Source organism: Lepisma saccharinum, chromosome 13 (genome assembly GCF_977018435.1).
Source record: "Lepisma saccharinum chromosome 13, izLepSacc3.1, whole genome shotgun sequence".
NCBI classification, from domain to species: domain Eukaryota; kingdom Metazoa; phylum Arthropoda; class Insecta; order Zygentoma; family Lepismatidae; genus Lepisma; species Lepisma saccharinum.
In genome coordinates, this window is record NC_139241.1 from 68,244,361 (window position 1) to 68,388,539 (window position 144,179).

Genomic DNA, 144,179 nt, shown 5'->3' on the forward strand with positions numbered 1-144,179 from the left:
GAATTTCCCGTGAAAGTATGACACCCCTCAGATTGATTTGCCTACACTTACAAAAGCTACATCTGTGAGATTGTTGTCCATAAGCTTGTTAAAAATATGCCCCTCTTTATATTGTTTTGGCCACACTTAAAACTAAGCCAAGATGCTCATAAGAGCTTATTGCCTCTAGTGTAATACTCTGTAAAGTGTAATCTTATTAGCTACATCTACACCCACACCCACCCACACACACACATATTTACTTCCGGTCCACTTCCGGTCCACTTCCGGTTTAACTTCACACACACACCCACCCACACCCACACACACACACACACACACACACAAGTTTACTTCTGGTCTACTTCAATTGCATTATGTTGTGCAACAAATTATTACCCAATATTATGCAACAAATTATAAGGCAAGAGCTTTTGCATCATGTTGTGCTACAAATTATTACCCAATATTATGCAACAACTTATAAGGCAAGAGCTTTTGCATCATGTTGTGCAACAAATTATTACCCAATATTATGCAACAAATTATAAGGCAAGAGCTTTTGCATTTCATATCAGTTAATATTGTAAGAGTGGTTGAAGAGAACAGATGTGTTGTTGCAGTGCTCCTCATACAGGTCTGATATTTGACACATCTTGCTTGTTTGTTGTAATCCACTCATATTTAGAGTCAAGCTTATATCTGTCCCAGTTTGTTATACAAGATCAATACATGACACATGGTATTAGGTCATTGCCTTTCTATGCATACCACGAGCTGCATGTCTGCACAGGCATTTGTGCTAGGGCAGTGCTTCTGTACTTATTCTACCTTTGAGCATGTAGGCTATTAGCTTTACAACCTGTCATAGGTTTATTAAGTATAGAGTTTTGATTTGAAACCCCAAGAAATTTTATATAATAAACCAACAACAAAGCCAAAAATATTAAGACACTTAGTATACACACTAAGTATACAAAGCACACTGCTGAACCCAACTGATATTTTTTATTAAGTATAGAGTTTTGATTTGAACCCCAAGAAATCTTACTAATAAACCAACAACAAAAATGCCAAATCAAAAATATTGTAATCAATGCAATAAGAATATGTCCAGCCCTAATTGCGCTAAGCACCAAAGGAATTGTGATCCAGAAAAATGCAGAACACCCACAAAAATATGCCCAAAATGCCATAGAAAATATAGCATGGAATATTTCACATATAAACATAAAGGTACTTGTTATGTACAGTCATCAACATTGCCCTCACAGCCATCTACATCTTCATCTGGTCTGAAAAGGAAGCTTGAAACACCTGTTAATGCTAGACCAGCAAAGCAGCCACGCAATGCACCTATCCATAGCAGTTTTGCTGGCCAACTGAGGGATCACTGTTTTGTATCAGAGCCAAGATGTGACATTAAGAATTTTTTGAACAGTATAAATTCTGATGTGCAGGCTATTCTAAATGCAGAAAATGGCTCTTATAAGCTGTCCCTCAAATTGTTTACACAATATAAGAAACCAAATGGCACAAAATTTACACAGCCCCACATAACAGAAACTGTACCTGTATACTCAAATACAAATTTAGACAAAATAATAAGCAGTTTGATAGATCAATTGAATATTAAACACTCTGAATTTGCTGCAAAAGAATCAGGATGGAGTTTATGTGGAACTCCACACAAGTTATATATTAATATTTCTGAATTCAGCCCATTACAAGGTTCTACATATCTGCCATTACCTGCCAATATCAAAAACAAAAAAGCCGTGGTTAACATAGAAAATAATGATGAGAAATGTTTTCTGTGGTGTATTTTAGCTGCTTTGTATCCAGTTTTAAGGAATCCTCAGAGAATAAGTTATTATAAACAACATGAACATGATTTTGATGATGCTATGGAGGGCTTAGAATATCCAATGTCTGTTCAGAATATTGATAAATTTGAAAAAAAGGCCAGGGATATCAATGGTAAACAATTATCTATTAATGTTTTTATTTGTTCTACTGGTCGTGGCAATTGCTTGATAGAACCTCTCAGAATCAGTACACTTGATGATGATTCTGCTGTTCCGATTGATCTGCTCTTAATTGAAGAGGATGGCACATATCATTACACTCTGATACACAGTCTTGAAGGTTTAGTCAGAAAACAACTAGACAAATCTAAGACAATATTCAAGTTGTGTAGAAGATGTTTAACTGTATTTGATGGTAGAAAAATGGTGAATGGTGTTTGTGAAGAGAATGCAGAAATTGCTAAAAACAAGTTAATTGAACATTTAAAATACTGTGGCAATCATAAACCTGTTCATATGGTGATGCCTAATCCAAGTGAAAATGACAAATTCAAAAAATTTGAAGCCTTGTTGGAACACCCAGCATATATAGTCTGTGATTTTGAATCAAACCTCAAACCCCTTGCATTATGCAGCCGAGATCCTGATGAATCTTCAAGTACATCATACCAGCTACATCAACCTTCTAGTTTTTATTATGTGGTTGTACAGGATGGTGTAGTTAGTGAAGAATATTTATACATGGGACCAGATGCCATCAAAGAATTTGCACATAGAATAGAAAATGAGTGCCATGACATAGCATCTAATGTCTTATTAAAATCAAAACCTATGTTGCCTTTAACAGAGGAACAGATTCAAAATTTCAACAATGCAGAAAAAAGCCCGGTATGTGATTCTGAATTTTCAGATACAAATATCAAGGTGCATCACCATTCTCATACAGATGGTAAATTCAAAATGGCCCTGTGTAATAGCTGTAATATTAAGATCCAGAGACCAAAATTTGTCCCAATATTTTGCCATGGTGCATCTATTTATGATTTTCATCATCTGATCAGGTACGAGGGGTTTGACAAGCAGAATTTAAATATTTTAGCTGAAAATGATGAGAAATATATAGCTATTAGCAAGATAATTAAAGTTAATGGTGTTCCTATTCACTTAAGATTTCTTGATTCCTACAGAATTCTGTCCGCTAGCTTGGCTACACTGGCCAATCAATTAACTGATGAGCAATTCAAAATCACATGTGCTTTGTTTCCAAATCAGGACCTGAAATTAATTAGGCGGAAGGGTGTATACCCATATGACTATGTTACAGATTTTTCTAAATTTGATAAGTGTGCTCTGCCACCACAACAAGAGTTCTACAGCAAACTCAGAGCATCTGGAATCACTGATGAAGATTATCACCATGCCCAGTTGATGTGGAGCAACTTAAAATGCCAGACATTTGGTGATTATCATAAGGCATATTTAAAACTTGATGTGACTCTCTTAGCTGATATACTTCAGGCATTTAGAAAATCTTCCATGGAAAATTATAAACTGGATCCAATCTATTTCTACAGTGCTCCGGGCATAGCATGGTCTGCCATGTTTTTGAACACTAAAATGCAATTGGATCTGATCCAGGATCAGGACATGTATCTGTTTATGGAACAATGTATAAGAGGAGGCATGGTGCAATGCTGTCAGAGATATAGCAAAGCCAACAACAAATATATTCCCGATTATGATCCATCACGGCCATCAAATTTTATACTTTATGTGGATCCCAACAGCCTGTATGGTCATGCTCTGATGGATAAATTGCCATATGCAGGGCTTGAGTGGGTCGAAGATTTCAACATTGAGGATCTTCAGGATTTTGATGACAGTCACTATGGTCTATTCTTAGAGGTTGATCTGACAATTCCTGATGATTTACACAACAAATTTTCTGATCTGCCCCCAATTCCTGAGGTTAAGTGTTCACCTGGCTCTAAACAGAAGAAGCTAATGATGACTCTGGAGCCAAAACAGGGTTATGTCATATATTACAAAAACCTTCAGTTCCTGATGCATCATGATGTTAAAGTAACTAAGGTTGGCAAAGTCTTAAGGTTCAGGCACTCAAGATGGTTGAAGCAATACATCGATACAAACATTGAGCTTCGAACACATGCTGTAACCCAATTTGAAAAGACCTTGTTAAAGTTGATGGTCAATTCAGTGTATGGCAAAACCATAGAAAATGTCAGAAAACATACTGATGTTAAATTAATTACTGACCCCAGCCGGAGCAAAAAATTAATAGCAAAGCCTAATTTCAACTACAGAAGAATTTATGATGACAATATGGCACTCTTCAACATGAAAAAAAAACAAAGATTAAGTTTGATAAGCCTATTTATGTAGGGGCTGTGATATTAGAATTGGCCAAATTACACATGCTAAAGCTCTATTATGATGTGCTCAAGCCTTTTTATGGTGATTGTGTAAAACTGATGTACAAGGACACAGATAGCTTTATTATTGATATTCAGACAGAAGATGTTTATCAAGATATGTCACAGCCTGCATTGCTTAAATATTTTGATACTAGTGAACATACAAAAATTCAGCCCTACAACAAAAAGGTGCCTGGCAAGTTAAAAGATGAGACACTTGGTGATGTTATTGTGGCATTTGCTGGGTTAAGGGCCAAGATGTACAACTTTGAAACACGTAGTGGTGTTGTTGCCAAAATAGCCAAGGGCATTGGTAGAGTAACTGTTGACAAAGAGCTCCAATTTAAAGATTATGAAGATTGTCTCAAATCACAGAGTTTAATCAGAACATCAGAATGCAGAATTCAGAGTGTGGATCATTTGTTGACTACAAATGTTGTAAGAAAAGTGGCTCTGGACCCACATGATGATAAGATATGCATTTTATCATGTGGCATACATACTTTACCATGGGGTCATTGTGATTTGAAAAGTGGCAAACAATACCCAATTACAGAGCATGATTTGAAATAAATAAAACATGCCAATGAATTTATTTGGATTAAAAAAAAAGCTATTATGGACTTGCCAACACCAGCACCCTCTTCTGATATACAATCTATGAAATCTAAACTAAGTGGTTTGTTAATTATTCATCTGAACAGCATACTTACAGATGTTGATGATAAAACAGGTAAAACATTATACATATTTAATAATAATTTAAATCATTACCAATTACCTGTAGGTGGTCAATTACAATTTATTACAACTCCCGAGGGTGATGTCAAGATTTCAATAGGGAGAAATATTTATAGAATTAAGCACTCAAACATGATTTCTGGCACTGTATATACTGTTTCTGCTGGTGATTGTTTATATATTGAGGTCCCAGGATCCTATGACAAGCTTATACCTTTTTTATAGAATTACGAATTAGATATTTTATAATAAATAACCACTAAAACAAAATGCCTAATGATATATTTGGCCATACAAGACATGAAGATCACAGTGATGAGATTCTAATGCTTGATGTCAGAGTTAAAAAATTAAGAAGTGATTTACAAGCTTTACAAACCACACTCAATGCCAGTCTTCAACTAGAAATTACAAATTTACAATCACAATGCATGGACCCTCTTCTTAAAATTGATTCAGAACTCAAATTGCTGCTTCAAAAATATACTGACTTGGCAACATTAGATAATTTTCAAAGTTTAGAGGAAGCTGCAGCAGCTCTTCAAGCCAAATTTAAGACTCAGGCTACCAACTCTGAGCAATTGAAACAACAATTAGAAGAACAGATTAATAATGTCCAGACACAGCTCCAAACAATTGTCAAAAGCATAAAGTCACAAGAAGATTTTGATCTAGTGATTTCCACTCTAAAAGAACAGATTCAATCACTACAGATACCTAATCTGGACCCCTTGAACAATGCTATAGCTGAGGTTAAAGAAAAAAATTGAGACACTTGAAAATGTTATGAGCAACCTACCATCTTCTGATGCTCTGAGTGCTATAATTCGCAGTGTAGCTAACATCAAACTGCAACTTGAAACATATGAAGATTTTGGAAAAATTCAGATTACCATAAGCCATCTTGAGGGTAGCATAGCAGCAGTACAAAATGATCTAACAAATGTACAAGAAACTCTAGAATCTCGCTTGCCTGGTATTGTAGACACTCTTGTTAGTGTTCAGCAACAGATCACCAAACTTGAAAACCTCAACACTGAATCTGAGCTATCTCATTTTCATCACTTGATCGATGATATCCAAACAAAGCTTGAAATTTTACAACAATCAACACCTACTCAGGCAGACATAACCCTGCTTCAAGATGCTATGCGTAGTGTGGCTGATGCTTCTGAATTAAATGATGTGAAATTGGCACTTGAATCTTTGCAGAATACTGTAGCAAATCTGCCTACATCACAGGAACTTTAAAATATTAAGAAAGCTGTGAATCGCATATTGAAATCAGAAGATATCAAGAATATCCAGACAGAGATCAAACAACTTACTCAGACGGTGGCCACTCTACCAACTAATCAACATATTAATGAACTGCATGCCCTGTTTGAGGATATTAGAAGACAAGTCCATGATCTTACTGCTCAAAATTCAAAATTGGCAGTTGTTGAAAATCTACAGCAAATTGTAGCTAATATCAAGCAACAGCTAGAGACCATGGAATCCAACCAAGCAAATGCGCTGTCTGTTTTTGCCACACAGCTTCAAGAGATTGTACAACAATACAAGAAACTTGCTCTAGACATAAGAATTAAACCAGGGCACGATGAGATTGATAGGACTATCAATGAGCACCTTGAATCTGTAATGAGCAGATTGCTTACAGCAGAAAAAGAAATAACTGGCCTAATCGAGAATCCTAAACATACAGTAATCCTTGAATTGTACAGTATCCCCAACAAAGAATATGATTCACCATTTACACCAGGTGGCAAAATATATATGCTGTCCCCTGCACAATTTTATTATCAGTTTTTTGTTGGGGGCACACTCAGACCAATCAAGATCAAATATTGGCTACAACCACAGGCTCACCACTACCCTACCTTATCAATAACTAATGCTGACAACAAACCAAAGGTCACCAGTGTAGAGTTAGAGGATTTTACAGACCCCAATACATTAGAAACATCTTATGCTGAAGATGATGGTTCTCTGGAATTTAATATACAAATAGGAGACAAATTATATTTAGAAAATCCTGTAGTATCAGCTGCTGAACACCCCATAGTTGCAATATTCTTGTTTACATACTATGTCTAGACAAATTATTCTTGATGAATTACACAGACAAGCCAGACATAATTTTAAGAGACTGCCAGTGGTTACAAAAGGCATAGATGATTTATGGCAGTGTGACTTGGTTGAGATGGCAAGTGGACAGCTGAAAAATTTAGACAAGATCAACAAAGGCTACAAGTATCTACTCACTGTCATAGACACATTTTCAAAATATGCCTGGGCTGTGCCACTCAAATCCAAGACTGGAAAATGTGTTACATAAGCTTTCAGGACAATCATCAATCAGAGTGGAAGATTACCGCGCTATCTACAAACAGATAATGGCAAAGAATTCTATAATTTAGTGTTCCAACAATTTATTAAAAGCCAGTCAATACAACATTACTCGAGTTACAGTGATCTCAAGGCCTCTATTGTAGAAAGATTCAACAAAACCCTAAAAAATCATATGTATAAACAATTTACCCTTCAAGGTAATTATAAATGGCTCAGTATCCTACCAGAACTTTTAGATAGATATAACAACTCGGTCCATTCCACAATCAACATGAAACCCTCTGAGGTAACTTCATCTGATGAGCAAAAATTGATCAGCACTGTTTATTATCCTAGATACCAGCCAACAACAAGAAAAGCCAAATACAAGGTAGGTGATCAAGTAAGAATCAGCAAATATAAGCACATATTCAAAAGAGGCTTTACCAGAAACTGGAGCACTGAATTATTTACAGTGGTTCAAGTTAAACCTGGGACCCAATACACATATATAATAAAAGACCATCGAGGAGAAATTCTCAAAGGCATGTTCTATGAAGAAGAACTCAACAAAACTAAACAGCCTGACACATATCTTATAGAAAAAATCATCCGCAGAAAAGGCAAAGAGATACTGGTGAAATGGCTAGGTCTCCCAGAACACAGCTGGATCGAGGCAGACAAAGTGATACTATGAACACCTAGGATGTTATAAAGAGACTACCAGAGCCTGAATAGCAGATTAAGAGAAATGGCAAGCTGCTGCCTGATAATATTAGATGTCTTATTGTTGGGCCATCGGCTTGTGGTAAAACTACACTAATGATTGATAATTTTTTATTGGCACCCAACTGGTTAGACTGGAAAAACAGGCACTTGTATGAAGCAGCTGATGAAGCTATATGATGGACTGGATATAGCCACTTTTGAATCAGATGTTAAGCCACTCCATGATTGTCTTGATAACTCTGTTGTTGTGTTTGATGACATTATACTGGATAATCAAAACAAGGTTAGAAATTTTTTTACACAGGGCCGACACAAAAATATAGATTGCTTCTACCTGGCACAAACTTTTTCAAAAATACCAAAGCAGCTGATAAGAGACAACAGCAATTTTAAATGTGTGTTTCATCAAGATCATACCAACCTCAAACACATACATGATGAATATGTAGGTGGGGATTTGAGCTACAATGATTTTTCTAAGTTTTGCAGTAGGTGCTGGAATCAGGACAGCTATGGGTTTGTCACAATTGATATGACAAGGAAACCCAATAGTGGTAAATACAGAAATAAAATCAACAATTTTCTAGACATTGAGACATATATAAATAACCATGAAAAGGCCAATCATTGATGATCTTAAATTAAGAGATTATCTTGTAAAAAGATTTAAGGGATGGAAATCAGAGAACCGAGGAATCTATGAACAACACAAGCAAACAGAACAGCCTATTATTGATGCTATTAGTGAATTAGGTAAAAATATCAAAACTGTTACAGAGCAAAATCAAAATTTGATCACTGAGCTTGTACCTGTAGCTGCTAGGAACATATTAGATTATCCAATCACCCCACTTCCTAGTATTCATACACCTAGTCCTGTTGCTCCTCGAAGAATTGAGGCTAGTCAGGATTCTATTGAATTGGGTCTTCATGCTCAAAAATATTTAAGCACACCTAAAGACAACAAAGATGAGGTTTGGTTTATATGCTGACACAGAGCATGATGGTAGCATCATACATAGAATTGGCAATTTCAGAGTAACATTTATGGGAGATGATCTAATAGTATATTCAGAATCTCATCTTGGAGAAAAAGGTGCTTTTGTTAAGTATCCTGGCACACCTGGATTGTGGGAACTGATGACTCGGAAGAGACCTGGCAGCTATACAGATCAAGATTATGAGGATTACAAAGAAATATTAATAAAATCAGATGCTCTATACCAGAACAATGATCCCACACAAAAAAGAGTCAAGTCTAGCAGTGGAGCAAAATACAACAACTTAATGAAGCCCATATGGTCACAGATCCAGACAGGTAGTGGGATCAAACAATACAACACCCTGCCTAAAGAATTTGTGTGGGTTGATGATGTCAGGAAACTTGTAGATAGGTTGCTGGTCATAGCTGGGGAAGAAAATGCTGGCAACCACAATTTTTACAATGAAAAGGTTGGAATTATGGACATGATAAGCAGCAAATTATCTAATTTTATAGTAAATGACACTAAGGGCATTGGATATCTTATAAAAATTATTAATACTCTACCCCCCAAATTTTGGAATATCTCTGAGGGTCGGGGGCTGGTTAATGACATCATAAACAAGCTGCCATTTGAACTACACATACCAGGCTATCAGTATTGTGGTCCCGGTACAAAATTGGACCATAGATTAAACAGAGGTGACCCTGGTGTTAATCCTCTAGATGCTGCTTGTAGAGACCATGACATAGCATACAACACACATTCTGATCTTGACAGGCGACATGTGGCAGACAAATAATTAGAAGAGGCTGCATTTGGTAGATTTGTAAGCAAAGATGCTTCTTTAAGTGAGAGAATAGCAGCATTGGGGACCACCATAGCTATGAACACCAAACAAAAACTGGGGTGGGGGTTGTGATAAATTAAATAAATTTAAGCCACTTAATTAAGCTATGTAAACCCAGAATATGTATATAATAACCTAGGATGAAGGCCAAGGGTGTTATGTATCAGATACCTTATGCAGGTCTTAAATCTCTTAAAACTATTGATAGTCTTCTAACCAAAAAGCAGCGCAAGAAAAAAAGCTCTTGTCTTGCCAAGGGCCATGGTATGAAATTATTACTTAGTACCCCTCAATTAAAAAAATTACAGCAATCTAGAAAAAAATTGCATACAGGTGGATTTATATTTAGTATCCCAGCTATCTTAGCAGCACTTTGTGCAGTTGGCAGCTTAGCTGGGGGATCAGCTGCTATAGCAAAAACAGTAATAGATGCCAAAAAGAATAAGGCAGAATTAGATGAACTGAAGCGCCATAATCTGGCCATAGAGAAAAAAGGCAAAGGTCTTAAGAGAGCCATGAATAAGTTTAAAAAAAACAAAAGCCGCTTACAAACCAAGATATTGAAGCTTTAATCAAACCACTGGGCATCAAAAATTTTAGAGGTGTGTACATGTCTGATTCGTTACCAGAACAACCACTCAACAAAGAGTGTGGCATAGTTAATTTGGATAGGAACAAAAATCAGGGCACTCACTGGATCTGCTATCTTAAATATTTAAACAATGAGGCATTTGTGTTTGATTCATTTGGAGGTGTTCCACCTGAGAATTTAGTAAAATATCTAAAATCAACTAGTCTTTATTACAATAATGCCCGTGTTCAAAATTTCAAAGATGTTAATTGTGGACATCTGTGTTTATCTGTTCTTAGATATCTGTCTCAAATAAATAAACCATCATTTGAAAATTTTCAAAAAGCCTTGTGGTATCTGAAGCATCATGGGAGTATTCCATCTCACCAGCCAAAATTCAATATTGAAGCTCAGATTACATGATGATATAGTTTATCCCAAAACAATAGCTCTCAGAGCATTTTATGGCATGTACTTGATCCCCAATATTACACACCACAACAACACAATCACAGTTGGGGATCAAAAAATTGTCATCACTCCAGGGCAGTATAATCTGTCTACTCTAAATGCTCAGTTACCCAGAGGTATAGTATTAACTCAAAATTCTGTCACTCACAGAGTAGAGATTGTGTCTGCTACAGAGACAGTAGATCTGGGTACTATAGGAGAGCTGTTAGGCTTCCAGAACAACACAAAACTTGAACCAGCCATCAAACACACTGCTATTAATATACCTAAATTCTTAGCCATAGAAACTCTAAATATTCACTGTAATGTGGCTGAGGGTATGATCACCAAATCAGATGGCATAGGCACTCACAAACAAACTGGGATCATTGCAACATTCAAACCTAACTCTGAATGTATGGTACCGATCATCTACACTCCATCACCAACATTATATTTTCCTGTGTGCCATAATAGAATAGACTACATTGAATTGATGGTCACTAATGAAAAAGAAGAATTAGTTGATTTTGCTGGAGCCACAACAACTGCTATCATAGAAATTAATATTTAAATAAAAATACATACAAAAAAAATGGAAAATATTGAGAGTTATGAGCTACAATCATTCCCTCCAAACAGGAGGACCTTTGCAAATTTAAATCAAGCCAACACAGAGATTGAGGTTGACCTTGATGTAGGAGATGGCTTTATACACCCTCACAGAGCAGACCTATACATCAAATTTGATGTTGTAAAGCTCGATGGTACAGATTATCCGGCTAACTCAAATATAAGATTGGTGGACAATTTTGTGCCACATCTGTTCTCTGAAATTGAGATCAGAAAACATGGTGTTGTTATAAACAAAGTAGATTACCCTGGTATTACTTCTACAGCTTTGGCCACACTAAAATTATCCAAAACCGAGGCTTCTTACTACAAAATAGGTGGATTTGAGGCTGGTGATAAAATTATATCTAAAAGCCACACAGTGCTGTTCCCAATGCGCTTGTTGCCAGGATTCTTCTCAGATTACAAAGATATTATGTGGAAGGGTGGTTTAAGAATTACATTTAGAAGAGCTGCCAATGGTAATAATGCTTTGATGAGGTACAGTTCATTAAATTCTACTGGGGCAGCTCTGCCTAATACCCTACCTGATGAAGGCAAATGTCTTATTCAGACTATGGAGCTAAGAATCCCAGTTGTTGAATATGAGGCCAGCTATGCTCTTAAATACAAAGCAGATATCCTAAAAAATCCACAGGTGCCTTTACAATTTTATACATATCAATGTCTGCAGAAGCCTGCCACTGGTAGCTATTATGAATTTGATGCTACAAACTCATTCTCCAGTATACAATATGACATGCCAGATTTTGTTGTGGTACTGTTTCAGACTGGAAGACACAATAATCAAGAAAAAAATTCAAGTAAATTTGATAGCTGCAACTTCAAGAACATATATCTTAAAAATGGCAGAAATGAGGTGTTCCCCAGAGAAAATTATAATTTAAACATGTCCAAGGATGATTTCCTCAAATTATATGAGGCATTTACAGCATACAAAAGGGTCACAACCGGGAATACCGACATGTATTACTCACCAGATGAATTCAAAACACAGAGACCCATGTTTGTCATCAACACCTCAAAAAGGAAACAAGTTGTGGTTAATGACAGGACAAACATTAAAATTATCTGTGAATTCCATGATACACTCCCTGATGACACCATATGTAGTGTTATTCTTATAGGTGAAAAATCATATGTTTATGATGTAAGAACTGAGAGAGTCACAGAGCAATTCTAGAAGAGTTACATTGTCTTAGTACTAGATATACAAGTTGAGCCTGGTGCCCAATTAAAATATTGAGCATATTCCAGGTAACATATTAATTCTATGAACTTAACCGGAAGTGGACCGGAAGTAAATATGTGTGTGTGTGGGTGGGTGTGGGTGTAGATGTAGCTAATAAGATTACACTTTACAGAGTATTACACTAGAGGCAATAAGCTCTTATGAGCATCTTGGCTTAGTTTTAAGTGTGGCCAAAACAATATAAAGAGGGGCATATTTTTAACAAGCTTATGGACAACAATCTCACAGATGTAGCTTTTGTAAGTGTAGGCAAATCAATCTGAGGGGTGTCATACTTTCACGGGAAATTCCCGAGGGCATTTTTACAAAAGTCTTGGGTTAGACAGAGTAACACACTTGAGCAATAAGCTCATATGGACATCTTGAGCTAGTTTTAAGTGTAGCCAAATCTGCCTGAGAGGAGCTCATACTGTATCGAGCCAGTAATACCACAAATACCACTACTCGCGTCAACCAATCAAATGGCTTAAAACTGGTGTGGCAGCAATCACTATCCCATTTGACACTATTCAGAGTGGTACAAAACAGGTAGGGGAACTCGGGTCGGAACGGGGTACCCCCCTATTTCCACGCTATGCTGCTGCAGTCTAGCAGAAGCGTCATGAAACGAAGTGTTTACTCTCTGCCCATCAGAGGAGAAAGTGGCGTCGGTGTTACAGAAGGAATGTGGCACGTGTGAATCTTTGTTCTGTTTTCTCCCTGTTTTCGAAGCAAGTTGCAATATCAGCATCTAAAAATCTCAAGGTAAGCACAAGAGTAACATAAAAAATGTATAAGTTCTCATTATAGTTTGACAGTAACATATACATGGCATGTTTTAGTGACTATAGTGTGTAATCCTTCGCGGCCAGTTTTCGCTGATGTCATGTGCTGTTCCTATATGTGTATCGGGGCGGAACGGGGTAGGGGCAGAACGGGGGTGTACCCCATTCATTCATCAGAGGTGACAACAGAAAAGGGGAAGAGATTGAGCGCTAGTTCATCAGCGGACGCCGCATGTCTTTATTATGATGAATGCTATTCCCAGTCCAACGAGGGATGGATTGCATGTATGCAGTGCAACAAGTGGTCACATAACACGTGTGCAGGTGGCGATAGTGACGATGAATATGTGTATGTATGAGAGTTATGCCAGCCTTAAATCTGGATACCCCATTGTGCCCTGTGTGTTCAAGTGAAAACCAAAAACCACTACTTTCGAGAAAAAAAAGTCTAGATGTTTAGGTTTGGACAAATATACCGCAACTACTGGTGTTTTTTGTAACTAAGACATAAAATAATATATTCCATTCAGTTTCAGTATTCTCTCGTCATTATAAGTGCCCTTATATTGCCTTTTATGTTAAGTACCCCGTTCCGCCTCGACTTCCCCTACGGGGCTCTCCCTTGTTATTTTGAGTAAACGCACACACACGACTCAGTTTTACCGTGACGCCAACTTTTGAAGAACATTGCGTTGGCTGAACTCTGGGATTTGTTTCATAAATTTATGCAATAATATATGCCATAAATATGCTGAGGATATGTCCTTAAAATGCCTTCTTTTGTTCCTTACAAGTTGTTATTAAATATTTTCATAACATGCAGTCAGAAATTAAGTTGTGAGAATTCTTTAGGTGTATAATGATGGAACATTTTGTTTTCTCGAAGGCGAGGACTTTATTTTTAAAATAAAATATAATAAAAGGCAAATTATTGGGTGGGTTCGAACCCCACAGGCCCATATAATTGGTGCCACTGTAATTTTATATAATTCTAATAGCACTGGCTTGAACCAAATCATTTGCAAGTGAGAAAGGGAAGGGTGATTTGTTGTGATTTGACCTGAAATTATATTTTACAAATACAAACACAAACATACCAGATGGTCAGAATTAAAATTCCCTTACTCAGAGCCCCCTGGAGCCAGTTCGAAGCACCAGATTGCCGTGAAACGTGGTATAGAGTCTATGGATACCATGCGGAAGTGAATGCAGACGTAAAAGGAAATAGTTCAAATTTTCACCACCAGGTGGAAATGTGGTGCTTAGAATTGGACTTCCCCTACTCAGTCCCTCCTGAAGCCCGTTGGAAACATCGGATTGCGGTAAAACTTGGTATAGAGGCTATATAGACCATGGGAAAGCAATTTCTGTAGGAAAAATAGTTGAAATTCTCACCACCAGATGGAAATGTGATGTTGAAGTAACAACAACCAGATGACGGACATGCAAAACTTTTTTGATGGTTTATGTCAGTATAACTGTGTTCAATATAAGCGGAGTCACCGTGAAAAACCTTTTGGAAACTCAAGACAGTGTAGTAAATGTCGCACGAAGCCTTTGGCGCCACATTTCAACCTGGTGGTGAAAAATTTAACTATTTTCTACAGCACTTGCTTTCCCATGGTCTCCATAGCCCCTATACCAAGTTCTACTGCAATCCGTGGCTTCGAACTGATTCCAGATCGCTCTAAGTAGGGAGAATATAATTCTTTGCGCCACAGTTCCACCTGGTGGTGAAAGTGTGAACTATCTTTTTCATCAGCATTCGCTTGCCTATGGTTTTCATAGCCTCTGTACCAAGTACGAGGGTTGCTATTTATGTATCCGGAACTGGCAACACTAATGTTGCTAGGTAACATCTGATATATCCATCGTAAAGTTGGACATTTCTATGGTAAATGTACCCAGAACGTTGTGCTTACTGATGCTATTTTTGTTTGTTACAGGGACTTGAAAATTTCATCGCAGGCTAACAATGGAATTAACTCGAGAACATTTTCGAGCAATGATTTTCTACGACTTTCGACGTGGATTATCTCAACAACAGTGCATCGATCAACTCACTTCGACTTTTGGCGATGAAGCACCATCTAAAAGCACTGTGGCCGTCGTTCGCTCACGGACGAATCGAAAGAAGGCCGTCCAAAATCGGTTGTTGTGCCACAAAACATTGATGCTGTGCGAGAACTGATAATGCAAGATCGTCATGTGACATATCTTGAGATTGAGGTATCCCTGGGCATTAGCATGACTAGCATACATAAGATATTGCATGAACATTTAGCCGTGAAGAAGATTTGTTTCCGTTGGATCCCGCATAATTTGACAATTGCTCAAAAAAAGGCTCGTGTCGATTGGTGCAAACAAATACTCACAAAATACAATCGTTGTGCTTCAAAAGCCGTGTATAACATCTACACAGGTGACGAATCTTGGATCTATGCATATGAAGCCAAAAGCAAACAGCAGTCGACGGTGTGGGTGTTCCAAGATGAGCCAAACCCAAGAAAAGTTGTTCGTGCAAGAAGCACTTCGAAGCAAATGGTCGCCTGTTTTTTGGGGAAAAAATGGGCATGTGGCTACAGTGCCACTAGAGAATGGTAGAACCGTCAATTCTGAATGGTACGCAACTATTTGTTTGCCAGAAGTCTTTGGGGAAATCAGAAAAAACAACCAGCGACGCAGGATCATTCCTCACCATGACAATGCGAGTTGTCACACATCGGTCCAAACAACTCAGTATTTGACCGGTGAAAACATTGAATTGATGGGTCATCCGCCGTATAGCCCTGATTTAGCACCCAATGATTTATTTTTGTTCCCGTACGTGAAGAATAAGCTCATTCAAAATGCATGTTTTCGAGATACCTCAATCGGAATGGACAAAGTGCTATGAGAATTGGTTCAAACGTATGCAAAAGTGCATCGATCATCATGCAGAATATTTTGAAAAACAATAAAACCATTTTCAATGATACATTTTTTTTTGTTTGTTATTCCGGATACATAAATCGCAACCCTCGTATCACCGCAAACTAATGCTTCGAACCGGCTCCAGGTGGCTCCGAGTAGGAGAAATTTAATTGTGGTGGTATGAATATGTGTTTATGCGTATAGCGTCTATAACTTTTGGACATTCGAGTGTAAGCTAAGCATAAGTTCTGTACGCAACTGATTGTATCGTGAACGTGCTTCCGACGAAAAGCTATTCACATCAGAGGATGGAAAACCAAGGTTTTCACGAAAGTCCTGTTACTCTTCTGAAAGCAAATACAAAGTCGATACCAGTATGTGTAGTACATAAAAAAAATAAGCCCGAGCGAATATCAGTATGATTAGGATCGTGTTTCATGCTCGCAACGGTTATTCAAACAACAGTTTCGCGGCTTTATTTACGAAGCGTGCAGCCATTTGTTACCTTCTGTTTCGCTCAATAAATGACGGAATGTTCTTCCGCTTGAAGCTGTAATCAGCGAACTGTACTTTTTTCCGTGTACCAACTACAAGTTTGAGATAGTCGGGTAATTGTTAAATACATAAGTACATCCATGGACGTCCGCAGGATTTTTTTCAGGGAGGGACAAGAAAGGTCTGCAGCCCCTTTAACATGAAATCTATCTTACCACTGTTAAAAAAAAATAAGAAAATTAATCTTCATTGGCATCTACCGGCTATTAACCTATAATAAAATAAAAGTATTTTTTCTTCTAGTTAAACTTTGCCTTATTTCAAAGCTTACTTCGAAAATCTATACAGAAGTTCGAAACTGAATGCCGAAAATGAACATGGTAATAACACAGATCGATCCATTTCAGTGCAGACCGCCGCATCTGTGTGTGCGCTATCGGCAAGCGAGGCGATAGCGGCCGTATGTCGGCACTGTAGACTATCCGTGAATCAAGCGTGTAAGTTTCCGTAACTAGTTTAACTACTGTATTAACAAGTTAATAGTGTGTTATGAAATGATATCATTATATATTGATGGGGCAATCAAATATCTGTGTATTAAATAGTATGTGTTATTGATACAGTTCAATTTTGATTCGGATTATTGCCGGCCCCCGTGGCGGAGTGGTTAGAACATCGCGCTACGACGCCAGGGATCCCGGGCCTGGCATGGATGTTTGTGAGTGTCCATTCATCAATTTCATCATATCATCACTCATCCCCATCTTCGCAAATTATCCAAAAGTGGCATAAAACGCGAAGTAAAATAAAGCAAATCATTCAATCAATGATTCGGTTTATTTTAACACTTTGTAAACTTGCACAGTTTCTTTCACATTGAATAATTGAAGACGAAGGAAATAGAAGTAGAAATACGCAGAATGTATGTGTATTTCTAAATTGTAGTGTCCTATGAAAGATATTCATGCTACTTTGATAATCTGAAACTTGCCTTAGTTTCTGGCTGGCACATAGGTAACTATTTTTAATATAGGTCCCAAATATAAAGTTAACAGTTTCATTTTTCATTCTCTCAAAGGTCCACGCTGAGCTGCACGAAGTAGACGAAGTCATAGCATACTGTACTGGATCCAGAGATGTTCATTTCCGATAACTTTCCACAACTCACGTTCTTAATCCTCACAATTATTCCACTACAATGTGCTCATATTTTCCACGTTGGACGACCTCAAAATCATTTGGAACATTATCTGGGGTTGATATATTCAAAGTACTTTCCGTGGGCAGACTACATCACTATTATCGATTTAACCAGAAAAGAATTTCCTATATCAATAGGAAGTTTCTTGGACGTCACTAGACACCCACCTGTCTTCATGATGACATCACAAAATAAGTGGAGCAGACGAACGAATAAGAAGGAGAATGGAGGTTTGGTACTTACCTTTATAGACAACCTGGATTATTTAAGATTCTACGTCGCTGAAGGTATAAGTGAAGTTTTCGGGAATGCTAGAGAAGATTTTATACTGGTTTACTTATCAGGTACAGCTGTTAGACAGAATGGTAGTGAAGTTTTAGATTTATTCTCGGACTGGAAGGTCTTCAATGTTGTGGCCGTACAAAATTTGCCGAATAATTCTAGCTCTGAATCAAAATTCGTCACATCAAGATATGATCAGTTCTTTAATGTTATTCGCAGGGAATTAAGTCAGGCTGATATAGATACTGGAAATCTTATACATGGTGACATTTTCTCACGTGTGAAACGAGTACATATTCATACCATCAGAACTACAACAATGCACACTGATTTATCACCATACTACTGCAAATCAAAAATTGTTGGGTACTGTGCTGATAGTGGATTCTTTGCCACCATATTCGAGACCTTGAGTGAGAAATTGAATTTCACACTAAAACCCTCCATAGTCTATGAAGGTCCAAAGTACGGGATGAAATTATCAAATGGGACTTGGACAGATATGGTTGGCGATCTTGTGTACAAACGAGCTGACATTGCAGACGCTGTGTTGGGATTTCTTGCTTCAAGGCAAGAGGTCGTTGATTATTCAGTTCCTATCACTTTCTCTCCAATAGTGATTTTGGTCCAGAAGGGTAAGATGCTTCCTCAATGGATGTGTCTGCCTTTTGGCTTCACACTGGAACTCTGGATAGCCATCATCCTCACTCTCATATTTGTGGCAGCGTTCTACAGATTTTTTAGTAGTCGTTCACAACCTTTGAAGTCTACAAGAAACTTGATTACTACATTCCTCAACATGTTCTCGGTACTTCTACAGATATCAACGTATCAACCTAAAAGCAGATCACAAAAAATTGTGTTCTACTTTTGGGTCTACTTTTCACTTGTAGTGACAACACTATATCAAGGTGTCATCATTGGTTTACTAACAGTTCCTAGGTACTACTCAGATATCAATACCTTACAACAGTTCGCAGATGCAGGAATAAAGTTATACGGCCTCCAATTCTACAAAAGCTACTTCCTTCATGAAACCAACCCAACATTACGCGAGATATACAATAATTTCCATGTCATCTCAAATTTTGAACCAATGGATAGAGAGATAATGCACAATAACAAAATTGCTCTCATTGGAACCAAGGATGCAATGGACTTCAAAATATCCACTCTGATTGGCTGTTCAACTTGCAATTCACCTTATCACTTCGTGAGAGAATATGTAGGATTTCAGTTTCTTGGAATTGGTTTCCCAAAGGGATCACCTCTCGTTCCTGGGTTCAATCTTATCATCAGGAAAATGCTTGAGACTGGGCTCACTGAAAAATGGACAATAGATACTATTAAGATCGCCAAGAAACAAAGTGACTGCAAGAACAATTGCAGCTCACAGAAGACTCAAACTTTATCCACTGATCATCTGCAAGCAGCTTTCTACATGTGGATTGGAGGATGTTGTATTGCTTGCGTTGTATTCATATGTGAAATTACATGTTGCAGGCGGGTTACAATCGTACGTCAGCGTAGAAGAAAACACAAATTTGTTCTTTAAGTTTGAAAATGAAAAATGCTAAGATACATTTTTAGAGTGCAACTGCAACAATAGGAAATACATTTAGAATTAATTTCATCACACAACAATATACTTTAAATCAGTGATTACCAAAGTGAACTAGCAATACCCTTCTCCAAGGAACGTATCTAGAAATATATTTCGGGTGAGGGGGTCCCAAACAAGTGTCTCACATGATAATCAAAATAATAATATAAATGTTTAAATTAAATTAAATATTAATTAAAATGTGTATATTTACTAATATTGCATGCGTAACGCAACTCCCATGCTGCATTTGGGATCGAACCAAGAACTTCTAGATTATATTGGGTGATGTAGCTATTCCTCATTCATCTTTCAGATGGTTATCACTCGCTTAGTCTAAAGTATAATGTATGCGAAAGGTTACATCCAAAGTTATGGCACAAGAATTCACACGTACAGTAATTGAGTTCCTGTACTCTCCATGACTGACCCGATATGGATATTCATAAGAAGAGGATAATACTTACCTCTCAATAGTGGTAATTGACACACATCCGACCTTCCAGTCAGAGTTCACTCTCCTCATGCACCACTGTCCAATAATCCTCCCTCCAACTTCCTTGCTCTATCCCGTCCACTTCACCAACTGTCCATTCTCTCTCCCTTCCAACTCTCATGCCACATACGCCTTCCAAGTCAATCACCCGACCTTTGCCTGATTACTTATTCAGCATTCCTTTCTCTGCTATGTTAGAACTTCACACTTCTTACCCAATACCTTGGGTACGATACGCTCCTCTGCCCCCTTAAGAAAATCTCTTGATTTTCTCTTTAACGATGAAAAATATTAAAGTTTAAACTTTTAATCCCTATCGATTCCTTCGATGGAGATATTTTTTTTATATAAAATATAGAGTAGGCCTACTAAAAATATTGTAATAACATAACATTGCCCAGAATATATGTAAATGGAATAATATAGGTCCTAAAAATATATAGTTATCACAAGTCCCGATAAAAAAAAGAGAAGAAAAAAATACATGTCTGCGTAAAGCATATAAAAGGTAAACACTGGCGCGTGAGTTTGTTATGCTAACTCGGCAATCTGCTCGTGCGCTTATTCATTGAGAGGCTTACAATCCACACCTTAGTTCCAATACTACATGATGACGTAACGAAGTCCGTGCATAGGCATGCAACACTCTGACACACGTGAGAAAATTATAAAAGCATTGTTCCACAAGAATGGATCTTGTTAAAATTGATGTCTCAATGAGACACTAGCGAAGTAGTATGTAATTGATCCTGCAAGCACTGACACTGTACAACACTGTTATGTATTTAGAAGTTCATATTTACAAAATCAGCAACATTTATAATACTCATCCGAGTTACACTTGAACATATGTATCATATCTTCCATGTAAATTTCACCGTCTCTTACTTTAGTGTATCATGTAAAATATCATTGTCGCTTTTATTGATAATATATGTTAACTCATCACAGGAAATATTTAAATAGAAAAATTTGAAGTTACTCAAAATATATACACTATATCAGTAACTGTCCTTGAGCAATATATGTACATGTATTTATGTATTTGAAACTAAGACTATAATAGTGTTTGATATATGAATATCACTAGCATTTGTTCATAAAATGATCCTTGAGTGATCCTCATTCTCACAAAGCAAGTAAAATCCCATGGTTTTACTCTCGTTAACAGTACATGATAGTTTCTTCCTATATCAATGAATTTCACGCGTCTTGAAGCAGACAACGTATATAGTATATTTATTAGTTCCTTGTCTGCGTGAACCATTTTTTTCGCACTTCATGCCTTAACTTTGCAGCTTTGAATATCATCATTGATGAAAAACGTACAGTAGAGAACTGCATATCGTCGAATAATGGATGGAGAGTATTTAGTTATATATAATTGTTTCTTCAAATCGATGTATGTATATATGTATGTATGTATCAGCGTTGAAGATTAGGCCTCGCTACCACTTGGCTTTAGTAGGAGTTAATTAGAATATACTGAATGAGATCCGTATTGGACGATATGGTGCTTATAAACTGATTTCGCTGGATTGCGTAATTAATACTGATGAAAGGTCTAACTGTAATTCATGTTCCCACGTGTCGAATAAGTAAAAAAAACAAAAAAAATTAGAAATTCTTAAAAGAGTTTGTAATTAAACTAATTTCTCTGCGTACTTCAGGTGTAAATCCTGTTGATTTCTTATTTCTCCAAGGTTTTAGCTGGTGACCATCTCTGGACGTTGACATCTGTGAAAAAGCTGCACTGAGAACTTTTAACATGGTTTGAAATATGTTGAAATGTTCATTTCACCGTTAAAATTTTAACCATCTGTGAGGCTGTTCAGGTAGGTTTTGGAAAGGAAATTTGCTTCATCTACCGAACAGGCATTTCCTCCTGATCGTTAGTGTAATGTTGTGTGTGAGAGAGAACTTTATATGTGTCGGTATGTGTAAAGGTTTTGTTGAGACAAGGGCGCCCTTAATTCACCCTTATTCGTAGATAAGTAGTGCTTGTAAATATTACAAGTACGAAATTCTTTTAGTTGAAGGTTGTTATATTTGAGAAAAAAGGAATTTGGAAAGGAATACACCGATTCAGTCATGATATTTAGTCTTACTATAAATAACCAAAATTATAATTTATGCCATTTTTACACACCAAATATAATTATAATCTTGAGAAGGAAAAAATATATAACTACTAATAATTACTGAAAACAAATTGAACTTTACATATAAATTGAATGTAATAGTGTAAATAGTCTTCAGAATTTATGAGTGTATGCTACTGCAAAATTTAAATCATAATTGATTTGTGAAAATATATGAATGCTTAATTTGACTGAAATCAATATAACTAACAATTGAATGAAATGAAATACTTTAAATGTTACCTAAAAATAATGTGTCGAACGATCGTCCTTCTGTTAGTATAATATTGTTAAAGATAACGTCATTAATAAAGATTAATTGTAAAATACACAACTTGCTGATAGTGTCCATGACAATTGGAATACGTAAAATAATATTCTAAGAATCCGAAATCTCCTTGTCCATTATAGACTATTTTCCCCCTAATGATATTGCAATCAGCCTAAGAATATTCAAGGAAAATAATATACAATTGTGTATACAAAAAAAATATGGAGAAAAAAATAAATGTTGACAATTGGTAGTGTTTAACTATATATATATATATATATATATATATATATATATATATATATATATATATATATATATATATATATATTCACCTAACATTAAATGACATAAAAATGAAAACTTAATTGCAATTTATATTCTAAATGTTGCCAGATGAAGAAATATCGTTCTGAACGGACATAAAGTTGCATGTTCTTTTGTATCCTTGAAGTCGATAGCCTGAGTTGAAAGAATGCTCTGTCGGCAGTTTATTCAGTTCCCCGGCTAATGTGGAATGTGAGATATCTGCTGTTTAATTTGCAACGTGTTGGTTACTTCATGTCAAGAGAGAATTTTGCCCCTGCCGATGTAGGGAGATATCGTTGCCGCAAGGAAAAAATAGAATGCCTAACTTGCATATTTCTTCAGTTGTTCTGTCTTTCTGAATGTAACTCAAGTTTTCCCATTGCTTAAAGAGGAAGGAAAAATCTCCGTTGCATCCGAGTTGAACTTAACTTTTTGCTGACGAAAGACATTTTACCATGAAGGCATTTGAAATTGACTTTGGATATCGCTTCGAGAAGTATGAAATACATGGGAGGGAAATTTTAAGTGTGAATTTTACAAGATGGGAAATTTTTACCATGCGCAAGAAAAAAAATAGGAAGTACTCTAAGTAACTTGATTATAACATTCAATAAACTAATTGAGTCGTATTTGGAATGAAATATCCCAAATTAGATGGATCAATGTAATGCACATGTTTAATGAAAGATACTTTACTTCTTCAAGACTGTCGTAATTCATCTCATGACTTTGTCGTTAAATTGTTAATAAAATGCAACAAGTGGTTGCTGATAACTCATGATCGTAGCTGTATGTGTAAAATACTACTTATTTCTCCTATGCTCTTAATTGACTTATTAATCTTCATATTAGATTTCAAATCTAGCTTTTATGTAAAGTTATGTAAGAAAGATATACAAAATAATTAAATCTGAATGTAAAATGCGTAAAAGTAATCTTAATATTTATATTATTTCCATGTGATACATTTTACTTAAGCTTCATATTTATCCAAGAACCAAAATATTCACTATTCTCCTCGTATTATTATTATCTATAATTCTTACTATCGCAATTCTTATTTAGTTATTATTGATCTGTAGTTCGTTTTATTGACTAATTTACTGGCTGTACGCATATTCAGCTCTTATCATAACTGTTCTCTATATTTTAACGTTATTTAAATCTTATAAAACTGATAATCTCATATTTCTGTCATTTATTTAGTTATTAAAATTATAAATGTAATTATTACTTAAATTTAACAATTGAAATATTAAAATGTGTACTTGTTAAACCCTATTTTGAGTAACCACGCTAAATCATAGAGAATTTTAATTCTCATTTTCCTTACCGAATGTGTTTAACACATTTTATTCATAAAAAATACTAAAGTCTATTATTGACTTACACTATTTATCTTTTGTAGTTCACAAAATATTATTTCCATCAGTTCTCTGCCGGCCTACAGAAACCTGAGGAAAATTCCTTGCGCACAATTTATATTCATCACCATTCCCTTTGCTCACTATTCGTGAATATAATAATATTCATTTTTATTATTTTCGCGCGTTCCTGTACTTGTTGACCATTATTATGAAACCTCGATGTCTACGAGTTATAGCTAATGATTTTAGTGTGGTAAAAACTAGTTTCACACTGCCGTGCAATTATTAAGGGCTAAACAATAATATTTCACATAATTTCAGTGTTTCATCATTTTAAAAAAAATATTTGTAAGATGTAAAATTTATTTAGTGCATTAGAGTAATGAAAAGGAAGTTATGCACAGGGTAAAAGGTATGTTCTCAGTCATTCACTCCTGCTGTTCCTATTCTTCATTCTCATCATCACAATTTACATTCTCATCGCCGCTACAGTGTTCCGAAGCATAGTACTTCTTCAATCTCTAGACCGTAATTGAGTCCACGACTGTCTGTCCCCGTTTTGTCTTAAATTCCACTTTGTAAACATTGGGATTTTCCTTTGCTATAATTTTACAAGGTCCTTTAAATTCTCCCAAGAAGCATTTAGCTGTGTGTACACGATGACTGCCATCATATACTAGAACCAATTCTCCTACCGTAAATTAATGGACTGGTGACGTTTAGCGTAGTACTTTTTTGCTTGTCGGTGGCGTTTCTGTAGACTCTCATAAGCTGCTTCTCGTGCTTTTCCGAGAATCTTGAATCTTATCTCGTTGTTTACATTCACACTGGTCGTTAAATGTAGTCCGCTCTCCCATACCAATATAGGCGTAAATCCATGAAGAAGAAAAAATGGACTGTTCTTCATATTCTCCTGGTAATTAACATTGTATGACCACACGGAAGATTGCAAATATAAAAGCCAATCTGTGTGTTTTGAGTTCACGAAGTATTTCATAAGTCCCTGTAAAATAGCATGTGATCGTTCCAATAATCCAATTAAATTGTGATTAGCTGCTGGAGCGAATTTCAGATGGATTCTACATTTCTCCGATACCTGTGAATGAAGTACCTCTATCTGTATCTATATGAGAAGGACAACCGTAGCGCAAAATTACATTTTCAAAAAGGAAGTTAGCTGCTGTCTCACTTGAAGTATCTGCTACTGATTGAGCAATTAAAATCGAGTACCGTGATCGATTGCACTTAGTATATATTTATGGGGGAGCAAACCACTTGGTGGATACGGTCCGCTAAAATCTAAAGCGATTCTGTCGAATGGTTTCTGTGAGCTGAACGTTAAAAGTTCTCCTTATGGCGCTCCTTTTATGCGCTTATTCTGCTGACAAATTACACACACCTTGACCATTTTCTGAATATCGTTCTTCATAAATGGAAAGTAAATCCTCCAGTGCATTTTTGTATGTTTTAGTGAAGCCGTAATGCGCTCCTCCAGCTGTTAAACTATGTAATGTCTTATTAACAGTGTTGCGAAGTGACTTCGGTTTGCATAATATTTTTTTAGTCGTAGGCCCCAGTTGATGTTGTCTATAAAGAAGTCCATTTTCCATAATATAATAGCTAGCTTGCCTCTGCAGGGAGGGGTTGGGTGGGTTGTTGCCCCCCTCGTCTTCTTTTCCTTCCAAAATATTAATGATACTTCCAAAAAAGAATCCTCTCGTTGGTGTATAGCAACATCAATTGTCTCATCTAACAATAACAATGTACGTGACTCTCTAAGCTCCTCGTCTTCATCCTGTGGATCATGTTCTGTCTCTGTGCTTATAGCATCCGCCATATTTTGTGTAGTTTTACAGTGAATTGGCGTAAAATCGAACTCGGCCATCAACGTGTACCATCTAAATAATTTATTTGAAAGTTGCGTTGAGGACCGAATGAATGTGATTGCTTGGTTATCTGTGATTAATTCGAAATGTCGGCCCAATAAAAAGAATCTGAATGACTTATATGCATATATAATTGTCAACAATTCTTGCTCGATGGTTGAAAGTCGAGTTTCATGGTCTTTTAACACTCTACTGCAATAGGAAATAGGCTGAAAATCAACGTTCGCATTCGGTTGTAAAATCACAGCGCCAATAGTCTTACTGCTTGCATTTGTATATACCCTTACTTCTTTGGATGGATCATATGTCATCAATACAGGAGATGTAAGTAAAGCTTCTTTCAACCTCTCAAACGCCGTTTGCTGTTCTTCATTTCAGACGAATTTCTTCTTTTTCCCGATCAATTTCTGCAAGGGAAGTGCTATTTCGGAATATGATTTTAAAAACTTCCTGACATAAGATGTTAATCCGAGAAATGTGCGAACTTGTTTCACAGTTGTCGGTGTCTTATATTTCTTGATAGAATCAATGATTTTGTCGTTGATCCTATAGCCAAATTTCGAATTTTTATGTCCTACAGCAATGATCTCAGTGAAGCCGAAGTGACATTTTTCTATTGCAAGTTTCAAACCCGCGGCCTGTAAACATTGTAACATTTTCTCCAGAGTTATGAGCATTACTTTCAAAGCAAAATAAATCATCCACATAATGGGCCAAGTGATTCGGATCCATATTTGAGCACGCTAAGTGAATGCAACGAGTCATTGCACTTGGTGAACTGACGTGGCCCTGTGGCACGACGTTCATTTGATACTGTGACATTCCTGGTATTGTAAATGCTGTATATTTCTTACTGTCCTCGGTGAGAGGGATATTATAGGATCCGCTCTTCAAGTCTGCCGTACAGTAGTATTTCTTGCCCCCCATATTGTATATTATTTCATTGTTGTTATTCACACCCAGAGCGTCAAATACAGACAATACATTCAATCTGCGATAATCCTGGCATAATCTCTAACCCCCCTTTGCCTTTTTACAAGGATAACAGGAGAGTTGAAGGGTGATTGTGTACGAGAAATAACATCTTGCTTTAATAAAGTCTCAATCTGATATTTAATTTCAACACGAAGGTGAATTGGAATCGGGTAGGATTTTAAGTGAAATTCTGTGTCATCTTTTAGTTGCATTCTATGTTTATAATTCGTGGCTCTACCTATATCATCCTTTGACCACGCAAAACATGTGGATATTTCATTAAAACAGCCAAAAGTTACTCCTTTTGTTAGGGTTCTAAATTCGGGTTCACATCAAACCGACTAGGGTCCGTTCGTGCGTCGCTGACGTTCCCCGACTTTTCCGTCGCGAAAACTTGTGCCTGTTCACCAATTCCATCCTTATTCTCATCATTATTACTACTCATGATTGGCCTATCCCATGTTTCAGCTTTCCCGATGTTACGTTCCTAGCAACTTTCCTCACCCTTTACTCCTATAGTCGGGAGCATGGAGTCTCTAAGGGTCTACACTGAAACCTATCTTCAGGGTAGGTGCAGAACAAATCCAACCAACGTCGAGAAGTTTTAATGAAAAGTTTATTTACTGCTTGAGTGTTTACAGCCAGTGGTTAGGTAACTCGCAACTGGAACTTGGAGATTAATGGTTAATAGATAATGTCGAACTTTCTAGAAAGGTCAAACTAGGGTGGCCCAAACCTAGGTTTTACAGAAGAGCGGCATACACCTATTCACTTCTTCCTAGACTTGGAGTTATCACCCGAGATTGCCAATTTAGGTTTTTACAGAAGAGCGGCTTGCACCTATTCACTTCTTCCTAAATTGGAACTTATATCCCATTCGGCTAACCTAGGTTTTACAGAAGAGCGGCATACACCTATTCACTTCTTCCTAGATTAGACCGTTCCTATTTGGCCAGTCTAGGTCTTTAAAGAAGAGCGGCTTGCACCTATTCACTTCTACCTAGACTGACACCAGAACAGACCTCCTTACGGACCAAACTCCTTCGTATTTATACCCAAAGTTCCAGCCTCGAACACCTGTCTTTAGGTAATTTCTTATTACAATACTCTAAATTACAACAGAAAGATATTTGAAAAATACATAGTTTGGCAATTAATAATTTACAAAGAAAGTTTACATATTCATTTGAGTTAACAATTATTTCTTTAACGTTGATAAAATCTTACATTTTGGAAATATACAAATTTAAATGTTCCGCCATTATTTAATTACAATTAGGTTAGTTCATCAAACATGGATAATCTTTGATTGGCAAATCTATATTTACATCATAATAAATGCCCGTTGTCTTAAGCGAGCCGTCTTCATTAGATAGTTACAGAAAGGTGAATACATTAGTTCAACAACGCCTTGATTGGCGCGTTCATATTTGCGTCACAACATGTAGTATCACGGACATTAACAATGACTTGAGGTAACACTATATCAATTTTTCTTTTTAACACGGCATTGCAAAGTTACAAAATAAGTAGGGTCGTAACACCGATAATAGTGCCTTTCTTAATTGTAACATTATATTTTAAAGGATTTGTGATCCAAATAAGATTCGAATCCGGATTAATAATTGCTCTGGCAACCATCAATCCTGTTTTCTCTTGAAACTGTAGGTCTGGTTCCAAGAGCGTCCTATCTTTGTCATAAGAATTAGCCAATTTCAGTGGAATGCACAAATGTGTCCTGGTTTTCACTTTTATCTTTTTAGCAGCTACAAATTCTGGTTGCAAAACATGCTGTGACAAATGGAAAACTTTGATTGATACGTCAAAAGCTTTCTTATTCTCATTTTTAATTTGGTTTCTAGGAGGTGTGCCGAATCTATGCAATGTAAGCTTATTTTCCTCAAAATCTAACTTAGCCTTCTGTCCCTTCAAGAAGTCATTTCCTAATATAGGAGCTTGATTAAAATCCTTAACGATTCTAAATGGGTGAACAAATGTTTGGTTATGTATAGAAAATGGTAGTAACAAAATTAATTTCCTTAACTATTAGTTGGCTATTAGTGACCCCTCTAATAGCAGTATTTATATTAAATCGCTTGGCATTGACTGGTATGTTCTTATCTCCCGTTACCGAAATTTGACTTCCACTATCCATGATGAACGGTCGAATTTCCCCATCTACTTTCACATTGATGTAAATCAGATCTTCAGACGGAAAAGTAGAGACCGTTAGAGTTGTCCCCGAAGGCCCTGCACCTAGGTCTCTGTCATATGCAGGTCTTACTAGTTTAAAATGTCATCTGTTCTGATGAAAAGTAGAGTGATTTGTATTTACAACCTGATTAGAATGGTTGTTTGGATCTTCGCGCCCCTGTCGTTGCTCCAAAAATGTGCGCTGCGATGAAGATGAAAAGTGCGAACGCTGAAATCGAGAGTTACCGCCATTGCACCATCGCCCCCTATGCGAACGTTGTGACTGTGAGTCGAGATTATTACTGTGGTTGTTATGCCAAGTATTTCTATTTTGAGCTCTATGATTACTATTACGAAAATAGGTTCTCCTATTGTTTCTATCTCTATGTTCATTTTCTCTAACTGTATATGAGAATGATGACTGAATTAATGAATGTTTTTTTCCGATATTCTTCAAGTTTAGTTACTTTAGCCTCAAGATTCTGAAATTGCAATTCTAAATCTGACTCATGAGACTGGAGTCCTGTGTTCGACTGTAATTGAGCGAGATCTTGTTGCAGTGCCTTTAATCTTTCCTTGATCTTCCGATTAGCCTGAGAATAACTTATGTCAACATGACCATTGACCGTGCGCTGCAACGGGATAGCTTTGCTGAGCCGGCATGTATGCTCGACTCGATTCAGAACATGACAGAGCTTTCATTGTCTCACATTCAGTTTCTAGAATTTTACGTTTTTGCACAAGATATTTGAATTGTTCAACATTTTTCAGGTCTCATAACGTTTCATGCACTGAATCATATTCCCTGTTATAAACTTCTTTCATAAAGTTAGGTTGTAAACCCCCGCTTATTTGCTTAATTTGCTCACTAATGTCCATGGCAGGATCTAATATTAATAACAATAACTGTTTTTCTCTCACATATCTTGAAACAGGTTCATTTTCCTGATGGAAGGGTAATCTGATTTGTTCTTCTAATTGAAAAGTGTCCCCCGGTTCCGTAAATTCTTCCACAATTTTAGTTTTTAAAGTTACAAAATCTATATCCTGTGCTTCCTGGGTTCGACTCCAAGTATTGAACCATTCCAATGCTGAATCGCCCAAAAATACCGGTAGCATTTGCCTTTTCTTTAAGTCATTCTACTCATTAAGAATAGCTAAACTTTCAAATTGATCAATGAATTTTAATACATCCTCGTGAATGTTACCTTGAAACTGGATAGTTTCGAGAATGTCGGGGTGGATAAATCTAGATCGCGCCATGATTCTATGATTAGCCTATGCGCAGGAAAAATGCTCGATTAGCTTAAAATAAGCACTAAGTTGCTTATTTACATTTCTCATCCTCCGTGGCTTTGACAGGACATTATTAGCAATTCAATTGTTTAGTCTCCTGGAAATTTGATAAGTTAGGTTCAAAAATCGCGTAACAGAGTGACGACAGTACCGAACACATCTTTAAAATAGTTAACCAACCTTTATGCAACATCCTAATGTTAATTCTAATTTTTTCCACAACCCAATCGCCGAATAACCTAGTTGAAACTCTACCCTTATTTATTTGCGCCTTACCGCGTAGCGTATTGCTAGGCCTATCTTTTGCTTTCTTTTCTTGATATTTGGTAACAATTGATAATTAACACAACGTGAAGCGCTAACAAGTGAAAATTCCGGCGCCATATCGCAAGTACGTAATCAACGCGTAGCGACCTATTTTTCCACTGCATTTCCATAGAAATGGATGAAAGCCCAACGCAATGTCAATTGCCGTTTAAGAAAACAAGACATGACGCTTTTAATCCCCCCTCCCCCCAAAAAAAATTAATTAAAAGGGCCCGCATCAAACCACCACGTAACGCAATTCTAGATTATATTGGGTGATGTAGCTATTCCTCATTCATCTTTCAGATGGTTTTCACTCGCTTAGTCTAAAGTATAATGTATGCGAAAGGTTACATCCAAAGTTATGGCACAAGAATTCACACGTTCAGTAATTGAGTTTCTGTACTCTCCATGACTGAACCGATATGGATATTCATAAGAAGAGGATAATACTTGCCTCACAAATAGATGAATGTTATTCCATAGATTGTCCTGTCAATAATGGTAATTGACACACATCTGACCATCCAGTCAGAGTGCACTCTCCTCATGCACCACTGTCCAATAATCTTTCCTTCCAACTTCCTCGCTCTATCTCGTCCACTTCACCAACTGTCCATTCTCTCTCCCTTCCAACTCTCATGCCACATACGACTCTCAAGTCAATAACCTAACCTTATTCAGCATTCCTTTCTCTGCTATGTTAAGACTTGACACTTCTTACCCAATGCCTTGGGTACGATACGCATGAATACGTAAAAAGATGGTATACGAATATAGATATAACAGCACACTTATCTAGTTTGCGAGTACTTAAGATCGCCAAAATTTGTATTTTTTTAAAAAAAAAAATGAAATTCATGCCAAATATATAAAGATCTGAATATTTATTAAATAATTAAAAGGGATGTTAGATCCAGTCGACGAAAACTAAAATTCCTGATTAATATTTTATGCATATTATACTTTTTTCTGTTATTACCAATAGAAAAAAAGCTTTCTGCTGTTCTTCGTAACTTGCAATGAACGATGCAATTTCCAAGGGGAGTCGATATATCGGTTCGACTCTATGCTAGTTGCTCAACCTTCTTCTTTCCCCCATATTCGTTCGTTGCACGACGATGTTTTCACCCACCATATGCGTGAGTGGTACAGTCACGGACACTGCCGGCTGTACAATTAACGAAAGCAGAATTGACAATGGAATGCGTTTGTAAGGATTTGGGTAAGTTAAACACAGTGACGTGGGGTGACGTCGACACTTGGGGTAGCAGTCAGTGGTGTGCTCAAGGGGGTTGGGGGTTAGTGTGGGTCACACCCCTCCCCCCTTTATGGCCCAGTATTCCTAAAAAAGAAGAATGTCAATAACAGGAAAAGATTGGAAAATGATGAATGAGTACTAAAACAAGTACACGTAACCCCCACCCACATTCGTAAATAAAAAAAAAGATTTGATTTGACTCTAAGCCAGAGATCCTGGGTTCGAATCTCGGCTTGGCCATGGGTATTCCTTGTGTGTGTCCCTTCATCAATTTTATCCTACCAAAAGTGGCGGAAAAGCGAAATAAAATAAACCAAATCGAGCAATCAATCAATGATTTGATTTCATTTTTGTTACTTAGCGTCGCTTTTTTGTCACGTTTGGTTAATTGCGAAGATGATGCGATAAAATTAATGAAGGGACAAACACAAAGAACACCCATGCCCAGGTCAGGGTTCGAACCCGGAACTCCTGGTGTAGTAGCGCGCTGTGATAACCACTCCCCCACGGTTGGTTGATTTGGTGTTTTAAGTACACTTTGTGCACAGAAACAAAACAAGTAACAAAACACAGCACACTTTTTTGTAGTTTCTTCAATGATATTCATTTGACTTTTTGAGTTCCGAGATACATTTTTCATTCCAAATTATTTCATTATTCACTGCAACACATAGGACAAGAATGCGCACTCATCACGGGTTCGTATCCTGGCCTGGATTGTTCATATGAGGTCCCTTCATCAATTTCATCATATCATCACTCAATCCTCATTTTCGCGATAACCAAATGTGGCAGAAAAGCGAAGTAAAAGAAACCAAACCAACAACAATATGAACGCGCCTTCTCTTGCCCAAATAAATACATCCGTATTTATGACTGTTAGAGACCAAGAGTAGTATATTTAAATAAAACACTACTAAAACAAGAGTCAGATAGAGCCTGAGCACATATTTGTAATTTAATCATTATATATTCCATATTTGAAAATGAAAAAAGAAAGAAAGCATAACATTATTGTCTGCACATAACACGTTCCCATTTCATAAATAATAAAACTACATCACATATTATACATACGTACATATTGTACAACGTGTAAAAGGTTGTGTAAATACAGAGAACATAAGTACTGCAGAAAATTTTACCCTGAGTTCTTTAGATGATTTACAAAAAATCTATGAGAAACCAATCCCCTATCTGTCCTATAGGAGATAGACTGGGGGACCTGAAAGCCTGGGCTTTCAACCATTGCAGCGGGGGTCGAGGGGGCAAGGGAGGTAGAGGTAGAAATCTTCCTTTTCCTTGGGCCGGCCGTTTCTACCTGGAAACTGGTCAGGCGGAAGAAGAGCGAGCTAGGGTATCCAGCCGGCTTTGCCCGCGGAGAACACCGATGGACGAGAAGCGCGTGGAAAAGAAAGTGTTGCATATGAGCTGTGGTGGCTTTAACAAGACAATAAATATTGTGATTTGAATATAATTCGAGATGTGAGATTGACTGATCTATCTCTGCTAGACTAGCTACTCCTCAGTGCACATCACTGGTTAAACATGAAGTCTCATTTCATTAGAAATGTTATTTTGTTGTTATTCTTCATTTGTGCGTTTAAGTAAGTTCCTTATTTCCTCCAAATTAGTGAATAATAGTCGGATAACGAATACAATGATAGCGACACAGAATCTTCGGTCACAGAAGACTAAATTTTGTAAGTTCGTACTTCACAATACTGCAGTACATTTTCTCAAGTGTAATATTTCTACCATAATGCAAAAATCGATAACACCTAATGTGTTAATTTATTTTTAAGATACGTATGTAAAATTTAAAATGTTTGCTAAAACTGTGACGAAGAAATTATGTGCGACAATTTGGACTACAATTTTACGTATATTCACAAGTATTCCTAATCTTGCACCTTCATCAGGACATTGGTGATGAATTTGTCTTGGTGGATGACAATGCCCGTCCACACCGCGCACAGATGGTGCACGATTATCTGCAGGCGGCGAATATACGTCGCATGCTCTGGCCAGCGCAAAGTCCCGACATGATTTGCATCGAACATGCATGGGCAATGCTAAAAAATTCGATTGCAAACCGTCCTGGCTCCCACCAATCTTCGTGAAGTTCTTCTTGAGGCACAGGACGAATGGGATCGCTTACCGCAAGATCACCTTGATCGTCTCATCCTCAGTATGCCACAGCGTGTTCAAGACCTTCTTGCAGCCAGGGGAGGACACACCAGGTGGTAGACAATGTTTCTGGTAGATCCGCTATGACGAACAGTCTTATTGTGACAGTACTTTGTTTTTCACCTCCATCATGAATTGTGCCATTTTCGTTTTAAACTCCTTTCTGAGAAAATTGTACGTTTTTTGTTCCCTTCTCATTCAACATGTCTTCTTTTTCATCTTTTCTTTTGTATTCCCACTGACATTGGCAATAAACCTTGTGCTTCATATGTTTTGTCATTTTCCGTTCTGATGCAAAACTTTTTTGACTGTGTTTATTTGGCGTTTTCTACGGACTGATTTGTCATTTTTGTTAACCTGGTTCACATCAGAATATGGGAAATGGAAAAATAATTATGGTTACATTTTCGTTTGAAATTTGTTAAGTACGACAAACAGCAGTTTCTTCTGAATTCCTCTATTTCACTTAAAGAAAATATTTTTTGCATTTCTCCCCTTAATCATAGGCGGATTAATGACTATTTTCGAGCAGGACTTGTGTCCTACCAAACTTTGAGTTTTGATTACAATTATGGGTAACCAAATATTTGATTGATTTATGTTTGATTTTCAGCGTCGCTTTTCTGCCACTTTTGGCTAATCGCGAAGATTGATGAAGGGACACACTCAAAAAACTTAGAACCCGGGACCCCTGGTGTCGTAGTGCGCTGGGCTAATCACTCCGCTACGGAGGCCGGCGACCAAATATTTGATTCCTCACACATAATTCACCAGGAGTCCCGCGTTCGAATCCCGGCCTAGGCATGGTGTTCATTGTGAGTGTAGCTTATCAATTTTATAATAATCAGTCACCCTCTTCGTCGCGATTAGCCAAAGAGTCAGAAAAGCGGCGTAACAGCCCCTGAGAGCATGAGCAGGTGCCTACCTACCGACTGCCAGTTACGCAGTGACGTGTGGTCAACACGACGAACCCCCAGTCGTTGGTTGTATGTTTTCTATGACCGGGTTACACTAATCATTCGTAGCTCCCCAATTTCCTCACGATGGTGGAGCGTCAATTGTGGGGGAAAAGGACAGCTTGCCCTGCGACGACATTCATGAGCATTTCTACATTCTAATTTCTTCATATAGGAGAAGTATTTATTTTACACGAGAGCGCTGAACTAAGCTTATATTACATTTCTTGGGTCTGAAGTGACGCATGCATCAATTGTGGGAAAAGAATAATTACTTTCTTTCAGTTCAGATCCAAGAAATGTAATCTAAGCTTAGTTCAGCGCTCTCGTGTAAAATAAATACTTCTCCTATATGAAGAAATTAGAATGTAGAAATTCTCATTAATGTCGTCGCAGAGCAAGCTGTCCTTTTCCCCACAATTGACGCATGCGCAGCATGCACCGCATGCGTTCAGGAGACGCCTCTGCCTCTAACAGTAAATACGTGCGTGATACAAAGGTCCATAAAAAGATAAAAAATCGCAGCCAAACCTCTGTAAATCACGTGCAACATGGAATTATTCCCATAAGAATTTGATGCTTGTTTTCCGTTTTCCTTTGAATTCTGCCAGGTTTTATGTAGGCGCTTGAGTCTTCTGGTAAAAAATTCGAGACGAAACCGACCTTTTAAATATCACAAGACGAGACTATATCATTCAAGACTTTTCGAAACGAGATAGACCTCTATAAAATCGAGATTGAGAAGAGAACGAAACCTACATTTCTACATCTAGACGAGACAGGAATTTACAACTGGAGACATGACATACAAGAGACAAAAGACTGATAAATACCGCTGCCCCGATATCATGCCTCCTCTTTTTCTTTTTATTACTGGGAACTTAGACTGCATATTTCATTCGACCCTTTTTTAAACATATAGCCAGTGTGCGAAATAACGGGGGATGCCGGGGATTCCCGCCCCCCCCCAACAATAAAATTTTATCCGCGGCATAAGAAAAAGAATTTCATCCCCGCCAGGGATGTTTTTATCTCTGCCAAAGAAAATTGAATTGAAAACATATACGTAGTATACCATTTCTTAACTATAGAACAAGTACCGCTGAAAAATCATTGTGGAAAAAAAATAACCATTAAGACAATTGCATCCTGATTCGCGTCTGAAGTTTTCTCTCCATTGTCAAATCAAGTACAAAAACCGCCATGGCAAAAAGAGTTGAGTCAGCCTTATTTGTTGGAGGTACTTAGATCACATTTCTCGTCGTCAATGAGTTGAACCTTCAATAGATATTTGGTCAAGTGTTCTCGGAGTTCACTCAATAGCTCTTTTTGTGCATGGGTTTGGATTTTCTTCGAATGTAAACATACTGATTACTAAATTACGTCTAAATGTTATCACAATATTTAATGCCCTAGGTACTTAGAACTGGAAGGCAATAGTCATGGACGTCAGCAGGATTTTTTCCAGGGGGAGCAAAGGATGCATATTTTCCTCCTAAATAGTGATGCCCCCTCAAAAAACACTATTTCAGCCTGAAATTCTCTCATGTTTCTTCAACGAATTTATAACAACATAAATTACTGTGACAAAATGAAATTATGTGTAAAATATATAATTTTTAGGTACATATTCACTTTCAAGGGGGTGCCGTGGCCCCCCCTTCCGGACGCCCATGGCAATAGTAGAGTTTACTGACTGGTAACATACTAATTTGCATACCTAAAAAACCCACCCCCGAAAAGGAACAAGTAGGACACTGATTGGGGGTAACCACCACAAAGCAAAAAGCTGAATTTGCACACTGCATATAGCAATGAGAAATTCAGCCCAAATCCTGCCCACTTTGGATTTTGTGGATATAATCTGGCTTTAAAAACTCACTGCAATAATAAAAAAAAAAAATTGGCCATGCAAAAAGGTTCACACACCACCGACATAGTAGAGTATGTTCTTGTAAATTCAAGTTTCATACCCCCTTCCTTTTCCAAATTTAGGCTTCGTCAGGAAACACAATTCTTGTCCAGACTAGATTAGCCGAATTTGAGCAGGTGTGTTATGGAACGCAAGGGAATCATTTTATTTCCATAAGTTGATGGCATTTGCTTTCTGGAAAGTATATTCTTGATTAATTTGGATTTCCTTCCGTACCAAGGGATAGAACTGTGCATACGTTTAATTTTCAGAAATAATCATTTGCCAAGATTAAGTATATATCGAAAGCAAAGACACGTCCGAAGATCACTGTCTTCATGTTAATTGCCTGACTGGTAAATTTTACTTCTCTCCTTACGTTTTATTTACTAATTTATGTTTCTTTTTCTGTGCTAAATGACTTAAAAAAACGGGACTATGCCAAATATCATCTCAATATAGCATCCTTACTGTGGCCCTTCAGTTTAGTGCTGCAAACTTTGGAGTGTATCTTTTTTAGTTTGTTTAGATATGTTAGATTTGTATGAAAAACAAAATTCTTATCGCTTCAGTTTCTTCACATCAGGCAAAATTGTACAAAGTTGTGGGTAATGGCAAAAGAACCTTTCCAGGAGGGAAGGTAGAAGCAGATGACCAACCCTCCCATTTTTTCCTTTTGTTCTTATCTGCTAGGCTAGTTAAGGTTTACTGTTAGTTTCAGACACTGTGTTCGATCACTTAGTGTTAGACATCAGAGACACGTATCACCATTTATTCTTGCGTTCATAGGATTGGTTGTTCAGTTTTTGATGTCAAACACACATGATCGGATTTTTTGACATCTTGGAAACATGGGGATCATCCCCTCCTCCAAGTTTTCATTAGCATCTGATAAGGAATTTCTCTCAAATTTGATACATTTGAGCGAAGGGTTATAGATATATATAAAAGAGAGATGTACAACTCCTGGTATAACAGTTGTTGCACACCAAACTTTTGTGTGAAACTTGTTAAGAGAATGTCTACATTACTTTGTATGGATAAAATTGAGGGAATGAGTGCCTATAACAAGGAGTGAGACACGTCTACCAGAGATAGATCATATTATCCGGACTTCGACAGTGAATAATTTCACTATTTTCATTATTACTATGTTACCTTCAAACGATGGCATATTCTTGAGCGCATATCCTTAATCAAATTATGCATACAGTATTAACACATTACATGCTATAAAATTCCAAATGTGAAAACATACAGCATTCACATCCTGTGATATCTCTTATGAAAATCTACACTATAGATCCAGTTTTGTTATACTGCTGTGTATAAAATTAATTTTTAAAACAGATTTTTGGCACCTTATGGTTAGCTGTTGATAATAAGTATTTATGTACCATGTACAATATTTCCATTTTTTTAAATTTCTTTTACAGGAAAGGGTATGTGAGGTTTGTAATTTTCCTAAGTTTTTTTATGGTACGTGATACATCCGCATACATGTATATGATTACACAAATCCAGCAAAGACTTTAAATACTTTTTTGGGAGGTACATAAAATTTTCACTCAATTTCATATCTTAAGAAAGAGTGACATGTTGTTACACTTTGAGTAATGTAGATGGTGCTGTGTGGTTTTTACGCACACAGCTGGAAATCGTAAAGTATATATGTACGAATTTATTTCTTTGTAAATGCTCTGGCCTAGATTGCTTTTTGCCCGGTAGTCGAGGAAGCCAACCTTTGGCTCCGTCAATGGCTTCCCTGTTTGAAAGGCAACAATAGGACCATGGCTCGGTGGTTGGGGGGGCATGTCATTTGTCGGAGGTATAAATACCAGGTACCGACTTGTTACGGTCTCTCTTATGCTCTCAGATTTTCAGGCTCTCAGATCGCAGAAAGAGGCCGTCTCTCATTGGTTTAAAACAGTTGTTTGGAAGCATCGATACACACAGAGAGTAAGCACTGTATGCATAGGGACTTCTGCAGGGAAAGGTTAGCACTTTGCTAAATAGTGCGGTCGTAGCTCTAATAAGATGTACTGCACTTAATACGAGGACGGCGTAGGGACCTCTGCGTGATAAACTGTGGGGGCAGGTTAGCCCTATGGTAAATAATGAACTTGTAGAGTGGAGTCTTGATAAGTGCAATTCTCTGTGTGATGGGGCAAAAAGCAACTTAGAGCATGTGTTATTGGATCTGTAATGGAAAGATGTATATATGGAGTACGGGATGTATGTGTAAATAAACTGTACATAAAGAGATAACTCCGTGAGAAGTTATTCTTGACAACAATGGTAACACTGTCGTTTGCGAGGTTCTGCAATTAAGCTATAAATAGGAAATTTTTCATCTGTTGAGCTATGTTGGCCACCTTTATTCAAGAGATGAGGTTGTGTTCTTGTCCTTCAGCATTACATTCTTTCTTTCTCTTTTAATTTGGGGTTCTTTCAAGCAACTAAACATGTTTTATTGATAATGAGGTTTTCTCAGGATATCAACAGGATTTCTGGATAGGCTTCCGAGCCTTCGAAAGCTAACACCACTCCCATTTTCATAGATTCTTTTTAATCCCTGAAGATGAGTGATGATAGTTCTGGTAAACTCAGAAGCCTGTCTGGAAATCACCTGGTTGATACCTCGCGAAAACTTCATCATTCACCACCAGGAAAACTTCAAGGATTATTTCATGTTTTTTCTTTTTCTTTGTACGTTTTGGAAAATTCATGTTATCTTCTTCATAGATTTATTTGAAACTTGATCAAATTACAAATAAACGTCTAATGAAGTGAGCACTAGCATATGCAGATTTTTTCTTCAGAGGGGATTGGGATTGTAAAGGTGAATATTACTTAACTGCTTTCTACAGATACACAATAAGAGATTTCTTGATTACCATTTTTGAACTCTGTTTTAAAAGTTATTCAAAGATAAAAATCATAATTGGGGGTTATTTTAAGTCGGGTTTGCATTTACCACTAGTTTTTCCCCACAATTTTTTCATTAGCCCCATCAGCTCTCCCTGCATACACCAGTGTAAGAGAATGTGAATTTTTGCTCAAACAATATCAAAAAACATGTTTGTTTCCTTGTAACAACAGCACATTAGAAGAAAATTCCTGATTTCACCAATAACTACAGTCTCTTGGCATCTACCTTGTTAGTAGATTTCTACAGGAACCCATCAGGATGTAATTCACCATTTGATTCGAGTTCCTGATGCTTCATTGCTTATAATGTACATATTTTGCAAAAGAAAAAAATTCTTAAGGAAAATAAATTACAAACACATTTCAAATATAAACTGTCATGAATGACATCATTTTTTTACTTGATTCTGGTAACTTTACATTAGTGAACAATTCAACATTACATTAAAAAAGAAAAAACTGCCGTGATTTGAAATAAAAATTCTACCTACTTTGTCTGTTGCTATTTACATTTGCCAGCAGAACGGTTATAATCTATCAGCTTTGCACAATATAACAATCCTTTTTTTTTTTCTCATACAAGGCAATTATGTTTCATCGTTGACCGCAAGTACATTACATGATCAAATGTGCTGTTGAAAAATAAAATAACAATCGGAACCACATGATATCCGGAAACTAGATTCTTTGTTCAACGTACACGTAAACGAACAAAACAATTGTTGTGTTGAAGCACTGAACAAAAAATGCTTTAATTGCTGCCAGATGACACAGAATCAACTTCTTTTTCCTTCAAGTTCTTTTTGGTTTTCTTGTGTGTCACAACAGTTTTCTTCTTTTTCTTTACACTTGGTTCGGAATCCGATGCACTTTTGCTCGAACCTTCCTCACTGTCCGATTCACTTGCACTCTTTCGCCTCTTCTTACCCACGGCATTGCTCTTCTTCTTCTTCTTCTTTTTGGATTTCTTCTGGCCTGAACTGTCCTTCCGCTTCCTCTTCTTTGCAGATTTCCGTGTCACTTCAGAATCACTTGACGATGTTTCCTCTTCACTGTCGGATTCTGTTGTTGATGCTTTCTTCTTATGTTTTTTTTTCTTTTTTATCTTTCTAACTTCGTAGCTAGAGCTGCTATCTTCATCTGATGACGTTTCGGCCCTTTTCTTCTTTTTCTTATGTCGTTTTTTATCCACTGAAGAATCGCTCTCTGATGAACTCTCAGACGAGCTTTCAGTGTCGCTCTTCCTTTTTGATCGCTTCTTCTTCAATGAACTAAGCTTCTTCTTACGTTTTGTGCTAACCACCTTCTTCTTTTTCTTCTTTCGCTTTGACCGCCTGTCGGGAGAAGTGCTTTCTGATGCAGATTCACTACTAGAGCTGCTGGTTTCACTGCTACTTGATGATACACTAACAGTACGTCGTCTTTTCTTTCCTACAACACTCTCGCCTTTACCCTTTCTCTTCAGTCCAGCCTTTTTTGGTTCAGACACGACACTACCTTCTTTCTCTGGTTGTGCCTTTTTGCTTTCCCGCGATCTACTCTCACTCTTTCCTTCTTCCTTTCGTCGACTGTGTACGTCTTTATCCACACTTCTCTCTTCCTGTTTCTTATCACTACTTCTCTCTCTCTGCTGTTTATCAATACTCGGACCTCTTCCCTTGTCACTGGTTGTGGCTCTGTGCTTATCTGTACTTCTCTCCCGATGTTCTACACTCACTTCTCTCTGTTCGATACTTCTCTCCCTCTGACTTGAACCAGTTCTTCGTCTCTCTACAACTTTCTCTCTGTTCTTGTCTATTGGCCTCTCCAGTTCTTTATCGATACTTTCGTCCCTGTAGTAGCCATCCTTTCCTTCCTTGTGTCCACTTTTTTCCGCCACTTTATCAATGCTTTTTTCCTTCTCTGGAACTTTGTCCCATTTTGTAGCTTCCTGTGCACTTCTTGCTTCTTCATGGTTGTCAATGACGTTCTCCTCTTGTGCACTAATTTCTTGTCTATAGACATCAATCTCTTTCCTATCATTAACAGCAGATTCTTCACTATTTGTTTCAACTCTTGCACTATACTTATCACCACTCTCCTTCTCTTTACTCTTCTCTCTTCTTGTTTTCTTCTCATCAGTCTTCTTCTTTGACTCTTTGCTCTTGTGTTTGTCTTTTGTCGAACTTTTATCATCCTTCTTCTTCTCATCTTTATACTTTTCTTTCTTCACACTCTTCTCCTCATCTTCATACTGTTTCTCCTCCTTCTTGTCTCTCCTCTCGTCATTCTCCTTAGCATCCCTTCCCTTACTCTTCCTCTCTTCATCTCTACTCCTTCCTTTCTTATCATCATCTCTATCTTTGTATCTTCTCGAATCCTTATCTGCATCATCATTCCTTCTGTAACCCTTATCTCTTCTAGAATCACGATCCACATCGTCATACCTCTTATCGTCATTCTTCTTTTCATCCTTATACCTATCTCTTCTCCCACTTCTCTCATAATCATTCACTTTCTCTCCTCCAGTCCTGCTTCTATCCCTGTCTCTATCATAATCGTCATAACGTCTCCCATTTGTCTTTCTATTTTCCACACTATCGTACCTGCTGCTATCACCTCTTCTCCGACTATCATCATACTTTCGCTCAGAGTTCCTATCTCTAGAACTACGCTCGTATCGAGATCGCCTGTCCCGATCATCGTCCCAGTCATCCCTTCCAGGGCTCGATCTTCTATACGTCCTCTCCTCACTTCTTGAGCTAAGGGAACGACTTCTACTTCTTCTTCTAGGTTTGGGATCAGACTTTGAATAGTCATTCTTCTGTAAAGAACAACAATAAACAGACACTAAATAAATGTATCTTCAAAATTAACTACAAAAATCGAAATGAAGCTTTCCTCGTGGAGGCCTTACATGCCCTTGTAAAAATATCCTGTATGTAGGCAACCATGAAGCTGAAATGGTTGGCACTGATATTTATTTTTAGGACATCACAAAACAGTAAAAATATTCCATATGCATTGAACAGTGTGCATAACTACTGTAGTTAACGGAAGGGATGAACTCTGTACAGAAGTACACAAAATGATTCTCTAATGTAAGTTAGTATGAAATGAGATTGCTAGCATACATAGTAACACACAATACTTTCAGCATGTTGTCCAACAGAAAAGTAAATGTCAGTGGCAATTATGAAACTGTATTGTATGGTTGCAAACATGCAGGATGAAAGATACAGTTTTTCAAAGGCTCATAGCAGTGAAATGAGGCTTCAAAGGGAAAAATGCTTCTAAGAAATCCTGTTCATCTTCTTTTGGAGGAAATTAAGAAAGTATGTCAGTATTTTATGGGAACACCCTGCATGCATGTATGTGGTGTGTGTGTGTGTGAGAGCGAAGAGCTGATGCTATTTGGAACCAATATCAATAATGATTTTGATAATCATATTGATTACTATCATTCCCATTATCAATACATCCAATATTATAGCAAATTTTAAATTATTATTAATATATGTAATTCCTAAGATATAAATAATGGCACAGGGTCATATTTCGAAAATTTGTGATTGGTGACATGATAATTTGAGATTTGTGCATTTGGGAAGAGTCATGTGAAATTTTAATGTGATATGATCTTGGTTGGCAACACTAGCAGTCCAGAATTATGTATTCAGGTGTAGGAAAATACGCTCAATTACTGAACAATCACATGAAATAATGTGAATCAAAATTTTGCCCTGAAATCACACTTCTCTACCCTGGATTGACTTTCCCATCTTCCAATACAGTTTGTTGAGTTGAATTCTATTTTGTTTAAAGTGCACTTTATGCAGAGAAAGGCTAACTGGGACTGGGCTTACAGTTTAAAGTGGGATACGAACCACTATATGCCTCCACCGGGTATAGAACCCGGGACCTCTTGATTACAAGGTGACGACATTACCACTACGCCATCGGAAGGCTCCTATTATAGCTGGTACGTGTGACAACATATCTTGTTCAGTAACATATTCAAGTAGGGTTACCAGGTGCAACAAAATTTACAGTTGAAAGTCAAATTTGAGGGCCAAATTATGATGTAATATTTTTAATTTGATTGCTAGGTCATGTGTTGCCTACATCTGGCTGAGTCATAACTCTGCGCTCGTTTCTGAACCAGTTTCAAATTCTCTGTGTGATGGGACAAATCTACAAGACTTCTATATAGTTTTATTTTTCTTGTATGTACGTATTGCATTTTAGAATTATTTTTCTTGTTACAAGCATATAAACACAATTTTTGTTGTAAAGTGTTGGGAGAACACACACTCCCTCCATGAGAAATTTATTTTTAATTTGATTAATCCTGGAATGTACATACCATTATCCCCATACCAATCAAACTAAAAATAAATATCTGATGAAGGGAGTGTGTGTTCTTGCGAAACGTTACATCAAAAGTTGTGTTCATATGCCTGTAACAACCGTAAACTACAAGGAATATAAATACAGGGTCTCTCCCTGATAACAAAAATTCATAATTAATTTTATTTTCATACCACAGGAAAAACAACTACAGTTGTTGAAAGAGCATAGTTGAAAAATGTTTAGCAAGTTGTTTTTTTTTGTTACATGATTCGATCTGGCATCATCACAAAAAGGCAACAATGGCGGACCTTAAGTTGTCTGTTGAACAGAAAAAGAATGTCTCATCACCTGGTTTATTGAGTTCAAGTTGGCAATAATAGTCTAATGAAAGTTCCCAATGTGGAGCTTCTGCATGAACACCAAAACCAAAATCAATTAGGCGATATATGTAGCATTTTAACGAGACAAGTAGCATGCAAGGTCACCCTAAACATCCTGTGCAACGAACAGTCACAACACCAGCTCATGTTACAGAAGTGCATCAAGGTGTTGTCAACAGTCCATGAAAAAATATTTATGGTGATTATCAGTTGAGACTGGCATGTCGGTAACAACAGTATGGTCTATTTTGTGACAAGATTTACACATACATCACTTTGTATCTAAAGATATCTGTTTGGCGGTTACGCGGAGATATGTAATTTACTCTGATAAGCTTACTTTTCATTTTTCCACGTAAATTTTTTTCACGATCGATTTTGCCACCCATCTGGTGGCTTCGTCAGGCGTATACTGTCTTGCTGTGAGCAGCGTGGTTCCTTCTTCTTTCGCTTGTGCTCGTGGCAGCGCAAGTTGACGCACTCCTTTCACTTTCTGCCATTTTTGTATGGGTGTAGTGCTCCCTTCTTTTACTGCTAATAAGGGTTTTGGTGCTGTACAAGACGGTTCCCGGTCTCATCGTCTGCTTTTGTGGAACGGGGTTTCTTCACATGTGCAGGTGGGCTATCTTGCAAATGCTTGAGGCCCATGCTTGGTTTCTTGTCGTGGGGAAGGAGCAGGTTGGGTGGGTGTGCAAACCTTGATGTGAGGTAAAAGAAGTAAGCACTACGCCCACACGAAAACAGCAGAAAGTGAAAGGACCACATCAACTAGCACCGCCACGAGAACAAACGGAAGAAGAAGGAACCACGTTGCCTGCAGCAAGACAGTACACGCTTGACGAAGCCACCAAACGGGTGGCGAAATCGATCGCGAGAAAAATTTACGTGGAAAAATGAAAAGTAAGCTCATCAGAGTACATTACATACATCACTATTAAATCAAGGTGTGTTGGGCATTGACAAATGTTGCAAAACAAAAACACTAGCTCTTTGTAAGCAAATTTTCCAACTTGATCAAACAGCAACCCAATATACTGGGCAAACTTTAGTGTAGCGACGAAGCTTATTTTCACTTGACACTTTTAAAAGCAAGAAGTCTTTAAACAAGCACCAAAGAACAAGCGAACTGAGACTATAGATTGAACAATGTGCTGAAACAGTCAACCATGAAACTCTAAATCGAGCTTTTGACATCATGTGATTCAAACCCAGGAAGTGTTAACAGGTATGGTGGATACTTTGAACATGTTATGTAAATAAGTTTTGAACCATTCTCTTTAGACATCTGAAGTTGTTTTGCCTGTGGGATGAAAATAAAATTCTTTATAAAATTTTGTTATTCTGGCATTTCATTTGAAAGACCCTAATATCTTAAGAAGTCGATATTTCATGCCACATGTCAACAACATATTAAAGATGGGATAAAATTACAACACATACCTTGCTTTGTTCTCCGAATTTTTTACTTGACCTTTGTCCTTTTTTTTGGGATATGAGAAGAAATAAAAGAATGGAGGGGTCATGGAACCCTTCCCCAACTCAATATGTCTTCCGTCCCTGAAGAAGGACCGAAGTTGATTAAAATTTTCAGAGGATGAAAGAGGGTAAGTGTTGTGATTTTATTTTGTTTCTAATGATATGATATACGTTAAGTGAAACAGTTATGATAATAGATTGTTGTAGAAACGGTGCCATTCGTACCTGTATGCATGACCTCAAAGGTCTCTGAAAGGTGATCCAACGTAAGAATTAGTACAGGTCAGATTTCCAAGTTTCCAGGTTAAACCAGTTACATAACACAAATTGAGGGAAAAAATGTACATTATTGACTCACGCAATTTTAAATATGTAGAAGTTTATATCTTCATCAGTAATTATTTCTGTCAATATCTACACTATATTGTAGACACTATAAAAAGGCACTACAAGGCTCAAAACAATATGAAAAAATTTAAAACATTCAAACCTGTGGTTTTAACAGGGTGTCCAAAAAGTCACACAACCAAGACTTCGAATGTCCGTAACTTTTGTACAATAAGTGATAGAGACATGAATATTACACTAGATATTAACTTTATCTGTGTGGATATTTTTAAACATTAAACAAGAAAATCATGCTCTACATGAAGGTTCAGTATGTGGAAAAAGTTACCAAGGTGTAAAAAAAAAAAAAAAAAAGTTCTGTACGAAGCAAAAACAAACCTGGATAAAATACAGCTGTTACATTAATTTTTCGATTTGTATCAATGATCTCTGTGGGTATTTATCAAACTGATAAAAGAAGAATAAATTTCTGTGTATTTTATTCATTACAGACAGATTATGAGGTTAATAATGACAAATTCTTAAAAAAGTGAGTTTTTAAAATTATGAGGCATACCAGGTTATGACATTTGGCCATGTTATTCAATCAATTCCCAGATGAAATAAATGAATTGAAATTTATCATACTAAAAGATGGGTAGGTTAGTTTTTGTCTTGGTTGAATGACTTTTTGGACACCCTGTACAATGGAATAATAAAAATCAAAGGCACTGAAAGAAAGGGGCAATTATTTTCAAAAATGGGCACTTACAACTGCAATAGTGAGGAATAGGCTCTAAAAACAAAAGTATTTCTTTCAGAAATGATCTGAAATGAATTTTCAGTTTAAAAGCCTACCTCTTCTGGCTTTGGAAGCCATTTTATGGAAAATCCACAGCCTTCTTATAACACTTCTTTACAGTTTCCCCTTTTTTTGCAAACCAAGGTATTTAGCCATTCCAAAGAATTATTTCAGTACTCGGAGAGACAAATTTATTTTCCAGCATTCCTATCTCTAAATATGAAATACCAGCAAAAATTCCAATATTTTATAACTGAAATATTACATTTATATTTAAAGAAATGTAAATATTTTAATGTAATGTATGTCAGATATTTTCAACATATGGTCACACAAGAACCTTACAATCAAAAGATACTTCACAAATCAATTCTATTACCATAATTTACCATATTATTTCCAAATTTTCTACAATAATCCCATGAAAATTAAAAATTCTGACATAAAATTATCATATGATTAATGTTGATACCTCAAGAAGATATTTTGTTCATACCTTATAAGGTGTGTGAATAACAGGCTGGAATGTAAACTGATATAAAACAGATTATTTTTAATGTATGTATGCAGTAGAACATAGTGACGTTTTATTACAACGAAATTTACAACATTTACCTATACTAAAATGTGTAAAAAAAAAAAAAAAAAAAAGGCACTGAGTTATTCATGTTCACAACATTACAGTTATTAATTATGTATCATTTAATATTAGGTTCTAGTGTTCAAGTGTACCATGGATAGAAATAGCAAATTTTGCTTTTCTTGCACTGAGAAAAATAATGAAGGTACATTAGTTTCCACCCCCCCCCCCCTTTCTCTCTTCTATCACATAATTTTTGCATAGAACTTTAAGCATGATGACATCATTATAGATTGCGCCACATTCTCTCTAGTCCTTGTGTGGGCATACAGGTGCATCTGGGTGATTCTACCATTAAATGCCAATCGTACGGATGTGTGCTTTCAGTCTGAGTTCTTGGCCCTGCTGTTGTGCTGCACCTAGTGGTTCGTATTTGTTCAGGTTTGGCTGAAAGTTCATGCTTACAATCAGTGGTTTCGTGATTACAGTACAGTAACAAAGGAGTGCAGTTATGTCTCAGTACTCAGTGGAACAGCATGTCTTCATTGTTCGTTTGTACCGGAAAACGGAGTCCATAAACACATGCCAGTGACAATTTATTGCACAGTTTTTGGGGTCCGGAAACTACCTGCAAAGTTTTCCATTTGGTATTTTGTGAAGAAACTGGAAACAACGGGAACACTGTTGGATGTGCATGAAGGAGAACGACCAAAACTGAAAGAGGCATGCTGAAAGGAAAAGTCTATCGCAAGCCAGCAAGACAGCATTCAGTGGGAAATTGACACTGTGACTCTTGTGTAACATGGAGAGACGTGTGCAGGCATGCGTTAATGCTAATGGTGACCACTTACAACACCCACTGTGACGTCACCATGCTTCTCATACAGCAAGGTACGTCCGTAGCAAACATTTAATTTTTATGAACGAAAATCAGGGGCCGAGAGCGAGTTAAACACCCTGTACTTGTGTGGCATACAAAAATCCTCGAAAAATATCGACCAATGTCTGTGATTAATCTTCACGCAATAAATTACAATAATGATTCCAGCTATACAATCCAATACAAACACATCAGTGTAATTGCTATGATCACATAATATGAGGTGTGTTGGAAGAACCAACTGGGCAGTGTGTGTGTAGAGGACAAGATTGTGTAGGAGGTTTTGCTGTATTCTTTTACATGGCTGATAAACACGTTAGCAATTTTACCCAATAGACCAAGTTTTCCTCAGAACAAGAGTTCAAACACGATAAAAAAACTGGTTAAGAACAAGTAACACGAGGTGGAGGTGATGTGGGCAGCTGGAAAAAGCAACTAATGAGGTGGAATTTCTTTTTCATATTATGCTATGAAGTTTATGATGAACATGTAAGGAATAAAGGAAGTGTGGAGACATGTGGAGTTTTAAGGGTAAGACATACAGTTCCTTTCATATAGAACGAAGAGCTGAACGATACAGAGATCTACATGGTTTGGTGTGGGACAGAGATTAGATTTTACATGAACACTTATCAAAGTCCGTGTGTTATTACCCATAGTAGTGCAGGAGCATGTTGATGTAACTACACAGAAAACTAAGTTACATTGGAGTCAGAACATATTCCTTAACAATGTTTTTAATGCAATTTTCTAGCTTAATTATGTACTTAAAGGTCAAATTTGAACAACAAATACATAATTTAGAACACTAGAGCTTCCATTTTTCGAACAAATGCATACATTTCAACAGGATAGCTGTAGATGTGCCCCTTGTGCATAACTGTATCTCAACATCGTAACTGATGAAGAAAATGAGCACTCCTCTTCTCCCCTGATGACGGACAAGTTGAAGAGAAATTTCAACACACTAATTGAGGAAAATAGACAGTTTAGAACAGCTTATTTCTGGAAGGTTTGGTAGTGAGATTCTCTTCAATGAAGGAACATACAAACTTGCATCACAATACAATAAATACATCAACTACATAGAAAAATTGTATAATACATGCAGCAAGACTACATTAGATATTTATCTCAAAAAATTCTTGGGGCATTTTTTCAACACAAATTTGATCCTTAGTTTCTGGATGCACATCGTATTTAAGCATTCCAACCACCTGCAATCAAATCCAGGGGGCCTTGATTATAAGACAATCAAATACTGTGCAGTACAGTTCCCAAAAAAAACAATGTCCATTTCTTTGTCTCTGTGCCATTGTACGTAATATGTGAAGCAGAAATAACAGAATATTTTTCATCAGTTACCATTTTAATTAACCACGTAATATTTTAGGCATAAGGAAGGAATGGAAAAGAACACTCACCCTTACGCTCTTTTGCATATCATCCAGTCTTCCATCACTGCCATCAAGCACATCAACGCCACGACCTGATAAAGAAAGCATTTGTCAAAACCACAATTTACATTTTCAGGATGGCTACTCAATAACCATCTCAATTATACTCAAGTATAATTTCAACTTTTCAAGTGAAATTTTTGAAAAATTCAAGGTAACAAAATAATAACAACTACATACTAACCCCTCCCAGAAATCAGAAAATATGTTGCTAGGTTTGTTATTATTTATCAAATCTCACTGAAATCTGTACAACGTGCTCTTTCCACAGATATTGTATAATATGTTAAATTTTATAAACATTTTCTCATATTTATGAATGATTTTCTGTAACAATATTTTGAAAAAAAAATTAAACATTGTAATATAAGATACTGAAAACATATATTCAATTTGTAATATAGAAATAATTAATGAAAAGTAACCTAAGAACTTCCTCTTTGGATTCAAAATTGTAACTACAACCTTGGTGACGATGAAGTTCGACCAGAAAGGAATACGTGATTAAATGCACAGAGGCATAGGCGGTGGAATGGGTGACCCGCAGAAGTGACACATGTGTGTAAGAGGAGGCGTGTGAGCAGGCAAGAATCGTGATCCCAGCATGTTGCACCCAAGGTCACGTAAAGAACGAAAAGGGGGAACTATACGCGTGACATTGAACTTCGACCAGGCACCAGACCCATACGGAAAATTCCAGATAATGGCGCATTCGACGGAAGCATGACGTCACGGACACGATAAGGCAGTCCGCCGTATATAAGCGTGTGCTGTGCACCGAGGAACCGCAGTGCATCGTCACCATGGCCAGGGGCAAACCTATTGACAACACCGTGAGGAGAAGAGTGGTGGAGTTGCAACGGGATGGATTCAGTGAACGGGAAATAGGGCGCCAAATGAACTTACCCAAGTCAACCATCCACTGCATCATCAAACACCACCAAAATACGGGTACTACAGAGCCAGGTAAGGCCCCCGGTCGAAAACGCCTGCTGAGCGTGCGTGACCTACGGATATTTGGGCGCTATATCCAGACCAACAATCATGTTTCTGTGGCCGAATTACGACTGTGGACTCGAGAACGCTTTCACATTGAAGAACTATTCGCCGTTACCTACAGCGATGCGGTTACCGAGTGTACAAGGCGAAACGTAAACCCTTCCTTTTTCCATGTCGAACAAAGGCAATCGACTACGGTGGGCACGAATGTACCGGGGATGGACATTTCGGCAGTGGAACAGGGTTTTGTGGACGGACGAATCCATTTTCAATGTTGTGTACGGGAAAATACGGAAGACAGTCATTTGTCGGAAGGAGGAACAGAATGAAGCAAAATGTTATGCACGTCGGGTACGGAAACCTGCGTCAGTGATGGTATGGGGATGCATGACGGCATCTGGGGTTGGCCCACTACACGTCTGTGAGGGCATTGTGAATGCACGCCTATACACACATACTCGAGCGGCATCTTCCCACAGTGCGAAGGCACCTGTTCCACAGGCGGTGTCTCATCTTTCAACACGACAATGCCAGGCCTCATACAGCGTGGCTGACAAGAGAATGGTTGACTCGCCATCACGTGCGAACTCTGCCATGGCCACCATCGAGTCCCGACCTCTCGCCCATTGAGAATGTGTGGCGTGTTCTTAAGCGACGTGTGCAACAGAGGGGACCCACGACAGTGGCTGCTCTTATCGCCTGCCTGCAGGAGGAATGGCACCGCATCGATGTGGAATACCTTGAACGACTCGTCTGCAGCATGCCCCGACGCATTGCCACAGTTATTCGCCGACGGGGCGGTGTCACACCATGGTAAACAGGATCCCCTCTAACAGTGGTCGAACTTCAATGTCACGTGTAGATGGACGAAAATGTTTTATTTTGTGTGGACACCATACATTGCTGCGTTGCAGCGGAAATTTATGTTTTCCTTTGTTCCATGTAGCCTGCTGAATAAAATATGTTCAGCATATGCATGTGTTCTCCTTCTTTCACAACACAATCCTATATTTGTGACTGGTCGAACTTCATTGTCACTAAGGTTGTAACTGCAAAATCCGAAGCGGAATCATAGTAAAGAATTTTCGCAATATACATATAAATTGAGGGGTCTAGTGAGAGAGGGAGCTATGCCACTTTGACAAGAAATGGAAATACATTGAGTTTTCTAAAGCATTGCGTTGAGTCATAATTTGTATAACAAAGGGTAATTTTTTTTCTGAACATATTGTTAGGTAAATTATCCAAAGGAAAAATATTAATTTCAATATAAATACCATTCATTATGAACATGTGTGGTATATCGTTGTAGTATACCCATGTGGAAAAATCAATCTAGCACATCAAATACTTTGAACAAGGCTTAAATACTTTTGCCTGAGTGTAAATCATGTTCACAGGGTTACATATGAACTACATAAAGACAGCTTCATATGTCTTCTGGAGGATCTTCTCTGTCCATTGTTTCTGTGGATTTTAGTTTTTGGTAAACACCATGAAAAACTGGAGGAATATAAGGCATTATTGCCATGAGATCTGAACCAACTCCCTAATAACAAGTATTTTCATCTTCATTTTGCTTGTTTACTTTTCCCCTTACATGTTGCCAACCCTTAACAATATTTTGTCCTTTCTCGCATATTAAGAACATTTATATGTTTTGTTTTTTTACACATAACATTAATATTAATTTGTATTATTCTTAACCATATCACACCAAGCACAATTGTGTTAATTAATTTGTGTATCCTTGTGTATTTGTTTTCAATCTTTTTATTATTATTATTATTTTTAGTGTGTAGACGAGCCTTTGTTCTCAATTTTGTATTTGTTCTTTTTGTGTCTTCTTTATGTTTCTCTCTTTCTTCCTTGTTTGTTATTGTACAAACATTTAGTAGGTAAAATGTATTTAGTATGTATATGTATCCATCGGGGTTAGGTGGTAGAACAGCCACAGGCTGAACCTCGCCCTTTAATAAAGGAAAATTGAAATTGAAATTGAAATTGAAACTTCAGGGCTGATATTAAATCTAGCACCGGTTGCTGCAACGCAACATCCTATTGCAGACACCGTCAGTAAGTGGCATAGCTCCTTCTCTCGCTCAAAATGCTGATGAGGACGTATTCAAGAACTCAGAAAATCTGCTGCAGAACAAGCGGGGGCTAAGCCAAATGGTTGTAGTTCACATGATAGATGACAGATGGTAGGAGAAAACTGAAAATGGCAAAAAATAAAATTTTCAAGATTTGTGGCATAGCTCCCTCTCTCACTAGACCCCTCAATTGTTGAAAGCTATTCTCAAGTGTCCTGCACTAAGGCATCATGCTTTGGGCTCCAGCTACAGGATGTGCAGAGGTTCGAGTCTCCTGGGGGAGAAAGCCTAACAAGTTTTCTCCTGAGATTTTGGCCTGTGTATTGGACCGATGGCCACCCACCATCGTGAGGAAATTGGGAAGCTACGAATACCTGCTCCTGGAAATCTACAATGATTCTGGCGGTTCGTCGTGTTGACCACACGTCACCCAGTAACTGGTTGGACGGTCTCCCACCTTGGCAGGTGAGAATGAGGCTGCCAGTTGGTAGGTAGACCCTGGTCGTTACGGGCTGTTGTGCCACAGGCAGTGCTCAAAAAATTTTCTTCAAAGCTAGATGCCAGCTCTGAAAATCAGGCGCCAGGAAACCACCTACTAGCAATTGTGCATACTACGTACAATATGTTTCAAAAGTTGCGCAATCCAAACTTTGAAAATATATATCATGAAAATCGTAAGAGATATTTACACCAGGTTTTCTGCACTAAACTAATCCTGTAGGCAATCACTGGGTTCATAAATTTATGTTAGGTAAAATACTCTTCAACAATGCACACGAAATGTTGCACATGACTAATATTGGTCGCAAATGACAGACTGACATGGCATCAGTCATCAAATGTCTAATTATGACCCTTCGATAATTTCTTACACTTTTTTCTTACTCACAAGTTCATTTCTGGAAAAATTTGAATGCTGTTCTCCGTCAGTTATTAATTTATATAATTTTCTGTATGGAGTGAACTGATAATTGTAAGCATTGAAAAATATCTCAATGGATGAGGCTTTATAATGCAGAAAACCCGGTGTAAATATCTTGTAAATATCTCTTACGGTCTTCATGATATACATTTCCAAATTTTGGGTTGTGCAACTTTTGAAACACTCTGTATAAGATGCTGAGCATCACGGTATTCAAAACATCGCTAAATTATTTGAGAAAGCAGGAAATGGGGTGTTGGGGGACAAAGGGTAAGAAATTGTTACTGACTCTATGTAATGTTCAAAATGGTGATAAAAAAAATAATAAAATCATTTGCTAACTTACGCTGTACTGCAATTTGAACTTAGAATCATCAAAATTTTGTACATATTACAGTAAAAGATCACAGTCGCCAGGCTGAAACTTTTAGTCGCCATGGCGACCGGAATTTTTCGAGCCCTGGCCACTGGTTATTATATTCTCAAAAGTATAAGCAAAAGCACAGCAAAGACGAAACACAATTCAACAGGAAAGATTCAACAATGAAGAAAACGTAACATCTAACAGTTGGAATTTGAAAAGGGTGGTTATAACACACGTGCACAGAGACACGCGGTGCGATTATAGTCAGATATTTGTTCACAACATGAGTGTAGTGAAGGGTGGGATATACCTGTTGCCCACCTCATTGAACAGTAGTCCTAGCATAAAGGGTGATGCCTGTCGCATGTCCAGAATGTGTTAAATGATTTTAAAAATACAGATACAGATATTTATTTATTCAACAACTTGAATAGTGAAAATATCCAGATAAACGTCATCTGAATTGCAGTGGATCCTTGGTTCTTCATTTATCTCAGGACCAACATGAAAATACTTAAAAAGGAAAGCAATGTAAAATCTGGGAAAATTATTTGCTGCATGGTTTTATTGGGACCATGAACATATAATATGAGAAAATGTAAATTCTGGAAATATAAAATCGGGTATTCGCTACATGTGGAGATCATTAATTCAGATTATGCAAATATTTTATTTCTTCATCTTCTCTATGATATGACACATACCTTTCCCTCGCCACCTCAACTTGGCCACGCTCTGACTGAAGTCCACATGGATCCGTCTGTCGTCGATGAGGACATTGTCCATCTTGAAGTAGGCATCCTCACAGGACTTCCTATCCTCAAACTCAATGAAAGCGTACTGCAAGGATTCACCCGTACCCTTATCTCGTATGACCTCGCAGCTGCAAAGTGAAAAGTAAACAATAGAGTTCAGAACACTAAAAGTACAACAGTATTGTCCTATAAAATATATCAATGCAACACATCATATACTTATAAAATCAGGCTGTAATTGAGTGCAAAATTCAACCCTTTTGTTACATTCAATTAATTCACATGCACAAATTATGCAAATAGCAATCCTTTATATGTAGCTTCTTTATGTAATTCCAAATAAAATACATAATAGTAATGCTGTAATATTTCCCCTTTGCCAACATAGGACACACCCGAAGGGAAATGTAATATATTTTGATTTAATAGCCATTTTTCATTAACGTAAAGTCAATTTACACAGAATTTACAATTACCAGCATAAAAACTCATATTAGATTTGGTGTGTATTACTCACAATATTAAATATTAAAAATATTTCTATTAGGAACACAGTAAAAATATCATATAAAAGCTATTTTACTTATGTATTTGTGTGTCTATTCCTTGAGTTAGCTACATTTCAGGAAAGCAACTGCTGCCTTCTTCAGGCATTCTTTAAGCATGTAATACTGCCATGCCACGTTGTTATATCATACAAGGAAAGGTTGGATGGGTAGAATTGGGAAAAAATTATCAGAAAAAACTATGCCCTTTCAACCTGCGATTTCTTAAAACTTATCATGTTCACTATAAATTCCCCTAAAATTCATTCAAAGCAGTAAAAACAAGTTAAAAAATATTATATTATATAACTTGGAAGTTAATATATGCCAACCCACAGTTTTGAAGGAACATATCAGTAGTCTCTTCAAACCACTGAGTGCAACAAGGTAGGAAAGCAGATTCGATGCCTTAACTGCGTTGAGATATCAAGTGGGAGAGGTCTATGATGCGCTCCTTCAAATAATTCGCGACAATAAAACTGTCCAAATGGTCGCATATGAGACTCAGTGTATTGCAAACCAGTTGTGTGGCTTTACATTCCTTTGCTCTCTAGTTATATAGTATGACTTCTCTCCACTCGTGGAGGCATTGGGGGGCGGTGTCCTGTGAGTCCCGGTTTATGAGAAAGAATTTGCATTGAATTTAGATATAGATGATCCAAAGATAGGCAACACTGTAAAGGGCCGAAATCGAAAGAAGAAGCAGTTTCGGTATGATGTAACTGTTGAAATCCACAAAAACAGTACAAAGTTGTTGTTTATTACCAGGTCCTAGACGATTATTTTAGCTTTAAGAGAAAGATTTGAGCAGGTTACACAGCATAGTGAATTTTTCAATTTATTTTATGATATTAGTAAGCATGAAGGCCATCTGATCTTTTGTCTGAAAAGTGTAGAAAACTTGCCAGAATGTTAATACATGAAGGCTACTGAATTAAAAAATGAACTAAAAGTGCTTTCGGCTATAATAAAACAATTACACCAAAGGACATCTTAAACCGATAAAGGGTCATGATTTTGCACCTAATATGAGTGCAGAACTTCAAATTTATTAACTTTGTCAGTAACCATGGCAAGTGGCGAACAAAGTTTTTTTTTTTTTTTAAATTAAGGCTAATAAAAATACTAGCTTCGATCAATTATGTCTGAAACACGCTTGTTTCCTTTTTATGCAAGATAACTTTTTACGAAAAATAATATTACATGCGATGGTAAAAGTAAAATTCCCTGTGCATATAGCACCATGTCATGAAGGCACATTTAGGGAATGTGGGGGTATGGCCACACACATTCTAGATGTCGGCCATTTTGGAGGTGATGTGATCAGCACCACTCTCCGGGTGCCTTTACCTACCAGGGTTGTCCCCGGTACCTATTAATTTGAGGCTGGGTGAACCCCAGAGCCACTTTATGCAGAGACAACGCAGGGAAGAATTCAGACCTTATATCACCCACGCCGGAGATCCAGAAATATTACATGTAATTCTTTTAAAAATCCAATCATATATCACAGACCTACAACGGTAAACATATGAAGTGAAGCCTTAATTTCTTTCCTAATATTTGTTACATTTAAGATACGTTTAAGAAAGAGAGAGAGAGTTTTCATAAAATATAATAATAATATAAAATTAGTGTTGCATTTTTTAAAGTTTAACTGTGGTATAGCAAGATATCCTTTTGTAGTTAATAGTATTGAAATATATTAACAAGTCTCATTATTTATTTTATAGTTTGATGTTTTACTTAGGAAAATATTGATTTTCAATTTCCAATTGCTGCGTAATGATGGGGGGGGGGGCATTTGAAAGGGAACAGCATATGCCGCCATGGCCCAGGGTGGTAAAATCACTAGCGCCGGCCCTGTTTGGAATTCAAGGAATTCCTAGTTACTTTTCTCTTCATAAACTTTTGTCTTCTCGTTTAATATATAAGGAACTAAAATTTAAAATATACAAAACAGTAATTTTGCCTGTAATATTATATGGATGCGAAACTTGGGAAGGGTGGTGTACTGCTTCCTTCTGCACACTCGATTACCCTCCCTTCTCTGCTGCTATGCATGGCCTTGCTCCACTAATTCCAGGGATAGAGTATACTTCATTATAGAGCAATGCAGAAAGAACAGATAAACAGTCACACCCTTCTGACATTTGAAGCTAAGGAGTTATTTCCTTCCTTACAGTACTAGCACTATATAATCCTAAGCAAAAGTTGGTTGGCAAAAAGACAAAACTACCCAGAGGAAACTCCCACACATACCTTTTAATCTTTCCAAACCGACTGAATATAATTTCCAAATCGCTGTCTGTGGTCACGGGGTTAAGTTTGCAGACAAAGAGGACATTTTCTGGAGGGGCCATTTCTGCATCGGGAATGTCTCCCACCATCTCCAGAATTGTGGCGCGAGCAGCTGCTTCCCGGTTGCGAACCATCTCTTCTACCTCTTCCATTGATTTTCCCTTTGTCTCGTCTATCTCTTCATCTGGAGCTATGCGTCCATTCTGGAAAGAACAAGCAACTATGAAAACCTCAAACTTGAAATAGCAATGAAGAATGACTGAACTGGAGATAAGAGTTCTGGGGAGAACACAATTCTTAAGACTGTTGGCTCTGAATACAAAATGCCAGTTTTGATCCATGGTGTAGTCATGATTTTTGCACAACTTTATGATAACAACAACCCGTGGTGCAACAGCCCTTGAGGGCTAGAGCCTCCCTACCTACCGACTGCCAGCTTCACTGTGACATGTCCTGGCTGAGGTAGCAATCATCTAAAAAGTTACGGGATGACATGTGGTCAGCAAGACCAACCCTCTAGTCGTCGTTGTAGGTTTCCTATGACTGGATTACACTCCCAAATTTCCTCACGATGGTAGGTTGCCACAGGTCCCAGACACTAGACGAAATCTCAGAAGAAAAGTTGCCAAGCTTTCCTGCAGGACCCTCAAACTGAACTAAGCTTATATTACATTTCTTCGGTCTGAAGTGACGCATGCATCAATTGTGGAAATTCTTACTTTCTTTCACTTCAGGTCCAAGAAATGTAATATAAGCTTAGTTGAGCGCTCTTGTGTAAAATAAATACTTCTCCTATATGAAGAAATTAGAATGTAGAAATGCTCATGAATATCGTCGCAGAGCAAGATGTTCTTTTTCCCACAATTGACGCATGCGCAGCAAGTACCGCATGTGTTCACAAGACGCCTCTGCTCAAAACAGTCCTGTAGCCCAAGCCCAAAGCGTGACACCTTAGGCTGCATAATTATTACTGCAAGATACTTGATGCTATGCAAAAATGAACAGCACTGCTCCAAATTGAAATACTAAATACTGTATTTACTCACGTATAATGCACACTTTTTTCCAAAATTTTTGCCCCCAAAAACTGTAGTGCGTATTATTATGCACGGAATAATCCGGAAAACCAACATTAATACCATGCATGTTTTCACTATGTCACTGCATATAACATATCAACAGTAGCAAATACAAATTACCAGGTTGGATTTCTTTAGTAATAATAATTATTAAAAAAACACTAAAGTGTTTCCATTTCACATGATTTTTCACTTTGTGACGGAATGTTTTGCGACACCAGGAAAAGCGGAACTGTGCCATTTTGACAGAATCTGAGCATGCACCTCCTGACACATGGAATGTATATCAGCGGTACTTGTCGGGCAAGAAATAATAGACAATAACTTCCTGAGCATAACATAATTTTGATCTCACTTTCTTCAGAATCAACAAGGTGGTTAGAGAAGTGTAAACTTTGGGATGCTAAACACACAGTGGAAGAAGAGGGGGAAAGTGGCATGGCATGACTTGGTGACTCATTGAATAGGTATGATGTCATTTGCTCTTGATCGGCATAGCAACAGCTTTACAACCTACAACTACGAAAGCCATTTCTTGAACCTGAAATATACTGCGCATTATATAAAAGTAAGAAAAAGTTAAATGCTCCCCTGTGCTTTGCAGCATGCCATGGAAGGCATAGAGGGGGTGTGGAGTTAGAGCCCCACACTTTCTTGATCACGGCTGAAGGTGCGGGTGATGTGATCAACACCATGCTCCTGGCTGCCTTTACCACCCAGAGTTTACTACAGGTACCCACTTTATATGAAGGTGGGTGTGCATCGAAGTTACTGGTTCTCGCCCACCGGAAATCAAACTCCGGGTCTCTCTCATGGTACTTAGATGCCCTAACAAATGAGCTACTGCACATTATAGAAGATATAATTGTTTGTTGCTTTTCCATCAAAAACCAGGATACGCATTATGCACACACATGTAAATACGGTATTATTATGTTGTGATATTTTATGAATCCTGCATTGGTCGGCCACGGCACGGTCTCTAGTTCCAGGTGTGTAATTTTTAACGTTGTTATTTATCAATGATTGGTTTTTCAACACCCTTCTTCTGTCTAGCTGAGTTTCTAACCTTCTTCATTCACACTATGATTTTCCTTTCAGTGTTTGTAACATCTTCGAGCCGGTAGGGAGGGTTCATTGAAAACCCCTTGCTGTCCGAGTCCATGCGCGACTATAGGCGTACCTAGTTTTTACTGAAAATACGGTCGGCCGTTCCGTGACCTACAAATGAAAACTGCCTTTTCATAATTTTATAGAATTTCACTTTTTATAGTTTTATGGAATCTCAAATGATGAAAGAAAAGGTCTAATCGTAATAATTGAGGATTTGGCACTCTAGACCATTAATTTAACATATTTTAAAAACCCGGTCTCTGGCACCATGCACGACCATCGATGTAACTTTTCTCACGCGACCTACAAAGTGTTAATAATGGTATTATGACGAAAAAGTAAGCCTTGTAAAAGAAGTGAACTTTGTGATTATCCTTCTAAGTGTGGTATTCCCATTTTTCTTATTTTACATCACATTTCTGCCACTTGAAACTATTTGTGACAACAATAATGATTAGATGAAATTGACGAATCAATACCCAGAAAAGAACATCCATGCCAAAGTTGCAACTCAAAGCAAGAACCTTCAGTGGCACGATAAGAGTTTATCACTCAGTATGCTCTGCCTATAAGGTGCCATACATAAAACAGTTAAAAGGAATTAACAAAATGGATGCCAATGCCTCGACTGCAACTCAAGCCCAGGACTTTCAAAGTTGAGATTGTAAATTGAAATTTCAATCCGAGTGGTGGTAATGGTACCAGAAAGCATTGGTTGAGATGGCAGTAACAGAAGCCATTCTTGAATTAATCAAACAAGATCAACACAGTATGTGGTATGAATTTGCATTTTGTTCAGTTTGTTACGACCTTCCTTATTTTGTAACTTTGCAATGCCGTGTTAAAAGGAAAAATTTATATAGTGTTACCTCATATCCTTGTTAATGTCCGTGATACTACATGTTGTATGGCTCGGGTTGTGACGCAAATATGAACGTGCCAATCAAGGCATTGTTGAACTAATGTATTCACCTTTCTGTAACAATCTAATGAAGTCAGCTCCCTTAAGACAACGGCATTTATTATGATGTAAATATAGATTTGCCAATCAAAGATTATCAATGTTTGATGAACTAACCTAATTGTAATTGAATAATGGCAGAAAATTTAAATTTGTATAATTCCAAAATGTAAGATTTTATCAACGTTAAGGAAATAATTGTTAACTCAAATGAATATGTAAAATTTCTTTGTAAATTATTAATTGCCAAACTATGTATTTTTCAAATATCTTTCTGTTGTAATTTGGAGTATTGTAATAAGAAATTACTTAAAGACAGGTGTTCGAGGCAGGAACTTTGGGTATAAATACGAAGTAGTTTGGTCCGAAAGGAGGTCTGTTCTGGTGTCAGTCTAGGAAGAAGTGAATAGGTGCAAGCCGCTCTTCTGTAAAACCTAGACTGGCCAAATAGGAACGGTCTAATCTAGGAAGAAGTGAATAGGTGTATGCCGCTCTTCTGTAAAACCTAGGTTAGCCGAATGGGATATAAGTTCCAATTTAGGAAGAAGTGAATAGGTGCAAGCTGCTCTTCTGTAAAACCTAAATTGGCAATCTCGGGTGATAACTCCACACCTAGGAAGAAGTGAATAGGTGTATGCCGCTCTTCTGTAAAACCTAGGTTTGGGCCACCCTAGTTTGACCTTTCTAGTAAGTTCGAAATTATCTATTAACGATTGATCTCCAAGTTCCAGCTACGAATTACCTAACCACTGGCTGTAAGTACTCAAGCAGTAAATAAACATTTCATTAAAACTTCACGACTGTGGTTGGATTTGTTCTACACTACCCTGAAGATAGGTTTCAGTGAAGACCCTCAGAGCCTCAATGCTCCCAGCTATAGGAGTAAAGGGTGAGGAAAGTTACTAGGAACATAAAAAGTCTTAAACCAAGGTGTAACTAGTTATGAGAACAGATTCTTTGTCTTGTGGAATTTGGGAAGAATTGTATTTTATGATCAAATGGTTATCTCATTTGAAATTGTGAATATTTTAAAGGAAAACTCTGGTACACTGCCATGGTATATTATGTGGGTGATGTTTAGGGATGGACGATATCGGAAATTTGATATCGCAATAGATCGTCATGAAAATATCATGACAGACCATATGATACGATACTTTTTCCATATCGTGTTATCAGTGATTTATCATCTCTATGATATATCACCAAATATTGTGATGATATATTGCTGACATGATATATATTGCTAAAATATCATGACGATATATCGCCAACATGATATATATTGCCAAAATATCGTGATAATATATTGCCAAAACATTGAGATGATAAATCGCAGACACGATATATATTGCCAAATATTGTGACGATAAATTGCCAACACAATATAAATCACCAAAATATTGCAGACATGATATATATTGCCAAAATGTCATGACGATATATCACCTAAACATCACGATGATAAATTGCAGACCCGAAATATAATGCCAAACATTGTGATGATAAATCGCTAGCATGATATATATCACCAAAATATTGACAATATATCACCAAAATATTGCGACGATATATCACCGACACAATATAGATCACCAAAATATTGTGACAATATATCGCCTAAACATCACGACGATAAATTGAGGACACCAAATATATTGCCAAACATTGTGATGATAAATCACTAGCATGATACGTATCACCAAAATATTGTGACGATATATCGCCGACACAATATATATCACCAAAATATCACGACAATATACTGCCGACATGATATATATCGCTAAAATATCGTGGCGATATAATGTCTAGTTGATATCACCTGGAAGACCAAATTTTTACAATATAATATCACGATATATCGCCAAACACTAGTGAAGTTCCATATTTCCAAATTGCAAATTTAACTATTATATAGGGATGGGACCGATTAATCGGTACTCTATCGGTATCGGCCGATATAGGTGTATCGGTTTATCGGTAAAATTACCGATTATTTTACCATCCGATATATCGATAAATATCTGATAGTTTAGTGCAAAATTCTGCCATTTTTGTTGTAATTTTTATGGATAATCTCCATGCCCTACTTTTTTAAAAAGTAAATGTCTAAATATGCAATTTCTCTTGCACTGCAGTCACTTTGAAACACATTTTTTAAGGAGGTCAATGAACCTTTCAGGTTCTTCCAGGACCATTTCTAATTTTATATCGGATCGGTAGAATATCGGTTATTCGTATCGGTAAATTTTATATCGGTACTTTATCGGTATCGGCCAAACTTCCATATCGTCCCATCCCTACTATTATATAGTTCACATGGAAAATTTATAAATATTCTCAAGTTAGAAAATTGCCATTTTTCCAACATCCGTATCAGTGGCAGAAATATAGGCTCAGGTCTAGATATAATATTTTACTATGTTCGTGAACAACTTAATTCCTCATGAAGAACATGCACTTGATTTTTTGTTGTTTGTTTATTTTTATGAAACAAACTCAATGGTTCAACAGTCTTTTTGCAAGTCAGGGCCTGCCAAGTGGATTTTCACTAGGCGATACATGGTTATCGCACTGAGTCCCATCATCACTTTCACGACTGTAATCTGCTACTTCTTTTTCATGTAGCTCCATGATTTTTCACACAATGATGGATCAACACTGAAACGTTATGTGAAGAAATGTACATAGTTGTGGATCAGAGGAATCACTTACCATAAGACGCTCCTTTGTCGGTTGCGGCGACATGTCTGGTATTGGCAATGCTGGAGGATCTGGGAAAGGGTCGTCCAATATAACCGTGTGGGTAATTCTGTAAACGAGAAAGACAAGTAATTCTTTGCAACTAGGCCCACATCAAAGCAACTGTTAATACACACAGATAAAAACTTTTGGATAGAAATTGTAGTAATCATGAATAACTAACATAAAAAGTATAAGCTTCATACTAATATTATACTAAGATAGAAAGAAAATATATAGAGAAAGACAAGGAATCATTCTCAACACCAGTAGACTAGGCTTCTGCCCAATTTACACTTGAGTTGGTAACAATGGATTCCCTTTGAGTATAGTTAAAAGCTAAGCGCCAGCTCTGAAAATCAGGTGCCAGGTAACCACCTACTTTCAATTGTGCATACTATAAAAAGTTGAGCATCACCATATTCAAAACATCGATACATCATGCGGGAAATGCGGGGTTGGGGGACAAAGAGTAAGAAATTGTTTCCGATTCTATGGAATGTACACAACGTTGATAAAAGAATCATTTGCTAACTTACGCTGTACTGCAATTTGAACTTACGAGTCTTCAAAATTTCGTACATGGAAACAAAAACACGGAAATATTACAGCAAAAGATCACAATCGCCATGCTGAAATTTTTAGTCAACATGGCGACCGGGATTTTTAGAGCCCTGGTTAAAAGCAATATGCTGAACCATTCCTGTGAAGTAAAAAGTTCTGGACTCCTTGTTTCTATTTTCATGAGTAGAGAAGTGTTGATCTGAATCAATTTTCCAATCATTCTTGCACGTATTTCATTCAACAACTAACATCTGTACTTACTGTCCAAGCCATTTAAAAACAATCCATCACACAAACTGAAACAGAAAATTCCGCCATCCTATATTTTTACCTTGTCAATAAGGATGGTCTGTGGTGCAATAGGACTTGGCGGCGGGGTCGGAGCCAATACCTATCAAGTGACATTTTATTGGTTGTGCATTGAGTCACACCAACACTGTTTACTGGTTTTCTAGACTGAAGTGTGATACAGCTTTTAAGCAGCTCTCAGTTGTCTTCATAATGGTTTCGTAAATACTGCAACACTTATGGCTCCCACAAGGAATAGAATCTGTACAAAACGCAACAGTGCCAATCGTTGTGGAGGTATGAAAAACAAGGTAAATATTAGTAGTTATGTGAGATATTTTACAATGTTGAACATATTTGTGTTCTGGTTATTTGACACCTTATTTTTTCATCTCTTGGTTTCCATAATACTAATGGAAACAACCATAAAAATTTGTATCTTAGCCAAGATTTGAACTCAGATCATTTAGGTTTTCCAACAAATTATGCTATCCACTGTGTTGTGGAGGCTATGATATTTAAGTGATTTTATACAGGGTTAGCCTAAAAGAAATAAGACACTTTCAAAGTTTTAATAATTGGGCTGAAATACTTACATAGTTTGAAGAGTACATCCTGAAGATTACATTGGTAAGTTACTAGTGTTCTATGTGTGACACTTTTGTAACACGACGGATATTAATGCCATAGTCCAGTTCTCCCCAAAACACAACTTTTTTCCTTGCACAGACAACAAGTTTCCTTAAATTTCTTGCTCCAATCGTAGATTGACTGCCTTGTGGATGGTTCTTTACCGTACCGTATTCTAAAATGATGATGCACGATAGTAACAGAATTTGTTTTTGCAAATTCAATCACGCAGAAAGCCTTCTCCACCTGGCTAGAGGCCATATTGCTCGACTTACATCAAGGGTGCTCACGTGATGCTGACGTCGCAAAAACAAACGAAAAGTGGAGGTCATAAACTTGAAGACTTTCTCTATACAACAGTACTAAATGCTTTCTGATGTAACAAACAAATTTCAATTTATAAGCATTTAAACTGTATATTTCTTTTTGGCTAACCCTGTATAAAGCACTGCTCATAGCATGTCTGAACATTGTAATATTATAATACATTGATGTCATAAGACTGATATTCTCAATTTCACCAAGTTCATTTGGCTTCTTCGGGGATTGGTTTTGAAACATGATCCATAGTACAACATGAGGAAAATTAGGGTTAAAATGTGTTGGTACTATGGAAGTGCGACTTATACTTTCAACGCTCAAGTCTTGTAAGTACTCTTGTATCAAAACCTATGTCTGAAGAAGACAAACAGGCTTGTCAAAATATAGAATTATAACCTTATGACATGTTAAGGTGAGTTCCATTTATTAGGGATGGACCAATATAAAATTTTGACTGATACCAATAAAGTATTGATATAAAAATTAGATAGCAATATTAAACCGATCTGATATAACATTCCGAATGGTCCTTCAAGTCCAAACTGAATGGTTCATTGATCTCCTGAACAAATGTATGTTGTTAAATTACTGCAATATAAAAGAAGCTGCATATTTAGACATTTAGTTTAAAAATAAGTGTGGAATGGAGATTATGTGATCATATCCACAAATGAGAAAATGGCAGAGTATTACACTATATTACAATATATTTAGAAATATATCAGATCGGTAATTCTACTGATATCGGCAGAGTTCTGATTACTTGGTCCCATTTCTATTTTTGTTATTTTAAGTGATTTTATGTTGTATATTTCTTAATTTACATGACTTTTCCATCACATTAAGCTAATAAGTAAGACGAAGAATGATGATTAGACAAAAGGACACAGAAACAAATTTTTCAGAAGAAAGATTCCAAGTCTTACGACTTAAAACACTTAACCACTGAGAGAACAATATTTTAGTGATCAATCTAGGTTAAACACTTATTTAGAAGACGATAAAACTACCAAATAGGCACCGGGTTTCAAAGTGACAGAACTACAGTCCAGTTTCATTTAATTCGCATTTATACTTTTTTTTTTCCTTCACTTGCTAGCTGTGTCATATTTCACGGCATATGCTTAATATATCCATAGCCATTTCACCAATACCTAACAATCACAATGAGAACTGCACACAAACGCCCTACTAGTAATTTAGGGTAAAGTTCTCCGTGGCATAAAGGCATATTTATGCAATTGCATAGTGGTAATATTTCTTTATGAATAAGTACATCCTGCTAATACTTATACATAAAGAAGCATTTCCAGTATGCTATTGCATAAGCCTAATATACACTGTATTTCATATTACTTGGTTTGCATAATAAATTTCTAATTCACAGTTTCCGTTTTAGAACATGATACACGTAAGTTTTAAATTTGATAAATAAAATACTGGTATCAGGATATTTTGTACTGGTACTAGTAAAAATTCCATGAGCTCAAGCATAATTTCTGTTTTAGTAAAGTTTGCCAATTTCCAACATTTAATATCATTATGAGTGGTGTGGCGAGTGAGAGATAACTGATTACTAGGGCCCGGGACTTTATCTAATATTGGGGTGAGATCTTTAGATATTTGATGAAAATCAGTCGAAATAGACAAACTTGAGAAAGCATATTTTGACATATTTCACCAATTTCGCATTTTTACAACATATTTCTTCAATTTTGTTCTAATAAGATATATTTCTGTATAATTTCGTAATTCTCTCACACATAATCGGTTATTTCATAATTTTTTTCTTCGTAGCTTTATCACAATGGATAGTTCATATTGTCGATGGCAGGATATGGAAAGGCAGGAAGAAAGGTGCCGTCTTTTCTTAGTACAGAACAATAATACCCCACTTTTTTTTAACCCGCCGACAATTATAAGCCATGCAAACATTATTCAGGAAAAATGTTCTCTTTCATTGTTGCAAGGGAAGTAAAAGAAGTTTCGTTCTCATTTCTTTGCCTTTTTCGCTTTTCACGAAAATCAGTCGAAAGTAAAAATAACATTCGGTACATTACAGCCCCTACTCTACACTATCGGGTATGGGAGAAATTCGAGAGTACTGTTGTGTATATTTTTGGCTTTACTGGGAATATTTCTGCATTTTTCTGACATTTGTAATTTTTCATGACATATTTTCCAATTTATATGAGATAATTACATACATATTTTAGTTTTATAAGACATAAAGTCCAAGGCCCTACTGGTTACATACTCATGGTATCTAATGTCAATGCCCCTACACGTAAAGATGACTGTATGTACAACTTGAAGATTGGCGCATAAAATGGCTCCTCCTCTTATGAATTTTCTTGATATATTTGTGAGTAGGAGAGGAAATTAATCTGAATTACAGTTAATTCAATTGGCACAGGGTTTGTTCGAATTTATGTACAGGCTTTTCTTTTGCTTCCTGTATAGAAGCTTGGCATTTCTTAGTACAATGATTTCTAAGTTATATTCACAATGCTCTCATTAGAAATCTGGGATCTCCATGACAACTTACACCTAAAGCAGAAAATGATCACGGAACCCTATTATAATAGAAAGGCTAATATTAAGTGGTAACTCCACCTTTAGTTCACTTCTTGAAATTAAAGATAAAAAAAATAAATTGCACTTTTCTTCTCTTTGTATCTATGGATGTGACAAAGCAATTGAACAATTCTAATACATACTAGCAAACATTTTAAACTCATTTCAATGGGGATATTAAACAGAACGACAATGTCAATTTCAGCATGACAGAAGGAAAAATGCTCCAAAAAAAATATGTTTGTATATTACAAATATCTTTAGGATGTTTTACACTGGTATAGAAGCAGTCAGCTATATTATTTATGATAAAGCTAAAAGATTTTAAAACCACTGTGAAAAATCTTATCAAAACTAAACACAGTGGAACACTACTGCATTAAACTCGCCGAAACAATATTGATATGTTCTCTTGGACCAAAATTTTAAAAGTAAGTACTGAACATAAAGAGTTTTAACAACTTTTGCCGACATATCTATATTGGAAATAAACTTTGTTAATTGGTTAAGTTCTTTCTTGGGCTTCTGACTAAACTATTTTCATTTGGCATTTCATGGATTTACTTGTAACTACTATCCTCATGGAGCTGTGGTGGTCTAATTGGTAGGGTGTCAGACTGTCATGCGGAAGGCCCGTGTTCAATTCCTGGGGTGCGTTACCTTTTTCCGGCCTTGTCCCCACAAAGTGGCTCTCGGGCTCACCCAGCCTCAAATAAATAGGTACCTGTGGGCAAACCTGGGAGATAAAGTTGGCCGGAGCATGGTGCTGATTACATCATCTCCAAAATGGCCGAGATCGAAGAATGTGTAGAGCCCGAACCCCAGATATATGCTTCAGAAATGTTGCAAAGTGCATGGGAAACTTTACCTTACTATCTATCCAGGTTGCGTATTGCTGATAGCTCTTCATCAGCAAGCCTACAGTTTAGTCAAATCACAAACTTGAAAGTGCTGTTACTGGCAACTAAACCAAGATCCCTATAATTACCAGGTAGAAGCACAAACCATTATACTACCATAAATGCTCGAAGAGTTTAAAATACGATGGAAAAAAATTATTCACTCGCCAGAAGATATGTATTATTACCAATTTAATGCATGCCAATTCAATTAACGTGTTGTGTATGTGCATATCTGTAAAAAAAATGTGAGGCATTTCATGAGGGGTTAGTGACATCTGCAAGCATTGTGCTCCTTTGTGATAATTGACAACGTGATCGCATTGCTCAGTGTGGAGATACTGCTTGCATTGTGCTCCTTTGTGATAATTGACAATGTGATCAAATTGCTCAGTGTGGAGATACTGCTTGCATTGTGCTCCTTTGTGATAATTGACAATGTGATCAAATTGTTCAGTGTGAAGAGATACTGCTTGCAAAAGGTATGTTGAGTACATAAGGTAGGGTGAAGTCAGAAAGAAATTTGCAAGTAAACTGTGTGAAAAGTCACCGAAGCATTCCACCTTCGCTGGCAAGATGCCAGTTATGATGAGAGCTTTAGTTCTGCATTCTTCTTGAAAGCAAAATTGATGTCATCTCCACAATCTGCAAACACATCCTGTCTGTCCCTTTAATCCAGTTTTTGTCCACACTGACCAAGACAATCACACTAGCAGTTATCATTCTTTGAAGCAGTGTTGCTATACTTCATCCCTTACAACTAAATTCTTGAAATTCTGGGAACTTTTTGAATATACCATGTATAATTGGTGGAAATGTATGCACTATGTACAGACAATGAATTTATTTTTCTTATCTTAGACCAAGACTTGATTGGCAGATTGAGCTAACACAAAGTTAAGCTTCAAATAATCTGAGCTCGCAGTTTGGTGAAGACACCAAAGATAATACTGTATGCTGCTAATCTGTTAGAAGTACTCAGATTGGTTGCCAGAAGCGAAGATTGTCTGCAACACTCTTGCAAGGGGTTGAAAGTTGCTCTCTACATTGCATTGTTGGGTGGTTAGTTATCGTTTCTCATACTTCTACCTACAGTTTATATCCCTTGGAGCAGTACTAGAAAAATATCTCTTCGCACTGCATACTTAAACTGAGTGTTGCTTGTTTAAGATGCTGTCTTGTAATATTGTAGCTGTACAGCATGTTTCTTCAATACACATTGCTAGAGCCATGCATATTTAGTTTTTGACGAAAACACGAAATGTGAAATAACACATTGTAATGTTAATTTTTCACGTTTCTGAAAGGTCCGATGTGCATTTTCCTAGCCTCTTTTGTCACAAAATAATGCGAAATGAACTCTTAAACACGAAATTTAGTTTATTTACCGACGAGACACTTTCTGAAGTCACAATTATCCTGCGAGTTATGCAATTCACAGAAAATTCATTAATTCTGCTGTGAGAAGCAAAAATGGACCACTTTATACAGGAATAAACTTAATATTCTGGTAACGACATAAATGTGCTATTAGAATGAATATGTTTATTTTGTGTAGTAAGTGCAGTTTTTAAATCAAATTTGGGATTATATTCACATTTTTTAAAACCAAAATGTCATTTTATATACCGCTTTTTCACCGCTATAACAGCAAAATTTTATTTACCGCTTTTGAACCTGAAACTGAGACTGTTTTTGTACCAAAATTTTGCTTTTTTATTTACCAAAAATATGTGCCTCTACAGATTGCATGTACCTGGCATTTCTGTCACACGAGTGGCAAATTTAAATGCAATATTTTATATAATCTAAACCTAATAGCAAGTGTGCATCCCATAATTAATAATCTTTTGCAAAAATAGTTTTAGAAAGTTGAGTTCATGCAAATATTGTGCCACCATAACCACAGTAGAAAAACATACAGGGTGTTTTTAAATTTCTAGGACAATTTCTCTATGCACGCAACTTAGTTTGTGATTTTCTGTGACTATACTGTGATAGAAAAGTTTGTGATCTGGTGACAACTTGAACTACTTGCTCCCCGGTCTATAGTTACTACTCATAGAAAATACTACCACTTATATGTGTAGTGGGTTCTCAAGGTTATCAAGTGGCATCCCTTGGACAGATTCTTCGCGATGATGATAGAAGAGCAGTGAACGTATAGAAGCACAGATGTCCAATATAAAAGATAATCATATGGGAGCATGATATGGCTGATCTATGTAGCATGCACACTCCTGATCAAAATATTGGTGTACAAAACAGAAATGTGTATTTTCTAAATGTGACACACTCGTCATTTCATCATCATGTTGGATATTCATCTGTATTCTGCAGGTCGCCTATGCCATCAGGCATTGCACGCTGCCACATGCAGTCTTTGAGATAAGACATGTGTGTTTCTATACAATTCTGAAATCTATCACTGGGGATTTTGGATATTTAATTTGGTTTATTTTACTTCGCTTTCTTGTCACTTTTGGCTAATTGCGAAGATAAGGAAGAGTGATGATATGATGAAATTGATGAAGGGACACTCCCAAAGAAAGCTCATACCCAGGCAGATTGGAACTCGCGACCCATGGAGGTTGGCTATTTTATGTTGTTATTCTACTTGTTGGGTTTATTACAATGATGAGGATGAATGATAAACCGTCGAATTGTATGATGGAAAGGAAAAAGATTTGTTATTAAAAAATCTGGCATTATTACCCTGACTACTCCAGGTCTGTGTCCAGGCACATCCAGGGGCTAACAGTCACAAACCTTTCACTAAGAGTTGTCAATCTGGCACTCCTAACCTAACCACATACGCATTTATTGCAATTAGAATTCTGTCTAATTGTAATAATGCATGTGCAATTAGTTTAGGAGGGCCAGATTTAGAGATCTTCACAATCAAATGTTCATGACTGTTAGCAGCTGGATGTGTCTGGAGACAGACAAACTCCACTGCAGAGGACAGAACAGTTTTTCTTTAAACATCTTAAAAAAGATGTCCAGGAGCTGGCACAATGCAGTGTAGCCACTTTGAGGCCTTTTGTTATAATATCCTAATGTTGTGATTCTTTACCTGGGAGACCAACCTTGAGATTTCTGTAAAAAGTTAGCGAAGTATTAGAAATATTGCTTTGAAGTCCTCCAATCCAAAATGGTGAGAGTCATCGTAAACTTATCAAACAATCTCAACACTGTTCCGACAGTATCCATCATGCACAAAATGACCAAGTTTCCTTCAAATAGTGCCACTGGTGTAATACTACTCAATAAGGAACACCTTCAGTTCATTCGCTGCGGGAAATCATTCAGCAGTTTAGAAGCAAGTAAATAAGCATTCAAATGGACCTCCAAAATTTTCCTTTGAAGAAATATCACAAATTTTCACAAAGCTACGAACTGTGTTGCCTGCAAATGCTACAAAAGGTGTCATGTAATGGCATAATTGTAATTTTACACTAATTTCCCACCTAACTTGACTTGTGACTAGGATGAGACAAAGGCTACAACGACACAAAAATGCATGCTTTACTAGGTTTGACCCCAGTAATCTGAGCATATTTGTACACACAAGTCCAATCAATTCTTCACCAAGTACTCTGTGAGAAATCAGACTTCCACTGGATGACCAAAGCTATAAAAACCAATTGAGAAAGACATTAAGACTGCGGAATTCACAAGAAGCAAGTCCATACACAAAAAATGGCCACAATTTTACAAACCGACAAGTTTACTTATAAGTGAATTTTGAACCAGTTCAACTAAACTGACATCAGGAGCTACCTCAAATTGCATATCAAAATTTGTAAACAGTTCTTCCTCCAATTCTATTCCTTCAAGCAACAGCATTCTTCTTTCTTTCGTTATCTGCTCTCTGCTCATAATGACACCTTCCAAAACACATCTTGTATTCAGTGATTAGGAACACGTGACTGCATAGCAAAAATACACTACTCTGAAAGTGGACAGAACTAACATTTCAAACGTTGGTGTGCATGTGTGTGTATAATAAACAAGTACAGATGTTAAACTGATTGATTTTGTTTATTTTACTTCGCCTTTCTGCCACTTTTGGCTAATTTTGAATATGAGGATGAGTGGTGATATGATCAGGGAACGCTCACAAAGAACACCCAGGCCAGAATTTGAACCCAGGACATTTGGCATCATAGCGTACACGGATAACCACGCCATGGAGCTCAGCTCAGTGGTTAGAAGTAAAACAATCCAACATGAACAAAATCTAAGTCATAGAGAACCTAAGACACTCATACAAATCAGGAAAAAGGCCCAGTTAGAATCCCACAAGACAAACCAGTGATCAACACTACAATTTTCCATGAATTATCACTTCATCATTCTATCCACTACAAAGGAGCCATTAAAACAATATGTACTGTACAAACATGCAAATGTTTAATACCATTGTTTTACAGGTATCAGAACAAATGAATGTGGTTCTCATTACACGGGTTCCACTGAACATTCATGCTGAAATTCCTGGCATCTTCTTCAAAACGACGACCACCTCTCATCTGAACCAATGAACAAACTGAAAAATAAACAAATTGAAAGCATTTAAGTACAATTCAAATTATTATCTAAGCACTAATATTTACAAGAATACAAAGTCTTACCTGCAAATGATCCTGTGACATTAACAACACGATAAAAATCAAAATATTCATTCAATTTTACAATTCCCAAGGATATATTCAGAATTTCATATGGATCCTAGTTAGTGTTTACATAATTCATAAAATATTACATAGTCCTATATTCAGTTCACATACAGTTTAGCCACCTTTATAGAGTATGTGCAATTTTTTAACTAAATAATAAAAATAATAATAATAATAAATCCTACACAGTCACTGCGCAATCTAAGGCATCATGTTTTGGGGTCCAGCTACAGGACGCATGAAGGTTCGAGTATCCTGGGAGGGGGAGTGCAAAAAACTTTTCTCCTGAGATTTCGGCGTGTGTATGGGAATGGTGGCCACCCACCATCGTGAGGAAATTGGGCAGCTACGAATTAGTAGCGTAACCCGGTTACAGAAACCTACGACTATGCCTGTGGGTTCGCCGTGCTGACTACTTTGTCACCCTTTAACTGGTTGGTCAGTAAGTAGGCCCTAGCACTCATAGGCCATTATGCCATATTATAAAATAAAAAATCAATAAATAAAAGCCAGCCATGTGTCCTACATTTTAATTATAAGAAGGCATTAGTTGGTCTGCGATCACAAATGCAATATTAAGAAAAAATTACAATTTCACTCTTAACTTTTGATTATTGATTTTTACTTGAACAAAGACAGAAAATGTGCACTCCATAAAGATAAGAAAGAAAGGTAGGGAGTCGCCATAGTTCAAATAACTATTAAATAGTTCCCAAGATGGTGCTCATACAAGACATGGGAAAATCTGGAGTGGTCCGTGAGGTGACTGGTGTGTCTCAATTGTAAGCAAAAGGATGCCAAACAATTTGAGCAACATCCCACTTATGTGGCAGCCACCCTACTCAACAGATGTGGCACCTTCAATCTTATGGTTGTTCCCTACCCTCAAGATGGGGCTCCAATGTGAAAGTTTCTGACAATCAAAAGTAGCAAATGTGGTATGCAGACACTTCAGAAGAGGAAGTGTGTGTGTGTGTGTTTTCACAGGGACACTTATCTGTTTGTGTTTTGTTGGGAAATTCTTGCAATTTTCTGATAATAAGTTCATTACGCACTGATGAAACCAGTGTCAAATCTTACCTTATGTCGCACACACACAAGCTGTCTTGAATATCACACCCCACGTCCATCATCTAAGTACTGCTGAAGATATCTCCTCTGCCTTATAAGGAACCATATCACCAATCCATGGATAAGTTACAAACAGCATGTGAAATGTATTTTATTAACACAATTTGCTTGCAAAGAAAGTTCTGACAGGAAAGTGATATGGTGTCAATACGTGTTGCATTAATTTGTTGTACGTAATTTGAGAGAATTCATTTCTTAACCCAGTTGAGCTAATGTTCTCTTTTCTCACTAATAATAATATTGTAAATGAAAATATGTTTCCAGTGAAATATAGAATAGCATATGTGTACTTATTAAGTTACACATAGCACTAAAAAAACAGAAAACACATTCACTCACCCACCAATCTTATAAAAAAATGGCTCCAGTAACTGGTTTGTCAAATCTCATACTCCGCCGCTGCAAAACCTGCCGCCGACTTCGCAATGTGGAAACCGCAACATGACTCTAACTTCAATCTTCGTTCTTGGCATGAAATTCTTCATCAATTGAAGATCTAATCAACTTGTGGGCATGTACTCCAGACGAGGAGAAGCTTGTTAAGATGCTCCTGTAAGCTTAAGCAGTGTTGCACATGTGTGCCAGAGGAAGTGCTGCCAAACCCGAACCTGTGGAGGACACCGCACCACACTCCAGGCACCTTGATACCTTCGTGGAGACACCCTGCTTGTCTAGACACAATATATTGCTCTGAAAGGAATGAAAACCAGATTATTTTCATCATGAAGAGAAAAATATGAAAAGTAGGGATAGATGCTTACCTACCTTAGAATTTGTATACAAAATATACTAATCTATATATGTATTGGAGAATATGGTTGAGGGACAGTTAAAATTTGAATTTGGACTTCATGATAATCTCCTAACTTAATCTAAAGATAATTTAAGCTTTAGAGTATGGATGTACCAGCGCAACGTGACATAAATTGCTGGTTTTAAAGCATGAGGTTGTCAAATGCATGAAAATGCTTTTTAAAACTTGCAGAATGAAAACTATTCGTTGTAGAGTTGTTTGTTTCATTTTGGATGAAATGCCTGTGGCTTTCACAAGAGGTAGAATTAGATGGAAAAAAATGGTAGTTTACCCAAGAAAAATTCAAAACTTAGCACTGCTATGTACCTACAGTCATGATAAGCAAAGCTGAAAATTGTCTCAGATTATAATTCAAAAAATATTAATGTACATGTATTATGTAAAGAAAAAAAGTAGCGTAGCCAACTACAGCATTCCTAAGTAGGCTCTTGGTTCTAACAATGGGATATGTAACACAGTTACTTGCCACAAATGGCCACTCTTGAAGAAAATACTACTTGCTGGAATTTTGAGCGATTATGTCACTTATCTTCAGAGATTGAAGCACTGTTCAAAGCTAGACCTTAAAATTCATGATGGTGAAATCTTCACGTAAGTAGAACTTAAAAGTTTGCCCAAATTAAAGTGATTTTCTTCTTGGACATGCCACTATTTCTGAATCTACCCTCCCACTTCATGAAGCATCTGTTTTTCAATACTGTTGTTATATTGTTCTTAATCTGTGTGTAAGAGTTGTCAACAACCATTAGTTTCGCGTAACAGAAGCCATCAATAACATGTAGAAAGCTCTGAACATTGCATGGCTGATAATGAATATTACTCACTAACTAGGTACATTTTCTAATGAATTAAGCAATGTAATTCTGTTGCCCCTTTCTATCGATAAAATGAACATAAAGCTACAGGAAGTTCAAAAAGGCCTGCACCAGAGGAAAAAAGAATTTAGAAGTTATTAGTTTATTTTTTACTAGTTATTATAATTAGTATCTTGCAAGTTTAGGCTTGCAAGATTTTGCCTGCACATTAATCTTGAAATTTGAGGAGGCCTTATTTACAAACTTGTAATTTCGCCATGATGCAGACATTTTTCGGCAGCCTATAATAAAAAGACAGAAAATGCAAGTCGACAAGCAATATTTTTAAGCGGACTCCAGCAATTAAAATATCATGTCAATAGCACAACTCGTCTTACTAGGAATACAACAGCAACAAGTTAGGCAGAAAAATCTTCACACGTGTATTTTATTGATCAATCGATTGAGTTGGTTTAATTTGCCTCGTATTCTTACCCTTGGCTAATCACAAAGATGAGGATGAGTGATGATATGATGAAGGGACACTTGCAAAGAACACTCATGACTGGCTTGGATTTGAACCCAGGACCAATGAAACATTTGTACAAAAGTGAAAATGTAGTTTCTGGTGTGTCCAGTTTGTGGTCTTGTGGTTTGCCACTTCAGTGTGAAACCCCTATGTCACTCGTAGCTTGTCACTTCATTGTGAAACCTCCATGTCACTTGTCACTTCAGTGTGAAACCTCCATGTCTCTTGTCACTTCAGTGTGAAACCTGTGCCTCTTGTCACTTCAGTGTGAAACCTGTGTCTCTTGTCACTTCAATGTGAAACCTCTGTCACCCGTAGCTTGTCACTTCAGTGTGAAACCTCCATGTCTCTTGTCACTTCAATGTGAAACCTCTGTGTCACCCGTAGCTTTAGCTTGTCACTTCAGTGTGAAACCTCAGTGTCACCCGTAGCTTGTCACTTCAATGTGAAACCTCTGTGTCACCCGTAGCTTTAGCTGGTCACTTCAAAATGTGCAACCTCTGTCACTCATAGCTTGTCAGTTCAGTGTGAAACCTCCATGTCACTTGTCACTTTAATGTGAAACCTCCACGTCACTTCAATGTCAAACCTCTGTGTCATGTAGCTTGTCGCTTCAGTATGAAATGCAAAAACCACTCATAGTTTGTCACTTCAGTGTGAAACACCTGTGTCACTTGTAGGTTGTCACATCAGTCTGACTGACTGATTTGGCTAATCTCACTTTGTTTTCCTGCTACTTTTGGCTTATCCCGAAGACGAGAATGATTACTGATGAAATGGTGAAGGAACAATCACAAACGTCCATGGAGAACAACAACACGAGCCCTACAGAGAATTATATTGGCTGAGTCCAGATGAAAAGCCTTGCTAGTCTTCAAAATGCAGTCCAGAATGTACTACTTGGAGGGGAGGTTGATCTTGTCTGAAAAGACCATTTAGAAAAATATTGCTTGTCTGCCTGAGTCAACGCATTGTTCTGCATACAAAACAATGCCTGTGTGTATGTATGAACTAATACAAGAACTTGTTTGAACAAAGAATTTCCAAATTACATGGAAATTTCACAATCCCAACGCTCCTAGAGAACGAAACGTAAACAAAAACTGAACACACTTACCGTTTCTGGCTTCAAAAGTTGCTGCAACTTGACGAAAGCATCTACCTTGGCTGCAAAACACTTGGAGGATCTCTCCCACTGTTCCGTCGTGAATGGAAGGAAAAAACTTCTTATGTAAAAATGCTCTTTTTACACAAAAACTAACAATCCGTCAGCATTTGAAGCTACAGCCGTACTTCAAGAGACTGCTGCATGCGAATTTCACACTGGTTAGTGGAAAAAAGATGCATCGGATGGGTCCACACATACACACACACATTTGCACACTCATTTACTCTCACTGCATTTATCCTTCTACCAGCTGAGTGAAGAAATTATAGTTGTGAATAATAACGGAGGCAACATGCAACAGAAACATGAATGTAAACCCAAGATAATTCAAAATATATGAAAAAAAGCACATGCTTTCATAGACAAAATGCCGTATGAATTTGCAGAGCATAGGGTAGCTAATAATGCATTCCTGTGTAGTATTCTCATTAAATATCTCGCTATAAGCAGGAACAAAGAAATTCAGCAACATTTTGGGAAATCACATACTTAATTTGTCAAACCTTCATTTCAGGATTAGAAATACAAAAATTACATGAAGTAATATGCACTTCATATTAACCTAACTGAAAAAAGAAGAAGCTAGACAATAAATGATGTTAACTATATTGGTATGCAATTGTTAAGACCATGCTGAATCTGTGACCTGCGCAAAGAAACTCATTTTAAAAAAAACACTATGGTATTCTCCATTCTGAAAAATTGGTTTGCTTTTGCTGTTATCTAGATATTTGTGATGAACTGAACGTAAGCCAGTTATTGATGCAACAGAGAAACTAAATCACATGAAAATTCACTTCAATTCTTTAGAAGGTATTGCAAAAAATTTGATTTTTCACAATTTAGAATAACATAGCAATTTCTGAAGAAAAAACATTTCGGAAACAATTTTGATGGAGCAGGACAAAGGTCCAGCAAAGATATTAACAACCTTGTCCAACTGTCTTTATGGAGTGAAATTGATATGTTGAACACATTTCAAATGTAATAATTATATTTCTTTCCTTTATTTCCCAGGTACTGAAGCCCCACTGAATTTTGGAGGACCCCTGTCTATAGTGCCAACACGTCGACGTCTCACACCAAACTGTAAATGAAGGACTGTTGACTTTGTTCAACCTTATTTTCTGCACATCAAGAATTATAATTCTCAGTTGCGAGGGAAGTCTGATATCTTCAAATGCAGTCAAAACATTATTTACATGCTTGTAATAATTGAAGGTCAATAGAAGGAAGGTAATACCACATCGAACATCATGATTGATAGTAAATGTATGAATAGTAAGAAGAGTTTAAAAACACACAAAGGTTGCCTACTATGTTTTCAACTATTTACAAATTTAGAGCAGGAAGTGGCCTCTTTAAAGCTCAGCTGGTTCTTCGACCCACACCAGTGAAGTTTTTTCTTTTTAAATTTCCTCTCATTTCGAAACACCGCTATGAAATTCCAAAATCTTGAAAATTACACATGCTTAGAGAGCATCAATAAGTTTTTCTGCAAAGCTTCCTTTTGTTTTTGTCTACATATCAAATAGGTTTGTGGTTATGTAAGCCTATTATACTATTCCAAATATATATAGACAAAGATACACCGTGAATACAGTAGAAGGAATTCTCATCATATGTAAATTTTAAAATTTGGAATGTTACAGATGATTTTGGAAAGGAGAGAAAATTACGAAAACTACTTCACTGGAATCAGTCTCGGAGCCTTAAAATACTTCTTGAAAAAATCCAAAGTATTTCTATCTTAAGTCTGTGCAGATAGTGAGTTACCATCTGCTTCATTAAACACAAAATGCAAGCAATTTTTGTTATAAAATGTGTATGACGTCTCCGATGGTGGTTTCTTTGGTCACCAGACCTCACAGTGAGCGATTTCTTCCTGTGGGGTTTCATCAGAGACAATGTTTACGCTCCTCAACTTCCACAAACACTATCAGAATTGCAAAGGTGCATCAACACCACCATTGAGAATGTCATACAAGACATGCTTGAGAATCTTTGGTTAGAATGAAAGTACTGCCTGGAAATCTGCAATGTCACACGTGGGACACACACAGAATGTTTTTGGCCAGTACAAAACTTCAAACATTCCTCTTTCACATGGTGGTAATATCATGTCTGTCTGTTCAATATTAGTGAAACTATAGTATTATAAAATCATCCAATAATTTGTGGACAGGGTGTACTTTATGCTCGGATAGGCTAATTGGGTCCAGACCTACAGTTTAATCAAACCACTGTGGTGTGTTCCTCTACCAGGGATCCTAATTACACAGCAGTGGCATTACCACTATGCTATCAGTTAGGTCCTGCCCAGGGTTGGACTCTTATAATCTATAACCTACAGTAGCAATGTCAAGAATCGACAACTAAACACACACAGCCATCAAGCTGGCATATTACCTTTCCTGTAGTAGACAATAACAGTCTCGTGGGCATTACAGAAAAAATTAAAATAAAATTGGAAGCATTGTAAATGCAATTTAAAGCATCCTGGAAATATGAAACTGAAGCAGCTCGACACAAACAATAGCAGTTATAAAGGCAAAAAATAGCAGATTATTCTCTAAATGAAAGGTTAAGTTATCGGTTTACAAAAGGGAATTTTTTGTACAAGGGCTAACATTAGCGCAAACAAATATGTAAAGAAAATCAAGTTAGATGAGCTCTAAATTTAGTACACAAGCTAAGGAAATAAGCTTAGTATAATTAAAATCTGCTGAAAAATTACAAAAAAACAATGAAATGTAACTTACAACAAACAAAGTTAATCTTAAAAGTAAATCATGATTACTACAATTGTACCCAAACACACAAAAATTACAATCAGAATTTTTAATATTAGTTTCCATTAAAAAAACAACTGTTTAACTACACTTTTAATACCTCACAACTGATAAATAATTTTTAGAGTACTATCTATTATAGTAATGTACTTTTTTTACATTGTAAATACCTTATGTCTTGGTAAGGGCGATGTTCATCGTCGCAGATGGCTTCGTTCAGCTTCAGAAGAACGTCGTGTCCCTCGGTGACCTCTCCGAAGACACAATGCTCGGCATCCAGCGACAGAAGATCACTCCCCAATGTAAGGAAAAACTGGGACCCTATCCTATAATAGGCATACATGATTAGCAATAATCAAAGATAATATGTGTGACTCTACTGTTAGCTTGCAAGTATTCCAACCCCCCCCCCCCAACCCCCTTAATTATTATATCACTTCTTAACTTATGTTGTCGTAGAGCTGACCGATATTGAGTTTGTTTAGAGAGATTTCAGACTGAAGCGACAAACTGCAGGGTATACACAAATGAATGGTGTGGTTATAAATGTTGATAAAAATTTTATTTTTCAACTTACGTGGTTGCAGCAAACACTGTTAAGAGGCAGAAACTGCCCCAGTTTTTCATATGAGAGTTAAAATTACAATCCTTCAATGTGGGCTCCCCTAGTCACACGACACACATCAACGTGGTAATCAAACTAGCTCCAGACACGATGTAACGTGTCCACTGTAATGTCCTGCACTGCATGCATTATCCGATCACGAAGTTGCTTGATGGAATTTGGCATTGGTTGTGCATAAACCCTGTCTTTAACAAACTTCCATCCAGCAACTTCATGATGATGTAATGTCATGCAGTGCAGGACATTACAGTGGACACGTTACACCGTGTCTGGAACGAGTTTGATTACCACGTTGATGTGTGTCGTGTGACTAGGGGAGACGACAATGAAGGAATGTAATTTTAACTCGCATATCAAAAACAGTTTCATCCTCTAACAGTGTTTGCTGCAACCACGGAAGTTGAAAAATTAAATTTTTATTGACACTTATAACTGCACCATTCATTTGTGTATACCCTGTACATGGAAACTGAACTTCAGTAATCAATGCAACCTTTTGAACTGAAGCAAAACACGCCACTTGTTATCTCAGTCTGTCGTTTGCGTAAGTGTGGTGAATGCTTACTTATACACCACACTTTCCATGTCTGGCCAAAGAACCCACTTCAAATTCTACGTTTGCCTTTTACTTCGAAAGGCAAGGCAAGGTCACATGAACTCTTGAACCAATCGGCTTGGTCTAGCCACCATGGAGAGAGGAAATTCTTGAGGATTCTGCCTTGCCAATCTTACGCATGACAGAAAAACAAGGGGTGAAGGTATCCCGAACCAATACTTTCTCTCCACCTGAACTGCATGCAAAAGGTGGATGTTGACACCAGGTGGTGTAATTTACTACTGGCAACACTCCTTTTTTCAGTTCACACTCCCCCATCTGGAAACGAGAACTCTGGGTTTATCCAAGATGGATCTTTGACCAGATAGCCTGTAAGTTAACCTGTGTTGCTTGTCACTTCAGTATGAGTAAGCCCCGTCACTTGTTGCTTCAGTCTGAAAGCTCACTTAAATACCAACTTTCAGTCTTATCACACACAAAAAGTACCGATATATAAATATAACGAATATATCTGAAAATTTCAGTGATACCAAAGATACTGAATGTGTCAGATAGGAAAAATATGCACATACATGCTTTCAGTATTTCTGAACTTCTAATACCAGGCTCCCAGTATTCTCACACACCAGTACGAGTTTATTGTTAGCAACCCTAGTTTGTAGGGATGCTCCATGAAGGAATAATAAGCACAGGACATTCACGTTCAAGAAAACTTAGGTCTCTGTCATACACTGTGCCATTGTTCTACCAATTGAGATACCATGCCAGCCCTTGCTTCACCTGATTATCCACTTCTGCCATGCCAGTCAACAATACTGCAATGGAAACCGTTCCCTTTAAAGCACTGAGTTTGATGCTGACAATGCAGTGGCATCCGAACACCTGGGTCCGAGTTCAAGTCAGGAATCCACTTTTATGCTCAAAATTCAACCCGATACTGTATTCTGTATAAGCACTTTCTTGCGTCATTTCTTATCGCCTGTTTAGGCTAAACACAGTGAAGATGGTGAGGAACGATTGGATAAAAATTAATGAAGGAACACTACAAAGAAACGCTTATCTCCATGCCAGGACTCGAACCTGGGACCACTGGTGGCAAAATAGCGATTAAGTACTTCTTCGTGCACTCAGCCATCAAAGTGACCAACAATCAGTGGTTGTACATTCACACACGAATAAGTTCTACATAAGATAATTAACACTTTAAATGCCAGGGCAAATTTTGCATTTTCTAGAGGAAGGCCAGATCTATTCTGATGGTGTGTATAATTATTATGCGTGAGCCGTGGTGGTCTAGTTTGAAGGGAATATGACTGCCACATGGGAGACCCAGGTCCGATTCATGGGGTGGGTGATCCAAGGTTGGATCTTTTCCGGCCTTGTCTCTGTATAAAGCAGCTCTGGGGTTCACCCAGCCAGAACATGGTGCTGATCACATCACTTACAAAATGGCATGGGGAACTTTATCTTTACCTATAATTATTATGCCCATGGCCTGTGCAATATTCAATTTCTTCCTCCTTACGCCATGTGTATAACAATTATACAAACCCTGTAGTAGTAAAGTAGTTTCATACACACATTTGTTTTCAAAGGGATTGCATAACGACTATCTATACATATATATACTTGCTGTCTGCAAGTTGTGTTGTGTATCAATCTGACATACATGGCAGTTAGTGTTTAAGCATAAATATAAGGAAAAATGGGCTTCGAAAACAATCATAATGCCAAGAAATGGGTGCATTTTAATTATATATTCACTGGAAGAACAGAACTAAGACAATAGCAAGGCAGCAGACAACAAATTATCCTCAATTCCCGGAACCTCTACCAAGCTATGAATATATGGGACATTTCAAACTGAAGTGACAGACAAAACATGCATCTACAGCTTGTTTATTGCATTTATTTCCACGTGGCACATGCTGCATGTCGGTTATCACTTCAGTCTAAAAGCTGCCCCAGGCATGTAACTTACCTGCCTTGTATCTCGAAGCTACTACGTAACTGTACAAAAATTAAAAGCAAGTAAAAATTGTAAAAGATGATGCACTACTGCAATACTTCATCTTTATGCATGTAACCTTACATATAAAAAAAAAATACTTGCTTTCGTTCACTATCCAATCTTGAACAGAACTTACAAAGTTTGGCATATCAGAGTCTTCAACTTATTACTACACAAGTAGAATTTGAGTTCCAAGTCAACCCTATGCACAGAAAGGGTAATAGGTATCGGGCCTACAGTTTAAAGTGGGATCTACAACACTATGTGCCTCCACTGACTATCAAGCTCAGGACCTCTTGATTACAAGGTAGCATTACTAATACACAATTTGGAAAGCCCTACATAACTACGTGCAGTACAATTCTGTGACTGGTTTTACATGATCGTGTTCAGTTTTGAGTTGTTTTTTTTCTTATTACAGGAACCTGAACTAATGACAATTTCACCTTGTGGTAATATTTTATGTATTCACAATTCCCAATTTATCCAGATATTTTGAAATAAATTTCCAAGCCATTCTTTACTGATTCAACTCTACAAAATCCTAATTTTAATATGTTGCAAAGTACCAACTTTTCTGATAAGAATTAACCTTCCATTTTGACAAGTTCCAGCCCATATTGTTATCCTGCACTGGCCTATCCTGCCAACAATGAACACAAATATTCACAAAATGTCAACATCCACGTACCGCTTGTCAGTTTATAAGTTTTTAACCTAGAGGGTAAAATTATAGATTCTAGGAATGGTATAGATTAATCGATACTCTTACTGATCCAATATATCTATAAATAGTTGTAATTTAGTGAAAAATTCTGTACTTTCTGTCTATTTTTATGGATATAAACTCATAATTCTTAAGATCTGGTTTAAAAGGGTAAATACAGAGTTTTTTTTTTGTTTCAAAACCAAAAACCCATTGTCATCACTTTGTTACATGTACGGACAAAGATTACCGAACCATTCATGAACATGAAGGAAACTTTAGAATTTTATAGATTTAAAAGTTATCAGTGCTAAAACATTCGAATTGTTTATCCTTATAAGATTTCAATAGTTATGGAACATTTGACACCAAACTCATACCATACTAAGCTCTCAACTTATTCTCCAAATGTGATTGAATTGGATACAAGAAATCCGCATTTTAGATAAAAACCACACAAAACAAAGAAACAGTACAACAAAAGACACTGAATGTCTGGACAAAGTAGCTTAATAGCATTTTGTAGGTTTGTTGCGTATTACTCACAAATCCAGAATATAAAAAAGGAAAGTTAAAAACTGTACTTACGTATGTGAGTATATTGTTTCCACTGTAGAACGACGTTTCGGAGATTGACTATCTCTTTCTTCAGGTTCGTATAAAAAAACTAGGTACTTAGCATAGTACGGCGTCGAAATGTAAAATGAGGATTGTGGATAAGGGTTGGTTTGGATACATTTAAAAGTTATGTTTTTGTACTAGAGGAACGTAAAAAGCTCGTTGTTCACTAAAAAGACTTGCACAATAAACCTATTCACAGGTAAAAAAGTTAAAAATCTAAAAAACCTGCATGAATCACTAAACAACTTGCAGGTTCGGCCATTCCTACCCAACTGTGCATCCTAATCCACATGAAGGTCAGTTCTCCACGGATGTTTCCCCCTCCCCTTTATTTTCTCATTTCCCCTTATGACGACACAAATCCAACGTAAATTCACGTTCCTACCGTGCCGCTTGTATAACTTCCGGAGTGACGTGGAAACCGATATTGGGTTCAATCTTCCAGGCCTTGTCCCATTTTTTGAGGAAATTGATCCACCCTTCTTCCAAATTTCCTTTGTCCCTATTAAGATTATTCTCCCCCACCCTACAAATATCCACCATTTCATACACGTTTCTTCCTAACTTCCTCCCCTCTTTTCTAATTATCTCTTTTTTTGCGATTCTATGCCCACAACCTACAAGTTGTTTAGTGATTCATGCAGGTTTTTTAGATTTTTAACTTTTTTACCTGTGGATAGGTTTATTGTGCAAGTCTTTTTAGTGAACGACGAGCTTTTTACATTCCTCTAGTACAAAAACATAACTTTTAAATGTATCCAAACCAACCCTTATCCACAATCCTCATTTTACATTTCGACGCCGTACTATGCTAAGTACCTAGTTTTTTTATACGAACCTGAAGAAGGAGATAGTCAATCTCCGAAACGTCATTCTACAGTGGAAACAATATACTCACATACGTAAGTATAGTTTTTAACTTTCCTTCTTTATAAAGTAGCTTAAGTTAATGAAATACCAAAGTTAAGAATAATGGATTTTCTTACATATTTCCACCACAGTGAACCATCGACAGCAAACCCATCTTGCTGTGCTTGATTTTCGGCATGGTTTCGGCCTCAAAATATCTCGCCTTATCTCCATAGATAATGCTGTAAATAAAAAACCAGAATGAGTGATTTGAACATTATTATTGTTCTTAACAAATAGAAAGACGACAAACAACATACATGTATGCCCAAATACCACAATAAATTTGTGTAAATGGGTTGAAACAGCATTTATATTTCTAGCTGGAGGTGTTTGTTAATGAATGGAAAGGTAAGTCCTTGGAGATGATTTTGAGCCTATTCCAAAATAACTATGTAGAAATGTAGATATCAGTACACAAAATATTGTATCTTACTATGTACACTGGGGTCTGACAGACCCTGTGAGATGGGACAGAAAGTTAAATGAATCACTGGTTGTATTTGAAGTAGCAGAATGCTGCGCTCCCAGCTGTTACGACATCTAACAGCAAACTGAATTTATATAGAAGCAACAATGTCCTGCATTGTCTACTGCATAATGTGCAGAGAAATGCAACTATGGTACAGGGTCCAAGAGACCCTGGTGTACAAACGGAAAGTTAACTTTCATAGAAAGTGTACAAAATGAGTGACTAAGACCAAAGGTAGTACACAAGGTAGTATGTGCTCTGTGCATAAACTGTTGAAAGACTGCAGGGTGACCAAAATCCTGCCACCTTCAGCCAAGTAACAGAGTGGCTGCCATATGAACTGAAGACTAGTAATTGTTTGTGACACATCTGTGTGCAATTAGCACAATGGGTAACACAAGTGCATTTCTTCATGTAAATTTTAATTGGAACATCCCTTACAATAATTTTTTGGTTAAAAAAGTTCAACACATTCTTTCATCACTTGTGAGCAATCATGCATGCAATTGGGACAATCCGCAATGTTCCAAAAAATTGAGTAATAAAACTGCAATTGCTATTAAAGAGAATAACATTTATTCAACAGGTTCAATGTGGTTTTCGGTGCAAATGGTAAAAAAAAAATCCCAGTAATTTGAGGTGAACAGCAACCAGGGTATCAAAATACACAGTGTTCATAAATTATTGGCCAATTTCGTGACACCATAATGTGAGTCGGAAATGTCCCAAGGGTCGTGAAATTCCTGTCCACTACGAACTGTGGATCTAGATTGGAATAGCCTTAGTAGCATACTGCCACACTGCAAGAAAAAGTGTACATCGTGTCGGAGAAAATGGCTGCCTTACCAACCAAACGTAGTCGGTGTGTCCTGGTATATGCATGAACTATGAAGTCCTGTGGTGGTTAAAAGAGCATTCAATGGCAAATTGGGCATCATGGTCTTCCCACGTCATCAATACGAAGGTGGTACGAACAAGTTCGTAACAGATGATGAATATGTTTTCAAGGAAAAAAATCATACGGGGAGACCAAAATGTTACCAAAGAAATGGTCAACACAGTGCGTGAAAGATTTGTTCGGAGCCAAAATCTCTGTGGAAAGCAAAGTGAAGAAAAATCATGATTTTTTTTTTTATAGAAATGCTTTTTCTAGTAAACTGCCCTGTAAAATATTTGAACAGTTTGATTAAAGCAAATAAAAGATTATATGTAAACATACATTTTTCTGTTTCTGATACTGTACAGACATGAGCCTACTATGAAAACAGAAACTTTTCTTACAGTGAAACTACAAAATCCTGGATGTAGTCTATAATTGTAACTTAAAATATTTTCGTAGTCTTCGTAGGAATTTTGACAATTTTTTAATGATCGTATGCAAAATATCAGCTGCCATGTTTATTTACAGCTTAATGATAATGACACTATCTATGGTTTAACACGATCAGTATTTTGTATATTTTTCTCCACAAAATGTTAATTTTTGCTATAAAAGTTACTGAATTTTAAATTAAGATAAATTTAAGTGTGTGTAGTTTACATTTTCTTTTTGTGCGAGCTTCATGCCGTGAGTACATATATTTTGGTTCCTTTCTTAGATCCTAACAAACACAATTAAACAATTATGGGATTAACTTACTTGTGCCAAAATTGATTCGGACATCTACAAAATCTTCATGTACATTATTATATAAATTATTTATTTAAATGAATCCAACTTGGCAAAGAATCATTCAAGAATCACAGATACAGACGTCCGCAGTGTGGACTATTTTACAGTAACGATTACAGTTGTACCCACGCAAATTGCAACTGGTACAAAATCTTCAGCCTCTGATCCATCCAAGTGGCTAAAGTCTTGTGAGAACTTCTTGGCCATTGTGGAAATGAATGAGGGTTTGTCAAAACGGATCATTTTTAGTGATCAAGAGACAGGAATTGAATACTTTCGACTGATTGATTTGCTTTATTTTTACTTCACCCTTTGTGCCCCTTTTGGCTAATTTGCAAAGATGGGGATGAGTGATGACATGATGAAAAGACACTCGCTAACATCCATGCGCAGGGTGGGATTCGAATCATCCCACGCATCCTAGCACAACGTGTTAACCCCGCCATCACGGGGGCTGGCATATGTTGAATGCATTTAAGGCATACACTCACCCATAAACGGACTCTCCTCCTTTTCCGGACCCTGTAGGATCTCCCGTTTGAGCAATGAAGTTGTGCTGGACCGAGTGGAACAGGCAGAAGTTGTAATACTTGACCTTGCACAGTTTCAGGAAATTCAGGCATGCTAAAAAGATTAAACAAAGCCATGTCAATTAAATAAATTATCTTTACCAAACATAAATTTAGTTGCAGTATACATACAAAATTTGTATATCTTACCATGGATACGAGTACAAGACAACTAACTAGATAGCATGAACATGTATTATTTATATTCATAAAACAGGATTCATTGCACTGAAAATAGTGACACTTTTGCATACAAATTGCACCTAAGACAAGATATTTCATAAAAGTACCATTAGTAGTTACTATAACTCTTGTCCACTTTTACGGCGGACACACTATATGCTGGCAAGGGAAGTGGGAAATATGCTGCAGACCAACCACACAAAAGTGGTGACGCTGAGAGATACGACCTTGGAGGAAGTAATACACGGTCCTCGTTCTACAGGCTCCTGTGTTTCTTATTGCGCTGGATTGGTCGTTTCCCAGCTACCCACTTCCCTTGCCAGGAAGTAGTGTGCCTGCTGTAAGATATAATTTGCTTTTGATGGAAACATGAAATTATATGCTGCAATGTTAATTTTTCATGTTTTTGAAAGGTGTACGGTGCATTTTCCTACCATGTCACAAAATGATGCAAACTGCACTGCATAATGCGAAAGACACTCGCAAACACAAAATTCAGAGATTGTTTACTGACACGATGTACGTTACAACAAGTAATGGAGCCTCATAGAGCTCAGCCCCCAGAGGCTGGGAACACCAGAGCTACTTCACACAGGGACATGACCTGAAAAATTCATACCTGATATCTGAGAGAATACAGGGTGTCCAGTAGCCATGGTGCCTGAATTTTCAAATTCAGCTCTAAAAAAATATATTTCTTTAATATTTCGATTTCGCTTATGGAAATTTCCATAGCTTGTTTTCTTTAAATAACAAGTACAGCATGTGTCTTTTACTGGAAAGTGTGTTCTCTGTATCACATGTATAATTAAGAATAATAAACATGCCATTACAAATTTCTGCAATGTTGCTAGTCAAAGATTAAAATCTGCAGTGATATGGCAGAGAAAGCCGCTCTGGTGCAATTATTACTTACTTGTATCCAATGTGGAATTAATTAAGCTCTTGGAAAAAAAAAAAAGCCTAAATTGATGCGTCCCAGTGAGCAGACATCCAATCATGATACAAAGTTTTGCACAGTCCATTCTTCCATTGTACAATTTAAAAAACATGTCCCTGCACGTATCAGAAGCAATTTTTAACTTATTTGCGCACATAAATACTTACTTCTTGGTCTCTCGTCAGTGAATAGGTCGACAGTTATGTCCCCTATGGTAGTCTCAATAACAACAGACATTGTAGATTAGAGGAAACAGCTCACTAGAGTACAGATGCACTAGAACCTGGAAAAATAGTAAAGAAAAATGCCATCACGTCTTAAACAACATTCAGTTCAAAATAAATGTAAAGATAACAAAACTTAACATTGTGACTGTGCCTTGGAATTTGCAATTGTATAATCTTTGCAACTTTTCTCTATTATGCACATGCTTAACAATAATTGAATCTTACAAAAATACACAAATTTAGATTGCGTGATCCCTATATCAGCATGATATACACACGTTTTTGTACACAAGTCAAATCAGGGTGGATACTCTAGGACCATGATAAAATTCAAGGATAATTCCTGGTTTTCAAGACGAACTTTCCAAAAATTCAAGCAGATGTTTTCTCTATTTCAACCTTACGTATTACCGCCTCTCAACATCCACTCACAAATATCTTAATAATATAAAGGGTTTATGTGATTAGAACATTCAAAATTATAATTCAATTAAATGGTATACGTAATATAATTAAAATATTTAATTTAAGGTGCTGAGTTTCTATTTACAATCGGAGGCGCAACCATGAATTTTGACTGAGTGGGTGGGGAGAAAGTGCCAGGATAAACGTACTAATAAAGGTAAAGTGTTCCCCTGTGCTTAGCACCACGCCATGAAGGCTTATAAGGGGTTTGGGGGTAACGCCCCACACTTTCTTGATCCGGTCATGAGTGGGGGTGATGTGATCAGCATCATGCCCCTGACCGCCTTTACCCCCCAGGGTTTCCCCCAGGTACCCATGTTATTCGACACTGGGGCTGCTTCCAACGTTAGAAAAGTTTCCGGATTTGAACCGGCCGGGGATCGAACCCTGGACCTTTAGCATGGTAGTCAGATGCGTTATGGACTGAGCCACAGTGTTAATAATATTATTATAGCATTATTATTATTGATTTGTTTTATTTTACTTCGCTTCTTGTGCCACGCTTGGCTAATGCGAAGATGGGGATGAGTGATGTGATATGAAATTGATGACTGGACAGTCACAAACATCCATGTCCAAGCTAGGATTCGAACCTGCCAGGACCAACATTATTATTATTTATAGTAGTAGTATCAAATACGTTATAATCCTCGTAAATTATGCAAAAATGTGGCAGAAGTTGGTGCTAAACGATTTCAATTATTTTTTCTCCCCATGGCACAGTAGTTCGGATCCCACTTCAAACTGTACGTCCAGTCCCGATTAGCCTTTCTGTGCATAAAGTGGACTTAAAACCTCAAATCAATCGATCAATTTTACGACATTTTTCATTTAGATAGTTCGGCAACTAGGACCGACTCCCGCAGCCTCCTAGCTATGGTTATAATCTTGATAAGACTAAGAAAAGCAGGAATTGCGAGCGAAGCAAAAACATTTTATGAAAATAATTCTTATTTGCATAAAATTTGAATAGGATTTGGATGAGATAAAGTTGTAATTTTTCACGTCTACGGAGAAAAATTCAAGTAGAATTCACGCATAATTCCCAGTGATTAGCCACCCTGCAAATTCTATACATGTCTGTAAACAAACACTGATCTGACTTTCTGATTATTTCAATATGCGCAAATCAATTTCCTTGAATATCAAACCTACTTCCACACATTAGGCATCCTTCTGTATCATTTGTGAAAATCATCACAAAATCTGAAACATGACATGCACAAATACATATATTTTTATATGTAATATTAAACTGGCTCCAGCATGTAGAAAACACACAAAAAACAGAGATATCTGATCCAGCATAAGAGTATTTTCACCACTTTGTATTAGTGAAAACAGGTTGTATGCATATTCAAATAGCTAAAGAACATGTGCAGAAGATCAAACTTAGCATTCCTAAGTTAACAAAAACATCTAAAATTGCTATCGGCACCAAACCTAACGATGTAAAATTATAAACGCCAAATAAATTGACATTATAAATTCATATATATTTTGGTTTCGTAAGTTTTCAGTCCTTCGTATTTCATTTACATTATTTTATAATACATTTATGAAATGGTAGGTAACAGTCTGCTGCTGACGTTGAATGTCCTGTTGGGTGATTTATTCACTTGTGCGAAGCCATTGGGCTGTTCTGCTTCATGTTAAAGGTAAAAACAGCTGAAAACCTTTGTAAATAACAATCTTCATACACTATGCAAAATATTTCACTTTCTCGAGGATCTACAAAGGGCCAAGGGTTCTAGCAGCTTCATTCAAAACACTGTAATTGACATGTTGGCCCAAGCTTCTTTTATTTGTTACTAATTTAGTATTCCACAAACAGATTTCTTCATTTTTACACAAGAAACTACTTACGGTAATAAGTTCCTGTAGCATTGTCTAACATCTGAAAGGTATTTTCAGTCATGTGGGAATGTATCATAGCGGAAATTCATTATTTTTGTTGAAAATTAATTCTCTGACGCACAATAGCCTTTGGCGCAAACACCTCCGTAGATTATCGCGAGTCATGCGTGTTTTTTGTCAATTGCAGAGTTTCCAACCACACCATTGTTTTCCGAAAAGATTACGTGTTGTGGATGCATGGTGAAATTCATACCGGGTGTGGAAGATCCACTGGATTTTGTAATTGGGTACTTGAAAAATGGGTAGCTCCACAAACCGTTGACGGATAGCCCCAAAAACCATTCACGCATAGCCCCACGAACCATTTCCGGCAAGGTTAGGCAAGCATAGTTAAAATTTTGTTCGTAAAATAATGCAAAGAAGCTTAAAAAAAAAAATTAACTTGAGCATTTTTTGGGTTATGAAGGTTGGAAACACTGCATCGACAAAACACAAGCACGACGTGCGATGATCTGCGAAGGTGTACGTGCCATACAGAAACAACGCAAATAAAGAAGTACTCGTAATGTGAAAAATTGACATTACTTTCATCAAAAAAACGTGAATACACCGTGAAGAATGTTCCGTGAGGCAGATAGGTAAGTACGAATGTTAAAAGTGACGAAACTAAGAAGTTACTTGTGTTTGTGGAATAGTAAATGTTTACCTTTTATTTTATTGCGATTTCATCATGCTATGAATGCAATTTTAACATTGTTCGATTTTGATTTACTTCTGTTAACACATACTGCACAGTTTTAGCAATCACTTAAGATCTTGTTCAATATATACTTTCGTAGTTAGGTTAGGCAGGCAAGGTTTGGTTCTCTTAGTATTAAAATAAAGTCCCTAAATGCATTATACTAAGTTTCCGATTTACTTCTACATTAATTCCCACTAGTCTACGATACTTACAGTCGCTTGCCAATGGAAAATACATTGTCCATGGGAAGTGAGCATGCTTACATAAGCTAATTTTTAAGTTGTATTTTTCAACATAAATAACTTTTCTTTCGAAATCCAAACAGTGCTCATTACTTTGAGGAAGGTTCAAATTTCATGTGACAATAATTGCCAAAATTCTAAGATAATTAGTCTTCCTGCTAGAATTTGAACAAAAAATCATAAAACAATCGAAACAGTTGACATTTTTTTTGGTAAAATTTCAGTAACCGCCAAACGTCTGAAATTCCTTTATTTTCTTCTTTTTCACATTGGTACTTACGTATCCTGGGTAAATTTCTCGTATCGGACAAACGGATTTCTTCAAATTTACAGGAGAAATTACTTACCGAATGCAGTTTCTTTATAGTTGTGGAATTTCGGGGAAGTGTTTTCTCGCATCGTTCATTGATTTTTGCCGGTAAATCATCTATTTATCGATATAAATGTGTGACCGATGCACGGAAGCTGTTGCATCCATTTCCTTCCAGCCGGATGTTGCCTGTGTGTGATGACGTAATCACGGTCAGTGTTTCCAAACACGTGTTATTGTAACAAGGTACGTTTCCGCAAATGGTTTGTTGGGCTATGCGTCAATGGTTCGTGGGGCTATGCATTTCTTTTCTAAAACAATTTTTAACTATTGTAACCTAAATGTGACCCAACCTAACCTTTCTGGAAATGGTTCGTGGGGCTATGTGTCAATGGTTTGTGGGGCTACGTAGGTATTTTTGGGTGCAGTGTGGTGGAAACACTGCATGCCGAGTACGGTAGTGAAACTGTGACCGCCATTTTGCAAGTTACCGAAGGCAAAAAGAAACGAAGAAAACTTGCTCGATATGTCGCAAATAGAGCTTATTTCCGTGAAATAAGTGAAATGCGACCTTCAACAATGTTTCTCAATGCAGAATACATAAGTACGAATATTCGCGATTAAAATTACCACCCGAGCGCTACTGTCGCTTCCAATATGGCCACTCTAAGTATGATAAATCTTTGTTTACATTCAGCAGTAGTACGAAACAGCAGCATGTTGTCATGACTGCTATGGAGGAGAAACGTTTAAATTACGCGATATTTTTAAATATTGCGAATGCGATGTGAATTCCAGGAACTCTAATGAAGGTGAAGCTGTGATGAGAACGAAGCATTTAATTATGATAGGCAAAAATAACATGGAAAATGCAGACAGAACTAATGTATACACACTGGTTCTTCAAAGCAGTGCTGTATCATCTGCACCTCATGTTATAACTGGGATTCTCGGAAATTATTTGAAAACAAAGAAATTGAAATTGACCTATACTTGAAAAGCTGGCAGGAGAAAATTGCGAACATATCGTCGCAGTTCTTTCTCGATAATATTCACGATTTCATGACTAGGCTATTATCACTGAAAAAGGACATCGTACTGAATAACGCAGCAACATTAGCATTTCCATTTTCTTTTTCTGGTTACATTTGACATTAAGTCATTCTCAAACTATTTTCATCTTCTCTCTCAATCGACTTGCACCTGTTCCAAATTTCACACATACATAATACATGAATGCATTGGGTAAGACGCTTCATGACGTTTCGAAAAAGAAAAAAGTTTTATTTATAAAGTACAATTTAAAACTTTACTTTCATGGCAATCTCTCGAAAAATAAAGTGAACAGACTCATGCATTCTTCGTAATTTCCTTGCCGAATTACAGTGTTATTCCCACATGCCAATCTTCTGTCAATCAATTACGTTTCCCCTGATTTATATAAATATTTCCTTTTGTTGATTCCATGGAGTGGAAATACATGAAAACTTTTCATTTGTTCTGACCCATAAAACGATTTAGAGCACAAAAAAACCTGAACAGTAGACCTTACTCTTTCGCATATTCCCCATGCTTTAAACGACTTCAACACAACATATCCTACTTAGACTAGTTCCTGAAAGTCCCACCAGATGGCATATCAGTTAATTTTAATCACAAATTGAAATTACAAGAACTAGCAAATTTCAGCCGTTTGTCCAATACGAGAAATTTACCCTATTCTGAATTCCTAAGGATTCTTGAAGGTGCCATTTCGTTTTTTTTTACGCATATAATCTCAATTTTCGACATATTGAGTAATTCTTGTTTGTTTGTTTTCACTTGCGTTACACGCAATATGGCAGAGAAATCTTGACTAGCGTTGTCCATGATCAGTGGTTATGCAGTGTTACAACCTTCTTCATCGAAATATACCTACTTTCGTGTTACTGATTTTATATATTTTTTTTTCAGGTTCGAAAACCCCACGAACCATGCACAGATAGCCCCATGAACCATTCACGGATAGCCCCACGAACCATTCATAAATAGCCCCACGAACCATGCATGGCAAGGTTAGGTTAGGTTCGACAAACATAGTTAAAATTGTCATATTCTTGGAAAACAATGGCATGGTTGGAAACACTGACCAGGGGGTTACATCATCGAATGCATGCAACATTTGATTCACATAGTGGAAGGACATAGAGGCAACAGCTGTCTTGCATTGGAGAGACATTAATCTTCAAAAATACAATATTTACCGGTGAAATAAATTAAGCGATGGGAAAAAAAACACTCCTTGACGGAAGTGTTGTACGGAAAGTCAGTTCGGTAAGTACTTTCTCCTGTAAAAGTGAAGAAATACGTTTTGAGGATACGAAAATTTTACCCATTTTTTTCTTTTTTAATGCTACTAGATACTATGTGAAAGACTGTCGTCTCCTGAAAGACACTACTGTAAACTTGAACTAGAATTGGTGAATTTGTGTATCTACTCAAGTGCAATAACACATATATCACCAGCATGTCCATGCAGTAATTTTATTAACAAAAAAAAAAGGCTCGGGTACCCTTTTCTACACCCTCGATTTTTCGCACATTTCAAATATTCTCGTTACGAAAATTAGTTCTTCATAAGAAACGATGTTTCTAAATAGCGCGGAAAGTAATTTTTTTAGATCTACGTGCTAGGAAACTTACGTTTTTCAATATTTAGATTCCTTATGTAACGTCGAAACGGTTTTGCAGGGATTTGATCATGGCGCATCTTGGATTCATGTCACAGGCGCACGTCTGAACATTTTCTTTTTCTTCTTATCTTTGACTTGTGCAATGGGATAATTTGCAATTTTTTCTTGTTATGAATGACTTGTGCAATGGGATAATTTGCGATTTCAATATATTATTTATGTAATTTATTGGCGGATTGGATATTTGAGACATTGCCATTGGCGCTAGCCCCACGAATCATTGACGCTAGGCCCACGAACCATTGGCGCTAGGCCCACGAACCATTGGCGCTAGCCTCACGAACCATTGGCGCTAGCCCCACGAACCATTGGCGCTAGCCCCACGAACCATTGACGCTAGCCCCACGAACCATTGGCGCTAGCCCCACGAACCATTGGCGCTAGCCCCACGAACCATTGGCGCGTGGATAGGTTAGTTCAGTTAGGTTGAGATCGATAGTTAAAATTTGGTGTCGTGTTAGTATCACGATCTAGAAATTGGAAATAATTGCGAACCACTTCAAACGACAAAATTTCAACTTTAAACGGCTGTACAGTCGTAAATACTTCTTTCCGCGCTCCAATTTTTTTATATTCACAAATAGGATCAAATAATGTTCATAATGAAAAAAATAATTTCGAAATTCGAGGGTGTAGAATAGGGTACCCGACCCAAAAAAAAGTTGAAATTGGATGTGTAAATGAACACGCCCCTCACAAATCCATGTGCATTATTACCATACCCAAAGTACAAGTACAATAGCGTTACTACTTACGATGAATAATGTCTACTTCAAAGTAATTAACAGCACACAAGTTGGATAAATACTTTGAAATATTAAAAATCATCCTTCCTAATTCTGCACACTACTTTTTGCACTACACGTTTGTTTCTTATTGTTGTTGTCGTGAGTGATATTTTGTAAGACTAAGATTTCCATTGTGCGTACCGGTTTTCTTATTGCAGTTCATATATGGATTACGGAGGCTGGTGAACATGGGTGAATTCCAAAATAAGTTCGATTTGCGCAAAAGTGGATGTTTTCCATCATCCTGTGAATTTATTATGATTTTGTTTTGAAATTCTTAAGCAATTTCCGCGATGAATATTGTATGAAGTGGTGATGTATGTATGTCTAGCTGCTACTGAGCACTCCCGCTTCAAGTACTCTAGCATTACAAATGCAAAAATCAATATACACATCCACCACATTTTCTAATCTGTTAGAGTACTGAAAATGAAAACCTACAACACCAAAAAAGAGCATTATTTTCATATGACCTAAATGATAGCCACCTAACCATCTGGTATGGACCAGACTTACCTTCAACGTATGAAAGCGTTGCTCAATAAAGTTGCATCCCGACAATGTTCGCAACACACTGAGCTCTAAGCTTTAAGATATACTTACACTACGCCGGTTTCCGCGTCGTTAAAATTTCGTTGATACGTAGAGAAAAACCACCCATGCTACATTGAATTTAAGCGTAACATAGCACTACACAATATCGTCACGTCACAAGTTTTCCGACGTATACCATCTTGGAAAATGGTTCTTGGTGAAAGTTCAATGTTGCCAGTTTCATATCCCTTTCTCCGACCAGTGATGCATATCATTCCTGCTCCTGGAGGAAATAATTAGAAATTTAGAAATATGTTGAACTTACTTCTTCTTCCCCTTCGTGCTGTTAGGAGTGGGGGTCCTTCAGCCATCTGCTAAAACTCTTTCTATCTTGTGCCATTCTCTTAACTTCCATTAGTGTCTTCCCTATTTTAGTAACTATCTCTGACAGCCAGGCATAGGCGTGCGCACGGAGGGGGCAATTGCCCCCTAATCATGGACGTCTGCAGATTTTTTCCACGGAGGAACAAGCAAGATATTTTTCCATGGGTCATATTAACCCGATAATAGTGTTGCCCCCTCAAAAAACACTACTTGAATTTGAAATTATCGCATTCCTGGATCCCCATTACAATAATTGATGTAAATTACTATGCAATCAAATTACATGTGTGAAATATATACTTCTAGGTTGACATTCGTTTTCTAAAGGGGAGGTCTAAGGGCTTCCAGACGTCCATGCCCAATATTATTATACTTTCACCTAGAAATTTAGTGTCTTATCTCAGTTAATACACGATATTAACGGGCTTAAGGAAAATGAAGTATTTTCAAGCCGATGAAAGTTCAAAGCAACTACGGGGGAAGGGAGTGCAGTGGAGCGACTACAGGGGGCAGAGGGACATTGCCCCCAAATCCTTGGACGGAAATCAATTCTAGGGAGTGCAAGGGGGCAAACATTAAAGTAAAAGAAAGCAAGACTAGCAGGCCAAAATGACAGTCGATATGGTATTAGTTTTCACGTCTTTCTTGCATTAATTCTTCCTGACGGTCAGTAGCACCTGCATAGGGCACAGAGGGGCAATTGCCCCATCGATTTCAAATTTTATCTGGAGTTGGCTCTGGGCGCCGAACGATCTAAATGAAAAAAAAAACGTAAAAGAGAATGGCACCCTATGAATTGTTTTGCGCTCTATTAAATCAATATTGTTTTCAGTCTGCAAAAATTTGGATCGAAAATTTTTCTTGCTCGCTTCGCTCGCAGTTTCATTCTTATCTGTAAATTACCACAGAGAGGAGTAGAAAAAGGAGCGCGCACATTTCAGAGACAATTTGTATAATTTTTGCTGTTGGTTTGTTATGTGCGAATGAATTATGTAATGTATTTAAATAATGTGTTTATATATATATATATTTACACGCGCATGCAATAAAACTAAAACAGCGACATAAAATGAGTTTTTTTCTTTCCCGACTGAAGTTTCATCAAGGCTTTTGCCCCCCCCCCCTAATCAGATGGTGTGCACACGGCTATGCAGCCAGGTATTGCTCCCATTCTATCCGAGGTCTTCTCTTCCTCTCCTTCCTTCTGGTGTCGCTTCCATTACTTGTTTCTTTCTTCTCCCATTCTCATGACATGGCCATACCAGCCCAGTGTTCTTCTCTCTATTACCTCTTCAATTAATTCTACTTGAAGCTGTTCCCTGATTTTAGTGTTCCTGATTCTATCTCGTCTGGTTTTCCCTTCCACTCTTCTGAGGTATTTCATCTCTGATGCTGTTAATCTACTTTTATGCTTATTTTGGAGCGTTAAGCTCTCTATGCCATAGAGTATTGTTGGTATAATTATGGTTTTATAATTAGGGGAGAGCGGGGTCAATTGTAACACGGAGCAAATGTAACAATCACTCCTATGCTGCTCTCGTGAGGTATTTTTTAAAACTATTCAAACCTGTAGAAAGGAGACGTCAGTTGGGAGTGACTCATGTGGCGGTGGTACTAACGTAGCGATTGTTCCGGCTATTATTGGGAGTTTGTCAAATTTTCAACACGTAAGTAAAAACATAAGGTTCCTTTTTATTGTTTAATAGGGATTTCGCGATGTCGTCTTATCAAGGTTTGTATATATCATCGCAATACACAATATTTGATGTATTTGTTAAGATAGTTGTGATCAATTTCTGGTGTCGGGGTTAGTAGCTGCAAGCCAGCAAACAATATGGCGTCAGGATGGGGCAAATGTAACAAATGTAACCGGGGCAGTTGTAACACTGTTACAATTGCCCCTTATGCGTTTCTAATGTAAAATATTCACTTGCATTGTAATAAATACCATTGTTCAACCATCCTGAATTATTACATTCTACAAGATAACAGCAAAGGGGAAAAGAGGCTGTTCGACAGAAGTGATAGTCGTCAATCAAAAAAGAAGTGAACTGCAAGCAGAAGCGCAGGAAGGTGTCAGGAAAGCAGCTATGAAGGCGACGAATGTTTTTGTTTAGTTTGTCTTGAGAAGTGGTCCAATAGTGCATCTGGTGAGCAATGGGTGCAGTGCTTAACTTGTGACAACTGGTCACATGAGAAATGCACCAAAGGAGACAGCTTTTACATTTGTCATAACTGTCAGTCAGAATGATCAGATATATAGAGGAGAGGAGGGTATTATGGAATAGTCGGGAAATATGGAATACCAAGGTTTTGGCTCTATTCGGTGCTGCTATCACGTGAGAATACCATGAACTACTCAAGAAAGACTCCCATGATGCAGTGCAGTGAGAGCTGACCGCTTGTTGTTGTGTTACCACTCGCTACAGAACAAAGTGTGTTTCGTGATTTTCAAGAGTTTTTGCAGGTAAGTTTTCAAACATTTTAACCTACTAGTACACATGTGACTGGAACATTGATGTTAAGCATAATATACACTAAAAGAATTGTAGTTTGTTATACTGTGGTCGTTTTTTAGCTGACAATGTTTTGTCCATCCGTTTAAAGGTTCATTTTCCAAGATGGCGTGTCGGGTATTATAGAATACTAGGTATTTCATAATACCCGACGTAAAAGTATAGTATTCCATATAACCCGACAAAATATACTGAATAAAAATTTAGTTAAAAAATGAGTTTTGCGTATAATATTGATAGCTAAACAATAATTATTACTACTTACATAAATAGTAATATAGCCTAATTTAAAACCAAAGTACATTTTTTTAAAAGCTAAATCCATTTGAATTAGTTGAGTTTGAGTTGGTGTTTTAAGTCCACTTTATGCACAGTAAGGCTAATCGGGACTGGACCTACAGTTTAAAGTGGGATCCAAACCGCTTGTGCCTCCACCGGGTATCGAACCCGGGACCCCTTGATTACAAGACAATGACGCCACCACTACGCCATGGGGAAGGCCCTCATTTGAATGAAAACAAAACACAATTTTTCTGTTATTTGAAAATTAGTCTACAGTCTAGACCTACAAATAATTTGTTTTAAGATGTGTTTTATCTATTTAAACCTACCCCCCCCCCCCTTAGTTGCAAGAGTTCTAAATAGTCTGGTTTTTTTTTTTTCAGATATGCCTAGAAAGAAGGAAGATGAGGGAAAGAAGCGAAAGCTTTGGTGTGAGACGCAGATGGCTAAGGCTATAGAAGCTGTTCGTGAGAAGAAGATAGGGTACCTTAAGGCGTCCAAGGAATTCCAGGTTCCCAGAGCGTCTCTCTTCCGCCTTGTCAACAGTAAGGAGAAAAATGCAAAGGTAGCAGCCTCAACTACTCTTGGCCGTAAGCCAGTTTTTCCTAAACAACTAGAAGACAAGTTACAAACATATTTAGTTGAGATGGAGGCCATGTTATATGGGCTCACAAAAAGGGATGTCTGCAGTCTTGCCTATCAACTTGCGGTTCGCAATAACATACCCCATCCATTTAAGGACGAAACTGCTGGCAAAGACTGGTTCTACGCTTTTATGAAAAGGAACCCGAAACTTTCAGTTCGTAAACCCATGGGTACATCTTTTGCCAGGGCCAGGGGATTTAATAAAGAAGAAGTAGACAAGTTTTTTGACCTGATCGATGTTGTTTTCAAAAAACACAACTATCCTCCTAACAGGATATTTAATGTAGACGAAACTGGTTTGTCTGTGGTGCAAAGTAAAGTTCCTCATGTAGTAGGCCTAAAAGGAAAGAGACAAATTGGGTCCCTTACTTCAGCCGAAAGAGGTTCTCTCGTAACCATCATTCCCTGTATGAGTGCAGGAGGTGACTTTGTCCCGCCTCTTGTGATATTCCCGAGGAAGAACATGAATGAACAACTTCTTAGAGGTGCTCCACCAGGGACCATCGCATCGTGCCACCCGTCTGGTTGGATACAGACAAACATTTTTACTAAATGGTTTAAACATTTCATTGATGTAACAAAACCCTCAGCTGAGTCACCTGTCCTGCTTCTCCTTAACGGCCACACAACCCACAAGCGTAACATTGACGTAATTAGTTTAGCAAGGGAAAGTCATGTTACGATTGTATGTCTACCTCCCCACTGTTCGCATAAAATCCAACCATTGGATAAAACCTTTATGAGTCCATTAAAGTCTCACTATAGTGAGGAAGTGAGATCTTTTTTAAGGCATAGCTCAAGGCCCTTGAGTATTTTTGATATGATGGAACTGTTTGGCAGGGCCTACCTTAAAGTACAACGTGGGGACATAGCAGTAAACGGCTTCAAAGTGACTGGTATTTATCCTGTCAATAGAAATGTTTTCAGCAGTGAAGATTTTATTGCTTCTACACTCACTGTTCCTAGGCCTCAGACTATGACACCCACAACTGACCCTCTTCCATGTTCGTCTACCAGCTCTGATTCACCTCAACCCTGTTCTCCCAAGAGTCCTGATGTGGTTGTCCCTGGTACGTCTAAGTCAACAAATTTTGTCCTACCCATAGAGATATCACCACCACCTCCAAAAAAGCAAAAGTCAAATAGAGGCAGGAAAGCTGGATCTTCTTCTATAATAACCTACTCCCCATATAAAACACAGTTAGAGGATGAACTGAAAGAAAAGGACAAAAAGAAGGAACCAGAAGCTTCAAAACAACAAAACAAACCGAGCATTCAAAGACCCCCCGTTCAGAAATTAAACTTAGACCGACCTTCTAGACCTAAACCTAAAAGAGATGACTCCAGTGTTAGCAGCGATGCATCGATCCATTCTGATGTATCATCTGTAATGGACTTCATGCCCTCAACTAAAGAACCGGAAAACAAAGACGCTGAATGTATCTTCTGTAACGGAAAATTCTCCGAAGATCAACGCGGGGAAATTTGGATTCAATGCTTCAGCTGTTCTCTGTGGGCTCACCTTGACTGTACCGGAGCAGAGAAAGAAGATTATATCTGTGACTTTTGTAAATAGACTCGAAGCAGAAATGAGTTGCACATAATCTTAGAAATATGGTTTTTATAGTTCAAAATAACTATGTTTTATGAAGTCTCATTAGTTTTTCAATGGTTTAAACCACCTATTCCATATTACCCGACTATTTCATATTAGCCTCCATTTGTAACTTTTTTTTAAAATATGTTTTTTTTTATAACAGCAAAATAAATAGTATTTTTCTTACAAGTGACACTTCATTACAATTAGTTATAGTATGTACTCATGATGATTTTGGGTATTTTATTCAAAAACTAGTGCAGCTATTTTTAGAAATGTAAATGGTATTCCATAATACCCTCCTCTCATCTATTTGTTAGAAACAGTGTTTGGGACCTGGTATATTTCGATTAGCCTACTTATTAACGAAAGCACACTTAGCTAATTCTTAATCATTGTGTAAGGGTACATGTTATTTCCAGCAAAAAAATAAATTGTATTTCTGGTAAATGTTAGTATGTTACATTTGCCCCTGTAGTGTGTTACATTTGCCCCCGAGCAAGGGTCAATTGTAATATTTGTCACACATTTTTAAAACATTAATTATGATTAGCATATTATATATGGCGGGATTGTGACTACATAATATCAATAACAACATATTGTAGTGTTTCCATGCCGATTTTCACGCTGCAAAGATAAATAGTTTCATAGAAAATGCATCATTTGTCAAAATTGTTACAATTGACCCCGCTCTCCCCTACGTATTTAAATGTCAATTATTTAAATATGTCGTGTTAAATTTATAAATGTAAGCTGTCCATGATTTGAAATGACCTCCTGGTCCCGTTATTTGCCCCAAGAGTGTTTTGTAAAAACAAGAAAAAAAGGGGGGCGATCCTCCAAAGCAGCAAAATCAAACTTGAAGCCCTCAATAAGCGTAAATGGTGATCCACCCATTATGGTTTACATCTAAATAGGTAATACCTTTTGACATCTGAAATTAAGTACTTTTCCCCAAGCCGTATGCGGAAGAGAATTTTTTGGTCTGAACAGCATTGGGAAAGATAAATTTTCATAAATTAGACGTTCGGGTCTGAAGAAAATCGCCATTTTCAGATCAGGTCGGAAAATTTTCGGGACAGGAAATTTTCGAAATTTTCCCGACGCGGTGATAATATTGAATTCCGTTCAGTATTTTACACTCACGTGATTGTTTTTGCTCTTCTGGAATAAGAATTGTTAATTTCAGAATCTTAAAGTGTAGAAAATACCAAGAATAACATCTGTATGTTCGATGCTTTGGAATTCCTCGAGTGTTCAGGATCTAAAACAGTCCGAAAATAATATCTCGAAGTCGGGATCTGACCTTCACAATTCACAAGCCGTAATTTTTAATTACTTCTTTTCTTACAGTACACTTCGGCACGTAAAAACATGGATCAGAGACACGTACCATTGTAATGATGCAATCATTACTTGATCCTTTTTTATTTTATATGTTTAATTAATTAGTTTAATTGGATAGGTCGGGTTTTAGTGTCATGCGTTTTGGTAATGTTGTGGATGTCTATGTATTCCTGTACGTATGTATTCTTGGCCGTTGGGGTAGCTAGGTGTGTCGCTGGACAGCCGACCAGCGGAAAGTTTCCAGTAACGTTTAGGTGATTAGCGGGGCCTATATAAAGGAAGGGAAGGGAGCAGTCGCCCTCAGACGTTTGGTGTAATACGGCGAGGTAAAGAGGTGTATTTTTCTCTATAGGACGAAAGGGGGAAGTTTCTTGATACTATGAATCGGCGGGGACTCTAACTTTCTTTCTTTTAATACACACACTTCATCTTTTCCATATTAATTCAATAGTACATCTCATGTGGGAAACCGGGCACACATGTACACATACCTTCAGCAACCTTTTTTAATACTGAAGGGTTATTATTATTTTTTTTTATTCGTGAAGCCAGTGGCTACGCGAGTCTACACACTCTCTTCGGGAAGGGGGGACAGGGCACACTGAAATGTGGATTTTGCGAATAACGGCCAAGATTTAATTTCTGTAAATAAGATATGAATAAACCTACATATATCAAAAGGGAAATTAGCGTTATGTAATGATTCAAAGAATACCTGTCTATTGCCAATAGTTATATCCACAGAACTTCAGATATTGCATGTTTTGAACCTAGGGACAAGGTTATAAAATGTTTGGGTGTGTGTATTGTGTATATACGATGCGTATGAGCCCAGCATGCTGCTGCTTCTATCTTGGTTGCTAATTTTTCATCATTAATATACAATTGGTTATAACCAGTATAAGCATCTGCATGTAGAACTCCTGTAAAATCTTTTAGATGCTCAAGCGGTCTTGTTCCTTTCCGATCAGGACTATAAAAATAACAAACTGCAGCTGGAGACTTATCTCCATGAGGTCTACCGTAAGAGGCGAGCTGTGAATCGCCTAAAAACACAATCTACACCTCTACACCATGAAGGAAGACAGATTAATTGAGAATTGTTTGATACCCGAGCATCGTGTAAAATTACAAAATGACAAAGAAATGTGCAACAACAAAGTTACATGGAGAGGAAGCAAGACGAATCCCGTTTCTATCGATTGATTTGGTTCATTTTATTTCGCTTTCTGCCACTTTTGGCTAATTGCGAAGATGAGGATGATATGATTATATTGATGAAGGTACACTTATAAAGAACATCCATGCCCAGGCTGGGATTCGAACCCAGGACCCTTAGCATCGTAGCGCACTGTGATAACCGCTTCGCCACGGAGGCGAGCAGTTTCTATGTCTACAACAAAAACGTATTTTCAATTCAATGTAAATTTTATGATTTGTAAGATAATCAATGATAATAAGTAAATAAGACTGAGATGGCACGAATTGGAGAGGAAAGAAGAGTTTACAGGATTCTTGTTGGGAAACCTGATGGTAAGAGACCTGTAGAAAGGCCAAAACGAAGATGGACGGATAACGTTGAGATGGATCTAACGGAAATCGGTAAGGATAGAAAAAGATTGGATTTATCTTGCTCAGGATGCGGACAGATGGAAGGCGTGTGATGCTGCAGCCATAAACCTTTGGGTTTAAGAATGCTAAATAGTACGTCATCATAATAAGTAAAATGTTAGCTTGTGACTGAAGGGCAAGGTATGAAATCAGCCTGCGCCCTCCACCTCTGAGAAAAAATCTAAAGGCTACCCTGACTCCAGAAGGCCACCACAGAATTCAACCGCATGTTTACAAATTGGGCGAATGCAATAGCAGCTTGCCTGCTGGTTGTATGCTCACTCCAGTTTTCCAGAAAAAATACACGTGGAGAAAGCGAACTTCGAAGGGGACAGTTAAAGCGCAAACAAAGGAAAACATCTTCTTTGCGTTTTTAGATACTGAAGAAGTATTAAGATTCTGTATACTTCGGTCGAATACTGACAAAAGAAAACTTTGCATTCAAGAAATAGGGTTAATAAAAAAAGGAAGATATTCGATTGATGCAAGAGTTGTGCGGTAATGTTCACGACTGCAAATTTGATTACGAACTGAAGATTCTAATGTACTAAAGCTGTTCACAATGTTTTAAACTTAAATGAAGGAACTTTCGGGGGGAATATAACGTAGAGATAGCATTTTTATATGCAGATGATCCTGCAATTTTGTTTGTTAGTGGTATGACAAGAAGATAGGAGAATAATAAAGATATTAGTTCCCCATACAAAATTGACGTAAATATTTTTACATGTTACATTTATACTCTTTTGCGACACTACTAGCTAGCCAACCTCCATGCCGTAGTGATTAGCACATCGCGCTACTACTCCGGGGATCCCGGGTTTGAATCCCGGCTTGGGCATGTGTGGTTTTTGTGTCCCGTTATCAATTTCATCACATCATTACTCATACTCATCGTCGCGATTAGCCAAAAGCGGAAGAAAAACTACGCTAAGTATCAAAAATCAAATCATTCTACTACTTAACGAGAAGCTCCTGTAACGAAATAGAACATACATACATACATACTTTATTGGTTTTAGCTGTTATACCAGCTCTACACCAAGTGTCCTAAAAATATGTCATGCATGACACTGTTACACAAATTACAAATTTTGAATATATACAGTTTTCTTATACATAATTTATCTACATCATTATCATACAAATTTAAAATTGATAATAAATACAATTGTTATATCTGGTGACTATATCAAGTTACACATTTTGAATATTTACAATTTTCATATGTCTATATTAATATCATGAAAAAATCTACAAATGATAAATACAATTGTTACATCTGGTGACGATATTAAACAGGATAAAGAAGTTGGAAGAGGTATTCCTTTCTTTATTAGATTCTTGAATAACCTCTCCCTTTGAGTGGTATAAAGTGGACATTGAAATATAACATGATGAGCATCTTCCTGATCTAGATTGCACTTGCACATAGGTGAATTTACTAAATTAATTTTATATAAATGGTGATTTAAACGTATGTGACCTGATCTCAATCTTAGTATTAAAACTAAAAACTTTCTGGGTATATTAAATGTATAAAACCACGGAGTCTTATTGTTTAAATTTAGTACATTTTTATATGAATGACCCATATATGTAAATTTTTGTTTGACCCATATCTCCCAATCTTGTTGAATTTTGTTTTTAACTCTTGGTAACATATCTGTATATGATAATAATATATTCGTTCTGTGATCCATAATTCTTGCTTCTTTAGCATTTTTATCTGCCAGTTCATTATAATGAAACCCTGAATGTGCTGGTATATATGCAAAATGAATTGTCCTTCCCTCTGTAGTTAACTTACCATACAATCTTATTATGTAAAGTACCAATGCTGATGCCTTATATAACTTTTTATATGAAGATTGCACACTGTACAAAACACTTTTAGCATCTGTTAATATTAATATCCTTTTATCTGGAATATTATTAATGTACATCAATGCACGATATATTCCATATGCTTCTGCCGAGAAAATAGAACACTCTCCAGGTAGTCTAAACTTTTTAATATTTCCATTTGAAGAGTCAATAAAAGCACATCCTACTTCTTCTTTATTTTTTGATGCATCTGTGTATATGAATCTATAATTCTCCCAATTTTGTAAATATAATTGAATATTTTCATAACTTGTTAATGAAACATTCCTTACCGGTATTTGATCATATGAAATTTCATAAATTGGATGTGTGCTATGCGTTATTATTGTAGAAAATAAATCTTGAAATTCTATTTTACATTGTAGGAAAGTTGAATATTGTCCCTTTATTTTGTTCTCTTGATATAAAATCCATTGGTCTTGCATAAGTTTATTTACTGGATGTTCTTGTGTTTCCCAGCACTTGAAAACGAATTTATTTGTAATCCATTTTCATCTATACTTAAAAGGTTTTTCTATGGATTCTAAATAAACTCCTACATTGGGAGCTGAATTCATGAGACCCAATGATCTCCTCAAGACTTTTCTTTCTAAACTATCTATCTTAGATAGAATTCTTTCTGTAGCATTTCCATATATGCTGCATCCGTATTCTAGCTTAGGCCTAAAAAAGTTTTTGTAAAATAAAAGCATTATTCTTGGGTGAGCACCCCAATTAGTATTTCCTAAAATTTTAAGCATGTTGAAAATTTTTTCACCTTTAGCTTGTAAATACCTTATATGATCCATCCACATTAATTTTCTATCAAAATTAATTCCTAAATATTTTATTTTATTTTGAAATGGAATACCAGCAATTTGTGTCAACGTATTTGGATATTTATGTTCACTTTTGTTATTAAAACATACAGCTGCTGACTTGTTCTGTGATATGATAAAGTTCATTCTCTCCAGCCAACATTTCACTTTATAAAAATTATTTTCTATTTTCTGAATACCTTCATATGGATTACAAAATGATCCTAATATACACAAGTCGTCTGCATACTGAATAATTTTTATTGTAGAATTATGAAATTGAAATATTCCTCTCATATATATATTAAATAATAATGGACTCAGTGGACTTCCCTGAGGTAATCCTTGTGAAGTGGTACGGGGCCCACTAGTGTGTCCTGAAACCAAAATAATATTTTCCTATTTATCATCAAGTTCCATATTATCTTCATAATTATTTTCGGAGTATTTGTCTGATTTAACGTATCAATTAATATGTGAGGATCAACGCTATCATATGCACCCTGTATATCTATAAAGTGAGCAAATGTATATTGTTTCTTATACATTGCATTTTGAACATGCAATGTTAATGTTGATAATGCATCAATACAACCCTTGTTTAGCCTAAAACCGAACTGATAGGGATAAAAATATTGTTCTTTCTCAAAATACCACTCTAATCTTTTTAATAATAATCTTTCAAATATCTTCTCAATTGTAGGAGCCAACGTAATAGGTCGATATGATTCAGCTTCTTTTGGATCTTTAGTTGATTTAAGTATAGGTAGTATCAGATGTGTTTTCCAGTTTTGTGGCACATTTCCACTTCTCAGAATATTATTATAAATATTTACAAGTACTTTTAATGCATTGTCCGATTGATGTCCTATCATTTCATACGTTATTCCGTCGTATCCTGGAGCAGTTGATTTTATATTACTTAGAGTTTCTCTTAATTCTTGCAATGTTAGTTTTGAATAAATTTCATCACTGGAACTTATATTATTTATAATCTCGGGTATTTTATTTCTTACATAACTAGGTGTAAACTTTTTTCAAAATGTTCTTGCCAAATTGTTGTTATAGGTGAAACTCTAATTTTATGTCCTTTTTTAAGAAAATTTATTTTTTTCCAAATTGTGTTTGTTTTAACAGATGGTGATAATGATTCACAGAATTCTTCCCATGCTTGCCTTTTTGCTTTATTAAAGATACGTTTTGCTTTAGCAATTACTTGTTTTAAATTTATCCAATTATTTGGCAAAGGTTGTTCAGCAAATATTTCAGACAATCTTATTCTTTCTTCTTTTGCATCTTGACACTCATCATTCCACCAACTTATAGTAGGAAAGTTGTTTTTATTATTAATTTTCTTCCGTTTAGCTACAATATCCATTGCATATGTTATTAATTGTAAATAACGTTGACACGTTATGTTTTGTTCCTGTTTAATATCTTCCATTGAGATATAAGAGTCCAAAATTATAGAATATAATTCCCAATCGATGTTTTTAACCTGCCACCTTCTAATTGGTAATGAATATATTTTAGGTACTGAGTGTGCATCATTTAACAGTGTAATGAAAATTGGCAAATGATCACTACCCCTATTCACAAAATCTACTTCCCAAAACAATTTATTTATTATATTATTTGACACAATAGTTAAATCTATGGCTGTTGGTGATTTACCATTCCATGGATAATGAGTAGCTGATCCATCGTTCATGAAATGTAATGATCGATCACTAATCCAGTCCAAAATACTACATCCTAATGCATCTCTATAATTACAACCCCATGCTTCATGATGAGCATTCATATCACCTGTGATAATGACATTGTCGTGGACATAATATAATAATTCATTAAAGTGTGTTACTTTAATATGTTGAGATTTATAACTCGATGGAATATAAATTGAAACTATTGTACACTCTAATGTGTTCATCTTAATTTTCACTGCTATTAATTCTACATTAAATAATTTTATCAACCCTAATGATTCTGGTAATGTTACTCTCTTAAATTTTATACTTTCATGTATATATAAACCTACACCTCTTGTATCTTTAGTATGTAAATTAGATATTAACTCGTAATGAGGTATTTGATAATATTGATGCTGTCTACCACGAAATTCGGACAAACTCAATATACCTGGATGATGCTCATCTATAATTTGTAATACTTCTAATCTTCTAGCTGTAAATGAATTTATATTCCATTGCACTATAAAAGACATACCTATTGATCCTCTTCTACAAGTTTAACTTTCTGATAATATTGCAATTATCTTTCCTATAATTTGTTGCATTGAAATTAAAATCTTCTTTTTCTTCCTGGAATCATTTAAATCACGAACTGATTCAATCATGTCTGGTAAAAGGTCCAACAATGACTGATATATTTCCTTTTGTCTACAAGAAACTGATTTACGATCCGAATATCTTCTGCAATTTATATTGTCCATATCTTGTTCTTGCTTACTATAAGGGGATTCTCTCAAATATACTGGATATTTGTATTTTATTTGTTCTTTTTCTGTGTCTGATGAGGATGAAGAATCCACGTTCACATCCTTTTTGTTTTCCCGTGGGAGTTGTACAATACGTCTTGTAGCCGTTTTCATAATCTTCTTTGGAGGTGATGTAACAACTTTGCTGTATTGTACTCTCATTTTTTGACCACTATTCTCTTTTGCTATTTTCTTTTGTTCCGCCATTTGAGTTACAAAACTCGCACAATAACTCTCTCTGCCCTCCTTGCAACTATCACTTGTTGGTGCATTCTTCTCATTCACATAACTCTTTTTGATGGGAGGGAATTCCAATCCGCTTCTTCGAACAGTTTCATGTTGAAATTGATCCCTAAATAATTTAATTTTTTGTTCACATGATATATTTTTTGAATTATTTCCCGTCACAATACCTTTTGCTTCATAGTATGAGATGTTTTTCTCGGCCATAATAATTTGAATTTGCTTTTCATCCTGATATTTTGAGCACATTTTGTTGCAAGCATTATGATCTCCTTTGCAATTTATACATGTTTCACTCATTTCGCAGTTTCCTTCGTGATAATCTTGGCCACATTTATAACACAATTTTTTACCCTTGCACTGTTGACCTGTGTGAGCAAATCTGAAACATCTATTACATTGCAACACTGGTTTCACACGTGGCACTACCTCAACTATTTGTTTTCCAACTGCTATGTATTGTGGTAAAACTGTCCCCTTAAAAGTTACACATAAGACTTGAGTAGGTTCAAGCTTAAATGACCCATCATTCCGCCATATTTTCTTCTTCATTCTTTCCATCTTAGTCACTAGCACTGGGCTTTCTATTCTGCTTTCCAAATACTGCATTTCAAATTCTGTGGGTATTCCAAACACAAGGCCTTCCTTCTCCACTAAAGATTTAGGAATTCTGGCATTTACTCCTAACTTGTCTAATAACACTTTATTTTTCACAAAGTTATTAGCTTCTTGTGACGTGTTTAATAATGCTCGAACTCTATTTCGTCCACTTTGATCTACATACTTTATTTTCACATTATTATCCATCAACATATATCCAACTTTAACTGGATGCAAATTTCCTAACTGTTGGTTTCTACTTTCTATTATCACTAAATAGGGTTCGTTGGCACCTATGCCATACTGGTATATTTTTTCTTCATGATTGGTAGTGTGTTCCATCCTAGAACTTTTGTTACCCATTTCATTTTGTATTGTATTGTTCTTTCTTTTATTCGGCCCATTTACTTTGTGTGAAATGTCCATGACATCATTTATATCATTTTCTTCATGTTTTGAATCAGATGATATTATATCAATATTATCACTGGTTATAGTATTATTGCATATAGCACTATGTCCGTCCTCAACAATATTGCTTCCCTTTTGATCCATTATGATAAATAAACGAGACAGTTAAAGTACATCTCTAATACAATCCAAAGGGATATTGAACGTCTTAAATTGTAATAGATTTGATTATTATCAATCAACTTTTGTCCTTTTCTATCACAATAGATAATAATCTAAACACTACTTAATCTTACTACACAAGTCCTTCAATTAAATCCACATAACATTCGATTCAATCTAGCGAATAATCTTGCTTATTGAACCAATACGCCATTTTTTTCACAACGTTTTCTCTGAACTTACAAAATTTTTATCGAAATAGAACGATAAAATAGCACGAAGGGATAGATTCTAAGTTCCATAGATTAATTAGATGTTACACAACTATGCTGGCGCCGCCACCGGGAAAGTTTGGCAGTAAACAGCTTGAGCTAACATTGATTCTTGTGCAACCTACCGTAACACTGCAACAGTGCTATAATAAAACCTAAAACCTTCAGATTAATCTGAAGTTATAACGTTGATGCAAGTTTTGCGATGCGGAAGTTCACGTACATGTATGCGCAAGAAAAGTAAGGTTCAATGATTTCAATTACTTTTTAGGTCAGGATAATAAAAATGTATTTCACCACCTGATCACGAAGCTGGAGCTATTAGAGTCAGTGTAAAGATGAGGAATGATAGCAACATCAACGAATGAATTGTTTCTAACTGTTCTATGTTGTAAAGTGTGATGATCGTATCAGAAGAAAAATAAAGTATAATTATTTCAGACTTTCCGCAGAGCAGAAGTTTGTAAAGAGAAGTCTCTTTCCACGAATGTGTTATAAAGTGACGTCATGTTTGCACAGCAGAACCTACACCGTTGTGCAAGGTCAACCGGTCAGTCGTCCGAAACTGATAATTGTTAATTTGTTTATAGAGAAAGAAAAAACAACTTATGGTTTATGATAGTAAACTAAAATTAAACATTTTAGTCAATCAGTGTTCCAAGAGAATAACCAGTTAAATATAATTCATAGGTACACAGGACAGGTACGATCTTAGCAAAGAGCAACCCCACTTCTTGGAGCCGAATCACACTGTATTTCTAGTAGGATTGCCCCCACTTGGCAGAAAAGAGTACTTGGCATATGATGGCTGCCAGGCTGGCTGCTAGACTGGTTTTGACGAATAGACCGTGTTCGTCAGCGCCTTGTAATCAAGGGGTCGCGGGTTCGATACCCGGTGGTGGCTCGTAGTTGTTCGGATCCCACTTTAAACTGTAGGTGCAGTCCCGCTTAGCCTTACTGTGCATAAAGTGGACTTAAAACACCAACTCAACAACAACAACAACGACTAGACCGTGTTCTAATTGCAACTGACTTTAGCTAGATTCTATGGAACAGCCAATTAGAGTGAAAGTTTAATCATATGAAGATCATCTTTGACAATGGAAAGTTTTTTTTACTGTGGTTTCCGAGTTTTGGTTGTTGAAAGAAAAAGAACAGTGTGTGCATTCGTGTTCATCAATACTTGCGAATTTATCCTACGTGATGACATAATAACAGCATTAATGCTAATTAATTAATAGCTAATTAGTTATTCTCCTACAACGTTCTTCAAATCGCTCGTCCATCTTTTTTGCTTGTCTGCTCTGCGCAATGTCTTTTGGGAACAAAAGTATACTGACAAGTACAGTAACAAGAATCGTGTGAGGTGAAAACAGCAGATGAGCCAGTATCACAAAACTAGTCCAAGACCAAAATCTAGCCTCGTGTTATTCAGGCACAATATAACATATTGGGACACGAACTATCTCTGTAACATGTCTAAAAACAACAATTCTAAAACGTATTATGAACAGGGCGACATACTTCGCTCTAACTATGCAAATCAGCTGAATATTTTATGCATGTAGGCGCTCTTTCGCTTCAAACCAAAACCTTTTAGGAGGCAATTACCATTAAGCGAATGTAGTAATTATTGAATCGTCATATTTTCTTCAGAAAAATAAAGTCCTAAGGTCTTGACTCAGCCCATGGGTTCAAGTATTTTTACAATGATTTTTTCTTATTGTTCTAAATATGTTCAGGAAATTTCCAAAGAAGCAATTTCTTTCAGTATTTTCCTCACTGATGTACGGTCCAAGTGGTGCAGATCCACAGGAAAAGTTGTGAAGTACAAAAATTATATTATAACTATTTATATGAAAGATCCAAATCCAAAGTTAAATAATTCAGTGCATTGCTCATGATAATTCCCGATATTCGAAAATGTTAATACAGATGCTCACTATGCGAAATGCTGACCTTGATAAAATATCAAAACAAAAGTTAACGGAAACTGCCACCTCATATAAAAATCCGGGCATGGTTATAATTGAAATCTACATAAAAAAAGAATAACTAGAAACCTCGTGTTCGGAATTTCGACATTATTGATTATGCCTACATTGAAATACCGGGAAATATATGGATAGTTTGATGTGTTCTTTTCTCATAATTTTGATAAAACAGTCATCTTCAAATAACGATATAGTGTGGTTTATTACATTCCGGTAATATAACATCTTGTCAAAGTGCAGACCAGGAAATCTTTATGCATAATGAACAATTGATGTCCCATGTACTTTTATAACTTTCCTAATCCCAACAATCACATATGTTTTTCGGTTGTAAGTCAGGAAAAGTGATCATTAACCCGCGAGCAGTAAACCACAATTCTTAAAAACTTATAATAACATAAACATACATATTCTGGTACAGTGGGATCCAGTAGCGTTGCTCGGGAAATTGTTCATGACTCTTTTCATTAATTTTTCTCTTACATCCTATGTGCTTTTAAGCGATGGATTTTTATGTATTCTGATGGACAATTTGCACGGTAATACTCATGGATCTCACTGTACATGCATCTGAATTATGAAGAAAATAATTTAATTCTTCAACATTTTATATCATCCACAATTTCCACAAGTATCATGGAATATGAAATGCAGTATGCACCTCGAATTTTTCTTTCTTCCGATGCAACAGAAGCTTGAACCCACTTCAATTTCACGGAGATATATTAGGGGGAAAAGGGGAAAGAGTAGAGAAATAGAGATATGTACACAATTAAAATCAGTTCAATGAGAGATTTTGAAGAAATGAAGAGCGAGAAAAGGGCCTAAAAGAGAAAAATGAAAGAAAAGGCGATAGAGGTAAGAGGAAAATCGAAATTCCAAAATAGAGAGAGAAAGAGAGAGAGAGAGATAAGAGAACTAATAAATGTATTTCAGTTATACCTGGCCACTCGGTTGGAAATGTGTGGCGCTGTTCCTGATCACCGAGCACACTGTACTTTTCTATCATTATCCGTAAAATAAATAGATTTAAAATGCATTTCCTACATCAGTGCATTTTTTTCCCCCTCGTTTTCCATTTAGAAGGGTACACCTTCTCTTTGGTAAGTGAATTGTTTTCATAAATGTTTTCCCTTGCAAGGTGAAGGTCTAAGTGTTGTTCAGTATTGAAGTGGTACATATTTACTTATTCTGAGGGTAGTTCATTTAGATCTTATTTATTCCGTGACGGTAGTGGAAATTTACTTCAGTTAGGAAAGTAATAATTTGCTATGGTACGGCATGTGTTGAATATATCACGTGCCGTAGTTCCGGAGGATGATGGATATTATACAGTTGATAGTCAGGATGCTGTGGATCTATCAGGAAGGTATACATGGTTAAGAGATGCTGTAATGGTGTGCAGTGGTATGTGGGAAGGCAGTCGTGTAGAGCATCTTCGTACATTGTGCTAAGAAGTTGTGGATGGTGCGAGTTCATTCGACCAGTTATATATTTGTGACGGATGGCTTCGATGTGGGTTGTGATTTCGGGAAAGGTTATTCGCTCGTACAGTAGTCGTGTAGGACTTGGTAGGACTACTCTGAAGGCCAAACGAAGAGCATGTCTTTCCAGAACTTGTAGTTTGTGATAGAATGAGTCTGGGGCTGATATCCATGCAGTGTGGCCGTAAATAATTGCTGGTCGAAGGAAAGCCTTGTAGGTATGTAGGACAACCTGGGAGTTGAGTCCCCAGGATGTTCCAATTAGCCGTTTGAGCAAGCTCAGACGATTTGTAGCTTTTTGGACGATGTTGAGCAATTGAGGTTTCCAGGTTAACTTGGAGTCAAATATGACTCCCAGGTATTTTGCAGTGGTGGCAGGCAGAATTGGAGTTCCCCGTATTTTGATGTTTAATAATGTTGGGTTCCTTTGGATCTTCGAGCGACAGCCTGTCTGTAGAAACACCAATGCTTGTGTTTTGAGAGCATTAATTGTGAGACGTCATGTGTCACACCATCTTTGGAAGGAGTTTATAGCTGGTTGGAGAGTTTTGTTTATAGCTTGGATGGTTGAACAACAGGCGAGAAATGCGGTGTCGTCAGCGAATTGGTAGATAGAAACTTGTGGGGGTTTTGGCATATCGGCAACGTATAGTATGTAGAGTAATGGTGATAAAGCAGCACCCTGTGGAACGCCAGAGTAAGGGAAAATGGGGTATGACATCGCTCCATTTACAGTGACATAAGCGACCCTATTTGTTAGAAAGCTGTGTACTAATCTGACATAGGAAAGCGGTAGATGGAATTTATGGAGCTTGTAGATGAGTCCAGTATGCCATACTTTTTCAAATGCTTTCTCCAGGTCGAATAGTACTAGACAGGATGGTTTGGAAGTGTTGAAGTGATTTGTGATGCGAGTCGTTAGTTTTAACAAATTATCAAGGACACTGTGTTGAGGTCTAAAGTAAGTAAACTGTGTGTTTGTAAGTGCATGTGTATGCGTCGAACAATGATGCGTTCGAATATTTTGCTAAAGGTTGATGTGAGCTGAATAGGTCGATAGTTTGTGGGGTTGGTACTATCTTTGTGTGGCTTTGGGAACATTAGAATCTTCGAAATCTTCCAGTCTGTCGGGTAGTGTCCTGTGCGGAGGATAAAATTGTAGATAATAGCCAGAAGGGACAGCAATGCAAGCGGGGCCTGTTTGATCAATACGTATGTGATATTGTCCAAGCCGGGAGCAGTGTTTCTCTTCCTACGCACAGTATTGAGAATATCGTCTGTTGTAATAGGAACAGTTAGAGCATTAGTAGGATCAATATCGTGCTTATTGCTGGGTTGCAGTTGCCTGTTATTGGTGTTGGTGACTCTGTCAATCTTGGTCTGGAGGCGGAGATTTGGAGCTAGTTGTGGTGTTGGAGTGAAAGTGTCTTGCAAGACATTTGCGAAGGCATAAGCTTTTTCAGTGTCGGTGTTTAGGGCTGCGTCCTTGATTGTTATCGGATAAGAAGTACTACTGGATTGTCCAGTGAGCACCTTGAAACGTTTCCAGTATCTTGTGGGATGGCTTTCATCACTCAATTGGTTGCACGTTTCAATCCATCGACGTTGTTTATAAGCTTTTATATAGTTTTGAACTGTACGCAGCCATTGACGGTGCAAGTTAAGGGATTCAGGATTTCTGGTCTGGAGGTAGTCCCTGTATGCTCGTCGTGATGCTGTGATTAGGTGAAGATATTGCGGAGGTAGCTTTGGTTTGTAACTATTGAGAGTGGTCGTAGGTATGTGAGTGGTTTCTGCACTGGTAATCTGTGCCGTAAGATGTTCCACCATCGTATCGAGTTCCTGTAAATTGTTTGGTGGTGCATGCGGGTCAGAAAAAGCATTCTGTAGCTTTTCACTATATGCCTCCCAGTTCGCTTTGTTGTAACACCAGATTTTTCGAGGTTGTATTGTACTGCTTGTATTGCGGTTACCAAGATTTAAGGTGATTTTCACTGGGTCATGGTAACTGCCGATGGAATCCAGCACAGATATGTTCAAGCAGGCACTAAGAGATGTTGATGTTATAACGACGTCAGGGGTAGTGTTACTTATGGGACGTGTGGCTGTGGACAGTACATGGAATTCTGCTGTAGTGTTTTGGTCCAGAAATTGTAGAAAGTTTGTTTTGTCTTGCATGCTACGACTATGATAATTAATGTCCGCTGCTATGATATAATATTTGCTAAGGGTTGGATATGTTGAAAGAATTGGTATGGAATAGTCTCCCCTGGTCTTACATAGATGGTAGCAAATGTAACGACCCGGGATGGAAAGTAGATGGTACTAGCAGTATGTTCTGGCAAGTGGAAGTGTGGTGGGAAGGTAACTGTTCGATATGGTAATTTTCTATCTACTCCAATTGCTGTGCCGCCGTTTACTCTTAAGCCCGGCGGACCATCGTGGCGTAAGATGTTGTATGGTGGAATATGACAGATCATTTTTGGAGCCAGATAGGTTTCGTTTAGCGCAAAGCAGTGAACAGATTCTTCCAAGAGCAGGTGTTGCAATAAAGCTTTTCGTTTAGAAACGGATCGGATATTTAAAAATAGAAAATTATACATATTCCGTACTGCCATATTCAAAAACCTTAAACCGCAGTTTCCAAGTGGGATATGTGGAAATGCACATGAGGACCAGAGTATGTTGCATGGAGTTGCCAGTTCCTCAAAGATCTCTTCGTCTGTTAAGACAGGTTCTACACCCCTGATGACTACTGATAGTAGTGGGGATTTATGTGGTGGTAGTGTTTGTTTTTGAGTGGAAGCATTCAGTGTTTGGATGTTTGCTTTGGCTCCATAAATTTCAAAAGAAGCTTTGTTTCTAATAAGTTTTGCAAAGTCTGGATCTGGTGATTTCAATATGATGCCATTACGGGAGAACAGTATTTGTGAAATTTGTGCCCTTGGCACATATTTAGATGTTTGTTGGAATACATGTTTTGCTGTATTGTATTTGGTGTCGTAGTTGGTGAGCAGGAAGTTATATAAGCTGGTACCCTGTTGTTTGGATTCTAGTTGGTTTGCATGAGCTGTATTTGCTGCATCTCGTTTAATTGGTGATCGAGATCGTTGACGTTGAGGTAATCCTTCATAGGAATTGCGACGTCGGTGTTTGGTGGAATAGCTGGACGTTTGCATTTGATCATTGGTACTTCGTGAATCGAGCATCGTCTCGGAGTTTGGACCGTCCGTCCGTTTAGTACCTCCGGTGAAGGTTTTCACCCCTTCTCGCTGTCGTAGCAGCGTTGCAGGAAGACCATGATGCATATCAGAAGACCACAACCGTGAGTTGATATATGATCCAATGGAACAAACGAAAAACCTGTGGGAAAGCGCACAAACTCAATCCAACCGACAACTCAATCCAATGAAGCAATTCCAAACTAATTGTAGAGCCCAAGACAACAAAGAAGAGGAAGGATGAAGGTAATAAGGGAAAACAGTTTCAAAAAATAGTGTAAGTCGTATGTCTGCTTCACTCAACGTGTTCAACCAAAAAGGTTCCTCGCAATCACCTAACCACCGTATCGGCACAATTGGTACCGTTTCTTCGTTCCAGACTTACGGCTTCCACCTTGAGTAATTGGCCCACGATGCGTGACTTACGAATACCTATACCTTGATGATCAGTGCAAATGCCCATCTTGCTTTGAATAGCTTCATAAATAAACCACCTGCAACATATCCATTATATAAAACCATAATCCGAAACATTTAAGGCCAAGAATGTTAAAGCTGCAAGTTTTACAAAAGCTTTTAAAATACAAAACTTTTTGGTATTTTTCTACCATTCTTCTAAACGTCAGATGTGTATTTGGTAGAATATATCAAAAGTACGCTCACGCTACCATCTAGCGGCCTATTTTGAAACTGTTAGTGCGTTTTTTGTATCGAGATGAATTTCGATGATTTTCTTATATTCGCACTCATTTACTACTCTCATTCTAGTCGCAAATAATGTCATACAGGACCACGTACTCTTTCTTTTTCGATACAAAAAATGTTTCAAGGAAAGAAAATATTTCCTCTATGACATTATTTGTGATTGCAATTGGTTTTGTATTATATTTATTGAATTGATGAATTATAACAATAGCAGATTTATTTTGTTTGATACATGGACTGACAAAAATTATTATAGTTGTCAAACAATGGCGCTGACATGCTGACGTACATCGTGTAATCATACCAAGGGCGTATGTAGTGTTCACGTAAGGGGTTTGGGGTCAACTTTTGCTATGATTAGGCAGGCACGTATAGAAATATATTTCGGGGGTCCAAACCAAATGTCTACATACTACTTCTACTACTACTACTACTACTACTACTACTACTACTACTACTACTAATAATAATAATAATAATAATGATGATGTTTAAATTGAAATAATTATAAATATATTTAATTAATTACAATAGTAATAATTAACATATTCAAATTAATTAATATTATATTTTTATTGCATGAATAGGCAAATAGACGGTGTAAGAATAGTTATATAACAGCACGTACTTCATTATCTAGCTTACGTGTAATCAAAGTCCGCAATAATTTGTGAAAAATCAGGTGCCGTGGCAAGGAAATTAATGTCAAATAGATAAAAATTGAATATTTTTTTTAATATAAAAAAAGGATGTCAGATCCAGTTGACAAGAAGTAAAGTTCCTGGTAATATTTTATGCATGTTATTAGAAGTAGTAATAAATCTTGAATAAATCTTCTTGGAAGCTGTAATTCAAGGTCGTATGATTCCAATATAATCCTTGTCTTCCCAGACTTTGATTGATTGATTGATTGATTGATTTGGTGTTTTAAGTCCATTTTGTGCACAGTAAGGCTAATCAGGACTGGACCTGCAGTTTAAAGTGGGATCCGAACCACTTGTGCCTCCACCGGGTATCGAACCCTGGACCCTTTGATTACAAGGCAACGACGCTACCACTGCACCATCGGGAAGGCCGCTTGTCTTCCCAGACGTTTGGCAGAAATAAATAACCCTCGATTCTAAACAAGTATATTTTCATTATTTAATTTCAGTTATTTTATTATTTCATTATTTAATTTAAGTTATTTTATTATTTCATTATTTAATTTAAGTTATTTTATTATTTCATTATTTAATTATTGTACTTTGTAAGTCTTTCGGGGGGATGGGCAGGTCCTAAATACGTCCTTGTGATCAGGGCATCAAAATCCAATCTGCCACCACACGGAAGGCTACAATATAATTACATTAGATATATCTACGAGCTTCTAATTTCCTTACATAAAATGAACTGAAAGAAATACCGGGTGTCCCAGAAGTCTTGCCCTGATTACAAACTTTATTCATATCCGCTATATGCAATGTAGAGATGTGAAAGTGGTGCCAAAATGTTGGAAAACTAACCAAGTTTTTGTTGTTCCAGGTTTCAGTAACGTGTCTGTAGTGTAGCAGTGTCAGTGCCCAGGAAACCGGAAATGTTCACAAATCAGGAAAAACCTCAGTGTGTCCACTGGTATCATTAGGCAACAAAGCCTGTACAATTTGCACTTTGTATGCACGAAAAAATAAAAGTTTGTGTAAGATATCATACATAACTTTTTGGCTGATGTTTTACGTTGTTTGAAATCGCTGAGGTTGATGGTTCGGCCACTTCTCGGTAAGTCAGCAACAGATTCTGTGGTCTTGAACTTGTCATACCACGGGGGGGGGGGGGGGGGGCGTCAAATTTGGAGCAACTGACGTCCTGGTATATTTTTAGGAACCAGGACAATAAGAGCATATCCTCGAGGCGGGCTTACTTCGAGGGTTTCCCCCCCCCTTATTACATGTATCGAATAGTTGTAATACGTGTATATTGGTTGCTTATGGTTGATAATTGTCTATAATTACATAATAATGCAAATTCAATATGTAATGTAATGTAATAATGTAATAAAGTGAATTATTATTGTCATACTACGACTTAATGCTCTAGACATCGGGCGACATCTTTCCATTAGTTGTTTGAAAGTCCTCTGCACTGTTATTGGTGACCGGGTCTCGTGACACACTGAGGTTTTTCCTGATTTGTGAAAATTTCCGGTTTCCTGGGCACTGACACTGCTACACTACAGCCACGTTACTGAAACCTGGAACAATAAAAACTAGGTTAGTTTTCCAACATTTTGGCACCACTTTCACATCTCTACATTGCATATAGCGGATATGAATATAGCTTGTAATCAGGGAAAGACTTCTGGGACACCCGGTTCTTTAAAAAAAAGTATTTCCACCTCTACTTTCGAGAAGAATTACAATTGTGGAATTAGTATTTTCCTTCTTGCTACACAATGAAAAGGACATCATCGGTGTTGATTTTAATATTCCTATATACGTACATTCACTGGCAATGAAAATGGGATACCTAGATCCTGAAATACACGCTTGCCTGCAAGGCGCTATGTGTGTTGCCCAATTCTACGACACTGGTGCAAGTTGCCATTGAAAATTTGCTATTAATATCCAGAGTTGGGCCCGCTTTAGACGAAAGCATTTTCCTTACCATTTTTCTTAACATTTGTGCCATGACGAAAATGGTAACGTGTGAAGTGAGAAATCTTATGGCATTCCAGATGCCATGGCATATTTCATGGCATTTCTCAAGGATAGGCTCGGTCGGTAGCATTTTTCGTAGCGTAACCAATCAGAATCGACCTCTACGTCACGAGTAATGGCGGCCGCGTAAAAAGTAAACAATGTATCACTTCAAATTTTTAAAAGCCGATAGCTATTGAACCGAGAGGAATATCGTTTCGTACAAAACGTTATTAGGTACGAAATAATCGCGCTGCTTAAATACATACTTTACAACGTTTACTGTACACGTGTGGAAGAATATTTTAGTTGTTTCAATAGTAAACACCGTCTACTCACCATAGATGGCAGGGGCCAATGGCGCAATCCCCCCAAAATCTCGTCATGCGTCAAATCTCGTCAAAATCATGTGGTAATCCACATGAAGTATTTAATTACGATAGCGTGTCTACTGAAAGTAACGTTTTTTTAAGCTTTATTGAACACGATAATTAATCTGCCGGTCGCCCTTAAACAGAGGTTTCTATTACCCAGCTAGACCGTGGAAGCATTACCCCTCCAAATATTTTGGGTGAAAAAGCTAGCAATCTCAAGTGTCATAATTATATAAATAGCTATGTATTTAAACAGTGTTTGAGGTTGGAGAACAAGATTTCAATAACCCACAATTTGGATATTTAACACAAAGTCTTACACAACTTAAGATCGTAAATTACTGAAGCCTAGCTAGAAATTCCTAAGGCCGAGACGAGAATATAATAAGGTGCCTCCTTCAAAGAACTCACCCCCTCTGCTTGGGGTAACTGCAATTTTTTTAGTAATCCATAGCAATAATTACATGGATTTCATGTTCAGTGCAAATTTCACTTGCTAAATCAAAATTACCCTGCAACAATAAGTTAGAAATGCGAATTTGACACTATTTATTGTCCTGTTTTATCGAGTAATGTGCAAGACGTTACTATGAACACAGTTAGTACAACTATTGCAGCATAGCCTACAGGGAATCAATAATAGAACCATATCATGAAAATGACTCACCTGCTTTAAATTAAGCAGTATACCGACACTAAACATTATATTTTAAGAAGTTATATTAATAATAAATATCGAGAATATTGTTTATGTCTTGTAATGCAACTACAGTGTAATTATTCACAATCGTCTCATGAAAATGCCAGACACGCATTTTCGTAACGCAATATTGCGAGCGAAGCGAGCAAGAAAATTTTTATATCCATTTCTTTGCAGGCTTGCACGAATATTAATTTAATGGGACGTCAATACGTTCATAGAATCCCTTGATATTGACTCTTTTCCAGCTTCTCTTTTCCCATGTTCGGCGCAGTAAAGTGCGCATACCATATCGCTAAATATAGTTCACAAATATGTCCGAACCCTAAAGAAATCCCTTCACAATCTAAGATTTTACACTTTATTAAGAGCTCCATATCTCCTCCCCTCAAATTTAATATTCAATCCTCCAAGCAAAATGTTGGACTTACTGTTCATATTGAAGAGTACCTAGATATTACCCCCCCCCCCAAAAAAAAAGAAAAAAAATATCCGTCCCCAAACCACATTTTCCGCTATAATCTCAGACGTAATATTAATACACAAGAGTTGGATATCCTCCTAAAACTGAATGCTAAGCTCCATAACTAAAATTCCCAGGATAATCTAAGATTTAACACTGACATTCAATAGTCGGATATTGACTCCCCCTCCCCCAACGTATAATTACTCAATCCCCACCTGAATCCACGTGTCGATTTAAGACCCAATGTGTAAGAGTTATCCCCCTTTCCTTAATAAAAAAATATTATCTGTTACAATTTCCTTCGCAGTCTAGAATTTGCTATTTATGTAACAGCAATGGATAGTTAATCACGTAATTCAACTTGTAACAAATGCCGTACTGTTTCACATTGTTACGTGCCCAATAGGACCAAGTAATGTAAATAGTTTGTCAGAGAGGAATAGAGATGGCAGCACCATGCGTGCAATATTAAGAATTGGCATAATATACGTGAATAACTTTATAAATAAGAACAAAGCAAATTGGAAAGATGTAAAACAATAGAATATATTATAAGAAGACAAAGAATAAATATGAAAGAAATAAATTACTATATATATTCGATAAATCAAATCAGTGAACATATTTAAGTTAATATGAAAATTAAAGAAGTCAAAGCACTGATGCAAGTTAATTGAACTCTCCAACCTACTAATTGCCTATGTTTGTGGAAGCAGGAAAAGGTTTATAATCCATTTTGCCTTGACTCATCTCACTCAACAGATCGCTAGGTGCCGTGGCTTGCCGCGAGTTGATAGCTTCCTGGAGATGAGGCCTTGCTCGAAAAGGTTTATAATCCAGTTTGTGTCTGAACAGATATTGCATCTGTCTGATTGATTTACCATTCCCATAGCGGAAATTTTGTTTACATCAGTGGCGGCGCGTTCCAGTCGACGCTCCACAGCACTTTTGGTTGCGCGTTTCAACCGTAGCGCCTACTTGGATGCGCGTGTCAGTCGTTTGGCACCAAGTATACACTCTGTTGTACCCAGTTAGTGTTGGCGCGTTCCAATCGCAGCCGCAAGGGAGGAGATTAGTATATTTCCCAAAGCTTAAGGGGAAGAGTTGGAAAAAGGATATATGAATTCATAAATCGTCAAAAAGCTGAAATAGAAGGAAATCCAGAAGGACGTCGAGATCCAGACCTGTCCATTAAGAAAGAAGTTCAAATAGAAGAATATACAAATTGAAGAAAAGAAATAATAAAAAACATATTGAGATAAAACTTGACTGTAGATGAGAATTATATAGACAAAAGTAGCTTACCATGTAAATAATCTATTTCCATGTATCCTGTGTTTAAATAATATATACGTTTAAACGTCTCCATTGGAAGGCATCCTGTCTGGTTTCGTTTTCTACAAACAACCCTACCCTGTAGATATTCTAGCTGAGGTATAAGATTAAGATTCATACACCTTGCACTAAATAGAGGTAGCAACATCAAATTTCCATCACAAAAAATCGTCCTTTCCAAAAAGAAGTAAGTTGCTTGGACATAACGTGAGTCCACAAACCCACCTGTGGGCATCGCTACCTCTAAATACTTCATTTTCTTCAATGTATTAAATATGGTGTACCTAAGGTGTAAACGTCTTTACATTTATTTTGGAAAAATATATAAATGTTGAATTTTATATTACATTATGGAAAAAAAATCCCCTCCAAAAAATTTCGATGGCGCAGTCTGCGCCATAATACCCCCCCTGTGGGCACCCCTTATAGATGGTGTAACTCAAGTGCCTTTCGTGCTGTAAACGTTAAACATTGTAATCTCAACAGCTAACCGAAATGTTCCATGAAATGATTCCGTGCAAAGTACTAGCTGCTATGAGGTTTTTGGAAGCATTTACATAGCATTTATGCTAGCAAAAATGTTAAATGAAATGCTATCGTCTAAAGCCGTCGTAAATATAATATTGGAAACATTTTCTCGTGTGTTGCAGTTGAAACTGACAGTGTAGCTCAGATTACAAAACGATTTGTGTGTATTTGGGTAATACAGTAGGCACAATTGTCTACTGACTCTAGTCTCTGGACCTACTGATAGTCACTTCTTTTGCCAAGATTGCAATTCAGATTTGAAAATCTTAAAATTTTAAACAAGACCATCAAATATTTTTATCCAATGTTTCAGCCTTTTACATTTTTTTTTTCAAAGAAGTTGTTGCAGTCTTCCAATGTGTTTACTGAGTGTGTGGGAGTTCTGTGTTTTTTTTAAAACTTCTAAGTAGTTTCTCTGCTTGCGAATAAATATCATTTTCTGTACTCTCTCTCTCTCAGTCCTTTTAGAATACTGGGATGTTCCTAGCACTGAATAAGATCACAGTCACCTTTCGAAGATATCACAAACCCACCAGTCGTTACACAGTGAAGAAACTGAAAAGCTCGTTTAGATGTTTATCTTCATCTGGTAATTTGTTAAGTTTCTTCAATTGTTGAGTACAATTCCACAAATCGAGCTACTGACTGATAGTTTTCTGTCCGTCCTGTGTCACACTACTTTATAGCGTCTCGTATTTCTGGGTTTCTGGCCCTGCGATTCTTAAAACCAAATTTCTTTGGGAAGACTCGCGGGAAAAAAATATAACTGATTTAACAGTACCAATGCAGTTTTTTATGACAAGCATTTCACATGAATGGGCAACAGCTATATTTAAAGTGTATGCTGTACAATGCACAAAAAATGCTTTGGAGTACTTCCCTGAAATTATTGATCTCACTCCTTGATTCTACCACTCATTACAGCAGCACCATCGTATCCATGACCAACCGTATCTTCTAAATTCATACCCACCGCAGTAATAGCTGAAGCTAATCCAGATGCCGCAGCTATATCTCGAATGGGAACAAATCGGAGAAAAAAAATTCTCGTACCAATCCAGCCTTTGTGAGATAATCTACCGACTTTCTGGATTATCAAAAAGTCGGGAATTTCAAATAGTCAAGAAATTCGAACTTGAAGAATGCTTATTCCTAAAATTCAGCACACTGCAAGAATCATGTACTTATAAATGAAATGGTAAATTTTGTGCTACAATTTAAAAAAAAGATACAACTGCTTGGAGCAGAAATTACATGGAACATTCTATAATTAGCGACATGTCGGGAATTTTCTGAACATTTTTTGTCCAGAGAATTTATCGTGAAATCGCAGACGTTTCCCATTCAGGGTGTCTGGAATCAGTGGCGTGCCCAGGATTTTCGAAAGGAAGGGGTTACGTACACTTTTTCTGGTAGTCAGCTCTCATTTTGCCATCTCTTCCTACCTTTCATGTTCTTTTTTTAGACCAAAAGGGGGGGTATAACCCCCCCCCTTGGGCACGCCACTGTCTGGAATGAATTTCTTCCCGCCTGTTTCCACCCTGCACGTTTCTAAATTAAAAAGAGAAATGCTTGTGAATAAATGTTTGTAAATAGAGTATAAAACAGGCTATCTCGATAAATTTCCTGAACCAATTGTGTGTGGGGGGAGGTTGGACCCTCTGAACCTCCCCTTAAATACGCCCATGAATCATATCCTCTCCCGCTCTGGCCATTATATTCCCGATCACGTGAAACCAGAGGTACTTTACCGTAATAAGGTAACTTGAGTAACAGCAAAATTACATAAATTTGAAAAAGGTAAAGTTGCCTATGCGTGTCATGAAAGCACATTTAGAGGATGTGAGAGTAGGGCCCCACAAATTCTCGATATTTCGGAGGTGATGTGATCAACACCACGCTCTGACCACCTTTTCCCCCCAGCTCCAGGTACTCATTGATTTGAGGCTGGGTGAGCCCCGGAGCCGCTTTGTGCGGGGATAGGGCCAGGAAAATAACGAACTTAGGTCACCCACCTCGGGAATCGAACGCGGGTCTTCCGCGTGCTAGTCAGACGCCAAACCAACTAGACCACTACAAAGGTATACACATTGTAGGAGATGGTACAGTGTGATCCATAAGTATTAAGTATTACAAAGCAAATTGTCCATCACCACTTTTACTCCCTTTGTTTTATGCAACGAGAGCTTCAAGAACCGACACAAAACAACAAACAATCTGCTTACAACCTCTGAACCAGTATACAATTTACATATATTGCGCTTCTGAGAGTATTTTAATAATTTTGTAGCGCCACAGTTTACACCAGCGTACTTATAATATTTATCTTGTTTTGTGTATTTACAGAACCATGACGGAATATCCAGAGATGGGCTCTTTCAATGCTAGATTGTCCTCTTTCAGAAACTGGCAATCAAGAGAATTTCTATTTGTAGAAGCTTTGCCCGAGGGAGGATTATTTTATATTCAAAAAGAGGATAAAACAGTATGCTTCAAATGTGGTGGAGGATTATGCCGATGGAAATACAAGAACAACCCCGTACTAGAACGTCGATATTTTCCACTATATCCTTTATCTATAAACCCAACCTTAGATCGACAATCCGGTTGATACTTTAATTGTTTAGAAATAATAATGGATTTAAATGTTGGAAAGTTACAACAGATGCACAAATATTGGATAACAAATATTACATAATTTCAAGAAATGTTCCGATTTTTTTCTAAGCAATTAAAGTATCAACCGGATTGTCGATCTAAGGTTGGGTTTATAGATAAAGGGTATAGTGGAAAATATCGACGATGTTTCTGACCCTTGCACTTTGTAACGCGCCGCCCACCATCTTTTTGTCCAGCACATGTTTGGTTTGCTACGCGCGCATGCGTCTCAAAAACACGCCCACGCATTTTTTTTCAATTCTATACCTGCACGTTGCGACATGCAGTATCTCGTAGTTCGTAGTCATGGAATCCTCTATTTGGATGCCGCTGAAAAAAAGATTTCAGCCGTACACTAATTTCAAAGGGGTTCTTCAGAAAGAAAGCGATCAGCAACTGCCTGGGGAACAAAAACCAGCAACCAGTCTTATACGCCCGGTATTATTATTGGATCATGTCTACTATTCGAATGCTTCGAAAACAAATGTTATCTCAATCGGACTGTCCTCTCATCTGGATTTCCAACCTGTTGTTAGGCTACACAGAAGCGGAGCGGCCGGTGTTGAGCTGGAGTTGCAGGAGTGGCACGCTCTCCAGGATTTGTTTCCAGTAATCGACAATTACATCGCTATTCCAGGTGAGCAGCCTCGTGTTTCCTACCCCCTAAGTGAGCAACATGAATTGTTAATAACACTTTACAACCGTCGTCAAATCATTATAAGAAAAGAACCAACTTACGGTTCTTTGGAGATAGTGTTCATCGCAGAAAGTTCGTGGTGGAACTTTATGAACATATTCATGTGCATCGAGCATGCGGAGCTTATGTGTGAAACAGTGTCGCCGTATCTGAAATCGTATTTTGGAAAATGTGTGGAATCTTGCATTATCGAACTCCATTACAATGTTTGCACGGATATTTTCTCTGTCCATGCATGTAATAAGGAGAAGTTTGTGCTTTCCCATCTACGCGGATGTACAAAACCTGAGCTTTTGTCTATACAAAACATCGACGGGAAAAGACTTTCCAAAGAAATATTTGTATTTTGCGAAAACTTGCTTGTGGGAAAAATAGTGAAACATTTTAATTCAGTGGTTGTAGCAGATAGTGGCTATGACAGTGACACAATTCCTTATGTTGGTGACTGAACAATCTTCAACAAATAAAACTTGCTAAAATAACACGCTGATGAACTGGTGGCACCAGGCCCGTAGCCAGAATTGATCTCCAGGAGGGGCTCACGGGTTATCAGGGGGGGGCTTTGCAAATCAAGTCGATTTTTCAAAAGTTTAACACTGTTAAATGAAGGTAAATTATGTGTGTGGGGGAGGGGGTCATTAAGTTTAGGGGTCCCGAAAAGTTGGAACCGAGATCGGGAAAAAAATTCCCGTCCCGATCCCGACTTCGGGAAATTACTTTCCAACTTTTCAGGATCTCGAGAAGTCGAGAAATACCGAATGGTCATTTTAAAAATTCGTCAATTCTCGACATTTTCTGCGTTGTAAATGTCTGGAAATTATCGGAAATTGTTACTTTTTATTTCAAAAATGCTAAAACAATCACTTAAGGTGAAAATGACGTGTAGAATTTGAGATTTCCAGAGCTCCTGGAAATTTCGAACATTTCCCTCCCCGAAAATTTCCCGACTTAGTCGGGAAATTGCGAATTTTTCCCGTCCCGAATGTCGGGATTAAAAAAAAATCTCGTCCCGATCCCATCCCGACTCAAAAAATTCTGTCCCGCACACCCCTAATTAAGTTATATAAAGTTTAGAAATATCACACAAATACTACATTTTTCTATATCTTTTAAAAAATCACTTGAAGTGTTTATTGGTTGCTACTGAAATCATCCCTTACTACACACTGCATACTACGTTTGATGATAGAGATATTTATATTACACAAGAAAAGATGGACAATTTTCAATCATAGTGCCTACCGTACATTCTACTCCCCGGCCGAAACAATAAAACTCCTTCGTTCCCAAAACTGGAGCTGTTAACCTTTGACGCAGGTGCAGAGGGAATTTGCATAATGACATCAAAGACACACATTTCTGTATAACTGGGAGGTCGCAACAGAGGCAACGAAGGTACAGATAAAGAAGCTCCCCAGTGAAGAAACATTCTGACGTCTAGAGAAGAGAATCTCCTAAATTCTTGCCGCTACTTAGACTTATTCTTATAAATAAGATGAACGAATGTAATAGCTGCTGTTCATGCTCCCTGAATTTATCCTTCACCAAAGTTGTGAGCAAAATAATATCTGCTGTCTACATTTTCACTGCAAACAAAATATATGTGTGTTTGCTTTTTCTTTCACTTATCAACCTTTAAAACTCCATATTGTTTATGTTTTGGTGGGTAATAATAACATTACTCATTACCTGTATAAAAGGTGTGTATTGCGAAATTTGCAGAGTAAAGCATGAGAGCTTTTCTGCAATCAATAATTAACTATATAATAAAAAATGCGTATTGCGGAATTGGCGGAGTAAAGCATGAGAGCTTTTCTGGACAGCGCTGGATATACAAAGGCAAGTATTTTCATTTTTATTCTATTACTAGCAGTGATTCTATACTTTTGTTGTCACTATAAAAAAAAACACCCATAGAAACTAATTCCATTTGCTTTTACCACATCTGCCATCATCTTGCTTGTTTTTCTCGTTTAATTCCCTCCCTTTATGCGTTCAGGCTAATCGAGACATAACTTTTAGAATCTTGCATGGAATTGAAACATTGTGGTAAAATTTTTGCATTATAATCAAACGGATCCAGGTTCGATATTCGATGAAACAACAACTCAAACTTTCTGCATTACAGTTAATCGGGACTATGTTTAAAAAAGCCAACAAAGGCCCCCAGCGGGGGAATCGAACCCTCAACCCCTTGGTTACAAAACTTCGAAGGTTTGTGCACAAAAGAGAGCTTTAATCATTTCATATTTAAACTATTATTCTATATCGCGGAATAAAAAACAACATCCACGCTGCCGCCGCCCGCGTCCGCCCACGCACCGCGCCGCGCACAAAAAGCGGTAGCCATATTGTTTTTATTCAAAAACTATTTATGCATAGATGGGCTAATCGAGGCCTATAATGGCGGACAAAACAATTGACTCCATTTGACTACATACTGAATCGAACCCGGGACCTCTTCATTACAAGGCGACAACATTAACCACTCGCTTTTAACCGCCATCTTCCCCTTGTATTTAACTCACACAGGCTAATCGCAACAGAAATCAGACACTCGACACCCTTCACAAATTGCCTCCCCGATGACGCTGTGGTAGCGTCGTTGCCTTGTATTCAATAGGTCCCGGGTTCGATTCCCGGTGGAGGCACATAGTGCTTCCAATCCCCCCCTTTAAACTGTAGGTCCAGCCCCCGATTAGCCTTAATGTGCATAAAGTGGACTTAAAAACACCAACTCAATCAATCAATTAATCAATCGACACCCTTCATTACAAAGCAATAACCTTAACACTAGGCTTTCGGGGTACAGCAACTGCGTCGCCATTTTTAAATTAGGTTTCGTCATGTCTTTACGTTTCACGCTGAATGCGCGCGCATATACTCCACACACACACACACACAGACACACACACACACACACACACACCCCACACACAAACACACACACACACACACACACACACACACACACAAACACACACATGTTAGGTTAGTAAACACTCAGAAACGACATCAGCTGGGGTCAATTACCCCCTTCCTATTTCCACCTCAGCACCGGGCTCTGAGAACGGATGTCTTCAAGGTCAACAGAGGATCAAATTTCTGCTGCGTCAGTGATCCCTGCTCTCAAGCACGGCCACAGGTTGTAACATGACACCGGATGTAGTGATCCAAAGCGCCGGGACTACTACTGGAGATAGTAGGGAAATAGAGATATGCGATTTCCTCCAATGAAAAACAGGACCACATTATATACGGATATTTACGGTTTCAATGAGGAAAAAATATAGCCTTATTTTTAAAATACTTCAAGTGTTACTGTTAAAGAAAGCGTTTATTGTAGCCATGCGTTTATTTGGTATCTGCACAATGACATCAAAAAACAGTAAACTCTTAGCTTAAACTTTTCGTGATTTTGCCGCATTAATCTTGTCAACAATAAATCCAACCTTTTAAAAAACAAACAGCCACGCACCCGGTGAAGGCACGGTGGTTCGGACCGCACTTTAAACTGTAGGTCCAGTCCCGATTAGCCTTTCTGTGCATGAAGTGAACTTAAAAATAAAGAAAAAAGCAAATCGCCAATCTTATGTAATCAGAAATGAGGTTTTGGCGGCTGGTACGGGGCACCTGTCCCCGATGGACGGCCTACCGGGAGTCGCCCAGCCCCTAAGCCACTCCTGATGCAGGACTATTTTGCTAACTGTTACATTTGAGAAATACAAATTACAATTACAAAAATACAGCCTTAAAATTTGGGGCACAAGTGACCACCACCCCTTACCCCCGCTAAGTTATGCCTAAAACCTTGACACCTGGAACAAGCGGCTTCAAAGCGCATAGTCTGGTGATATCAAAGCATGATATACATATAGAAAATCTCTCTTGCGAACTATCCGCACTTTCCAACCGTTCCCTTCCCTCCCCTTACAGATTGTAAATGCCGCGGCAGTGAAAGAAAAAAGTTGCCTAAACTGGGAGGCGTGGGATAGGGACAGAGAGAAAACCGTAGATAACGCCGCCAGCGCCTCCCTTCTATTAATGTTAGGAAAGGAACTAACCACACTCTCGAAATTACGATTCCCATGGACGTCCATAGGATTTTTTCCAGGGAGGGGCAAGGAAGGTATTTTTTCCAGGGGGGGCAAACGAAGGCAAATTTTCCTCAAAAATAGGGTTGTTCCCTAAAAACATTGCTTAAATTTGAATTTATGGTGTTCATGCAATAATTAACACATATTATTGTGGCTAAAATGAAATTGTATGTGTCAAATACATATTTTTTTGTTGACTTTCATTTTCCAGGGGGGGCCACGGCCCCCCTGCCCCCCCCCCCCCTTCCGGACGCCCATGGCGATTCCTTTCAACATCCAGCCTCTACTTAATAAGTAGAGGCAGAGGCGTGGCTCGCATGTAGCAGGTGATACCGCAGGTAACAGAATAATGTAAAGAATTAAAAAGCTGTTACAATAAAATGACAACATTGTTAAATACGTTAATGAACACCGTTGCCGTCGAGTAGATATTGCCTAGGACATTTTTTCTGCAGCCGACAGAAGCGAAGAGGGAGGCCGTTCCGCTACCCTGAAGAGGCAACAAGGGAGAAGAGCGGGGAAGGACTTTGGGGCATAGTGTTTACACCACCAGATGTTTTGTCCAGGGCCGCTTCGCGAGGCCCTCAAGAACACGCCTCCTCCGGTACACGAGCAGTTAGTGATTGACAGGTCGTAAAACCCTTGTCATTTCTTTTCTCAGACATGTCCTAGGTTTTGCTGTTCGGGTCTTCACTGCCAAAAGCTGATCTTACCATTTCGTGTCAAAATTCCAGACGATAATATAGAGTCCTGCAGCAACAATATGTGGCTTGTAACATACATAATTGTGAAAGCTTCTTCTCTTCAACGAATAAGGAGTCCCAGTAGTCTTACTATTTGACCTCCGGGGCGAGGTAGTTAGCACAGCGCGCTACGACAGCAGGGGTCCCGGGTTCGTATCCCGAGTAAGACATGGATGTTTATGTTCTGAATGTGAATGTTAAAAAATATGGAACTGAGTAAATACTGATAGATGAAAATAGCAGAGAAAATATGACATCGGACTGCCACGTCGTAAACCCAGGTTCGATTCTCAGTGTGAATGATTTCAAGCAGAAAATTTTCCAACATTATCCTTGCATAAAACCGACTCTGTGAATGTATTTGATCAATTTTTATAAAACTTTCACTGATACGCAATATATGCACTAATTTAATCAAACTTGCATATTTTAATTAATAGGATTATGTCTAAAGCAAAATATGGCCATTTAATACCATGTGGTCCAAAAAGATAATAATTGAGAAAATGGTCAACTTTTTCTATTTATATAGCCTATATTTTTGTTGTTGTAACCTCTATGCAAGAGTAGTATTTTCCTTTACATGACTTCGTTTAAAAATTGCGGCCCTGTTTGACTTAAGATTTGCGGCATTTTTAGCCTTTGTAGACAGTTGCGGTAATTATGATAACTCATCTAAGAAAAATTATAACTTGGGTAAAAAACATTGTTTTCAGTACATTTCAAGCTACATTGTATGTTTCGTGTATTTTTTCAACATATTGATTTTGACCAAAATTCAAAGTTTAGGATCTTTTTGTTAGGGAAGTTATGTAATATCAGAGTATTTCGGCTGAATTACTGTTATAGCTCTTTGATCGTTTCTTGATTCTCTTTTTCAAAATTTTGAGCCCAGATGTATCCGATCGGGGAGCTAAAAAAAATGATATTTACAGCGTAAAGATTACTCTATGACAGGTACCTGTGAAACAAAAAATTCAAGATTGATATTTCATGGATAACAAACCTACAACAGGGGAGGGATTGGTCAAAAACAGGCATTTTACATTATTATCTACAAAGAAATGTTTGCTTTTTAATAATCATGTAATTAGAATTATTGTATTTATTAATTATATCATGCGAATGGCGTAATAAGTCAATTAGTAGTGTTACGAATTAAAATTTCCTTTTTCTTTCTCCCATTAGTTATGAAGAACTTCATCCCGGCTCGACAAATGTCACAAGGTCTTTCAAACTAAAAAATAGACTGCTTTATGCCAAATTTAAGTCAGATTACGTGTCAGGAAGCAGTTTTTTACCTGTTTAGACATCTACTTCAACTGCGACATTTGTCCGAACGGGAAGTTTACCGATTCTGGCCTATGTTAACTTATTCTTTATAGAATTACAACAAAATGGGTTGCTTCGTTATTCATTGTAATTTTGAAAAATCCAATTATGTATAAAAAGATGTTTTGTTACTATAATTAACTACTTGCATTTGAAGGAAATTGGTAAAGCCACCAACCTGCATTATGCAATGTGTTTTGAAGGCATATTGGTGGGTGGGTGGTGGGTGGCTCTTTACATATTCACAGTCTCGATTATTTATAGAGGCGATGCAAATCGTCTCTATGCTCCCACGTAGTTATATAGTAGAGTCCCTTGTACTTAGATGCACCCCATGCAGTGGGAGAGGCCACTTTCCTCACCCTCTCCTCCGGGAATCGAACGGCAGTCAAGCTCTCCTATCGATGGTCTTTATCCTCCCAAAAATAATTTCCGAAATAAATTATGACCGATTTTGAATCAGGTGCAACACAAACAACATTGGAGATATTGAATCGGTAGAGAAAACCCGATTTGCAGGTTGTAAACTTACATTGGCTCCCGAGCGTTCGTGTATATAAATACAACCCCCCCCCATTTTTTATAATTCTCTAGGCATTGAATTAATAATGGAGGTTAGTATATTGAATCTTTCACCCGAAATTCATTATAAAATTTTAAAATGAATTCTTAATGATTTATTGATTTGGTGTTTTAAGTCCACTTTATGCACAGTAAGGCTAATCGGGACTGGGCCAGGCATGGAACCCGGGATCCCTTGAATACAAGGCGATGACGCTACCACTGCGCCATCGAGGATGCTCAGTTTTTAATGGGGATGTAATTCAAATTATTAATAGACTATTACAAAAGCCTCCCCGCTATTTATTCCATCCTGTTAAATGATTGCGAAGGATTGTTGTTTCAATTTATCATGTAGAAGGATTCGAACAGGTGTACCAGCCAGATTAAATCGGCGTTATCTTCCAACGTTTTGAGCACATACATAGCAACATCATCTCATCCCTGAAGATGAGATCAATGTATACGATGGAAGCTAACGTCGATTGACGTCGCCAGGAAAGCTACAACTCTTATGTAGAAAGGTGGAAATACAAACGAGTTGGATGAGATAATTGAGGAAATTAATGAATGATAAGTCTGATGAGATGGAGGCCAAAAAAAATATGTACATAAGAAGATAAAGTGTCTACTGGCAAGAGCTAAATATAATAAGATATTAGATGGAAAATACAATAATTGATTTAGTAATAATTAGAGGTTATTGTAAGCGTAAAAAATTGATGAATGAAAAATATGTTTTGATATGTTTAATAAGTTATGATTAGGGTGCGGATTTATAGGCAATTTTTTCTATCTATGTATCTATCTATCAATCAATCAATCATATGTTTTGTCACTGCTGTTTACCTACTAACTATTCATACTGTGCTTCAAAAGCTGCTTACTTTTAGGGATATTTGATATCGAAGCAACACGCGACAAGCGACACGTGTCTCTCGGTAACTGGCTCTCAGTAATAAACGCAATCAACCATTCAGCTTGTGTTGTCTGTTGCTTGTTTGTCCCTAGGACTGAGTTCTTTTTCATACCGTCCATCGTGTCGCCCTGGCCTGTTGTTCGCGCATGCACAGTGAATATTTTGCTTTAGACGGCGTGAAATATCCGTGTCGCTTGATTGAACGCAGGTTTGTGTGACATGTTATCCTATAGCTGTGTGAAACGTTGTGACAGGAACTGTTAATTTAAAGGAATGCCATTTCTCATTGTACATTGCATGAAATGAAACTGTGTATTTTCAGAATGTTGAAATTACTAAAGGACAGGGGTTCGAGGCTGAGAGCTTGAGTATAAATTCCTCGTAAGTAGGCGTAGTTAAAGTGTTTGTTTAATCGGGTTGGCCTGGATCTCAGGATACCAAGAATATAATGTTGAGGATTGCTTGCACTGCCCTAAGTCCTAGCCTGGCTACCTTAGTAATATTAGACGAACATTGATTGGATTGTTCTCTAGACGAACCAGTATCTTTTTATCTTCGTATATTAAAAAACAGTAACTACTATATTCAAGGTCTGGTGTTCAAATTTCCTGCCGATCGGAAGTATTCTGGTGGGAAATAAATATTTACAGTCTAACTTATAAACAGTGGGTGGATTTTCTTTACACCTACCATAAGATGGGTTGATGCCCCGACTACTGGAGAGGGATAGAGGAGTTTCTAGGAACGTAAACCCTTTCCGAAAATAAAATGATCGCTACGCTGCGCCGCTGTTATTGTTGTTACTTTTATGACAGTTTTGCCATTCGCCGGCTTTACTGATCTTCAAATTTAACAGGTATTATTTATATATTTTATTCAATTTCTGTTATTTAGAGTCATTTTTAGCCAACTTTGGCTAATCGCGATGATGATGAAGGGACGCCACCAAGGTCTAGTGTATTATTGTTGTTGTTGTTTTATTTAATGAGTTTTAATTGTTTCATCATTTCACAATTTGTAATATGTAAATATCATAAACCATTGCATAAGAAGAAAGTATCGAAAGACACGCATAACATGTCGGTGCTTAGTAGTGCGGGGGAAAGGGAGGCACCAAACGACAATCCTGCCCAGCGACTGATCTATGGGGCTGGCGCCTTGTTTCAACACTTGAACCTCGGAAAACGGAATTCGCCTGAATATGTGAAATGACGGCGCACAGGTGCACAGTTGACACTTACGATTCATCTTTATGATTGTAATTTCGATTATGATAATCTGTAAATAATGAAGTAGATAAATAACGTTCAGGTATGTTTGAAGTAGTCGAGACCCAGAGTATGAAATATTAATAAAAAAAAAATGAAACCTGCAGAAATGAGGTAACGGCGAGGAAGAAGAAATATCATCCGTGTTAGATGTAGTGAAACAGCAGTATTTGTTGGTGTTTACCATAAATGTGGAAGTACTGCGCAATTAACATAAAATTTCTTGCCCGATCATTTAGCCACACCATAGAGGTGTACCATTAAAATTCCTTTGAATTATTATTACTTTTGAAACAATGTATTTATATTTATTTATTTCGTCTTCTTTTACATGGTGAAGTTAAGGCTGTGGAGCCTTTTCTTCCACTTGACCATGTTTACAAAAAAAATTGAATAATTAAAATATTGAAAGAGAAAAGAATAAAAAAATATAAAATCAAAAGCTGCTTACTTTTAGGGATACTTCATATCGAAGCAACACGGGACAAGTGACACGTGTCTCTTGGTAACTGGCTCTCAGTAATAAACGCAATCAACCATTCAGCTTGTGTTGTCTGTTGCTTGTGTGTCCCTAGGACTGAGTTCTTTTTCATACCGTCCATCGTGTCGCCCTGGCCTGTTGTTCGCGCATGCACAGTGAATATTTTGCTTTAGACGGTGTGAAATATCTGTGTCGCTTGAGGATTTCACCAATTGAACGCAAGCTTTTGTGAGACGTTGCTGTTGATTGGATTGTTCTCTAGAGGTATGTTTCGCTTGTCACTTCGGTCTGCAGCTACATTGAGAAACGTTGCTGTTGACTGGCTAGTTCCCAAGCGACACGGAACATTCACATCAAGCAACAAGAGCCTATTCAGTTTAAAAAAGCAAAACATGCACGAACAACAAACCGAGTCGACATGATACACGATATTGAGATAAGGTACCAGTCCGAGCGACATGCGACACAAGTAGCTTCTTTCAGTCACGAACAAGCTATGAAGATGTAATTGAATTCATTGTCACTCGCCCTCTTAGGGAGAACTCACACCGAAGCGACACGCAACACATGTTGCTTGGGAACGAGCCAATCAGCAGCAACGTTTCACACCGTAGCGGCATGACAGGCCGCACATGCCTACGCTCGATTGGTGAAATTCTCAAGCGACACGTGTCGCCGGTCACTTGTCGTTCCGGTGTGTTTTCTCCCTCCATCACGATTAATGTATTCACATAATATCCAAAGTAAAATATTAATCAAACTAGAATTAAAAAATTTGCAAGATGTAGGTTCCATTATTATAACATAACATTACATATAGTATAATTGAATGTGCAGTGAATTATATTTAAAATTTAAATATCTACCTTCAGCATAGTTGTCTTACCTCTTTATGAAATACATCGGTGTTCTCTAAATGTGAATGTATTGCCCAAGCGTGTTCTTTGTATAGACACAAATTGTATTTTTAAAATGCGTTGAAGTTAATGTGACTGTAATTGAAATTATATTCAGAGATCGAGACGAAAAAGAGAGAGCGTTTACATAACTTGGGACAAGAACAAGATTTAGAGTTTGAAAGAGTACCCGACTGTCTCACTTCCTTTCGCTGTAATTTCTGTAGGGCCTCCCAAGGCACGTATCTAGAAATACACCGGACCAATTGTGTCAGGAATAATAATAATATGATGTTTAAGTTAAAATTATATTATTATCACAAAAATAGGTAAAAAGATCGGATAACAGCACGTATTCATTATCTAGCTTACCTGTAGTTAAGATCGGCATAATTTGCATAAAAAAGAAGTGCCCTGGCAAAAAAATTCATTTCAAATTGATGAAGAACTGAATATTTATTGAATAAAAGAGAATGTTAGATCCGGTTAGCGAAAAGTAAAGTTTCTGATTAATATTTTATGCATATTGTTATAAATAGTAGCGTGCAAGCATAAATCTTTGGTAATTGGTACTGTCCTTCTAAGCCCCCTAATTCCAATCTTTCTTCCAATAAGTTCAAAGAGTGGACCTCCTCGATGGCGCAGTGGTATCGTCGTTGCCTTGTAATCAAGGAATCCCGGGTTGGATACCCGGTGGATGCAAGTAGTGGTTCGAATCTCACTTTAAGCTGTACGTCCAGTCCCGATTAGCCTTTCTGTACAAAAAGTGGACTTGGAAACAACAAATCAATCAATAAGTTCAAAGGAAATTATAACCATCGATTATGTAATAAATGCTACACAAATATATTTTCATTATTTAATTTTTGCACTTGGTAAGTCTTTCTTAGGGAGGGGTCCGGACCCCTCCCCAAATAAGTCCTCGAGTTTCCTCGATGAAATTAGTAGTAATTATCTCGCCTTGTATTAAAGGGGTCTCAGGTTCGATCCCCGGTATAGCTACATAGTGGTCTGGATCTCACTGTATCCTGTAGCCCCAGTCTCGATTACCCTATTTGAGCATGTAATTGACTTACAAATTTAATTTTGCTATAATTTATGTAAGATTCAATTGGGACAGTCTCTGTATTAATGTATTTATTCTTTTGGAAAATAAAAATAAGACAAATGAAACACAGTGAAGAAACAGCCGGGTGAAGGAAATCAACTTTGGATTTTCCGAAACGGTCGGAGCACGGTCAAAAGCCGCCCCCAAGGGAAAAGACGATGCCAAGGGTAGAAGAAGAAGTAATCCAAGCCACGCCCACAGTAGTAAAACCTGATCAGAGTCATCTATCGGCAGACGGCTGAACTTGTAGGACTTGAACATAACCCCGCCAGCCGATGGCCAACCCCGCTATGGCTCGAATAAAGCCATTCTCAAAGGTGTTTGAAAATGCATATCAATGTTTGCAATGGCGTATTGTCACAATGGGCCTCTCAATTTGAAAAATAAAAAAAATCAGTTTACTCAGGAAGGATGCAAGAAAGGCTTGCAAGGTTAAATTTTTACAGTAACTTAGAATCTGGCTCTATACGCCGATCCAAAAACTGAGATATTTGACAGCTAATATCTATTAAAATATGGAAGTGATAAAAAAAATTCGATAATCACTGTTAAGATTCATCCTTTCTGATCAATTCACCACAAAGCTCATTCAAATGCCTCAAATAGTTTTCGAGTAAAAGTGTTCTGAATGAAGGTCTGTTTTTTCGCTGCCCATGATATGGCCTCTTAAGGGGCCCTGTTGCCGTTCAGACCTACCGGATCAGCCAGAGTTGTCACATCCGATTGGCAGAAAAGAGCTAAATCCCGCCTAAAATAGGAATACAATTTCTGCGAAGCAACTAGAGGTAGACTGCAGAGCCAAGGCTGGATTGAACTACAACTGAGACCAGTTAGGTAATAGACGAAAATGTAGTTCCTTGGTGTGATTCGTGATTTGGACAAACCTTGCTCCAAAATACTAAGTTGGCAACAGTAGTGCATACAGCTGAGCTTCCCTTTTACAAGGAGCGGAGTTCTCAGTGCTCACCACACAAACGTCAAACTGACCCGAGAAAAGTGTGGTTCTTCTTCTTCCCCTTCGCACCTCATTGCAAAGAAACAGAGACAGATGAAGAATTGACAAGGGTCTACCACTATTCATTGGATTTTCGTGGTAACTGTCTCATGAGTGGTAGTTCTCTCTAGGAGTGTTTGTCGCTAAATCACTGTGCTGATTGCAAAACAAGAACGAAATGAACAAATATCTAGCTCGAAGACATATTTTCTTTACCGGGAAGGGGGGGGGGGTGTTAACGTCTAGCAGGCATAACGTACTGATAGCAGGTAACACTTTTGAAAAAGTCACGCCACGCCACTGAGTAGAAGCCAACAGCTACTTCGAATCAACATAATTGCGTTCCTAGGCTGAACCTTCGGCAGCCGACTGGTAAATGTTTTCAAATATTCCTCTCCATTCGAAAAACCTTTTGGATATTTCAAAATATGAAAAATTACGTGCGCTTAGAATTTTTCTAGAGCACTGACGTGAATTTTCATGCAGTTTTATTTCACTGTTGTCTAGATATTATCGAAAGTTTAATAGACTTAGGTAATCACAAAATCAGTGCTCTAGAAGGAATTATAAGTATATGTAATTTTTCATATTTGGGAATACCACAGCAGTTCCTCGAATGGAGAGGAATTTTTTAAAAAAAAATTCGCCCATTTGGCTGCCAAAGGTCTAGTCGAGCCTTAAGCAACACAGGACGTAGAAAAAAAGAATAATG

General features: G+C 37.2%; 1 protein-coding gene and 1 pseudogene across 2 annotated transcripts; one reads left to right on the forward strand and one right to left on the reverse strand.

Annotated features, from left to right (window-relative positions):
- The first annotated feature begins 12,402 nt into the window (after nt 1-12,402).
- Nucleotides 12,403-24,335, forward strand: LOC145996809 (uncharacterized; annotated as a pseudogene).
- Nucleotides 24,336-40,874: 16,539 nt separating this feature from the next.
- Nucleotides 40,875-99,186, reverse strand: LOC145997399 (uncharacterized). 2 transcript variants are annotated; one of them, XM_083134396.1, is made up of 10 exons: nt 99,044-99,186; nt 91,245-91,360; nt 89,877-90,009; nt 87,319-87,423; nt 81,984-82,139; nt 64,598-64,694; nt 58,688-58,929; nt 55,830-56,008; nt 50,715-50,779; nt 40,875-43,316 (listed from the first exon to the last, which is right to left on the reverse strand). In XM_083134396.1, exons 2-10 carry the CDS (start codon nt 91,312-91,314, stop codon nt 41,265-41,267), a joined length of 3,099 nt encoding a protein of 1,032 aa, XP_082990522.1. In that variant the 5' UTR covers nt 91,315-91,360; nt 99,044-99,186; the 3' UTR covers nt 40,875-41,264. The 2 variants fall into 2 exon arrangements, with proteins under 2 accessions (XP_082990522.1, XP_082990523.1); XM_083134397.1 differs by having other exon boundaries at nt 98,957-99,186.
- Nucleotides 99,187-144,179: the final 44,993 nt, after the last annotated feature.

Bases quoted from the DNA above. Each gene is read 5' to 3' on its own strand.
- LOC145997399 (XM_083134396.1), bottom strand. From the start codon at position 91,314: ATGTCTGTTGTTATTGAGACTACCATAGGGGACATAACTGTCGACCTA. The intron at 90,010-91,244 runs GTAAGTATTTAT...TAATCTTTTTAG, and splicing joins CACTGACGAGAGACCAAGAA to CATGCCTGAATTTCCTGAAA. The intron at 58,930-64,597 runs GTAAGTGATTCC...TGTTCTTTCCAG, and splicing joins CGACAAAGGAGCGTCTTATG to AATGGACGCATAGCTCCAGA.